Here is a 113,736-nt window from a genome sequence, read left to right as displayed (position 1 = left end):
ACCATGTCACATTATTGATTTACCAGTATAGCTGTGATATATTGCAAGACATACTACAATCCCAGTATACAGCGATATAATCACACTATGGTATTTTGTCCATATCGTGCAGCCCTGCTATGGTGTAATGTCTGCAGATACAAGCTCATGTCTGGAGACAACAAGTTACACTTTTGGTGCTGCGCAAGCTATAGTGCCAATAAGGGAACGCTCCCCTCTAAAACTCCAGCCCAACTTTCTCTAGCTTGTGCACTTTTAATATCTGGTTCTCCTGTTCTCGAATCCTCACGGGCACGCAATGAACCTCGGGATATGTTGGCTGGTTGCAGCCCCTGAATTGGAACACAGCTTATGTTTCCCCAACATTTAGCAGAAAACAGGTGTCTGACGTTGTGCATCAGTCTGTAGTTGCTGTAGTGCCTACTTTAGGAATTCTAAAATTTCCTCTCTCGCGCCTTGTGGTGAACATAAACCTGAATTTGTCCTGTGTACATTTTTCCTCTGAATGTCACTGGATCCTGAATTATGAGGTAATTTAGCAGTAAATATATGAATAATGCCATATCCGTGCTAACAGCGAGCTCCTGCGCACTGAAATGCCCTTGCATAAAATTAAATCTACTATTAAACTTAAAAACTATGATATACCAACACAAGCTACTCCTAATGTGCTCTATTACTGCCAAAGCCTCTAAACTGCCTCACTGGACAGAGATTGCTGGTTGGTTTGGGGTATTTTGGAGAGGTCACTCTTCTGATATCACTTCAGTGCGCAGATGTGTTAGCTTGCATGTAGCAATATTCATATTTCAGCTCGTTAATTCAGAAAATCTGGGAACATTCAGAGAGAAAATGTATGTAGGACAAAATGTATCAGGTTTTCGTTCACCACAGGCCGCACTAGCAGTGCTTCTCGAAGATCTCCTTTATTTTTTGCATAGAGAAAAACAGCTTAGACCCAGAGTTCCTAATATGGGCTTGAAGTTAAATATAGCATGGCGCACAACTCCAAGGGTCTATTCCTAATGTTTTTTTTTTCCAGATGTTCTCATTACGAGGTCACATCTGGCCTCATGAGAAAACTAGTTACCCAATTAATTCTGAACTGAGTCAGTGTTTGAAGTTCAGAGGTTTCCAGGGCTGGATTTGGGAAATGTTCTGATAAGAGATGGCACTATGGGACTTGGTGTATATGAAATAATCTGTAAACAGTGTTTTTGCTGTGTACATATGTTGCCAAATCATAAAAGAATAAAAATGATGGTTCTCCAAGGGTTCTTTAGTAAAGAAAATAGAGCTATATAGAGCCATGAACACTTAAAGAACCCTAGTATACCAAGAGTCACTGGGTGAGGCTTTTAACATTACATTAACCTGCCATCGTGAACTTCTCTGGAGACAAACATTCGTTAAATACGGAAGATGAACGTCTGTTACAAATGTTGTTTTTGAACTTTACAAATAAAAGCTGCTAATTGCAGTACTGTGTGAAAGTCTCACACCTACACACATTGTTTTAAACCATTTATCCTGACAGTATGTGTGTTTTTGCTTGTAACAGAAATAATACATTAGAAACAATGCAAACAAACATTAAACACAGTAATGTTTGTTCCTGCTTTCTCTCCGATGCTCACAGCCATCACATGGATTTGTTAGATTCCATTACCAGCAAACTTTTAATTTAATTTGATTAAGTATTTGATGCCAGGTTACCAGATATTAGCTACAAATAATACTGGGCTTCATCAAGGAGAAGTTTGGATATGCCTAAGTGAATACATTGACACACATTGACTCACTAACTATTGTATGGATTTGTATGTTATTATAAATTAGGGCTGGGAAGTATGACTATATATATATATATATATATATATATATATATATATATATATATATTATATATATATATATATATGTGTGTGTGTGTGTATGTATGTATGTATAATAATTATCGAGGTTAATTATGTCACAGTACTATACAATATGCTTTTCTGAACAAATCGTGTATATCGTCAGACACTGAGCAAATGCATGTTATATTACAAAGAGAGCAGAATTTTAACTGGATTTAGTGGCAAATATTGATTAAAATCATTGTGTTCACAGTTTTTGATAGTATTTTTTAAAATGTAGCACTGCTGGTTCTTTTTTCACTGTTCTAACTGATCAGATGTCTCAAAAAATAAACATTGTGACATCCTGTATCATGTTTTGATCTATCTCAATATTATATTTTTGCCATATCGTCCACCTCTATAGTGTAAACTTTATCAAACAAAAAACAGACAGCATATCACAAATCTTTAAATATTTCATCAGAATCATATTGTGGCTCAGGTATCTTGACGATATCATAGCGTAGGGCCTGGTGTGATTCGCACTCCTAACCCAAACCCAGTATGGCCAGAGTGCCATTACACACCATGCCACAGATTCTTTTTATAGATTTATTTATTTCCTCAAAAGAAACCTCAACATTTTATTGCTGTCTTAATGTTCCACCGCACTCCAAAAATATTATTCACTCTTAAATGACTTAAAGGGGAAGTCAAAATTGTTCACAGTGATGCTGATAGGAACGAGGTGTCCACCTCTAAAAGTTCCCTTGCAGGAAGTTCTTACATGAATATTTTATGAATGCACTGCCTGATGTCTGAGACATTGTTTTACTATAGATTAAAGATGAAATTTTGGCCTAAAATAGTTTTCAAATCCATTCATGGTGGAAGGATACATGCAGGGTGTTGTAAGGCAAAATAGATTTTGTTTGCAGATTTTTACTATTTTCTATCATCATCAACATTCCATATAAAACACTCCTGTAGGTTCACTGGTGGTTTTGGATGGTAAATAAAATGGCTGTATTTGTGTTGTAGTCATGGCGACCCCTGGTTCCTATCACCACCACTGTAAAGAAATCTGAACAATTTCACACAAACCTCTCTGAATCACTCTGTTTACATCTCAAACACTGAATTATGCAAAAAAATTTGAAAAAAATGGTGCAAGTCCCCTTTAACTTCCACATCACACCACAGCTGAGGAGCTTGATACCACACTGAAGTAAAAGTGCTGTTAATGCAATGAAGTAATGACTCGAGTCACAGCAGCCGCTGCCTTTTCTGTTCCTGTTTATTTCTACACTCTTAAAAAGTGGTTCTTCAAGGGTTCTTTAGTAAAGGCAGTGGTTCTATACTCTGCCTGGTAAAATCGTTCTTCAGATTCTTCAAGCTTGTATACAATAGCAGAACCTTTTCCGGTGCTGTGTAGAAGTAAGCAAATGGTTCTATATAGATGGTTGTAAATAGAGCCATTGTGTTTACTAAAGAACCCTTGAAGAACCATCTTTTTTATTCTTATTTGTTTGGTTATGTTTATTTACCTCTACCTTATCTCATATATCATTATTCTTTTCATTTCTTATGTATTTATTAATTGTTATTTCTTATAAATTCTCCTTTATTAATTGTTTTATATGTACTCTGATATTCCGCGCGAGCTCTGAGTTCTGCCCCGCGCGCGGGTTATCGGTTGGCGCGGATTCTCAGGCGCCCTGTCGCTACGCGCGCGCCTGCCTGACGACCACAGAACACCAACGGTCAACTCCTGCTGGGCTGGGGATTCTGTTTTCTACCTGTTTTGGGAGAAACCCCGCCCCCTGCGCTATGATTGGCTAGTAGGATTTCGCTTCCTAAGCTACCATTGGATAGGGTTTTCCGCCTGCTGCGCTGTGATTGGCTTGTAACGGCGGACGGTCTGTAAATATGAACTACTAGCCAATTGCAGCGCAGGAGGGGCGGGACTGTCGGAATAAAGGTGGAAAATAAATGATTAACGTTCCTGAGGCGGTCAGTGTTCCTCCAGCATCGGAATGCAAACGCGACTCCCACAGACTGAGGTAAAAACAAGTGTTTATCACTAAATAGTTAAAAAATAATAAATTCAGACTAAAGTAAAGAAAAAGTAAAGTAAAGAGTTCTGTTTGCTCATTTGCAGGATAATGGACCTTGGTCAGCTGAATCTACTACTGAGATCATGTTTGATTTCACTTCAGGTGATTTTTTTTTTTAGTTGTTCCAATAATACATTATTACTGTTATTTTTATTGTAGAACCATTAGCCAAATACTAGCATGTATGTTGGATTTGTTTCTGTGTGGTTCTGTCATTCTGTGTTAAAAGGTTCTTCTATTGTTACAAGCTTGACATCGTGATCATTGTAGAACCCTTTTGGGTACTATATAGAACTCATTTCAAAAAGATGCTATAGAGCACCATCTGCAGTACATTCTTCATCAATCTGAAGAAAGCTTTCATGATGCAAAGAACCCTTTAATCATGCAAAGGGTTTTTTGAGTGTTCTTGATTCTATATAGAGCCATTTTCTTTACTAAAGAACCCTTGAACCCTTGAGTGTAGAAAAAACAGCATAGGTATGCTGGTATGCTGGCCAACACTGAGATTCATCACATTGATTTATCAGTCTACTCAGGCTTTAGCAGAGCTCAGTAACACTGAGATTAATAACTGATCATCTCATTGATTTATCAGTCTACTCAGGCTTTAGCAGAGCTCAGTAACACTGAGATTAATAACTGATCATCACATTGATTTATCAGTCTACTCAGGCTTTAGCAGAGCTCAGTAACACTGAGATTAATAACTGATCATCACATTGATTTATCAGTATACTCGAGCTTCAGTTCACATTGCATTGATAGTGTTTCTTTTAAAGATCGTATGTATTTTTAAATTTAATTTATTCTAAAAGTATTTTCCTAAAAATGTAAAAAGTAACTGTTTTGTAAAATACAAAATGGAACTTGGACTGAATACGGGTGCTTAATTTCTGTATTCTGAATACATATTTCGGGTACTTGTAGTCTGTTACATCCCAACCCTGTATAAATATTATTGTTTTTCATTAATGGTTTCTTGTTGATGCTCTGTGGACTTGATGATGATGTTATTTGTGGTTAAACAGAGAAATCTCTCTGCACAGACTCATCAGAGATTCTCACACTGGAAGTTGTTGAGCCCTCTAAAGACCACCTGGATGACACCGTGGAGCTGAACAGACAGGTGAGAAAGAAACAGCAGGGTAAAATATCACCCAAACAAACATTTACATCAGTCATGGTCAAAGTCTTGCAGGCTCCACTGTGTTCCTCCATTCAAAGGGGAATGTTCTGCATAATTAAATGGTTTATTAAATGGTTAAATGGTTTCTGCATAATTATCATGAACAAGGAAAAACAGGAGGGGCCATGATTTCTGCTATGAGAAGGGTTCTGTTTTAACACCAACAGAAAAGGCACAGAAACACAGCCGGAGTGACACAGCAGGAAAAGTCACCACCAGGCACAGCCCCTCATTCCACGGCAAACATCCCACAGCCCAGCACAAAATAACACAAGTAACAGCAATAACACAAAACACAGATCATAGACTAACAGAGCAACATCAACAACATTAAACACCAACTAATGTCTTTTTTTGGGGGTGGAGATGGGGGAGCATACTGCACCCCTAACTAAGAGTCAGACGTTAAAACAGGCAGATTATACCGTCAGTACACCGCTGACATGCTGGTAAGAAGAGGAAAGCCAGCTCTATTGATGAATTCCCTCATTTCATCATAAAATGCATTTCCACCGGCAGTGAACTAAACAGTGCTCGGTTGGAAGCGGACTGAGACCGGACCGGTTCAGGTGTTTGATGCAGACCCTAGTACGGATGGCATGTTCACTCATGTCAGAGCGGAGCGAACTAAAGAAAAAGTTTAGCCTGCGACTGAGATGTTTTCATTTATACGTCTTTGACGACCCACTACGAACTGAGTTCAGGCCTCACCCTGAGTTCAGGCCCGTGGACCAGTAGAGGGTGCTTCATGGCTCAATGGTGGTCCCACAGGTTGGGAAACCCTGGTCTAACAAATATGTAGTATTAGGTGCTTGTGAGTGGAGTGGCACACCTTGACAGCATCATTTTCTTTGAGACTAAAAACAAATAAACATGCAAATTACACTGTCATTTTTTGTTAATAGTAATTTTGGTATAGAAGAGCACATTCTTTTTTATTTATATATATATATATATATATATATATATATATATATATATATATATATATATTTCATGCTAGGGACCGTCCTGGTTACACCACTGCATGAAATGGTCATGAGTAATGCGCTGTCTGATGTTTGAGACACTTGAGACAGTTTTGAGACCGTGGAGAAAAGCATGAATGAAAATTTAGACTTCAGGATGGCTGCTAGTGTTTTTTTCTATGTTAACATACTTTAATCCATGTTTATAGATAACAGTGAGTCATACAGTGTCAGAAACCACATAATCAAGTTCTCTACGTAGTTTAGGCAGCAGTTAGCACAATGCTAATTGATGGCTACAACCTTTCATTAGCTACATTATCCTCGTAGCTCCAGTGCTGAAACTCAAGAAGCAAAACCTCAGACACCAGACATGACGTCTTGTCTGTTTGACTGTATTTAAGGTAAGGAGATAAACACTGTGTAAATCAGATTTTTGAGAGAACCGTTACATTAAAATGAGGCTGTTCATCAAAATAAGCACAATCAGCTGCTTTCATCTGAAGATCAGCGGTTTGTTTACATTCAAACCCAAACCGCTATCATGGTGAGATCACTAACTTTTCTCTTTTGCGATGGTCAGTATCTTCCTCTTCCACAAGAAACATTTTTGCGGAACTCGCAGAGACGATCAGCAGTGAAGTGCCAAAAATGGAGAAGCACGACAACTCGTGCTAATGCGTGTAAAATGCAAATGTCTGTATCTCACTCCTCTATCTGTCACTTCTGTTTTTGTTAAGAGAAGTACTTCAAGGGCTTCTACTGGTCAGTGCTGCATGATTGAATTGATTAAATGGGAATCACAACTTTTACGCTTAGAACTGATTTTATATGTATATTTATTCATTTTTACATTGCTAAACTTGCAACAAGCACAACAACAGGTCTGTATGAGTATGATTCACCTACTTAATTCTAAACAATCGTATAAATAAATAGTTTTTTATGAATAAAATATAGTTCAATTAAAATAAACAAAATGCAAACAAAATCATTGCATAAATCCTGTTTGTATAACAGACAGTGGCCAGTGAGCACATGGCAGGTGTTTCTAACAAAGTGTCTACTTAGTGGAAGCACAAGGTAGGTGTTTCTAATAAAGTGGCCAGAGAGTGGAAGTACAATGTAGGTGTTTCTAATAAAGTGGTCAGTGAGTGGAAGCACAAAGTAGGTGTTTCTAATAAAGTGGCCAGTGAGTGGAAGTACAAGGTAGGTGTTTCTAATAAGGTGGTCAGTGAGTGAAGGCACAAGATAGGTGTTTCTAATAAAGTGGCCAGTGAGTGGAAGTACAAGGTAGGTGTTTCTAATAAGGTGGTCAGTGAGTATATATGTAATGGAATGCACCATGCAGTTTTTTCTCTTGAGCCTTGTTAGTTTGTTAACCGGTGTAATACCTAAAGTGCATATTTAAGAGTGTTTATAGTTTGGGTCATTTTTGGTGACATATTTGGCATTTGTTTAATACTTTAATGGCTCTGCTGGTGCAGAATGGATGAATCACCGCCTCTGGTGTTTCCGGAGCTCATATTACTCTCTAGAGTGCACAATAAGTGAATAATGGAATATTTCCTCTCTCTCTCCCTCCACAGCTCCATGCCTCTCTGCAGAGGAAACAGGAGGAAATCTCAGCTTTAAAGGAGAAGAACGCTCAGCTGAAGGAGTTAGCCAAGCAGGCTGAGCAGTACGCCACTATACTGGACGTAAGTTACAGCCAAGCTTTCAAGGCTGATCATTTACACATTCTACACTCCTCGTCCACTTTATTAGAAACACCTCCCTTATTCACTATCTAAATGTAGACACCTGCTCCTGTAGCGTTTCTTCTGAAATGAAGGGTATTAGCAGTGAATGTGTCCTTATTTGCTGCAGTAACAGTTACACTAGATGTTGGAACATTGCTGTGAGGATTTGATTGGGCATTAGTGAGGTCAAGTGATGAACATTACTGATGCTGAATGATCAGTTCTGGATAAAGGCTGGATGGAGCTCCATCACTCCAGGGAACTACATACAGTCACAGGCAAAAGTTTGGTCACCCCTGGTCAAATTTTGTGTTGTTGATTTTCTAAGTGTGAATAAGTTGACACATCTTCTACAGAGACACACTTACGCTCATTTTAATACACAATTACTGTTTACTGAATTTGACATACTGGAAATAAAAATAAACCCAAAAGTTTGGCTCACTTTTCATTTTTTGTCTTATTCTTTTCCAATATGTTAAACTCAGTAATGAAATTGTGTACCGTAGTTTGCAGAAAAATACCATATTCAAATTTGTTCCCTTTAGAGAACAGTATATTATTAGCTAAGTATGCAAATTAACTTGGCTAAACCAACATTTCGTTTGCAGTGGGGTCCTATACAGAAATCTGATGCTTAATGCATTGTTAAATGATATTAAGATTCATAACTCTTTTATTATTAATTATCTGATCTAATAATCCTCTGTCCTTTAATGGGACTTTACTAAGAAGCATGTGGAATACTAGAAGCCCAAAATGGGGTCCTTGTTTGATTTGTACACCAGAAAGTTGCCTTCATTCTCACCCAATGAGCTTATGACATTGAAATGGTATTTAAGTAGCAAAACACAGTGTACTGTTGTAAAATACACTTTCAATCACTTGACTTGAAACCTAAGAATTTCAAATCAAGACAAAACGTTTGAGCACCCCTTCCTTAAGTCAATGAATGTCTGTCTGTAATATGTAGTAGTGAGGTTTTCCGCAGACAGGGGGCGCCAGAACAATCACATTCACTTTATTAACCTCAACAGCACATGACCAGTTTCTGCTGTTCTGTTTCCTTTTTTTCAAGATCCTCATACCGCAGCCTGTGAAAGGCTGTGTGTCACGCCGGGCTTCTAGCACTGAGCCATCAGAATGGCATTTTACAGCGTCAGAGGGTTCTTGGCTCCCTTCTGTCCCGATAAACACAGAGCAACAGGCCTGCTCACAGACACACGGAGTAAAGAGACAGTTATGGCCCACTGACCACGATGGCTACTCAAACAGTTCTGACCATGAGGTCTATTCAAGAAGTTCTGACCATGAGGTCTATTCAAGAAGTTCTGACCATGAGGTCTATTCAAGAAGTTCTGCCCATGACTCGTACTCAAGAAGTTCTGCCCATGACCCCTACTCAAGAAGTTCTGCCCATGACTCCTACTCAAGAAGTTCTGCCCATGACTCCTACTCAAGAAGTTCTGGTCAGGAACTTTACTCCAAAAGTTGTGACCATGAGGTCTATTCAAGAAGTTCTAACTATAACCCCTACTTCAGAAGTTCTGACCATGAACCCTACTCCAAAAGTTGTAGCCGTGAACCCTTCTTAAAAAGTTCTGACCATGAACCCTACTCAAAAAGTTCTGATGATGAGGTTTACTTAAGAAATTCTGACTGTAAACTCTACTCCCAAGGTTCTGGACATGACTCATATTCAAGTTCTGACCATGAACCCTACTCCAAGACTACTGACCATGAGATCTATTCAAGTTATGACCATGAGGTCTACTCAAACAGTGTGAATAATTCTGCTGGAGAAAATAGTGCAAATAGTTTTGTTGGAGGAAACCCTGATCCAAAAAGGCTCAAACTGGACCATGACCATCTTCAGCTGGACTACAAAGACCTCACTTCACAAACTGAACAAATCAATTTAAAGTCAACAGAAGATTCACCTTCAAATAAGACTAATCATTGCACTCAGTCTCTGAACACAGAGATGATCCAGGTGTATGGAGCTTTCCATGGGCTAAAGGTGGTGATGGCCAGGCGCTCCATGACCTCTGACCTTTCAGAGTGTGGAGAGGAAGAGCTTGTGTGTTTTAAAACCTCCATCAGAGAGCACAGCACGGTCAGGACCAACGTGTTCCCACACGGCAAAACCTTCACCTCTCACACACCAGACGGCAGCTGCAGGTTCCTCTGGGTTCCAAACCAGAACTAAACCATTTCCTCTTTTCATAGATCAAATATTTATATTCAGTGATTCAACAGATGCTCTTATCTGGAGCACTCATATCATTATATAACTTACTGTAAATAACACTAATCACTAAGATTCTTTTATCTTATTTTATTTTCCTTATTTAATGTCATATTTTCTCTTGATCATTTGCTACACTCTTGAAATAAGAGCGTCCTGAACTAGACACACATATGTGTTACATCTAACACATATTTTGTCACATTATTTTTAACACATAATTCATGAAAACAGATAAGACTCACAAAGACACTTTCCTTGTATGTGTATCATACTTGGCGAAATAAAACTGACTCCCATTCTGATTCAAAGAAAGTGTCTATTTAATACAGAGAATCGATGATGTAAAATGTAAGAGTCCTATTGTGGCTTGATCTAGATCAGTGGTTCCAGCCCCTTTTGAGTGCCACATGTTCAGGAGAACCTAACTACATGAATAAAGGTTTGGTACATTTTTCATTCATCAAGGTACAAACAATGTAAATGTTCCTTCAAAGGTACAACAGTGGTTTTAAGGTCCAACTGTGAACCTTAAATAAGTTTTTCCAGGTGAAAAGTACATATTTGTACCTTTTCCTAATGTAATGTTTTAAAACAGAACAATAAAATAAAAAGCCTGGAGACGAGACGGGGTGTGTGGAGTCAGTACAACTTAAAAAATATAATTTCAATAGATTATGGTTCAGTTATGTTCTCAGACTAAAGGTACTGACATGTACCCTTGAGGGGAACCACCCCAATGACTAGAGAGGTACTCCCCCAGTGACAGGTTAATACCTTTATTTCTGAGAGAGCAGTAGTGTTAATTCAGTTTATCATGCACTGTTCCATATGGAAAAATATATATGAACATGTTTTTTTGTATATTTGAAATACATTTCAAATACATCGCAGTCCATGCTGAAATACATTCCAAACACTAAAATGTATTTCAGAATATTTTGCTATATTAACCAAATATGGCAAAATATTCTGATGTATTCCATCCAAAAAATATTCCATTTTCATACATATGCAAACATATATATGATGAATACCTTTAGAATATATTTTTTCCACATTGGGCTGTGTGTGTGAATGTAGTGAGTGTCCTGTAGTAACTGATTTGGTTTACGTGTTCAAGTCAAGAGTCAAGAGGCTTTTATTGTCATTCCATCTATGTACAAGTACACAGTGGAGTGAAATTACGTTCCTCCAGGAACAAGGTGCAACAAGGAACAAAAGGTACACAGTGCAAACGTGCACACATAAGTGTGCAAACAAAAAATCAAGCTAGAAACAATACAATAAATACGATAAATTAAACAGACATTAGACACAGTAAACAGACAGGACAGTGCAGCACCGACACAGCACTCATTTCTGAGCATGAGGTAGTGGAATAAGGTGCAGAGATATTTTACATGCTGTGATCTGTGAGTTTACGCAGTCAGATAACATACGTGAGCACAGCAGTTACTGAGGTAGTAAAACAGTGTAAACACAGTATTAGCAGCAATGTTCCAGACAGTGCAAGTAGTGCATCAAAAGAGGTGTGTGTGTGTGTGGAGTATGTGTGTAAACATTTACAAAAATGTCTGTTGTGCACTGTAGAAAAATGTACTTTATAAGAACACTTTTGTACTAACAAGGTAAATATAAATGTAAATGCACAGTAAACGTCTTAAGGCTCAATTGTGTACCGTATGATGGACCTTTGAGGGAACAACCCCAGTGACAGTTTAGTATCTTTTTTCTGAGAGATTTTTACAAATCAAAATGTCTCACATATGCATCATGGCAATATACGTGTGTATGTGTGTATAAGGAAGTTTAATGTCTGAAGGGGTATGAGACTGTAAAAAGTTGGGGAACCACTGGTCTAGATGAATAAACACAAACATGGACACTGAGGACAAATAATAAACGCAGCTTTTATGGTATTTGTATTCGGTTGTGAAGTGCCACAGCAGAGAGTTCAGTATTTCTCCAGATTGAAAGCAATAGTTCGATAAAAATGTGCACATTTTCCCATTTTACTCCAAATATAGTTGGCCGGATACCATTTTTTGGTGTCTGAAGTTTGCTTCCTTCGTTTTACACTGGAGCTACAAGGCTAATGCAGCTAATAAGCAATGGAAGCATATGGCTACCAATTAGCATGGTGCTAACTGCAGGCCTATATCATCACACTTGCCACAAATATCCCAGCTAAGAGCAGTGCTAATGTGAAGATACTTTAGGTACGTAGAACAGCTCTGTGCACCTAAAGTCTGCCAACTCTCAGACAATTAGGTCTAATCTCACTCTCTCACGCCACACGTGACATTTCTCACGCACGTTTACACTTTCAGGAGAGACTCAAAAGCACCTATGGATGAACCAGAACCTGAACACTCATAAAGTTTACTACTTCTGCTCAGCCCCAGCTTTATTGATTAAAAACACTCTAGACTATTTATTGTTAAACTGTGTTAGAACGATCAGCAGAGCTTCATTTTACTGCAAAGGAGGATTATTTTATTTTTACCTAAAAATCTAATTTTGCTGTGGAGCCGCAACAGGACAGTACAAGAGCAGCATGTTGCCGACCCCTGGCTTATCAGTAGCAACCAGGTGAGGAATTAGACCACTGGTGACCGATAACACACATTTTTTATATCTAAATTCCTGAGATGAAATCAAATTTTTGGGAGCCCAACAGCCCTCATGAAATGACGCAGAAAGTCAGTTAAAAAGTTTTTGTGTTAAACATTTTTATGTAATGGCATTCATAACAAAACGTGCCTCTAGAACCTACAATAGTGAGCATAAATAGTAGCACTGTTGTGCAGATATGATCAATGTGCAACTAGGACACACCAATTATTACCTAACTAAATACAATAAAATAAAATAAAAGAAACAACTAAATAAATAAAATACTGCAATGCTGCTCAGAGAAAGCCATGTTCCGCTCTTCTATTTTGTACAAGCAGGAAAAGCTACCGAAAAAGCAACTGAAAACAGGCTGGTCACTCCCACTTTTTCTCTTGAGGGTTGCAAAAACAGAAACCCACTCTAACTGGCCCAGCACGGCACTAAATAACACACATAAGCACATCTCAACCCAGCAACCAACAACAACGCTAACAGCAACAATAACAGGCCTTTTCTTAAGCGGGCACACATTTCTCATGAGCCTCATTTTGCATACTGCTAAAGCGCTCTAATGATAGCGCAGTCAGTGGTAGCCCGCCACAATACTAAGAAAAACAGCCATACAGCTAACCCCACCCCCACTTTTCAGCTTGCTTATATAATCATGAACATGAACACTAGCTGTACATATCATTACATTTTTTACCACTACACCCCCCTAACGTGCACCTACATTTGTTTCTGATGGCTGTCTATAAAAACTGCTGTTTTAGTTTCTAAACATTTGACCCCATGCAAATTTTTTGGGGCTCCCTCTGCTTGTGCCAATCATTATTTTGTATGCAAGAATTAAAATGAATTAATCCTTCGGTTTAATAGGTTTAAGAAATGCCAAGGGAAATGTGATAAAACAATGATTAACAATAAATCAATTAATTAAAGCAATAAATAAATAAAAACTTATGTGGCCCCTCAGGCCTTGGGGGCCCTACATGACTGCTTAAACCATTTTACAATGACCTGGACAAGCGTTAGTCCATGTTCATAGATAACAGTACACCATACAGTGTCAGAAACTCCACACAGTTTGAGGCGAGTGTGCGATGATTGCGAAGCTAATTTACAAGCTTGTTAGCAACATTAACACCATGACTCCAGCGCAAAACTAGTCATGCATTTTGTGCAGTGCTTTTTTGCAGTGTAATTTGTTATTTTACACGGCCAAATTATCACTTTAACCACACCTAATTCAACTGATCAGCTACATCTCACAGCTGAATAAAGGGTTAAACAAAGAAAGATACTAAACTGGACAGAGCCATGGCCATTTGACACCCCTGATATATAAAGAGCTCAAAGAAGTTCACGCCAACACAAGCAGAGAACACAGCAGTTTATTGAAGCAAGTGGTACAAGACAATGCAACAGCAATGTTTCTGATTTAAAAGGGGAATCTACCAATGATTCTACCGAATCTTAAATTTTCCCCATAATTAAATAGTTAAGATGTAAACAGAGTCGTTCAGAGTGGTTTGGTGTGAAATGCTCTGTTCTAGAGAAACTTACTGAGTCACAACTGTTTACAATGGTGGTGATAGGAACCAGACGTCCACCTCTAAAAGCTCCCTCACAGAAAGTTATTACATTAAATGGTTATGAATACACTGCCTGATGTCTGAGACATTGTTTTATGATAGTTTTGAGAAGAATTTTGACCTTGAACATATTTTAAATCCATTCATGGTGGAGGGATACATGTAGGGTGTTTTAAGGCAAAATAGTCCCCAAAGAAAACTTTTTTTTTTTAGATTTTCCACTATTTTATCATCATCAACATTCAAAATTAAGCTCAGAAGACACGTGTAGGTTCACTGGTGGTTTTGGATAGAAAATAAAATGTCTATATTTGTGTTGTAGTCATGGTGACCCCCTGGTTCCTATCACCACCACTGTCAATCTGAACCATTTCACAAAAAGTGTTCTGAATCACTCTGTTTACATTTCAACTACCAAGTCGTGCAGAAATTATCAGTGGAATTCCCTTTTGAAGCTCCAACCAGGGATTTTTCTTCATAAGCCTTATTGGGGCTTTAATGCTATAAATAAATTACATTTTCATTTGCAAAGCAAACTTTAGGGTTAATTACAGTTAACGATCTGATCCTCGTATACAAAAAAGCAATTAATAAAAGAGGATGTAAATTGTACAGTGGCTACAACAGCAGTGTAGTGAACGTCTTTATTCATTCATTTTCTCTTTGTACGCTTTTTGGATTGGATTGTGGATTTCACGAAGGCCAGAATACTCCAGTGTTGGCTACTTTGTGTGTTCTGAGGCTACAGTGTTAAAGATGAAAAAAGTCTCTTGCTGATGAGCGAAGTACTAAAAGCTCCATCAGCACCGGCTAAAACCGCAGAGTGTCCAGAGTGAAGCACTGAAGAGCTCACACAGCACTGTTAGCCATACAAACGGTCAAAAATGCCTGCAACAGAAGAAGAAAAACAACGGCATCATCATTAAGTCACAGCACGGCTTATTTAAACTGCGCATTTTCATGCACAAGGTAAATCAAAGTGCTTTACAGAGACTTAAAATTAAAATGAAAACTTAAAACAAAACATCAATAAATTGAAATGAATGCAATGAAGATAAGGTAATAAACATGGAATAAAAGGAGCAGAGAATGAAAAAGTGCGAAAGAATCAAAGGGCAGGTATTTTTCTTCTTCTCATTATTATTATTATCATTATTATTATTATTATTGTAATATTATTATTATCTGTACAGTTTTTTGCATATGAAGTTATAAATAGCATTAGTAGTATTATTATAGTATATATAGTATTATATTTTTTACTATTATTATTTTACTACTTACTTTTTACTGTTTTCCATTCCTAACAATTAACCCAAACTTGCTTAGACTACAGCTCGTATTCAGTCAGTGACGTATCTAGAACTTCCAGATGGACTAGAGTGATGTTCTTTCTCATCACTCATTGTAAATCAAAGCCTGCTTGGTTAATTTCTCTGTCACTTCCTAATTATGTTGTTAGTTGATCTAGTAGACCAGCCCCCTGAGGTCCTAACCAATGGGAGAGCTCGCTCAGCTGTACCTACCTAGATACCACAGAGAAAGAATCCTGATTGGATAATTTTCTGTGAAGTCTGTCTTGGATTTAACCCTTTGATTTCCAACCAAAACTTGACAATAAAATACTACTACAATACTTACAGAGTTTAAATACAACAAGAATGTTGATTCTGTCAAATAATATTGAACTGAAAATTACAGACATAATTTTAGTTACTAGAAATCATTAAGTCTTCTCTGAAGGCCTGGAAGGCCCTGAGGCCTTGGTAAATTCAGTGTCTAAGGGGGATTTGTCCGTGAAACGTTTGCTGTTGTTTTAAGGCTTGATCTGAATGCACCACCTTAAAGAACATTAAAAGTTTTAAACTGAATGTACCTCAGTCACCTCTGAGTTAGTATCGAATTAGACTGTATCCTGGTTCATCTATAGCTGAATACGTCACATCACCTTAGAAAAAAAGAAAAATGAATGTGATAATGCAAATAGTACACCATGCAACAGTAGCCATATTACTAAAAATATCATCCACCAAGTGGAGAACAATAATGAAAATGTTTAAATCTATACCTCCTGTGTTGACAGGCGGAGGCACCGGTCTCCTAAATCAGAAATCAGTGAAAGGTCAGACTTCTCTGGTTTCTGCGAACAGCTTTAGCCATTTAAAGACACTTGCTGGTCACTCACCTGGAGATGGACGGCGGCTGTCTCGTCGGTGCTGTTCTCTGATTGGTGTAGAAGTTCTCATATGGTATAGGAGCTGAGAATGAATCAGAAAGGGAAATCATTATTTCACACTACAAGTTTTGGAGACCTCTCTGGTGGAAATGTGTAATTGCACACAAGATGAGGAAGAACATTTTGTAGCACGGGTTGCGCTTCAGACCGCTTACCCGAGCAGATGTATCTGATGACTGAAAGAGAATTCAAACAGAGCTCAGTCAAAACTTGGTGAAGGACGTGTCTTCTGAGGATGCGAGTGAATTATCTACTATTGTCATCATATCTTTATTAGTATAATGTTGATTTAGAGACCTAAACATTGAGCTGGACCTTCTTCTTGAGTCTGTGCGTGTGACGTTAATACGTAAAGACGTACGACGTGGTGTGAAAAACTCCCGACCCAACACCTCTGACTTTTAAATGATTATTTCAGACTTTACAGGGCGACATTGCATGCTCACCATATTTTAGCCTGTTTTTATTCTCCTCACTCAGTAATGATACAATTTTCACTAAAATGTACATAGTGTAGCTTTAATGAGGGCTAGAAGGGGCTTAAAGAAATAGTGAGGTCAGATGAAGTCGACCAGCTGGTGAGAGATGTCTGGTGTCTGAACTTTTTTCTTTAGTTTAGTTACAGCACTGTACATATGAAGCTAATGTAGCTAAGATGTAATGGAAGCTTATACCAAACCAGTTAGCAATGTGCTAACTGCATGCCTAGGGCCCAATCCCATTTCACTCCTCGCCCCTACCACTTAGCTTTACCCCTCCATTTTGCACGTTCACGTCTAGAGGTAGCGCGTCCCATTTTTTGTTGAGATAGAGGCGTATGGCCAAGTGTTAAGGCTACATGGCCCTCAAAACAGAGAGGGTCACACTCCAAACTCCATGGCTCTTTTCTTCATAACAAGCATAAAAAATCACTAGTAGTATGCAGATGTCTCAGTAGCTAGCTAGCTAACTTTCCTGTTGCACCTTAAATGGTGCTGCAGTTACCTTCTGGCACTTCAGGCATCAGAACTGCTGCACCATTTAAGGTGGAACTGGAAAGTTCGAACAAGAAGCTGGTGAACAGCTGATTTTAGCTTCATACCACTGAAGAATTAAGGGTGGGTGATCATAAATAATTGTCCCTCTTTGAAGGCATATGATTCTCTAAATGTACCTAAAGCCCAGCAGCGAGGTTGCTGAACTTTACCCTCCTCTGCTATCACTGCAGACTGGCAGGGTCGTCTACAGAGCACTGCTAGTAGTCTGTTAATGAAGTAATGTTCTTTTTTATTAGAGGGTTGTCCCATTTCGTAGGAAAATATTTCAACCACTACACCTAGTAACTCAGTTCCAAGGGGCAAGCCAACACTCGAAAACAAGGGGCAGGGGTAAAAACAAGAAATGACATTGGGTCTAAATCTTGACACACTTCCTCTGAGTTTTATGAACATTAGCAAAATACTGAACAATCTTCAGGCTTATGTAGACGGTTGCCGCTACTGTTTTGAGCTGTGTGACACACTTCAGTCCATATCATTAAATAACAGTGAGTCATACAGTGTCACAAACCACATAATCAAGTCTATTAGATATTACTGAACAACTCCACATGGTTTGAAGCTAGTGTGATGGTTTAGACAGCAGTTAGCACTATGCTAATTGGCTGTTAGCCTCATAGCTCCAGTGCTAAAACTGCTAAAAAGAAGCTGCTCGTAGCTAGGAGTCAGGATGACTAAATACATTTTTCCTAAAGCTTAAAGGGGAATTCCACCAAATTTTTTAAATGTCTGCATAATTTACTGTAAACAGAGTGATTCAGAGTGGTTTGGTGTGAAATGGTTCCGATTTCTGTGGTGGTGATAGGAAACGGGGTCACCATGACTACAACACAAATAGACATTTTATTTACTATCCAAAATCCCCAGTGAACCTACATGTGTCTTCTAAGTTTCATATGTAATGCTGATATCTGTAGTATATGTAATTTGATATATGTAATGAGGTTAATCTGAAAGTTTTCTCTGGGGACTATTTTGCCTATCCACCATGAACAGATTAAAATAAATCGATTAACATATGTTTTAGACCAAAACTTTATTACAAAACTTTGCAAAACAATGTCTCAGCCATCAGGCTGGCACCATTTCATTAATGACTTTCTGTGAGGGAGCTTTTAGAGGTGGACGTCTGGTTCCTATCACCACCACTGTGAACAATTCTGACTCAGTAAGCTTCTCTATAAAGAAGCATTTCACACCAGACCACTCTGAATCACTTTGTTTACATCTTAACCATTTATTTATGCAGAAATTTTGAAAAATCAGTGGAATTCCCCTTTAACTGAAGGCGAAATATATAGAAGCAGGCTCGAGTGTCAGAAACCACATAAACAAGTCTGTAGTTAGAACAATGCTAACTTGCTTTCACTACTTCTGTCATTACGTCTTGGCTGATTGGCTGATTTTAGCCCAAATATTACACCTAACATACCACGTAAAACTAAAGAGCGTTTTATAAATGTAGGTATAGTTTCACATGTAGTGAAACCACCAGTGTTACATTATCTCCCACAGTATCAGTCTGACACTGCTAGAGGTACAACTTCAGGTATATTTAGCTGTAACACTCACCAGAGTGTCTTCTTTGGTATGAAGGAAGCAGGTTTTGCCTGAATAATGTCAACAAACTGTTGTTAAAAGCACATACTGAAACTCTTTTGGTCCAAAAGTGATTTAAACACCTGAAAGGTCTGAGTGCTGATGAGTGCTGACATCACAACAAGGGGAGAAGATCTGTGGACTTTGGAAACAGGAGCTATTCCTTCAGTTTTTACAGTGAAAAATACTAGGATGTTTAACAGCTTTCTATTTAATATTCTATTACAAACCAACAAGGAAAACAAGCTCATTTATATTATTATTAATAATAATAATAATAATAGTAACAACTAGAATAGTCCATTTCCTGAGGAAAGTGCAGAGTGATTGCGCAGCTTAAGCTTCTTGCTGGGTGGTTGCTATGGTATTGCTAGGCAGTTGCTATAATGTAAGGACTGGTTATTAAGTTGTTCCTAGGTGGCTGCCATGGTCTAAGTGGTGTTTACTGAATGGTTGTTAGGAGGTTGACAAATGGTTGGTAGGTGTTGTTTAAAATGAAAGGGACTGGAGGAAAGAGGGATGAAAAAACAACACATAGAGGAGTGTGGATCAGCGGATTAGAGCTTGGGGACCTGTACTGAATGTGCATGCTGTTTCGTGGCTGTTGGGCAAAGAAATAATAGCCCTTTTCTGAGAGTGAAAATGAAAGGGACTCTATGGGAGGAAAGAGGGATGAAAAACAACACACAGAGGAATGCAGTATAACTGTGTTTTAGAACTTGGGTTCCTGCTGTGAGTGAGTACATACAGTTTGGTGGATGTCAGACAAATGCAGTCATAGGGTTTGGGTTTGTGCGAAAATGAATGGACCTCTATTGGAGGAACAAGGGATGAAAAAACAACACATTGAGGAGTGCGGGTCAGAATGGCTGTGCAGTAGAGTCTAAGGAGCCTGCCCTAAGAGAGTACATGCAGTTTGGTGGCTGTGAGGTAAAGAATAATAGTCCTAATAGGAGTCTATGATAGAAACGAGGGATGAGAAAAAAAACAACAAACAGGTGAGTGTGGGTAAGACCAACACTGAAATCATGCTTGAGGGCCTGCACTGACACAGTATATGCGAAACTGTGTCTCTCTGTTAAGCAGAAGTACAGTAGATGGGCAAGCAATTTTTCACCCCATTTATTCCAATAATTCAGAATTTAACCAAGATTGTATGAAAAACTGCAGGACGAGTTAGCAGACAAAAATCTTGCAAAAAAAAGAAAAAAGAATGATCATAATTGAAATGGAAAAGCCAAGTGCCCCCAAACTTTTGACGGGCAGCTTGCATACTCGGCTGCATTTGTTTAGTGCATGTGTCACCTGGCGGTTTGTCTCCGGTTCTCCTCAGGTTGATGAAGTGCTCGATGTCCTCCTGAATGTCGCACTGCTCCAGAGACTTCCTTACTTCCTCGTAGAGCTACAGCCAAAACAAGCACACAGAGAACCAACACATACCAACTCTACATATTTAGAGCTTTAGAGGAATGCTCTCTGGCAGGAGGACTGTATTTATCAGACATATTAAAAGACTGTAAAAGGAAATCTACTGCTAGCAACACAAACTAAAAATACATGCTCTGCAGACACTTTGAGTATCAGGCTGCGTTAAAGGCCTTTTTTATTCCCTGTAGTAAAGAGGAATGGCAGAAAATGTAGTCAGTGAATGTAGCAACAGGGCTCAGTACGAGTCAGAGCAATGTGACTTATAATCTTTGTTGGTCAAAGGACAAAAAGTGTTATTTGCAAAAGTAGGGTACCCAAATGACATGTTTTGTTGATTTTCTAGGTGAAAATAAGACACTTCTGCACATTTTAATGTACAACTACTGTTTATTTGCTGAATTTAACATACTGGGAAAAAATAAAGTGAAGCCTGTGCAAAAGTTATGGCAAGTATTATATTTTATTATTTTCTAATATGCTAAAATCAGCTAATAAATACAACCCAAATTACAAAAAAGTTGGGATGCTGTGCTAGTTTTGAAATTGAAATGTTTTCTTATTCTTATTTGATACGGGAGTTTAGCTGCTCAACAGTTTGAGGTCTTCTTTGTCATTTTTTTCATTTCATAATGTGCTAAATATTTTCAGTGGTGACAGGTCTGGACTGCAGGCAGGTCAGTTTAGCACTAGGACTCTTTTAATACAGAGCAAGGCTGTTGTGATACGTGCAGAATGTGGTTAAGCATTGTCTTGCTGAAATAAGCAAGGCCTTCCCATATGTCACCAAAACCTGTATTTATCATTCAGCATTAATGGTGCCTTCACAGATGTGCATGTCACCCATGCTATGTGCACTAATGCACCCCTATACTATCATGAATACTGGCTTTTGTGCACTGTGCACTGATAACAAGCTGAGTGGTCTTTAGCCCAGAGGACACAGTGTCCATCATTTCCAAAAAGAATTTTAAATGTTGATTTGTCGGACCACAGGACACTTTTCCACTTCCCCTCAGTCCATTTTAAATGAGCTTGGGCCCAAGGTGGCAGCATTTCTGGATCCTGTTTATATATGGTTTCTTCTTTGCATTTTAGAGTTTTAACTTGCATTTGTGGATACATCAATGAACGGTGTTCATAGATTGTGGTTTTTATACTCAATCATGTTACTGACCTGTCGCCAATCAATCACCAGGTGTTTTTTTAGCATTACACAACTTTACCAGTCTTTTGTTGCCCCTGTCCCAACTTTTTTAGAACATGTTGTTGGCATAAAATTCAAAATGGGTATATATTTTTCAAAAAACAAAAGAATTTCTCAGTTTGATATGTCGTCTTTGTACTATTTTCAATAAAATGTAGGGTTTAAATGATTTGCACATCATTGCATTTTGTTTTTATTTACATGTTGCACAGCATCCCAACTTTTTTTGAAATGGGGTTGTAGATAAAGTTCACATCGGTAGAGGATGTGTTAACTTACTGTCACCTAAAAAATCATCTAGAAAATCAACAAACCTTGTCATTAAGAAGACTATATACGGGTTGCTTTATGTGACATCACAAAACACTATTTAAAACAGGCTGTTTTTAAAGTCCACATATGACCTGGAGAATAAGTGTCACGTTTTACATAAAGAAAAGTGAAGAAAATGTGTTTTTTTATGTTATGGGCTCTTTAAATCTCTTAAAATAGTTTTAATTTTGATGCTGATGTGAGTTTGTGTAGTTACCTCGTCACTGGTCACACACTGCTGCGAGAGATGGTTCAGGTGAGTCCACACAACGTTCCTTAAAGTATTGATCCGCTCCGCTTCCTGTTTTTCGAACATCTGGGCAAACAGCACAGCACCAAACACAACCACATACTTTTAAAATAATTTAATAAGCTTTATCTAACATTATAATACCCTCTACATTTAGTTTACATATGGAGGACATATGTAAATTGTATCATTACAAGGCACACTGGTTCTGGAACGCAGCAACATTCCGGTATTATATATATACAATCATTTAAAAGTTACTGCAGGGAAACACAAGCTGAATTTGTTTTGCATTTCAAGAATGCAGTTCACTACAACGAATAAAGTGATGCTTTAAAAGAGCTTTTATGGAGCTTTTGATACAAATATTGTCATAGATACTGTATGCATGTAAATATATATAGATGATTCTACTGAACTGGATCAAAGTCAGAGCTAAAACACATTCTGAACTTTTAACTGATCTTAGACTTCAGACTAAATTCATTTTGCTTTGAGTGACTCTACACCTTAATCATGTTAATTTTATTAAAACTAATGATTAAACATTTCCTTTTGCCACATGAAAACGTGGGGCAGCATTTTTTTAAATAAAATGTTTTATTTGAAAAATTAAACTTAATCTAAATCTTTCAACTTCACTTTAAAGGAAATTAAAAAGATCTTTAAAAAAAGCAACAATTAAATAAAAATATTATAAACAGACGATTGATGATGATTTTGTGTATAGTTAGCTTATTACTACCTCTATTAATGCCTGGAATTTAAACAGATCCTAATCCATGTAAATATTTAAGGTCTTAATTCTTCATTCTTTTTTTGGCTGCATGTATTCTGTGTGTAGCTGTCTGATATTTCTCTTTTTTCAGGAATCCACAATATAGTAGTTCTAAAATTGAGAAAAATGTAATGTAAATAAAGCAGTTTAATATTTTGGATTGTCAGTTTTCTCTCTGGGGTGGCTGACGATATTTTTTGTGTCGGTTCTGAAAAAAGTCAGTCTGGGGTTTTGTTACAGTGATGCACTGGTTTAATGTGTATAGGCTGTATTGTCTATTTATGTAAGCAAAAATTTCACTGAGGCATTTTCTTGTTCATGCATAAAGTGATTCTGATTGTGAGGATGAAGAGTTTTGGATCTGTGTTAAACTGCTCTGACACAAAACCTGACTTATTTCATCACCTTATTACTAATTATTATAAGTGCTGTGGCCTTTTCAGACTCACAAGCTCCAACAGGATATAATATTATTTCCCAATCCACCACTAAACACAGTCGGATTCCATACTGTAACATCAGACTCAGCCTGCAGTTACAGAAGCACTTCATTTAACATAGAACGGTCACGTAAATAAACTTCCACAAAAAGGATTTGGGGTTATCATTTATTTGTATTTGGAACTAACCGCTGTGGTTGTGTGTGTGTGTGTGCGTATGTGTGTGTGTGTGTGTGTGTGTGTCTCACCTCACAGGCTTTAACATGCTCGTTCAGCCACTCCTCTCTGATCTTCCCCAACGCACACACATTCTGATTATACAGTCTGTCTGTTGGTCAAATAACAGATCAAATATGATATTTTACGGTGTATTAGATTTAGTTGATATTATTTCTTTATGTTTTCTTACAAGCTTTTCTCACCTGCTTCATCCGCTGACTGCTTAGCCTGCTGAGCTTTAGCATAGAGCTAAAAAAAGAGAGAGAGATCAATAGATAAACAGACAGACAGACAGATAGATTGATGGATGGACAGATGAAGAGTGAGTTAGAGAGAGAGTGAGAGAGAAAGGAAGAGACAGTGAGATGATTAATCCTGTATGACATTACTGTGTATATTTGTAACAGGCCTCTGCGTGTGTGATTAGGTTGCTACACTGCGTTTCTTTAGCTGTCAGTTTAGCAGGTCGAATCATTTCCTGCTGTCTGATTAAATGAGACAAAAGGCTTCAGTAGCAGAACAAGATGTATTTGGTGGTCGAAGTAGGGGACCTTCAGCCACTCCTTCAAACACACAGAGAGAGAGAGAGAGAGAGAGAGAGAGGGAGAGAGAGAGAGAGAGAGAGAGAGAAGAAGAAAAAGAGAGGACACAGTGCACGAGAGAAAGAGTGTGCACCCATGCAATTAGCGGGCATAGGAATGTGGGAGTGCTCTAATTTTCTGTAAAAAAGTAAATATAGTGCACTGTTAAAAATCATTTTGAACCTAAAAATGTAGGTAAAAAATTCATCGAGCATCAAAACGTTTACAGCTGTCGTGCATGTAACATTCTGTTAACTCAAAATTTAGAGTACAATATTACTGAAGTTGACATGCAATTCAGTTTTTACAGTGTATGTAAAAATCACTGATTTGAGACAGAGCCCGATGTTGTATGTGAAAAAATATACCTGAATATACAAACTATTGTAGGCAGACTGGTCGAGACAGATTTCTAACAATGTTTACCAGGACACAGAACGACCAACATGAAATGCTTTTTTTGGTGTGATCTTTTATATTTATATTGTATATATAAATATCGTTTTCATGTTTGGTTTTGGGCAAGAATGACTGGAATAGCTTTTATACAACCCCATTTGCAAAAAAGTTGGGACACAGTGCAGAATGTACATAAAAATAGAACGCAATGATGTGCAAATCATGTAAACCATATATTTAAATGGAAATATTACAAAGACAACATACCAAATGTTAAAACTGAGAACTTTTATTGTTTTTTGAAACATATTTGCCCATTTTGAATTTGATGCCAATGACATGTTTCAAAAAAGTTGGGATGGGGGCATGTTTACCACTGTGTTTCATCACCTCTTCTTTTCACAACACTCTGTACGTGTGCTGTAGACTGCTGTAGTTCTGAAAGTGAAATATTTTCCTGTTCTTGCTTGATACAGGATTCAGCTGCTTAACAGTTCAGGGTCTCCTTTGTCGTATTTTTCATTTTATAATGTGCCAAATGTTTTCAGTGGTGACAGGTCTGGACTGCAGGCAGGCCAGTTTAGCACCAAGATCTTTTAATACGGAGTCATGCTGCTATAATACATACAGAATGTGGTTTGGCATCATCTTGCTGAAATAATCAAGGTCTTCCCTGAAAAGGACGTTGTCTGGATGGCAGCACATGTTGCCATGCATATCATTCAACATTAATGGTGCCTTCAAAGATGTGCACGTCACCCATGCCATGTGCACTAATGCATCCCTATACCATCATGAATACTGGCTTTAGAACTGAGCACTGATAACGAGCTGAGTGGTCTTTAGCCTGGAGGACACAGTGTCCATGATTTCCAAAAAAGAATTTCAAATGTTGATTTGTTGGACCACAGAACACTTTTCTACTTCCCCTCAGTCCATTTTAAATGAGCTCGGGCCCAGAAGGCGGCGGCGTTTCTGGATCCTGTTTATATGTGATTTCTTTTTTAGAGTTTGTGTTTTTAATGCAGTGTCGCTTGAGAGCCCAAAGATCACGGCCAGCAAATACTGCTTTTTGGCCTTGTCTCTTGCATACAGAGATTTCTCCAGATTCTCTGAATCTATTAATGATATTATATACTGTAGTTGATGAAAAATGTGAACCCCTCCTCATCTTTACTTCTGAAAGACTTTATAGCCAATCATGTTACTGACCTGTTGCCAATTAACCACCCAGTGTTTTTAGCTTTACCCAACTTTACCAGTCTTTTGTTGCCTCGTTCCACCTTTTTTAAATGTGTTATTGGCATCAAATTCAAAATGGGTATATGTTATTCAAAAAACAATAAACTTTCTCAGTTTCAACATTTGATATATTGTCTTTATACTATTTTCAACTAAATATAGGGTTTAAATGTTTTGCACATCATTGCATTTTGTTTTTATTTACATTTTGCACAGCACTCCAACTTTTTTGGAAATGGGGTTGTATATAAAAATAAAATAAAAAGAATAAAAGTAAAACTACATTTAAAATGTTTGGTTAGTAGGAGATTTGAGAGGTGACGTGTAGAAGAGACTGATGGTGTGAGACAGAGGAAATGTGCGGATAACTCTAATTATGGCATTAATGGGGAGACACCTGTTTTTCACAATTTCTTGCAGTTTCTGTCACAAATAATGTTTACACACAGTAAGTAAGTCTGCATTTTCATTTATATAATATATTTTTTAGCCTATACGAGTGCATACTGAGACTATTTACAGCCAAGATGGTAAAATGGATATAAAATGCTGTGGCTCCCAAAGTGGTTTGATTTTTGTTGAAGAGACAAAGTGGCTCTTCTTAATATTTGGGTTGTGACCCCTGACCTGGCCTGTTGAGTCCTGTGTACAGTGCAAGATAACTGCAGATACTATAAGGATCACTTTTTAAGGTATGGATTGAGTCAAAGAACTGTAGAAATATCAGGTTCAGCTCAACCTTTTCAATTGTTGCCAAATTAACCTGAATGTAATTTTGTAACAGCCAGTCTGTAAAGCACTTTGTAATCTCGATGGCTGAAATCGTCTGGGGGACAATTTCCCAGAACAATTCTGCCAAAAGCCCAGCCAGCGGCCCCTGGTCTGAAGTATGCTTCTTTTGGTGCAGCACTGGAGCTACAAGGCTAATGTGTCTAACAAGTAATGGACACTTCTATCTCACTAGTTAGCATGGTGCTAACTGCATTCCTAAATCATCACACACTCGCCTCAGTCCATGTGGAGGTGTTCAGTATCTCTAATAGACTTGATTATGTGGTTTCTGACACTGTATGACTCACTGTTACCTATAAAAACAAAAGAACAAAGCTAAAAACGGTAGCAGCAGTTTCCAGGATGTAAAACCAGGGTGGGGGCCCACAGTGAAAAGTACAACTAGATTTCTCAGTCAGTTCACCCAGTCAAGGGTTACAACGCAGACCGAATCACAGCACAAGTTTCTCCATAATCAAACAGTTAAGATGTAAACAGAGTCATTCAGAGTGGTCTGGTGTGAAATGCTCCATTCTGGAGAAACTTACTGAGTCAAAATTGTTCACAGTGGTGGTGATAGGAACCAGACGTCCACCTCTAAAAGCTCCCTCACAGAAGGTTATTACATGAAATGGTTATAAATACACAACATTCCATATAAAACTCAGAAGACACGTGTAGGTTCATTAGTGGTTTTAGATAGTAAATAAAATGTCTATAGTTGTGTTGTAGTCATGGTGACCCCGGTTCCTCTCACCACCACTGTAAAGAAATCCAAACCATTTCACATTAAACCACTCTGAATTACTCTCAAAAACTAAATTACACAGATATTTTATAAAATGGTTGGAATTCCCCTTTAAAAGCAATGCTAAAAATATCTAAAGATTAGTAGTTGCACGTTTTTCAGTATTGGTATCAGAAAAAATGAAGAATGGGCACATTTAAATAAATTAAATATGTGTAAATTAATAATGTTAATGTATAATTAATGTGAGGCCTAGGCCTGAGACAGTATGGTCATAGCATGGTGTGTCTGTGAGTGATAAGTGCCATGTGTCTAGTCTGTTCTGGAGTCTCGTTTGGTGGCTGCCAAAGCTGAAAACCCAGCAGCACAAAAATACTATTTCACATTGGCATCGAGTGTGGTGACTTTTGGCCCATGTCCAGCTGCTCCAGAGCGTCCCATTCTATTGATGAATGCTTCTCTACGGAGATTATGCAAGCTGTGTCAGCAATGAGTGACCTTAAAGTAGCTAAACTTACTCATTTGGACCATCTGGACACTTTTGGACACATAGTGTATTAAAAAAAAGCAACAACTTCTTCACTCCCATTACATACAGGCATGAGGTCACACAAAGAGGTGACATAAGTCCTGTTTGGAGGGGTTCTGAGGTAATTTCCTCTTTAATTTTATAGGAAAAAAAGTTTGCTAGCTGCTAATTGCTGTACTTGGTTTCCTAGCATGCGTATTAGAGACTCTCCCATAGAAATTAAACACTTTCTGAATCACAACATGAAAAATGGACGCTTTTGAAGCAGCAGTTACAGACTGGCACCTTAGGCACTATTTAAAGTGGAACGGAAAAATTTGAACAAGAAGCTGGTGAATGAGAAGCTGACTTCAGCCTCATACATTTTACAAAAACTATTCCACTTTTGAGGAAGTTTCCTGCTGGAGATGCGAGAAAAGCAGCTGTAGAATAGTTAAAGCTTAAAGCAGAACAAAGTAAGTCTGCATTTTCATTTATATAGTATATTTTTTAGCCTATACGAGTGCATACTGAGACATATTTACAGCCAAGATGGTAAAATGGATATAAAATGCTGTGGCTCCCAAAGTGGTTTGATTTTTGTTGAAGAGACAAAGTGGCTCTTCTTAATATTTGGGTTGTGACCCCTGACCTGGCCTGTTGAGTCCTGTGTACAGTGCAAGATAACTGCAGATACTATAAGGATCACTTTTTAAGGTATGGATTGAGTCAAAGAACTGTAGAAATATCAGGTTCAGCTCAACCTTTTCAATTGTTGCCAAATTAACCTGAATGTAATTTTGTAACAGCCAGTCTGTAAAGCACTTTGTAATCTCGATGGCTGAACTGTACTCTGTTTGTTTCTAGCTGATTTTAGCGTTTTCAGCTGTTTTGCCATCACTGCAGTCGACCTGAGTTATCATGGTAACAGGAGATTCAGAATCTGATGTGACAAATTTTTGTGCAGCTATAGCGATAATTTTTGCTACACTTTCGCTACAGGCTTCAGGCAATCCGCACAAAATTTTAACCATAGGACGCGGCTGTTGATGGGGCTAGTGGCATTTGTCTCCAAATTATTGATGTGGTTGTGTAAGGTTGATTGTTGGTTACACTTAAACTTACTTTTTGTTGATCTTTTTTGTCTATTTGCGGCTTTCTGGCACATGATTAAATGCAGTGTCAAAAAGTAACTAAAAAGTAGCCACTAATTTTTCTGGTACAGTAGACAAAGTAGCTAGCAGCTAATTTTTCAGTAGCTATCCCAACCCTGACTGTATATATATATATATATATATATATATATATATATATATATATATAGATGACTAATAAAACAAGCTGGTATTGATGATTTGCAGTTTTTTTAGTAGATATACCAGCAAAACCATGGCTGATAAAATGCCGATAACCAGCAATAGTTTAGGTCAAAGCATCAGCAGGATGTGAAGCCACAACCTCCTGATAATAGGGCAAAACTTTTGTGCTTTAACAAATCCAATATGAGGTCCCCCTTGACCTCACCCCTCGCCATTATTTAACATGGCCAAAGTTTTATTACACACTTCTATAACCTAAGAATAGCTCAACCTGTTACTGAATAACAAGCCTTAGTATGTAATAAGCCTGAGATTTTAAGAGGTTAACAAGGTATAATACAACTGCAGTTTTCAAGGTTTCAGCAATCCGGTCAAATGTTTTGTTATTGTTTTGACACGTTTTGTTAAATCTCTAATAAATGAAAAAAATGAACACATCTTCTGGCAAAAGTTATCGCACATTTTTATTTTCCCAGTATGATAAACTCAGTAAATAAACATAATGAATACATAAATATAATATAAACAGCATTATAATTTGCATAAAACACCATATTTAAGTGTGTTCTCTGAAGAGGATGTGTTCACCTCTCTTCACTAGGGTGACCATATTCGGTTTTCAAAAAAAAAAAAGAGGTCAGTGGGAGCAGGAGGGCTTACGGTCACTTCCTGCACTGTTAAAAGCTGCGTGTGGTGTCAGAATGAGAGAGTCAGATATGAGTCTGGTTTACCTTCTCCTGCTGTTTGGTGTTGCTGGTGGTGGCACTTCTGTTCATCGCCTGTTCCGCTTCTTCTTTATCACGACACTTCTGTTCATACGTCTTCTTAGACTGAGAACACAGCAGAGTGAAGGAGAGCAGCGTGAGGTCCAGCCAGAACAAAATCATACTGTCATTTTATCGACTTATACTTCACTGAAACGAAGGGAGAAACTGTGTAGAAAGTACAGATTCTAAACTTTCAGTCCAAAATCACACTTGTGCTTTAAGTAGAAGAGGAGATATTTTATTATGAATTGATTTTGATGTAAAGTTTTTGCTTTGAGGGAAAAGACGTGATCATTGCTTTCTCACTTCACATCTTGTTTTCTTGCTGGTTCTGAGGCCATAAGCAAGAGTTAGCAAAATGAATTTAGGCTGCAGTGGGTGTCAGCACTGGCTCACTGTATAATGGCTTATTCTAAACGCAACTTGCCAATGAAAAAACCATCCACATGAAATATAAACCAGCAAATTGCTGGGCAAGAGACGACCACCGATCAGGATATGATAGTAGTTCTGTGTTCACGAAAAGGGAACATGAAACGTGACGTCACACAAGTTCACATTTTTCTGACAGACACAGAACACCTTATACTCAGAGGAAGTGTGGCACAAACTCAAATATAAATTAAATATCTGACACATAAATTCAGCCAGTACATCAACACCGCTACATGATGACTTACCAATTATTAAAATACCCCTAAAGTCATAAATTAAAACACATAAACCTCCATGTTGAAAAATAAATTGTTAAATATATTTATGTATTATTGTTTTGCTCAAAAAACTTGTTAAAATGTTGCCTCAACACTCATTAGGAAGGCAAAGATCTATGAATATGCACACTATGCAAATCATAAATGCCCCCTTGCTAGCCCCATTACTAAACCCTGACCCCTGTCACTATGCTACAAAGTTCAGTAAAGAAAAGTCTGTCTACTCAATAGCCATCTTGGCAATGCTGCTGGGGATTGATTTCCACTCATGCAAGACCTGACTTCTACATTTTTGAATAGGGACAGACCTGAAAACTTGAAACTGAAGGTGAAATACTGTTTCTAACATACTAACATATTTGAAATTGCTGATAAAATGTGACAAAAACATCATAAACAGTTTGTAGAGTTTGGCTCAATACGCACAAAAATCTTGTTTTTTTGGGTTCTTCTGGCTACTGTGTTTGCGCTGAATGGCTCTTTTTGTTGAAGGGTGGGATTTTCTCTGTAAACAGACGCCATGTTGAGCGTTACGATCTTCCCCATTCATTTAACAACCAGTGAGCGTCTCCTTCTCCGTCTCTGATGTCTTTATAATTTCTCTGTTTACAATGAACAGATGACAAAGAGCAGAAACAGAAATAATCTCCCTCTGTAACTTTAATAATCAGAAAGATTCTGTCCTTGTCGCTCTGACAGCAGCCACTCGACTTCACTCGCTCAGATTTGAGTCTTTATTCTCGGGCTGTCACGAACATGAAGTTTTAGATGACGTTTAACAGTCATATAAATAATTGCGATTAACGATTTAATTGTCTTTTCTTGTTCACTCTTCGCATTTATAGAAACGTACTGCCAAAAGTGGCCAAATTGGCTTATTAGCCACCTTAATTTCTTGCTATGTTTGCTATGTAACTAACGCCGGTACTGTCGAATTGGCACAGTTATTTAGAATCATATGTAGTCAGGCAAAGCTTAGATTTTCCTAGTATGCCTCCTAAAAACAATAGAATTAGCTACATATCAACAAGTTAACAAACATTGCTTAGCACTGCCCTCTAAAAATGTCAGAGCACCAAGTTAGAACTTTTTTGTTCCCAAAGTCCCATTATTCATCTCAGTGAATGAACAGCTTTCTTTTATTTGCATTTTTTTGCACATTTTGTTTGTTGCACCTCAATATTGTTGTGAAATCTAATGCGGAAAACAGCAAATGCAATCATCTTCAATAATTGTGATTAGGCTATTGTTTGGTAATTGTGACAGGCCTACTTTATCCTCTAAATGCAGGTTTACACTGTGCGACAATCGTCAAAATAATGTTGTTGCAGATAAAAATCCCAATTTGTGAAAGAACTTTTTGATTAAAATTGGTGGTTTTTGAGTGTTTAATGTGATGCTGCTCCATAGCCGACCAATTTCCTGCCTCTGTGACCAAAGACAGCCTGCGAGAAAGTTCAGTGGCAGGAATTTTGGTCAAAAACTTCACAGTGTGACCACGTCTACGACGCATGACTAAAAACAAGAACTGATGTGCAGCATAACTGAATTGGCACAGTCTGCAGTCTGGAGTTTGGCCAAGTAGTTATTTGCAGCATCATGTGCAGGGTGTCATTCAGTGAAAGTGCAACACTGCTATAATCACACAGTGTAGAACGGGCTTAAACTTGCCTCAGTGCAGGTGGTTTAACCATCTCGCTGAGATAACATTAGCCTCTGCTGCTAACAAGGTTATGAATTTAAAGTAGCTGAAACCAACAGCTCCACTCACAAAAACTCAGGTTTAGATCTGAGTTTTTATCCTCTGAAAAAACTGTTTCATGCTAAGCTACTGCAGTAGCATGCTACCTGCTACTTAACCAGTGCCAGGTGTCAGTGAGAGGCGGCATGAGGCCAGTGGCTGAGTCCCGATCGACTACCAGGCCTTGTCTCACGTCTAGAGGCGCAGCTGCTGGACCTCACCTACCGTTAGGCCCCAGTGGGACGTATGGGCTTAGGCAATAGGGGTTGGAGCAACATCTCTCCAGTGCTTGTGCCGTCTCTAAAGACACCCGTCAGCACCTGGCACACCCTCTCAGTAGCATATTTTAGTATACTGGGCCACGATAGGTCCAAATTCGTTTGTGATGAATGAAGCTTTCCTGCTACACAGCACCCCACGACTCACTTTCTTCTGGATGTGCTGAGAAAAGTTTTTAATGAAAAATGTGAGCTTTAATCTCAAGAAGCCATGCAAGAGGTGTTAACCTTTTAAAAAAAACTGCAGGGGGTCTTTAACCATGCTGCCACATGAAGTCTCAATTAACCCTTTTTCATGCTGGCAATAAAACGCAAATTCTGTCCATTTTGTCTAGTTTTTACAGTCTGACAGTAAAAACTGTAGAACTATGTATTTTTTTCTTCAATTATGCTGATACACTTTATGCTGATGGAAAAGTGTGTGATGTACTAAACCAGATGCTAACATTTCAGCATTTACAAATGTTTTGTTATGGTGTTTAAAAGCTGTGTTGACTGCATTAGTTATACAGGATTGTCTGATATGAGGAAAGCTGCAGTTGTCTGTTTTATCTCGGAGGTTTGAATAGTTTTTCACAGCAGGCTGCTCATTACTCATTAGCAGCTCAATACAGAGTCACAACATTTCACACGCAGAGAGACAACAGAGAGATTCCTAGTTCATCTGATAACAGAGTTAGAGTGAACAACTGTTTTATTTTATTATATTAATTAAACATATTATAATATTATTATTACCTGCGGAATGGCCGCTAGTCATATGTTTTTGTTGATTTTCTAAGTGAAAATCACTTATAACTTAACAAATCCTCTACAGAGAACATATTTCTGTACATTATAATACACAATTACTGTTTAATTTCAGATTTTAACATACTGGACAAAAAATAAAACAAATAAACACTAATTGTGCATTAAAAGGTTCTCTGAGGAAGTGTGTTCTCTGTAGAGGATGTGTTAACTTTTGCAAAGGTTATGGCACATTTTATATATTATACATCATACACTACATTTTGCACAAAAAAAGAAACATATTTAAGTACGTTCCCTGCAGAGATGTGCAGACCATTTAAACCCTATATTTAATTGAAAATAGTATAAAATAACATATCAAATGTTAAAACCAAGAAATTTGATTGTTTTATGATTGTTTTATTTGATGCCAACAATATGTTCCAAAAGGCTGGTAAAGTTGTGTAATGCTTAAAACAACACCTGGTGGTTAATTGGCAACAGATCAGTAACCTGACTGTGTAAAAAAGAGCATCTCAGACAGGCTGAGTCTTTCAGAAGTAAAGATGAGGAGGGTTCACCACTCTATGAAAGACTACACAATCAAATAGTGCAACAACTCAAGAATAACATTTCTCAACATAAAACAGCACCGAACTTTTGCTTTTCATCATCTACGGTACATAATAACATCAAAAGATTCAGAGAATCTGGAGAAATCTCTGTATGCAAGGGACACGGCCAAAAGCCAGTGTTTGCTGGCAGCATTTGGGCCTTCAGGCAGCACTGCATTAAAAACAGACATGATTCTCTAGTGGAAATCACTGCATGGGCTCAGAAACAGTTCTGAAAACCACCGTCTGTGAAAATAGTTTGTCGCTGTATCCACAAATGCAAGTTAAAACTCTAAAACACAAAGAAGAAACCATGTATAAACAGGATCCAGAAATGTTGCCGCCTTCTCTGCGCCAAAGCTCATTTAAAATGGACTGAGGGGAAGTGGAAAAGTGTCTTGTCAGCCAACAAATCAAAATTTGAAATTCTTTTTGGAAATCATGGAATCATGTGTCCTCCAGGATAAAGACCACTCAGCTTGTTATCAGTGCACAGTTCAAAAGCCAGTATTCATGATGGTATAGAGGTGCATTAGTGCACATGGCATGGGTGATGTGCACATCTGTGAAGGCACCATTAATGCTGAACAATAGATACATGTTCTGGCATCATATGCTGCCATTCAGACGACATCTTTTTCAGAGAAGGCCTTGCTTATTTCACCAAGACAATGTCAAACCACATTCTGCATGTATTTCAACAGCACTGCTCCATATTAAAAAAGTCCGGGTGCTAAACTGACCTGCCTGCAGTCCAGACCCGTCACCCACTGAAAACACTTGGTGCATATGAGATGAAAAATACGACAAAAGCGACCCTGAACAGCTTGAGCAATTTGAACAGCTGAAATTCTGTATCAAACAAGAACAGGCAAAGATTTCACTTTCAGAACTACAGCTGTGTCTCCTCAGTTACCAAATGCTTACAGAGTGTGGCTAAAAGAAGAGGTGATGCAGCACAGTAGTAAACGTGCCCCCATCCCAACTTTTTTGGAACGTGTTGTTGCCATGAAATTCAAAATGGGCATATATTTTTCAAAAACAATAAAATTTCTCAGTTTCAACATCTGATATGTTGTCTTTGTAGTATTTTCCTTTAAAAATATGGTTTACATGATTTGCATATCATTGCATTCTATTTATATTTACATTCTGCACAGCGTCCCAACTTTTTTGGAAATGGGGTTGTATTTATACGCATAACGCATAATTTGACCTGTTCAAACCTTTGCATATGACTTTTTGTTTGTATACTGAGTATTCTACCATGGCTTTGAACATGGCTCAGCCAATCAGATTTTAGAATCAGATGTTTGTTTATAATCACTACACTGAGTCCCATGGTAAAACTAATCCAGCCTCAGCAGGGCTTTAATTCTCCATAAACGTCTCTCATGGCCTTGGCTGCTTCCTCTGGATGTTTTATTAAACCTGAACATGTGATTGCAGGAACAGAGCAGCTCAGACAGCATCAGATCAGCGCTGTCACTTCCCTTTACCTCTGTGTAAATCAGTTACAGATATTCACTTCCCCTATAGTTCTCTTTTACTCCACACAGCAGCCTGTGTGAGTTACAGAACATGACAGTTCCTGTTGTTTTGTCTTCAGCACAATTGATTTAAAGTTTAATTTTTGCATTTTATATACACTGCATGGCTGAAAGTATGTGGACACCTGACCATCACACCTATATGAGCTTGTTGGATGTCCCACTCCAAAACCATGGGCATTAATATAAAGCTGGTCCACTCTTCTGGGAAGCTTTCTACAAGTCTGTGGGAATTTGTGCCCATTCAGTCAGAAAAACAGTTGTGAGGTCAGATACTGATGCTGGACAAGAGAGCCTGGCTCACAATCAGTGTTCCAGTTCATCCCAAGGGTGTTTGATGAGGTTGAGGTCAGGGCTCTGTGCCGGCCACTGGAGTTCCTCCACACCAAACTCATCAAACCATGTTTTTATGGAGCTCGCATTGTGCACAGGGGCTCAGTCATGCTGGAACGGGAAAGGGTTCTACCCCAAACTGCTGACACAAAGCTGGAAGCATAAAATTGTGTAAAATGTCTTTGTGTGCGGTAGCTAACATCACTCTTCACTGGAACTAAGGGGCCGAGCTTAAACCTTTGGCCATGTAGTGTAAAAAGCTATTTATCTGGCCATAATTGCTTGTTTGCAGTAAATGCTTACATTGTAATACGTACATAATATTTACTAATTTTATATATTTTACAGGTTTTGTTTCAATCATTTTCCAAACCTCTTCTCAAGGAAGCCCAGTTTTATTTGTAGTTATCATCCTATACCTGGTTTCAAGAAATTCTTGTAACTTTTTACTGTATTTATTATTTGTACTGGGATAGCATCAGCCAAGCAACGTCTTAGCAATAACCTGGGATAGCATAGTAATGGCCAAGCAACACCTTAGCAACCACCTGGGATAGCACAGCAATGGCCTAGCAACACCTTAGCAACCACGTAACAACCACCACTAAAGTCTTAACAACAAGCCGGAATATCACAGCAACACCTCAGCAATTTAAACTGTTGTACAAACCCAATTAAGTTATCAAAAACCATCAACGGTGTTCTGCAAATGCTTTAACTTTTGAAGTGTTGCTAACTGACTTTGTTAAGCCAACTTAAAGTTTATTCACAAACTTTCACTTTTTAGTTATTATTTACAGCTTCCTTATGTTCTGTTTATCTGAAATTGTGAAGCTTTTTTTAGCATGAGCAGATTAGAATCATCTTCTACATTTATCTGCAATTAGATTGGTTTTATATTAAAGAAAACAGTGATTCGAGACCTAAATAGTCATTCTAAACGTCAGAACAGTAGTGTAATAATATTATAATAAGACATCTATGTTTAATAAAAATTGTTTTATTAAAATGCAAACTTAAAAATTTTTTGTACTTTGACCTCAGATAGGAGAATGTTGTAGAAATAAAATGAAATTTAAATAAATAAAAGAATACATTTCCATATGAACTTTTCCAGCTGAGTGTCGTTTGCAACATCAGCGCAACGGACAAATGCTAAAAAAAGAGAGTTGATTCCATCATAAAGAACAGAAAACCAGCATGACCTTAGACAGTTTACCACATCATACAAACCGCTGATGAACCTCAAGGATGGAAAGGCTGGGCTGAAACTGCTGAACACATGAAAAAGCCTTTAGAGGTCTGAGACAAACTCTTACGGACAGATGAATGAATATTATTAAACTGGTCATGTGACGGCTGACAGCAACAGCACAACAAATTCTGAAGTGAACAGAAGCATCATAACAGATTTAACTAACAGCCTCAAAAACAGCCTGAATGATGCTTCACTTTGGAGCAGGACAATGACCTCAATGACCCCAAAAACCCCACTGACCCCCATGCTGCTACAGTAACTGGTAAATGGCCCTCCAAACTGAGGTTTTTCAGAGGCACACTCCAATAAGAGTGTTATGAGATAAAAGGAAAAACGGCAAGATAGCTGCGCGAGCGACCAAAGAAACCCACAAATGTGAGTATTTTCTCCGTTAAAAAATTATGATAACCATTGTATTGTCTTAGTTTAATGTCGTTTAATGTATTATGGTCGTTTTCTTCGAAACAAGCAGAAAAAATCGCTGATAGTATGCTAATGTTTCGGTAGCTAGCTAGCTAACTTTCCCGTTCCACCTTAAATAGTCCAGCAGTTCTGATGCCTGAAGCGCAAAATGTAACTGCTGCACCATTCAAGGTGAAACAGGAAAATTCAAACAAGAAGCTGGCGAATGAGAATCTGACTTCAGCTTCATGTCACTGAAGAATTAGCGGTGGGTGATAATAAAACCTGTCGCATCCCCCCTCTTTGAAAACATATGATGCCCTTAATGTAACCTAAGCCCAGCAGTGAGGTTGCTGAACTTTTCCCTTCTCTGCTATCACTGAAGACGGGCTGGGTCGCCTACTGAGCACCGCTAATAGCCTGTTAATGAAAAAGAGTTGTCCCATTTCGTAGGGGAGGATTTTAACCACTACCCCTTGTAACTCAGTTCCAAGAGGTTAGGGTGACAATTGAAAACAAGGGGTAGAGGTAAAAGGAAGAAAAGGGATTGGGCCAAAGCATCCAACAGGACTTAATAAAATAAAATGAATAACATCTTTTTGCATTAACTTGTGTTAAACCGTAAAAATGTTTTTCTGTAAAGTTATTTTTTTGGAAACATGCAGTTTTGTTTCAACAGTGACAATGTACACATGTATACCACCACTGTTGAAACAACAGTAGCCATTAACAATAGTTTTGAAGTAGGACAAATGGAGCACCTCATGTTGGAAAAGACGTCATCTGAAGGCCCTTTAACTGACATCTGTGGCGTCTTTCTCCAGTAACCCATTTCAACACGACAGGTGGTGAGGCTTAGTAGTTCTTGATATGTTTTGGAATGGTCTGCTAGTTCTTGGTATAATTTGGTAAGTTTTAGTATGGTTTGGTAGTTCTTAGTATAATGTGGTAGTTTTTGGTAAGGTTTGGTAGTTTCTGGTATGGTTTGGTAGTTCTTCATATGGTTTGTTAGATCTTGTTATTGTTTAGTAGTTCTTGGTATGGTCTGGTAGTTCTTGGTGTGGTTTGGGAGATCTTGTTTTCGTTTGGTAGTTTTTGGCACGGTTTGGTAGATGTGGGTATGGTTTGGTAGATCTTGTTATTGTTTGGTAGTTTTTGGTATGGTTTGATAGTTCTTGGTATGGTTTAGTAGTTCCTAATATAGTTTGGTAGTTCTTGGTGTGGTTTGGGAGATCTTGTTATCATTTGGTAGTTTATGGCATGGTTTGGTAGTTCCTGGATGGTTTAATAGTTCTTAATATACTTTAGTAGTTATTGGTATGGTTTGGGAGATCTTGTTATCATTTAGTAGTTTTTGGTATGGTTTGGTAGTTCTTAATATACTTTAGTAGTTCTTGGTATAGTTTGGTATTTTTTGGTATGGTTTGGTAATCCTTATCATTATAGATGGAATACAATTGTCAATCTGCTCAAGCCTAGACAGCGCTCACACCATCATCAGAACACCAGCTAAGGGAACATCTTTTGGAAGAATGGTGTACCAACCATCCAGTACAGTTGCAGAGATGATCAATGCCAAGCTGCATTGAAGCCATGTCAGTGTCACTGCTGTGCTAAGAATGATTCATTACCTAAATAATATCTAGTCAGCGGTGGTCCTGTTGTGGTCACTTGTGATTCATGAATGCAGTAGAGGGGGGTGATAAAGTGTACATTAACACTCTGGTGCTACATACCACGTGTTTTTGATTAAATGGGAATATCGCTTCCTTCAGTTGACTGTTCATACTCAGCGCACTCTTTAGTAAGCAAAGAGAATAATTACAGATTTTTCTCACCCAGCGTACCATCTTTTCCAACCACTTCCTTCTGGAAGATGCAATAGATCTAAGACAACAGTTTCAATAAGAGCTTTTTTCCTATCACAGTGAGGTTTCTGAGTAGTGTACATCATTATAGTGTGTCTGTAATATTTCCAGCCTTTGTAAGAATGCACAGATTAAATTACTGTGTACTTTGCCATGATTCTCCTTTACTAAACGTTGTATAATGTATTGTATATTGTTCCTGTATATGTATTACATTGTATGTTTATGTATATTGTGCTACAACACAGTTAAATTACATCTTGATGCACCGGATACAATTACCACTGATTTATCATATGGCAATACAAAGCAAGAGAAAAAAAGAGACAATCGTATATGTAGTGTTTCCAATATTCTGTCAAAAATAATTTCAAATTAAAGCTGATATTCTGCACTTTACCCTCACAGTCACTGTAATTTCAAGTCCAGTGTTCTGAAGTACAGAGATCCCAAAGACCACGTCACTGTCCGAACACTTGCGCACTGCATTGTCTCTCATAGGAAGTGATATGTGGTGAAAGCTGAAAGTGGAAGTGCTGAATATAGAGTCTGACTGACAGTCAGAACATCACAAACCAAAAAGGGAAAAAATCTTTGCATTCTTCTTCTTCTTTTCTGCATTATTTCTGCATATTCTCCTTTTATCACCTTTCATCTGCTGGCCGATAACAAAGCGCCGCTGCTGTTTCACGTAAAAAAGTTAAACTGAATGAATGTTTACCTCCATGGTTTTCTTATAGTTTGTCGCCTTCTGTTTGTGCAGCACGTCCATCTGCTGCTCCACCTGCAGAACCACACACAGCTGTTCTTACGTTCCAGACAATGACGTCTAACTCACAGCTCATTGGAACAAGAGGAGAAACTGTACCTAAAGTGCAGAGCTTAAAATACATCTTTTACCTTCATACATGTTTTTATCAAACAAACAAAAAAAACAGAAAAGCAGCACCTACTGATACAGAACGCACATGAAATTTAAATACACAACTATGCTATGAATTATTTGTACTGTAAGAAAGAGACAGAAAAAGGGAGAAAGAATGAAAGAAAAAGAAATAGAAAAGGAAAGGGAGAAGGAAAGAGAGTGAATGAGAAAGAGAGAAAAAAGAGAAAGTGAGAGAGAGGAATAGAAAAAGAAAGAAAAAGAGAAAGGAAAGAGAATGGAAGAGAGAGAAAGAAAGAAAGAAAGAAAGAAAGAAAGAAAGAAAGAAAGAAGGGGAATGTAAAAAGAGATAAAGAAAGAAAAAAGGGACACAGAAATGGAGAAAGCGAGAGAGAGACAGAGAGAGAGAGAGAGGGAGAAAAAGAAAAAAGGAGAGACAGAGAAAAAGGGAGCAAAAGTAAAGAGAAATAGAGAAAGAAAGAAAGAAAGAATGAGAAATAGAGAGAACGAGAAAAGAAAAAAGAAAAAGGAGCAACAAAGGGAGAAAAACAAAGAGAGTGAGAAAGAGATAGAAGGGGGACAGAGAGAGAGAGAGATAGAGAAAGCGAGAGAGAGACAGAGAGAGAGAGAGAGAGAGAAGAGCAAATAAACACTGTCCAGGTAATCAGCTTGTCAGATCCCTTCAACATTTGTTTATTTGTTTGTTGATTTGTTTACCTTCTTTCTTGTTTCTTTCTGTTTCTCTCTGAACTCCTCTAACTTCTTTGCCTCGTCCCTCATGGTCTGAGCCAGGTGCAGGTGAGACAGACTCACCTGTTCAGTCTCTATAAAACACAAACACACATGCGCACATTTTCTCTGAGCACTCGTTTTATTTCAGATTCCATCATTCACTCTTCACACTGTGCATTCAGCGCTACATGGCTCAGTAAAACCAATGACAGGTGACACACACAGACTCTTTCACCATAAGGGAAGACGACAAAACACTCCGGTACTCAATACAGTTTCACAATTTCCACCAAAGCTTCTACTTACGCAGCTTGAAGACATCAAGCGACCTCTTCAGCGTGCTGCAAACAGACAAAAAACAACACTCACTCATCAGACACTCACTTCACTGCACATGACATCCACTCATGAATGTGTGTTTCCCAAAGCACACGGGAAAAAGACTGTTAAAGTGACACTATTGTCTGTTCTGGATTATGGTGATGTGATATTTAGATAAGCAGATAAGCTGCTCTATAGGACAGGAGTCACAACCCAACTGTTAAAAAGAGCCATTTTGTCCTTTCAGCAAAAATAAAACCACCTTGGGAGCCACAACATTTTATTTCCATTTATCTTGGCTGTAAATATGTCTCAATATGTGCTAGTGTACTAGCACAGGCTAAAATATATATGATATAAACGCTTTAGCCACTTTTCTCGCATCTCCAGCAGGAAACTTTTTCTCAAAAGTACAACAGTTTCTTGTAAAAGGCCTCTCAATGTTCAACTTTTTATGAGGCTGAATTCAGCTTCTCATTCGCAAGCTTCTTGTTTGAATTTTCTCGTTCCACCTTAAATGGTGCCTGAGGCGTTAGAATGTAACTGCTGCACCATTTAAGGTGGAATGGGAAAATTTGAACAAGAAGCTGGCGAATGAGAATCTGACTTCAGCTTCACAACTTAGTGTTTGACAGTTTCTCATTGCAGATTAAACGTATCAGGAAACCAGCTGGAGTGATTATAAATGTTAGTAAGTCTATTCGTCTCCAAATGATTGATGTTTGTCTTAAATCTTTCTCTTTGCCTTTTTTTTTAGCTACTAGCTAGTTGTCTGAGTTGCTATGGTGACCAGCAGTCTGTTTACCAACCTTCAGGGTTAAAGATTGAATTAGCAGTTCTACATGAAGTCCAGCGTTTAAGACCATTTATTGTTAAAACTGTGTTAAAATGATCAGCAGAGCTTTATTTTACTGCAAAGGAGGATTATTTTATTTTCACATAAAAATCTAATTCTGCTGTGGAGCCACATGTTGCTGACCCCTGGTCTAGACTCTGTATTCCACTCTGCTTTAAGATTCACTACTGTTGACCCTACAGTACCGTCACTGTAGACTGTATAAAAAGGTTGGCTGGTCATCTCTGTCTGTGAGTCTGGAGACACGTTGGCCTCCTTTATATCTACAAAGCTCTTACTGGCCGTTTGCCATCATACATCACAGAAATGCTCACTGTAAATAATGCAGTTTAGCAGACTCATTCCAGTGACTGGATCAGCCTTCAGGTGTCGAGAGCTTTTACTGAACTGGGAAAATCTTTTTTTTTGCAATTTTAACAATTTATTTTCTTATTTGATTGATTTTTACTATTAAATTTACAATTATTTAAGATGATTATTATTATTATTTTTAGTATTTGATACATCTCTGCAATCTATTTTTTTCTATCCGTAAGTTCTGTATTGGCTCAGGTCACCCTCCAATGAAGTTTATTGATTGACTCTGAGTCACTCTCTATCAGCCGCTGACACGATACATTGTTTTTTAATCTATACTGTGATGTTGGTCTTTGCAGTGCAGATATTAAGCTGCAATATGCAAATACAGTCAAATCTGATCATTAAAGAGACAATATCCTACATTTTTCATATACATTTGTGTGGTTTTATGTATCAAAACAGCTGTTACATGACCATTTACCAACCTCTCTTTATCCCTTAGAATTACACAGGCTGTTTATGTTACTGTGAGACTGATATATGTAAATGAGCTCTGTTCTGATTGGCTGCCCTGTCTTGTGCCTTAATAAAAAAGCAGTCCGAGCTGAAACACTCCTCATAACTTCAGTGAGAGTGGGCGGGGCCAAATTGCTGCAGGCTGGACAGGCGGATATATGCAAATGCACAGCATTTTAATGACATCATAAAAGCTGCAAATTCAAAACAGGCTGTTTTAGCAGCTTAGTTTTCTTCTGTGGACTGTATGGACTATGTGAATAGCGTGTTTTGAAATTTTAACAATGTTTACATACAACAACAAAATCTTTTATTCCAAGCCATTTTTTCAATCAGTTTAACTGTCATTCAATTTACTGTTTTATATGTACTGAAAGCCACAAGCCTGAAAAACAATCACAATACTGTTACTTCATCCACATCATGCAGCTCTATTGTCCAAACAGGCTTTGCCAGGCCGAGAAATAGGAGGAAACAGAACTGACCACAAAGTGATGTTGGACATGTGACCACACTAAAAGCATAACAGAAGCTTTCTGTAACAAAAGCCAGTCAATAAACACTTTTATCTCTAAGCCACAGAGCCATTAAAGTGCCATTACAGACCAGCTTAAACGAATAAAGATCATTCATGATTCCATAAAGTATGTACAGTGAAATGACACATATGAAAACAAAGGTTAAAACACACTGTAAATTTAAACATGAGTGTTACAGTTAACCTTCTATTATTAAAGCTATTGCTGTCATTATAACTGTTTTTCTCATTGTTGTGGACCAATTATTTTTACTTTATATTACATATTTCATCTTGTACAACATATTTACTACATTATATGATACTTTTAATGCAACAGTTGCACACTTAGTTAGTAAGGGTGCAATGATTTGAACACAGAGTGCGTGAAATAGGCTATGTTCACATTACAAGCCTCATTGCTCAAATATGATTTTTGCTCAGATCCGATCTCTCTGACATGATGGTTCTCACTCGTTTAGGTAAGTGACTCAAATCTGTCATTAATGTGAAATGTGATTTAAGGTCGCATGGCCACGAATCGGATACATATCCAATCTAGGGCCACATTGAAAAAAGTAGCTCAGGTCAGATTTGAAAAGATTAGATTTGTGTGTCCACACAGCTCTAAAAACATCAGCGTCACATTAAGGCATAAAATTGGATTTGTGCCCCTTCAGCCTGGTAATGTGAACGTAACCAGACCTGAAGCAGCTTGATTTTCTCCTCTCTCTTTAAAAGATGAAAGTTTTAAGTGCTGTTTATCTGATGGGGACAGTTTTGATGTCTACCAGGTCTTCCAGGTGGTTGTTAGGAGCCCCATTTTCTCTGTTCCCTTATCATTTGTTGCCTAATCATTTTTAAACTTCTGTTTTAATCCTAAGTTAAGATCTGACAGGTAAAGATAAGATTTTTTTTCTTTTTCTGTATTACAGAAGCCAATCTTATCTTAATTTAGGAATTTTATCTTATCTCCTGTTAGGATATGTTTAATCGAAGTTGACAGTTAACTGTCAGCTAGCAACCAACGCGCACATCTGAAACCTAAACACGTAATCAAATAATGTTAAAAAATCTAAGTTACAGCTGCTGTTACTGATAAAAAAGGTCAAACAAATATAAAGTATAATAAACTGTAAGTTGTGAATACTGTGAGAGTGCCCCTGCTGTTTATCAGAGCGTCACCACTCCCCAGTTTCAGTCTCCATTTCCCAAACGCTTTAGCCAAATGCGCTGACGTTATTCCTACTAATAAACAGACATGCGTTCAGCTCTGTCTCCTCGTTATTCACCACATCACTGTAATATTTCATTATCAACATTAACACCTGAAGGTAATGAGAGGGACGGTGGAGTTCATGTCTGCAGAGTCTGAGATTTTTAAAATGCAGAGTTACAAATATCTCACAGTGAAAGCAGCGCTTTACAGTATAAATAAATGTAGCGTCATTATGCTAGTAGTGAACTATGCTGCTTAAACAGAAGTTAGTTTATCCTAAAGTTAGGACAGTATTTAGGAGATTTAGTCTAGTTAGGATGTTTGTGTAATACTGTTTTCTTATCTGGAGTTAATGATGAGATTATGAAGTTAGGAACTGTTATTCTGTAATAGTTACTGTCCTAAATAGTTAGGATGTTTTTGGTAATACGGCCCCTGTTTTGAAAACATCACTTTCCTTTGACTTTCTCCTTCTTTATGCAAGTGTTCTTATCTTATAGCTAATCTCCTCACAAACATCTCCTGAAAAATCTATTATTTGTTATTTGTATTTAATGGCTATTTTGACAGGAAATCAAATAAATAAATGAGAGGTGGTCTCTGACTTATGAGCAGTACAGAAGAATCATGACATTTTTAAAAAATAAAATACCAAAGCTCGACTAGTGTCTTGATGAAATTGAAAATTTGAGTCAGAAATTATTAAACAAAATATAAGAAGAATTGATTCACAGTGTAAAGACCATATAGGTCACAGAAAGGTACTGTATAACTGCCTGATAATAAAACTGCAAAGAGAACTACAGCAGCTCTTAGACAGGCTGATCTCAACACTGACAAACCATGTTGTTGTTTTGCTATTATTAGTATTACTGCTGAATATGCTAATATTATGTCGCACACTTATGTTCATGCTGTGTCTGGCGTAGCCAGTGTTAGCATGGCTGTTAGACTGGATTAGATCTTCTGTGTAGACAGCAGTGTCATCAACTCTTACTTCATCTCATTATGGCCGCAAACCTTCTTGGAGAGCCCCAGCAGCTCTTTGGCGTATTTCTCCTCTATTGCAGCTCTAAAAGAGAAAAGAAATCCAAAGGTTAAAGGAAAAACTAAATTCTTTGATCATTTCCTGCTATAAACACGCCTGAGATGGGTAAAGAAAGGAATGTCGTTGACCTGACTCAGGTGTATTTACATTATAAAACTGCAACACCGATTGGCCCATTTCCAAATCATAAACTGCCCGTTTGCTGATAACAGCAATTTTTTTTAAAAGCAAAAATCTGCTGAAACAATCGTGCATCCTTAATATTGACTGTAATAGAAGCAAATCAAATCAAATCACATTTATTGTCACATCACATTTACACAGGTGCTTAGATGAGTGAAAATCTTAGGTGTGTAGCCCACTTGCAGTACTTAAATATACAAGAAATTATATATATATATATATATATATATATATACATATATATATATATATACACACACACACACACACACAGATTAGACTACATATATACACATACTCACAAAATACACTTTAGTATGCACACAGTATTGCATCATTCCAATGTACAGTTTTTGTACAGTGATATAAGTTATGAAATAAAAGCTATGATATGTACAGTTATACCCATTGTCATATATGCAATAACTTAGAACTACATAAACAACTTCAAGTGATAGTTTAGCAAAAAGTTTCCCACTCTTATTGCGACTGTAGTAGATCAGCCAAGACGTGGTTGGCGGTTTAAGTTTGCTTCCTTAGTCTTAGCACTGGAGCTACGAGGCTAATGCTATCTATGAGACTTACTGTTATCTATGCTAATGTACTTTGGTCCACGTTTATAGATAACAGTCAGTCATACAGTGTCAGAAACCACATATCAAGTCTATTAGAGATACTGAACATCTCCACACAGTCTGAGACAAGTGTGTGATGATTTAGACCGGCAGTTAGCACCATGCTACCTAATGTACATTAGCTTCCATTACTTGTTAGTTACATTAGTCTCATAGCTCCAGTGCTAAAACTAAAGAAGCAAACTTTAGACACCAAACCTTTTGGGGTAAAAGGGGGTTTTTGGTTGTATTTTTCAGCAAACTATCACTTTAAAGTCTGAGATGAGAAAAATGTTTTGTTTTTCATCACATCACTGCAGGGTTTTTTTCATGTTGCTTCATAACAGGACTTAGCAAACGCGTGCATGGGGAAATCTCACTGCTGACACTGACCACATAGTACAAAACAAAGCTAAAACTCAGCTGCTTTTACTTTCTCTATAGCCAACAGTGGCCAGCCAGAATAGCAATATCATATGAGCGAGTTCAAAGAGCTTCCAGAATTATGTAATATATAATAAGGATAAAATATCACACATATATATGATTGTTACAGTATTAGTCATAGTAAAGCCATGGAAGTTACACAGTGGTGGTGATAGGAACCAGGGGTCACAAAGACTATATAATGTTGATGATGGTAAAATAGTCATAAATTCAAAAAAATAAATTCTTTGGGGACTATTCTGCCTCACAACACCATGCATGTATCCCTCCACCATGAATGTGCTTTAAAAATATGTTTCGGGTCAAAATCTTCTACAAATTATCGTTAAACAATGTCTCAGGCATCAGGCAGTGTATTTATAACCATTTCATGTAATAACTTTCTGTGAGGGAGCTTTTAGAGGTGGACGTCTGGTTCCTATCACCACACTGTGAACAATGTGAACTCGATAAGTTTCTCTAGAACAGAGCATTTCACACCAAACCACTCTGAATGACTCTGTTTACATCTTAACTATTTAATTTTGCAGAAATATGTGTAAAGATAAGTGAAATTCCCCTTTAACAACAGTTTAGAAAAGAATAGTGACATTTTCCTCCTTATGCTAAAGTGAGTTGTTGAATATGAACGGGTTCACTGAAAGTGAAGGATAACACATGAAATGCAAATAAAAACAGAAAGCAATGATCAGTAAATCCAATTACATTTAAACAAAAGCAATACAAATACAGGATATTTAATGTTTTATCTGACTGACTTAACTGTTTTTTTGTAAATTTAATTTTATTCTGAAACTGATTTAAGAAAAGGAACATTGTAAAATGTTCCAAAAACACTGTAATTTAGTGATGCATTTCAGATGGGGTAAAAAAAAGGAGCATCCAGAAAAGGCAGAGTCCTTCATGAGCGAGGATGGGTTGAGGTCAATTTACTAAAAATTCATCAGCAACAAACCCAGCAGTTTAGGAACAGCATTCCTCGAGAAGCGATTTTAAGGATTCAAGGTATGTCACCTTCAACTGGTATAATATCATCAAAAGATTCAGAGAATTCTGAGTAATCTCTGTGTGTAAAAGGGAAAGATTAAATACCACAAGTGAATGCCCATGACCTCTGACCCCTCAGACACACTGCATTAAAAACATGTTTCTGTGATGTAGATCACCACATAGGCTTGGGAATTCTTTGACAAACTGTTGTCAAAAACTCTGATTTTTGCTGCATCCGCAAATGCAAGTTAAGACTGCACTATGCACAGTGGAAGTCACACATTAACAATGTCCAGAAACGCTGCCGAATTCTCTGGGCTCAAGCTCATCTGAAATAGGCTAATGCTCAGCGGAAACGTGTATTGTGGTGGTCTGACGAGTCAACCTTTCAGACTGTATATTGAAATAATGGATATTGTGTTGTCTGTACCAAAGAGGAGAAGGACCATTCAGATTGTTACCAGTGTGAAGTTCAAATTCCAGAGTCTGTCATGGTGTGTGTGTGTGTGTGAGGTAGTAGGTAACCTGTAAAAGCACCATTAACGCAGAACATATTTTGGAGCAACATATGCTGCCTTCTAGACACCGTCTTTTTCAGAGATGCTTATTTCAGCATGACAACACCAAGAAACATTCTGCATGTGTAAGACTGCTAGACTGACCTGCCTGCAGCCCAGAACTGTCTCCCATTGAAAACGTGTGGCACATTATGAAGTGCAAAATATGTCAACAAAGGCCCTTACAATTGCACAGCTGAAGACTTGCATAACAGAAAAATGGCTAAAAAACTGCTTTCAAAACCGGATCAGTTTGTGTCTTCAGCTCCCAAAAAATTATTAAGTGCAATTTAAAGGAAAGGTGATGTAACACAGTGGTTAACATGCACCTGTAACAACTTTTTTGTTGCAGGCACCATATTTGGAATGAGCGCACATTTACAAAAAACAATGAAGTTCATAAGGTAAAACACATAATGCAGTGTTTTTGTGCTGCTTTCAATGTAAAACAGGTCAATCAGAATTTACTGATCACTGCTTTCCGTTTTTATTAGCATTTGAGATTTGTATTAAACATTTCTGTGGTGGAAACAATGGCCTGTTTCTGTAACTGCAGAAATGTTTAATCTGTTTAGAGGTCATACTTGTGCAAAGCTGATTAAGCAGCAGTTTGTGTAGATCAGAAATCACAACTAGAGCCATAGAGATGCACACTGAGTCAGCAAAAAACAAAGTGTCCTGTTTGGTGTTGACTAATGTACTTAATTGTAATATATCTACATATTTTTAATTACTCCTTGCTTTTGGCTGTTAGTTTGGCTGTTAGTTTGTCTGCACTATATTATCTGTTTCACATAAAAAAATATGTGTATTTATATGTTTAGAAGTTATACCACAGTTCTTAAATTTTTGACATGCACACACACACACACACACACACACACACACACACACACACACTGTACAAAATATATATATATATATACATACACACACACACACACACACCCACCCACCCATACACACAGGTATATTTTGTCATTTATATGTTGCTTTCGGTAAATTTGCTGTTTTCAGTAACACCAAGTGACCTTTATGTCAGCAGTGTGTCAGCACTGAAATGAGGAAACAATATTCAAAAGAAACACCATCTCTGTGAATTAAGTAAGAAACAGGACATCCTGTGGCAGCTTTGGTCTTCTTAAATATTTTAACCTACATTATTTTTGCATTTTTCTTTTTTTCACTGAGGTCCACTTATAACGTTGGTGTGGTTTTATGTACCAAAAACAGTCATAAAAAATTTTTACTTGATCATTTTCCAACCTCTCTTTATCCTTTAGAATTAAATTAAATTTTTGTTACTGTGCCTGTAATATATGTAAATGAGCTCTGTTATGATTGGCTGTACGTCATGCAAAAAGCAGTCCAAATTAAAACAGTCTTTATAACATGTGATTAGGAGGAGCTAAACTGCTGTAGGCTGGATTGGTGGATATGTATAAATATGATGATTTTAAGTGACATCACAAACACAGTGAAGCTTTCTTTTCATATATGGAGTGTATGGACAGAAGAGTGAACAGTACATTCTTAACTTTTAGCAATGTTTACAACATTATTTAATTTTCACATTCATAATGACATGGAGCCTTTAATACAATTTAGAGATGACTACATTTCCCCAAAAGCCTTAAGAGAAAAACAGAAAGTCAAGCTATAATCCACGGCTATGCTTAACACAAGCCTGTACAGTCCACAGGAAGTGAAAAATGAACGATTTAAAAAGAGACAGTTCCAAAGTGACCCAGTGCACCAGCTGAAACTGGCCTTTGTGGAGCGTTTCCTAAAACTGTCGAGGTGCAAAGATCGTCAGAGACAAGCAGAGAGAGATCTAAAGGCCATCGCAATTGAGCTTTAACTGAATACTCCACTGTCCTTCAACCTAATCTCTACCTCCTGCACAACGTATCATGGTCAATTGCTATGGACAGTAACAGCTATGGAAAGTAGCATGTTTCACTGAGTATTTTTCATTTCATAATGCGGCAAATGTTTTCAATGGGTGACCCGTCTGGCCTGCAGGCAGGCCAGTTTACTACTCAGACTCTTTTACTACAGGGCCATGCTGTTGTAATATGTGCAGAATGTGGTTTGGCATTGTCCCCACAATACCCCACAATACCTTTACAGATGCTAACTTTTAGGAGGTCTTTAGCCTGGTGGACACAGTGTCCATGATTTCCAAAAAGAATTTAAAATTTTTGTCGCAGTCCATCTTAAATGAGCTCAGGCATTTATTTAAGGTTCCTTCTTTGCATTTTTAACCTACATTTGTCGATGCAGCAACAAACTGTGTTCACAGACAGTGTTTTTCAGAAGTGTTTCTGAGCCAATGCAGTGATTTCCACTACAGAATCGTGTCTGATTTTAATGCAGTGCCACCTGAGGGGCCGAAGATCACGGGCAGCCAATATTGGTTTTCAGCCTTGTCCCTTGCATACAGAGATTTCTCTGGATTCTCTAAATCTCTGACATTGTGTACTGTAGATGATGAAATCCACAATTTCACCATATAACTTTTGCCAGCCAAAATTTAACAAAGTTATTTTTACTTTAAATAAGCTTTTCTGGTATCCAATGGCGATCAGACAGAACCTGTGAAAACTCCACCCTCAGCATCCATTTCCTCTCTTATCTCTGAATGAGTGAATTATACACATTTGAAGTAAACGTTTACTGAATTCAGAATCCACCCACTGCCTTCTGTTAAAGGGGGGTTCAAGGCTGCTCTTTTCAGAAAAGAAATGCAATAACATCAGAATTATTCTCTGTAGTTGCGTAGCAAATAAAAACCTGCTGAAGTTTTCCTTTAAGATCTAATAAGGTGTGACTGATAAGGTCAAAACCTTTAGTTTACTCTCTGTAACTTAGGAATAACCAGTTAGTTTGCATTGTTTTACATGTAATCATTGAATAATAAGCCTCAGGATGTAATAAAGCTGGGATTTCAGAAAGTGCCAGAACTCTCACGCAATGACACTGTCTAAAACGTACAAAAGTGACCATTTCCATTTGCTCTCTCTTCATAAACTTCTAGCAATTTCTGGGGCAGATGTGGTGCCATTTCAGCTTCCCATCCTACCCCTTGTGAGACTTAACCGGTAATGAGCTGTAAAGATGTTTCAACAATTTCTAATTGGTATTTGAATGTTTTTGGGAACCCACCCTTGGCTAACTGAGTTTTTGCTACCTGTTGGTTTGTTGCTTGGTTGATTAATTGATAAATTATCTGATTGCTGGTTGATTATTAATCACTTTGGTCATTACCTGGCTTTTATGAAGTCCTCAATCTCTTTGCATGTCCTTTTACCATCGTTCAGGTGTTGGATGATGGCGTCGTAACCTGCTGTGCTGGTAATGTCACCGTTCTGTAACCGTCAGGTGAAAAATACAGATGTTATTAGTACATATGCAAATCAAATGTCCTTCTACGAATACAGCTGGTGCAAAATATATCCATATAACAGCACGTAGGGCCAGCTTGAGGCATCATTAAAGAGCCTATATCTTAAATTTTTCTTGTTTTACATGTTATTCTTCCATTGAGGTCCATGTATGAAGTTTATGCGTGCAAAAAACACAGCTGTGTGTCACATGGCCATTTTCCAAACTGAAACAGAAATTTTAGTTTCTAATTACTTATTAGTTTAACATATCTGAAAAAAATACATAAAATATAAAATAAGCCATAACGTTTTGCACATTTTCTGCTCTATTTTTCCCCCAATTTGTTAAATTCAGCAAATAAACAGCAATTGTGTATTAAAATGTGCAGAAGTGTGTCTCTGTAGAGGATGTGTTCATTTTCTTTCACTTAGAAAACATGTTCACTCGTTGCATCTTAGTTTCCATGTTTAGAAATGTATGAACTGGAGAGCGAGTGGGTGGCGGGAGGAAACTTTAACAGTGTTTTCATACTGTGTCATTACTCAAAAAGAAAGACAAGACATATATACATATGTGTATATATATATATATATATATATATATATATATATATACACACCCATTCACATATAGGTGTGTGTATATATATTATATATACCCTACATATAGGTGTGTGTATATATATATATATATATATATATATATACACATATATATATGTACATATACACCTATGTACACACACACACACACACACACATATATATATACATATATATATATATATATATATATATATACACCTATATGTGTACATGTAAATAGACCGATACATAGATAGTCGTCTATTACAGCAACACAAAGTACAGTAAAGAGCAAAACAGGAGCAACAGTTGTTGTACGTTATTATACAGATGCATAAACAAAAGAAGTAAAGATATGTAATATACTAAAACAACCATAAAATATAATGTGCAGTACAACAATAAGAAGTAGAAGTGCATAAATATTATGCAGTTGACATTGGTGCATGTCACGTCCAGTGAATGAACCGAGTGACTAAACACTGTAAACGATATGTTAACAGTTGTGCAATATGCCTGGTGTATAAACAAAGTGGCAGTGCAATATGCAATATTTGTTTTTTCCTACAGAGAAGCCCTTTAAGTGGACGGTCAAGACTATTTTGATCAGGCAGAGTGACAACACTAGGCGTAAAATTACTATAGCCGCTCAGAAATAGCCCTGTAGAGCAGTCTAGATATTAAAGCTTCAGCACAGTCTCCCTCAGGATCATACTCATTTCTAACTTCAGCATGTAGGTTTGGCTATCATTATCCACACCAGCATCTTCCAGTAACTGTAATTCATACCTTAAAGCCAGACACATAATCATAGCCCTCCAGCCACAGCCAGCATCAGGCATGTGTCAGAATAAACAGTCAGATGGAATAATGGCACTTTCTAAGCTATTAGTGAACTAATAAAGCCTGGAAAGTATGCAAAGTCTACGTCGGACTTAATCCGTTTATTTCATTCACAAATCGGTTATGTTTTTGATGCTTGCATTTTTCACCCTGTATGTCTAAATCACTTCAGAAGAGTCCTAGAACATGTTACTTTACAATAACCCTACTTACCAACAACTTACCCGTCAGATTAATTGATTTTTTTTGTATTTTACTCTTAATAACTACCGTATTTACTTTAAATATTAGAGCTGGGCGATATGGCAAAAATATAATAAACAAATAGCCATGATCAATGAATTCATGGATTTCACACACTGTGAAGCTCCTTTTAGCCATTATGGTGTCAGCAGACTGAAATGTGACCTCTGTCCTGCACAAGACCCTTATATCAGTGTGCGTAGGGGTGGGCAATACGGCAAAAATACAATATTAAATCATATTTAATATTATTTATTATTATATTTTTGATAAATCTACTATACATGTTATATTGTAAATATTATTATAATGTAAAAGGTAATATATTAATTCATATTTGATATTTATTTTAATATCATTCAATAATCTATATATCTATAAATATATGTGTATATTGTAAATATATTACAAATGACATGGCAATATATTTTTTATATATAATATTTGATATATTTATTAAAATGTATAATATTAAATAATATTTAATGCCATTCAATATTACAAATGTTAATACATACATTATAAATGTTACATTGTAAATATTAATATTATAAGTAATACATTATAATATTGCCATTTATTAAATGAAAAATGTCTGGAAGTTTTGTGACATAAAAATATTATATCACGATACTTCAAAACATTTTTTAAAAACGTTTAAACTTGTAGTACCACATATTAAATAATAATAATAATAATAATAATAAATTTAATTGTCATTTCATGTTTTATAACTAACTAAACAGGCCTAATTATCTCTCTTTGTAGTGAAACATGCAGTTGGTCATTGTTTTAAGTATTGATGATATCCACGATACACTCGAAAAAGCATATTGCGACTTAATTCATCACGATAACAATGAAATATCATTATATTGCCCACCCCTAAGTGTGCACACAATCTTACAGTGTATTTTCATAACATAGATCTGCACTCTAGGTCAGTGTTGTACACTCAAATGACTTCACACGCACATCAGACTGTCATCTTCATTTTCACACGCTGATACCATCACTGTTGAGGACGCCATCAAGTTTCATATAAAAAAAAACGGGACTTTAAAAACACTGAAACCTCAAAAGGGTCAAAAGGGACATGACAGCAGGGTTCATTCCTAACGAGGCTGAAGTCAGCTTCTTATTTGCCAGCTTCTTGTTCGAATTTACTGGTTCCATCTTAAACGGAGCAGCAGTTACACGCTTGCACCTCAGGTTCTTGATCGAACTTTCCCGTTCCACCTTAAACTGTGCAGCGCTTGCATGTTGGCGCCTGGGACTGTTGCATTCTGAGGCCCGAAGCGCCAGAATGCAACTGCTGCACCATTTAAGGTGGAACGGACAAAGTCGACAGGCAAGCTGAACAGCCAGAATGTAACTGCTGCACCATTTAAGGTGGAACGGGAAAATTCGACTAGAAAGCTTCAATGCCATAGTGTAACTGCTGCACCATTTAAGGTGGAACGGGAAATTCGAGTAGGAAGCTTAACTGCCAGAATTTAACTGCTGCCCCATTTAAGGTGGAACAGTAAAATTCGATTAAGAAGCTGACTTCAGCCTCGTTAATACTCACAAAGTGAATATCAACTAAATACTAATATTGTCATATTAGAGATTAATGAGCATTAATATCTGACTGCTCTGCTCTCAGATGATGATGCACTTTCACTAAGTCTTAGCAAACTGCAAACACGCTGCAAACTATACCTAGAAGTCCATGTCTCGGGCAATAAAAAGCTCTGTAAATGACACGTTTCCCGTTGTGGAAAGTACGTCCGTTTCGACAATTCAGCAGAACAGTTAACTTAAAAAGGCGACCACAAAATGTTTTTGCTTCCAAGTGAGGAAGTTCCCATAAAAACGACGAAGTTTCAAAAAAGTAGAGAAAACTGCACAAAACCGAAAAAAGCGCTAAGCGAATATATTTCAGATTCATTTCTGAGTCCATAAACTCGCACGCTTGTGTTTTGTGACTAAACGGAAACTAGACAGTATCGTGAAGAAAGACTCCAGCTCTCACCCAGAAGCTGTCCTTAAAGTGAAGGTCCCTCATGGTGACTGACGGACAGTCCGAGCTCTGCGCGCGGCTGTGGAGACTGACGGACTGAGGCGTGTTTCGCTGGTATTGACGCGGCCACAGAGGCGGCACGCTTTCCCAAAGCGCACTGACGCGCACACTTTCCGCCACCTGCTGGTTGAACTCTGCTATAGCAGCTCATTCAAGACATGGGCGCGTCTTCAGCTGACGCCTAGGGCCCTAGGTAGGGGACAACATGAAGGAAACGAAGGTGAGTGAACTGTAAACGGTGTGACGAAAACAGTGTATCGGTTTGCTGTTTCAGGGAACAATATATATTTATTTACGTTCTATATGCATGCTTTTAGAATTCAGTCATGTAGCTAATAAACTAATTTGAACCTCATTAGGACGTATGTGGAAGAAAGAAAGAAGATGCATTAAGATTCATTGTTAAATATATTTATTATACATATTTTTCATATGTTTTTATATGGGATTATAGGTGTCCTACAGGAAACTAGTGGTCTCTGTTGGAAACCATTAAGCCAATTACCATTAGGTTTTAATCCTAACGGTATCTAATGCTCCTTTTTCAGCAAACTAGCAAACTAGTAAAATTAGCCTACTTTGAGCTTAGTAGCTAGTAGTTATAGTTGCAATAATAAGCAGTTATAATATAGTTATTATAATAAGAAGGTAGATGATGTGGCTAATGCAATGGTAACCGTACAGCTAGACAGTTAACACTGACAACACAAACATAAAAAAATGCTATGGAAAATGTCTATTCAGCCCCATTTAATTCACATCTATACATCAAACTTAACCCCATATAGCAACAATTACTTTATCTTAATTTTACTAAAAACAATAATAATAAAATCTGTTTTCCCATTTAATTGTGGAAAAAGGGTCTTTTACTTTGAAAGGACAAATACTTTATGACATCACATGACCAGAAATTCTTATTATGATGTTGTCATTACCATACATTCCACATACCAATTGAAATTGTATTAATTTCCAGTATTTGTAAATATATGGGGAGTACATTTCACTAAGTATAAGTTGAATTTGTTTAGTCTTGTTTTCAATGAAAGGATGTTTTTAGAGAAAAAAAAGATTTTATTGTGTTTTTTTTTTTAGATTTTATGATGCTATGGTACGATTGCGCATTGTTGCCATATGGCAACAATTGACCAAACACACCATTAAAAAAATCTAATACTTCCATTATTTAAGCAAATTTAAACAACAAAACACATCAAAACATTATCATGTGCAAGTAATAATTCATGTAATATAGGGTTAAGTTTAAACCTAGGCAAGGTTTGAAATAAATGTTTACTTCAAGTTCAAGTCTTTACACATTACTTAGTCTAAATCGCTTGCATATGTTCAGTGTGTGAAATTCACCCTGGTACCTGGGGGTCTCATGTTGTTTGGCTACTTCAGTGCTGCCCAACTGCTTACTTACGCACCATAGCAGCACTAGTGATGCCTCCAAATGTTTGTTTTATCAGTTCTTCTTCTGGAAATGCTCTGTTCTAGTTTGGTAATGCGCTCTTCCTCACATTGACTGAGATCTTGCTCATCTCCTCCTCTGTCTTCAGTCTGAGAAATGAGGAACAGTCACTCTTCACACTAAACTCTTGGGAAACTGGGTGAGTTTTCAGATTTACAGATCTGCTGCAGCACACTGTAGTTTTTCAAAAGAATCCAGGCTTACAGTTTCCAGACTATGAAGGCCCAACTGGGTGAACCAGTCTGCTACAGCGCCACCCTGAGGCAGAGCAGTGCTGCAGCTCTAGTTAGTTAAGATACCAAAGACAGAAGCTGATTGTGGGTGAAGCAGATAAACAGTGAGCTTCACTGAGTGCTTATTTTCAGGGACCCTCAGAATCTTGATTTTGAGACCAAAAGATTAATTGGGAAGTCCCAGACCCCCCAGGACCCCCTGTATTTCACAAATTGCATTCCTTTTTTGCTTAATACCTACTAAATATATGCATGGCACAGTCTGCCAGGTTAGTCTAGCTCAATAAACCCTGTCTGTGTGCTCTAACTTTCTATATACATAAGGATCAAGGGTCGATTTAAGACACGCACAAAAATCTGATTAGCCTCACTCATTAATCTGAGTCACTGTAACAGAAGCACTGGGTGTGTCTCACAAATTATCTATCCATTCATTCATTTATGTAAATAAAGAAGTTAGACATAATATTTCCATCATCTTTATTGTAAAAAATAAACACAAGTTCTTCCCCAGTTTCCCCCCCTGACGCTCCCCACTCATCCACAGAAGCAATACGCAACATCTCAACTGATTTGTCAGTAGAAAAAAAGGAAAAGAAAAATACAGCGACAGACTCAACTGCAATAAAACCTAGTCTAAAACGGACAAACGGTCCTGGACCTTTATGTCACATTAGTCTTGTTTTTAAAATGTAAGTAAGGTGTGTGACGAGGATTAAAAAAAAAACAAGAACAAAAAATCAGTTTGTCGGCTTCATAGATAGATGTTTATATTCTCCTCACGGCTTCGTCGATGTCATCAATCTGCTCCTTCAGCTGGTTCCACTGTTCCGGGTTCAGAGCAATACCTGAGAGCAGACAGACAGACAGACAGACAGACAGACAGACAGATTCTCAATTCAAATGCATTAAACTCTCAATTCATGTCACTTTAAAGGAAGCTGAATGAAAGTAACATCACAAATCTTTCAGTTTAACCAAGGAAACACACTGGGCCTCATTCACCAACTTATTAACCCTTCTGTTCAACCTTTTGGAAGAGCACATTTTGAGTCACTATATATGCCACCAAGTGCCATCTCGACCGTTTGGTAGACATGAATATTTAAAAAAAATGTGGGATCAAAAAAACAAACAAAAAAAATACCAATTGTTTTTATTATTGCCCCAAACAAATAAAAAATACGAAAACAAAAATTCCATTGCTTTTTTCTTTGTGAGGACATTAAAGGGTTAAGAGGAAATTTCTTCTTAAACCCACTTACACAGTTTTGATGAAGATTCTGACATTCAATGTTCTTATTTGGGATTTGTTCTTAGGTAAGAACAGAATCTACACACACTCAAGAGCACAAAGGCGAGAACAGTTCTGCGCTTTATAAACACGTCATGAATCTGACAGACTTTTTCTTAGGATTTTCTCAAGAACACATTTAAGAACAAACTTAGGAAGATACTGGAGAATGAGGCCCATTAACTCCTTTTCCTGGATGTCTTATCGCACAGGACTGACAATAAAAGTGTGCAGGAGAGAGCGAGTAATACGGAAGAGAGCTTTCAGTTTCGTTTGTTTCTTGTTGAACTGAACTGTGGCTGTGTTTGTAAAGGCCCTTCGCTGGAAAATCATGAGCTCTTAATACATACACTTCAATCTAAAATCAAAACTGATTAGAGAACTGTGGTCTGATGCTGATAGTAGACATTTTTCATTTGCATATCTGCAATGCTGATACACAGATGCTTATAAAATGTAGATCTAAAATCATGAGAGTCTTGCTGGAGTTACATCGCACTCGCATCATCTCGATCGTTTAGTGTGAGGTGGTCAGGATGGCTGTCGTTAGTCCGTCTTTTTCTCGTGTGGATGCTGGCTGTTTTAATATTTCAAGTTCACTGAGTGTGTAAGAGATTTAAGGAAATGTACACTGTTAGAAATAAAGGTTCTGTCCAGGTACATTTTTCATTCATCAAGGTACAAACAATGTAAATGTACCTTAAAGGTAAAACAGTGGTTTTAAGGTCTAACTTTGCACCTTAAATAAGTTTTTCCAGGTGAAAAGTATGTACCTTTTCATAACCTAAAGTTTTTAAAATAGAACAATAACATAAAAAGCCTGTAGGTGAGACGGGGTGTGTGGAGTCACTACAACTTAGAGAATATAATAATAATGATTTATGGTACAATTATGTTCCCTGACTAAAGGTACTGAGATGTACCCTTGAGGGGACCACCCCAGTGACAGTTTAGTACCTTTATTTCTGACAGTGTACAGGACTTTATGAGTGGCATTATGGTTTTCATGCTGAATCGCTGCATGTTTTGTTGGTGTGTAAATCTTTATGTCAAATTAAAAAACATAACTGCACATTTTACAGGTTAATTAAAAATTCTGGGTGATGTCAGAGTATACAGTTCTACAGTAAACTGTTCTGAGCTTAAGACCTTTACATTCCCAGCCAGCGTGTCTTCTCATTTGTCCCATTACAGAGCAGAGAAGGAAGAAAAAGAGTTTCTCCATCAGGTGCATGATGGGAAATAATCTCAAAAATCTAGTTGCAGTCTTGCAAATAGTGACCCTGCAACATTTTAGTCGGTGACTAAAAACTCTGGGACATTGTCTTTAGATATGAGAAGGTGTCAGATTACAGTCTTTCAATTTATTTCAAAGTCTTCTAGTGTATGGTGAGCTTTAGGCCAAAAGTGGACCTCAAGGAAAGAAATAAAATACCAGAAAAATGTAGGATATTCATCTCTGACTTAACATCAACACATGAACACAAGGCACATTTTCTTGCTGTATTAAAAGATGTACTGTATTGAATCATTTTAAATTTTGTGTATCATTGCATCGCTAATATTAATGTAACCTCTACTGGGCATTTCTGTTAGTTATTCATCAAATGTTCACACAGTGTAAAAAGCAGCTGGCGTTTTTAAATGGTGTAAAAATATATTAAAATGATAATTAAAGGTTATTTCATGATGAAACATGATGCTACATCATTCTACATACATGATGCTACATTCATGATATAACATGATGCTACGGCTTTTGGTCTGAGAAAGACAGAGAGATTAATAATATATGTGGATAAAGAGAGTCGTACCTTTCCGTCCCGGCTTCATTTCACCCTCTTGATCCATCCAGTACTCGCGGATATCGACGAGGACTTTCCCTTTAAAGTCTCGCACGCTCACATACCTCATCTTCCCTATCTTAGAGAAAACAGCACACACAAACAAACTCAGCTTCTCGTTCACGTGGCCACATAAAAGTTACCCTTAGAAGCAGCTGCTGAAATTAATTACCGTTTGCATTGTTGTCAGCATACTTAAGGTTATATCCAAAGGTCTGGGCACACCAAGCACATTACAGCGAATTAATAACTACGCCTTGACCTTGTTGTCTGTAGAGGCCTTACTTTCACTTAGAAAATCAACAAACGTGATTTAACCAGAAGAGCCCACGTTTAGTGTAAGATTGTATTGAATAATAAGCCTTAATAATTATATAAGCAAAGAGACTCTAGAGACCTCTAAGGTCACTATAGTTGTGCCTGAAGTTTGTTGTGAGGCCAGTTTTTCAAATATATTTGTTATAAGGGATACACGATTAAATGGAATTACATCAGTATCAGCAGAAAGTTGCTTAAAATTCATCAGAAAAGAAATGTTTAATCATAATTATGATTAGATTTGACTGATATTTCAAACTAATATTTGATGATGTATTAATTAGAGCACAACTTTCAGATGACGCTGTGTTACTACACTAAAACATCTGCACATTATTTGTTTTACTGCATTATTGCATTTTATTTTTTAGTGCAAATGCAGGTAGATTAAGGCCCAATCCCATTTCTTTTTACCCCTACCCCTTGTTTTCGAGTGTCTCCTTGCCCCTTGGAACTGAGTTACAAGGGGTAGTGGTTGAAATCTTCCCTACTTTCCCTATTTACCATTGCCCAGCCCTAATTCTTCAGTGATATGAAGCTGAAGTCAGCTATTCACAAGCCTCTCGTTCAAATTTTGCTTTTCCATCTTCCACATCTGCAATTCCCACATTGAAGCATCCCTCTTAGCAATCTTTCTGGGTGACATTACTTGTTAGCTACATTAGCCTCTTAGCTTGTGAAATTAAAGAAGCAAACTTTAGACATCAAACGGGCTTGGACTGACTGCAGTTGGGGGAAACTGGGCAAATCTGTTTTTTTTTTTGGCGAAACATTCCTATAACAGCCCCTGACCTGGAACATGTTGTCATTTTTGTTGCTGCTGCTGCTTTTAGAGGAGCTGGATGTTTTGGAGGACTCTCCGCTCTTCTGTTTCTTTGATGGCTTTTCCGGCGTTGCCTGCCTCTTCCTCTTAGCCTGGGATGAAGGAGAACAAGCAAACAATCATTATTGATCCACAAATGCTCTACAAAGCACTGCCAAGCCTTTTCTCCTATGTTGACTGAGGTTGTTTATTGTAAGTTTCATACCTTTGTGTCGGCGTCACTATCAGAGTCACTGTTGGACGTAGAAGACAGCACTTCCTTTGATTTAGGCATTCTGGAGATACACAGTGTAATCATTCACACTTTAGCACGCACTGTAAGACACTGTACAGAAATGACCTCAGAAAAGTGACCTCAAATAATACAGTGTAATACACCGATTATTACTCTGTTAAAGCCACACTATGTACGTTTTGGGGATTTGGAGACCTCTCTGGTGGAAAGGTGTAATTGCAAGTCGGTTGAAAGAGAACTGAAAGAGAATTCCGTCAAAACATGAATTATCTACTACTGTCATCATAACTATATCAGTATAATGTTGATTTTAAGATCATTTGAGACCTAAACATCGAGCCTGACCTTATTTTTGAGCCTGTGTGTGTGATGTTAATATGTAAAGACGTATGACATGGTCTGAAAAACTTCACCTGATGCCTCTGACTTTTAAATTATTATTTCAGACTGTACAGGGCGACTCGCTGCAGCGCACGCTCACCATATTTTAGCCAAAATTCTTGTTAATATTCCACTAGGATGTGTTGAATTTTGCATGTGGGCAGGGCAAAATAATATTAACCAGTTTATAACATATAACATTAACATGTTCCACCTCCTCCCACTACTCCACGTGTCAGGCTCCAGTCCTTGGAGGCCAAAACACTGCAGACTTCAGCACACTGCCTCATTAAACACACCTGATTCAGCTCATCAGCTAATTAGACCTTCATGAACTGAATTCAGAGCGTCAGATGAGGGTAAACGCTAATCTCCGCAGCACAGGTGCCCCTGTTTGACATGCCTGCACTACCCTCACCTACGGTGGAGAGAAAACACTCAGCTAGCAGTTCAAAATTTTAAGGCAACCAGGTTACTTATTTTTTAGGTTTAAGTCTTTTTTACAATGTGGGACTGGTGTTATTTTCATGTACTTAAAGCAATAGTTTGGCAAATACATGTACATCAGTAATCTCTCACTACAATACCCAGCATGCATTTTGCAAATACAGCATAAAGCCACTGGGAATCCCCAACCCCACCATAAAGAAAGCCAATGACATGGAGGCTAAAATACAGACATGTAAATAATGCTAGATGTCTGGCTTTCTTCAGTACAGAGCCCTGCTGGTGACATCCTGTATAAATGAAAATAATGCGTGGCCACGTATTAACGTGTGGTAATGAGATCATGCCTTATTAAGCTGTTTGTGTGATGTTTACTGTTTGTTTGACGTTTGTGTAGATATGGCCATGCGGTTGGTAAAGCACAGAGAACCTGTTGGTGTGATTAAGGGAGAACTGATTTAGTTTTGCTCCATTTTGTTGCTGCTACTTTGCACATCCTTGATTTTAAACGTTGATAGGAAAAAGATTTTGCTGTTCTACTTATCTTCTGTATTATCAGGAAGTTCATTAAAACAGTGAATTTTTGAATAAGGTATTCAACTTCATTGTCTTCATTTTTAGTTAGCAAATGCATAAAACAGCCTCAGGCTAAATTTAAAAGCTGACTGCTAAATAAGAGTTATTTGGTAACTGAGCGACTGAATCGATCTGAATAATCGATTATTCGTTTCAATAATCGATAGATTATTTGACTATCAAAATAGTCGTTTGTTGCAGCCCTAATTTACACATCAGTCTCCTGCACATTAATAATTTGTATTATATGAACCCAATGATGAGGCGGCAAATCTGGTAATACAGCAACTGTGCAAATGAACACATGTGAACCGATGTTTGAGTGTGCATGTGAAAATTTTATTTTATTTATTTATAAACTCGTAATTTATAACTATGTAATTAATTATTGTGGTGGGATATTTAGCAGCGCTCCAGCTCAATTGTTAGTGCCCACACTGACGTCTGCAGCCATTCTGTGCGCGCTTATGGATTATTTACATGAGTGAAATCTTTAATAAAATCATTTTGTCGCCGCTGGTTAGGCTGCATCTACTGAGCCCCTGAGGTGACACGGTGACAATTCTTTAAAAGGCGTGGCCACAAATTACTACATTAAAGCCACAACTTACCACTTTGAGGCCACAAATTACTAAATTCAGGCCACAAATTACTAAATTCAGGCCACAATTTACTATATTGAGATCGCAAATTAATATATTGAGACCACAAATTAATATATTGAGACCACAAATTTCTATATTGAGGTCACAAATTACTTTACTGAAATCACAAATTAATATATTGAGGTCACAAATACTATATTAAGGTCACAAATTAGTAAATTGAGACCAAAAATTACTATATTGAGGCAACAAATTAATATACTGAAGACACAAATTACTATATTGAGGTCACGAATTAATATATTGAGGTCATAAATTATTATATTCAGGTCACAAATTACTACATTGAGGTCACAAATTAATATACTGAGACCACAATTTACTACATTTAAGCCACAAATTACTATATTAAGGCCACAGATTAATGCACTGAGGCCACGAGTTATGAGAAACTAAATTCGTCGCCTCAGTATATGAATTCGTTAATTCGTGACCACGCCTTATTAAAAATAATCTCTTAGTATGCATCTCTTTTCAGCCGAGGAGAAGAAACGGGTCCAAAAGGATCAAGGTAACGGTACCGTTGGGCCCTAAACCGCGCGCGCGCCGGCAACCTGTCGGTACCGCGAGCGCAGAAATCCACACTGCGTCACCCACCTTCGTGGAGGATATGAAGCTGCCCAGTTCGGTTCGTTTGCTCAGCGGGTCAGTCGGTCAGTGTGTGTATGTTTGTGCGGGTCAGTGTAGACGATCCCCCAGAGCTACTGCGCGCCACAAAACAACCACAGCGAGGAAACGGCGCCGCAAAGACTCATGGGGCGCTGCTCTCGCCCCGCAATGCACAATGGGAAATGTAGTCCGGGAATGGTCATCACCAATAAAGTATTATCTTTGTTTAGTCCGTGTCCAAAGTGCACAGTGAGATATAGCAATATTCATTAACGTCTACAGTCTACAAATATGTTAAAATACATAATTATACAGTTGTAAACAAAGGTTTGGGCACACCTGGTCAAATGAGATGATTATTGATTTTCTATGTGAAAATAAGTGCACATCCCTTATCAGAGAACACGCTGTTCACTGTTTATTTACTAAATTTAACAAATTGGAAAAAGTGAAATATAAAATGAGGCCTGTGCAAAAGCTACGGGACATCTTACATTTTATTTTTGTTTTTTCCAATGTGTTAAAATCAGCAAATAAATCACTAAAGTTTCCAGAACAAATGTCATATTTAAAATAACAGAAATGAAGAATTATAGCAAGAAGTTTTAACAGAAAATTAAGGATGAAATAGATCTCATAAACTGAAGCTAAACAAAATATAAATGATATCTAACTGTGTCTATGAACATTAACTAATTAGATCATTTCTAATTGGTAAATCATTAATTCAGGACTATTTGAACTTTACGCTGCAAAAACAGCTGCAAAGAAAAATGTCGAATTACAGGAGATTGTTATCAACACTCATGTGACAGTAAAGTGATAATAAACAGGTCTGTTTGCAAACAGGCGCATGTTCTCTTCAGTTTGTACACAGACATATGATAACATGCCAACAGATATGAGGGGATATCTTGTTTAGGGCAGGCTGTAAAAACTTATTGCTGTAATAACAGCCTGAGATAACTAACTCAGCCCTGCCACTGCAGACTCTATCCACCAGGGGGCGCAGAGTGGAGAACTGGTGGGACAATACTTAACATGTTCGGCAGGGTGAGTTTAAGTAACGTGGGGCACTTTATGTTCAGACAGTCCTTCTAATAAGTGAAGCCAGCTGCTTTAAAGACACCCTGTACTGACACAGACTGCATAGAAAAGCATAGGTCAATAGAATGGGACACTATGAAGTTACAATGACCAATGCCGAGCATTGGCTAGAGGGGTATAAAGCCACCCAGCATTGGGCTGTGGAGCAGAGGAATTTTGTTCTCTGGAGTGATGGAGCTCCATCCAATACCTTTACGATGAGTTGAAGATACAGAACTGATCAACCAACATCAGTACCTGACCTCACTAATGCTCAGTCAAATCCTCACAGCAATGTTCCAACATCTAGTGTAAAGCCTTCCCAGAAGAGTAAAGGCTGTTACTACAGCAAACATCCCTATAAAAGTGAAATTTCACTGATTTTGGGTAAGATGTAAACAGAGTCATTCAGAGTGGTTTGGTGAGAAATGCTCCATTCTAGAGAAACTTACAGAGTCAGAATTATCCATAGTGGTGGTGATAGGAACCAGACGTCCACCTCTAAAAGCTCCCTCACTGAAAGTTATCACATGAAATGCTGATGAATACACTGCCTGATGTCTGAGACATTGTTTTACAATAGTTAAATGCATATGTAAGATTGATTCATGGCGGTGGGTGGGTGGAGGGGTACATACAGGGTGTTCTATGGCAAAATAGCCCAGAAAGGAAACTTGTTGATGTTTCTAATCTGTTTGTCCACATTTGTTACAGAGATATTCCTCACAACAAGATGTTCTCCAGATTCCACACTCATCTCGCTCTTATCTTTCTCAGAATGTACGAGGAGAAAACCGGTCGATTTTTTACAACTGGTTTATGTAAGGGTCGAAGATAAAGACAGTGAAGACCATGAGTCACTTCAGGATCTCTGTCGACAAAGACTGCTCTTGTTTATGTCACAGATGTTTCAACCAAACAAGCAGTAACAAGATTTTCCATCTGTATTCAGACAAACCCCTCCTCCTGCACCACTAATGTAGAAACCTGTCATTTTTTTAGAAGCTGTAAACTCAAAAAAAAAAAAAAAGTATGTTTCATGCTGCATTAAGTGTTTTGCTGTTGTCGGACGAAAACCTTGTATGTCCAAAATGAGAACTTTACAGGACGAGGAAAAAAGTACTTTACTTTTAATGTAAGTCAATGCCAGACATTTTGTCAAGTCACTTTGAGCTGTTTCTTTTAGTCTATTCATTATAAAATTTACATACAACGTAAAGGGCAACAAGTATTTTCAGTTTTATGTCAAAAACAGAAAAACGTCAAAAATGGAGATACAAGGTTTTCTTCTGAAAACAGCGGTTTATTTTGTATAATCACCTCCATTAGATGGGCAGTGCTTTTTTATAGGCTATGGCCTATATTATGATGTTCCCCCTGTATTTGTCATTAATGAGTGTTGTTAGCATAGATGAATTTGAATGTGCATTTCACTTTGCATACTCATGAAGTCTACAGGCCTAAAATAATCTACATAACCTAAAACCAAGCTATTTATTCAATTATGTATTTATTATACAGTATTGCTTGTAGTGTTTTGTATTTGTCACTTGCAATGTTAGGTACAGAAGATATATTTAATTAAATAAACAGGCTGGTGTTGAGAATCCTCCCATAGTGCATGTGGAAACCTGTCATTTTTTAGAAGCTGTAAACCCCCCCCCCAAAAAAAGTTTGTTTGTATGTTTTATGCTGCATTAAGTGTTTTGCTGTTGTTGGACGAAAACCTTGTATCTCCAAAATGAGAACTTTACAGGAGAACATTTTTTCAAGTCACTTTGGGCTGTTTCTTTTTATTGGAGAAATAATAATACTAAGTGTTTTCCATTATACGTCAGCTGTTATTCTTCCCAAGAACCTGTTTTACCCAAAACAGCACTTTAGAATGAAAGTCTTCAAATTCAGCAGTGTATGAAACAGAAGCGACTTCCTTATAAGAGGCCCTTTATCTGAATAACACCGCTACATTGTTGCTAACTTTCATCGGTGCTTTAACGAGGTTATCAATGTTATGTTGTGTCTAGGTAAAAATCAGATTATTTTGTTTGGTGAATCGATTCAGAATCGTTTAAGAGAAAATCGAGGTGCATCTAAAGTTAGATTAGCCTTCATACATTGTGTCATATGAATAGTGTGTTTAATACCCTGTATCAGGTGTTTAATCTTCTGTATCGGGTTTAGAGTGAGTTTAATACACTGTATTAACTGTGTGTACTAAACTCTGTATCAGCTGAATAGTATATTTAATGCTCTGTAACAGGTGTTTAATATTCTGTAACAGGTGTTTACTACGCTGTAATAGATGTATAATGTGTTTATTGATCTGTTCTAGGACCACAGCCCTTTCGTAGAGTTTGTTTTCCTCAAAGCCATTTGTCTTAGTAGTGAACTTCCTGCTCTACCATTTGTATGGGTTTCGGTTGTGCAGCCTGGGAGTTGTAGTTTATTGCGTCGCAACAAATAGGTCAGGGTGGGAAAACATGCAACGAAAAAAAAAAAGTTGTGACGTTTACAGACTTTCATTCTAACTCGCTATATTAACTCGTGACCGGCTAAATTTATCCAGCAGAGAGAAATTCCCTTTGCTGAGTGTAGCGGCTTCATTTTCCTTCAGCGCGCCGACGACGAAAGAACACAAGGGACGAAAATGGCAAGTAAAGGTAAATAAAACTCACTTTACATCTTTATTATAGCGCTGGCATGGCTAGCTCGGTCTCATAACACAATTCTGATGTTAATAACAACAGTAATAATAATACGAAATGGATCATTTTCGCCTAGACTAACGTTAACTGTATATGGGAATCTTCAGTGTTATTAATTATAATCTTTTTTCGAAGCCATTTGAATCGAAATGACGGTTGCTATTCGCCGGCTTCTTGTTCGAAGTTTGCCGTTCCACCTTAAATGGTGCCGCATTTAAGGCGGAACGGGAAAAATCGAACAGAAGTTGGCGGATAGGAAGCGTCATTTCGATTTAAACGGCTTAGAATTTTGTCGGAATTTGCCCTTTCCACCTTAAATGCCGCACCATTTAAGGTGTAACGTCAAAATTCGAACAAGACGCTGAATAGGAGGCTGACTTCAGTCTCATTAGCCGTCCAAATCAGCCGCATTCATTCGGTTGTTCTGTATTTATCCTCCTTCTAGAGCAGACAGTGGTGGCTGAATGTGCCCAGCAGCTGCGTGTGATGGGAGATCTGATCCACTGGAAGTACGTGCTGCTCAGCCTGCTGGCGAGAAATTACAAACAAATGCAGAAGATTAAATGAATCAGGTGAAGAGGAGAAACCTGGCTGTAATGTGACACTACCGGAAAATGGCGTGACCTGACGTACGCTTTAAAAAAAAAACACCTCCTCTCTCTCTGCTGGAGTTTCTTGCTTCTTGCGAATCAGCCCCGATTCCAGCTACGTAATGTCGTTTGGATCCGAGGAGCCACTGTTGTGGAATCAGGCTTGCTTCTGGTGGGACGATGTGCCTTTCGTCTTTCAAATCAGCCACATATGGACTAAAACACAAGGTGGGAATTCAGAAAAGGGGTGACTCAAGGTGCTACATGGCAACCCTGCTGAAAAGAAAACAAAAAGATGGAACGTATTAAGTGTTTCTGCTGGTTCCTGGTGGTCTTGGCTTTTCTTGATGGGTTAATATCACAGACTCTGAATGGTCTAACAGGTGTCCTGTGACTGATTATATGGTTTCCCACTGGAATCTGTAACCAGTAAGCCAATTCCCATTAGGGAGCAAAAGCCATTAGATTTGAATCCTGATGGGTCTTTTTTGGCGGGGAGTTTGGGTCAGATTGTACTGGTAAACAGCAAGTGCACCTCTTTTGCCCTCAGTCCACCGAATGAATCTGACATTACCTCAAAAACGACAAGTTCAGCGTTGTCCTTCACCATCACCAGAACTCATTTAGTTTTAGCAGAACTTTTTGTGTGGGACTTTCTGATGACGTATAAGCATAGTGAGTCATCGCACGCAAACAAATGCCACTACGTTCACTTCCAGAGGACTTCCTTTTCTCAGCCAGAGGGCCCATATCCTACATATCAATACTTTTTTATTCTCTTTATTGTTTATTTTTATTTTTTCTCTGCTCCTTGTATGACACATGTGCTCTGTTATATACCAAAAGCAGAGGATTTATTTTTTTTTATTAGGACCATTCTTCCACCTCTCTACATCTCTTAGCATTCATAGTGCTCTGTTGACGTCACGCAATCATGCTGCCATTTTGGTAGGCAAATTCAAGTGCATTCAGCAGCGTGTTGGCACTTTGTTATGAGATAACAAAGCCATAATCAATCCAGCAAAGACAGAAAAGCACTTTTTTGGGGGGGATACCCAGTTTAAAACTCATTTTTTAAAGCTTATTAACTGATTTATATGAATCGATTGCCTTGATTTTTATTTAATTTGTTGCTGTGGTAAAGATTTCCTGCTGTATCCTGTCTCAAACCACATACTAGCATACTAAATAGTATGTAAAAGTGTAGTAGGTGAAGTGTAGAAGTGTGTGGTATGGGACGCAGCGTGTCTAGCAGTTCCAGTGGATTACAGCTCTACTGTGCTGCTTATTAAACATCTCCAAAGTTTAAAGTGTTTCTTGATTAAGGATGCATTTATTGAGATTGAGATAAACTAGATGTCCACAAATATTTCTGTGACATGACGTTGGGCTGGATTTCTTCCTTACCAGCGTCTTTTTCCAAATTTGTTCGAATGAGGCGCCTAAACGTAAATGCTGCGGCGTTTAAGGTGGAACAGAAAATTCAAATAAGAAGCTAACTCCAGCTCAGCTGTCTTTGTTATTTAAGAATAATATATTTAAGTTTTAGTAGCCATCTTTGTTAGTTTTTGTCTTAACTTTCTGAACTTTAGAGACGTGCAGGTTATATGCATTCAAAAGTGAACCTGATCTATTTAGAGCGTTTTTTTTGTAGACGGCATCCAGAAATCCACCTATGTTTTCGTCTTTTTTGTGGTCATTCTAGTCTATTTTGTTTGGTCTTCATCCTCCTGCATGGATGTAGCTGCAGCAATGGTTACACCTTGCCTACCAAAATGGAAATGGGGCATTTTTTTTACTGACGTTATTGAATACTATGAATTAAAGAGGCTATGCTTTTAAGACTTGTATATATATATCGCTGCTGTGGGAACAAAACCTTTTATCTCTATTTTTGCCGTTTTTCAGTTTTTTACATAATTTGAAAATGCCTGTCATCCTTGACATTGTATGTAAATTTAATGATGAATGGACAAAATGAAACGGCCCGAAATTACTTGGAAAAAAATCTGGTTCCATTAGCTTACATTAAAAGTAAAGTATGTTTTTTCCTTCTCCTGTAAAGTTATCATTTTGGAGATACAAGGTTTCGTTTCAACAGCAGCGATATATAAATGAGCTCTGTTCTGATACACTCATGCAAAAAGTTCAAAAACATTCCTTCTTCCTCAATGCTTTGCTTTTTGTGACATCACAACAACTGCGTTTACAGCAGGCAGATTTCCATATATGGACCATATGGACTGAGCTGTATGTTTTCAAGCTTTACAACTACATTAACCTATGTTATTTAAAGAAAAAGTGAGACATCTTCAGTTTTCCATGATATGGGCCCTTTAAGTGATTGAGACCAGTGGCCGGAAGGCCTCGGACAGCAGCAAACTGTGACAGACGTGGATAAGGACGTAGAAAAGCATGGAGACGTTCATGTATGCAAGACACTGGACATTTATCTCATTTACTTGAAAAGTGCAATAAATACTCAGGTTTTTCTTTCAGTTATTACAACTTCGGCATCTGGCGCTGTAGCCATACACAGGTCCTAATATTTATTTAGTAAAAGGTGAAGGGCTGTTGTTTTCTGCATGTAGCTTCCTTTATAATTTTTGTAGATTAAGCTTCAAATTGAGAATTGTGATGAAACTGCAGACACTGGGAAATGTATTTGGTCAATAATGAGTTAAAAATCATATTAATTGTTTAAATATTTTCATTGTACAACCAACATTTAACTGTCATAATAAACTTGAAATAAAAAAAAAACATTGTTTGATGACTTTTTTTGTCAAGCCACAATAAAGAGTCACAGTAAAAATCCAAGGACACAAGACAGGGAGTTTCTAATAATCTGGCAACCCACTTTCAGAGCAGTTCTAGCAGCTGTTTTTAGTCAGGCACCATTTCCCCTCCAGCATGAAAGGAGGAAGCATACAGGTCTCTACTTGTCACTTACGATCAGAATGGCAGGGCTCGTTCCAGTGAAGAGGGTTTTTTTGGGGGGAATTCCACCAAATTTCCAGAATCTGCATAATTGAAGTTAATCATTCAGAGAGTGGTTTGGTGTGAAATGCCAGTTCTCGAGAAACTAGAATTTTTCACAGTGGTGGTGATAGGAACCAGACGTCCACCTCTAAAAGCTCCCTCACAGCAAGTTACTACATGAAATGGTTATGAATACACTGCCTGATGACTGAGACACTGTTTTACGATAGTTTTAAAAGGTTTTGGCCTTAAATGTGTATTTAGAATACGAGCCCATTTCCAAAAAAAGTTGGGACGCTGTGCAAAATATAAATAAAAACATAATTCAATCATGTGCAAATCATATAAACCCTATATTTAATTGAACAGAACAAAGACAACAAATCAAATGTTGAAACTGAGTTTTTGAAAAATATTTGCCCATTTTGAATTTGATGCCGACAACAAGTTCCAAAAAAGTTGGGACAGGGTCATGTTTACCACTGTGTTTCATCACCTCTTCTTTTAACAACACTCTGTAAGTGTTTGGGAACTGAGACAGTAGAAAACTACTGCTGTAGTTTTGAATGTGATGTTTTCTCATTCTTGCTTAACATAGGATTTCAGCTGCTCAACAGTTCGGGGTCTCCTTTGTTGTATTTTTCATTTAATGCACCAAAATGTTTTCAGTGGTGACAGGTCTGGACTGCAGGCAGGCCAGTTTAGCACCCAGACTTTTTTAATACGGAGCAATATGTTGTAATGTTGTAATATATGCAGAATATGGTTTGGCATCGTCTTGCTGAAATAATCAAGGCCTTCCCTGAAAAATACGTCATCTGGATGGCAGCATATTATTCCAAAACATGTATATATCTTTCAGCATTAATGGCGCCTTCACAGATGTGCACGTCACCCATGCCGTGTGCACTAATGCACCTCTATACCATCAGGAATACTGGCTTTTGAACTGAGCACTGATAACAAGCTGAGTGGTTAGCCTGGAGGACAGAGTGTCCATGATTTCCAAAAAGAATTTCAAATTTTGATTCATTGGACCACAGGACACTTTTCCACTTCCCATCAGTCCATTTTAAATGAGCTCGGGCCCAGAGAAGGTGGCAACATTTCTGGATCCTGTTTATATATGGTGTTTTCTTTGCATTTTAGAGTTTTAACTTGCATTTGTGGATGCAGCAACAAACTGTTTTCATAGACAGCGTTTTTCAGAAGTGTTCCTGAGCCCATGCAATGATTTACACTACAGAATCATGTTTGTTTTAAATGCAGTGCTGCCTGAGAGCCCAAAGATCACATGCAGCAAATACTGGTTTTTGGCGTTGTCCCTTGCATACAGAGGTTTCTCCAGATTCTCTGAATCCTTTAATGTTATTATGTACTGTAAATGATGAAAAGCAAAAGCTATTTTGTGTTGAGAAACATTATTCTTGAGTTGTTACACTATTTGATCGTGCAGCCTTTCACAGAGTGGTGAACCTCCTCATCTTTACTTCCGAAAGACTCAGCCTCTCTGAGATGCTTTTTTATACCCAATCATGTTGCCAATTAACCACCAGGTGTTTTTTTTAAGCATTAGACAACTTTACCAGCCCTTTGTTGACCCCATCCCAACAATGTGTTGTTGGCATCAAATTCAAAATGGGCGAATTCTCAGTTTCAACATTTGATATGTTGTCTTTGTACTATTTTATAATGAAAATATGGCTTAAATAAGTTGTACATCATTGCATTTTGTTTTTATTTACATTTTGCACAGTGTCCAGAGTTTTTTTGGAAATAGGGTTGTACATTCGTAGCGGGTGGGAAGAAAAGATGCCCCAAAGAAAACTTTGTTTAATGTGTATATTGGAGTGTGTGGGTGGGTGTGTGTCTGCGGGGGAACTCTGCTCAAGCATGACTGATTCACACCTCATTCAACTCAATTCAAAACTCAGTTTTAGTTGGTGGCAAAAAAAAAAAATCCCCAAACTGCTAGACTCCGGCCCTCAGTTCCTCTCCCCTGCTTTAAACGACCTGGCTGAGAAATCATCCCTTCCCACTGCTCCCCCTAGAGGCCATGTGAAGTCTGCACAGCTAGGCTGAAAAACAAAGCAGGAGGAGAAGCTTCACTTGTGTCCAATTCAGGCACTTAAAGGATCGTCCTTTATTACGTGGTAAAAAGCATGTGTACAAATCTGGGCTTTCCTCTCACATCGTCTCTACATTTACACATAATTAAGTATGGTTAACTAAGAGCACATCAACAAGTCAAACCCCAAATTCATTCACGCCAGAGAGAATACGTCCCTCCTTCTTCTCAGTCCACATCTGTCCCTCGTTTATCACAGAGGCAGCGGTAAGGGGAATGACAAACGAAAATAAACGGCAGACACACTGAAATAAAACGTCTCCAACTTTGAAACAGTCTGATAGTGTAAAAAACTGAAATGGCATATTGTGAGGGTGTAAAATCAACAACAACAAAAAAAGCACGGTTAAAGAGACACTTTCACAATATAAAGCGTGCAGGTTTGAAAAAGCCCTCAGGAAACAAAAGCCTTCGCTGATGCACTTTGGGGAACTGCAAGCCTGGCAACCGGCATTCAGATATTAAATAAAACTGACCACAAATAAATCTGTATTAAAGGAATATTCCAGCATTTATTAACCTAACCTTTGTCTACAGTATCTGCAGCACACAGTCATATAACACAGACAATAATTTCGGCATGTTTTGCTGTACTTATTAATAATAGAAGCCAATGGGCACCTGCTTATTGGCTTCTATTATAAGTGAGGTTTTCTGCCGTTTTGGTAGTAAATCATATGCTACAGATCCAAGTTAAAAAGATGCTGGAGAATTCCTTCAAAGCTGACCAACAGAGACTCTGCCCACTAGGGGGAGCCCTACTGACATCAAAAAGGGGGACTATGCACTTAGATGTAAAATATCACCAACAATTAATAGTTTACTGGCCATTAATGCAGAGGAAAAACTCAGTTTGGGCTACTTGAAGAAAAGTGCAAAAGCCAAATGGCCAAATGTAATGTAGTTTACTTTTAAAAAAGATGGTTCTTCAGGGGTTCTTTAGTAAAGAAAATGGTTCTTTACAGAATAAACACAAACACTGAAAGAACCCTCTGCATGATTAAAGTGTTTTTTGCATCATGAAGGGGATCTTCAGATCGATGGAAAATGTGCATGAATGTGCCTAACGGTTCTTTATAAAACCTTTTTACGAAGGGCACTGTCTTTTGACCACTGTCAAAAAGGTTCTGTATAGAACCATCTACAGCACATTCTCCATCAGTCTAAAGAACTCTGATGACGCAGAGGGTTCTTTGAGTGTTCATGGTTCTACAAGGAACCATTTTCTTTACTAAAGAGCCCTTGAAAAACGATCTTTATAAGAGTGCAGGATGGTATTAAACTTTTGGGTAATGGTGTCCGTCGCTTATGAACATCAAAGAAGGGCTTTTGGTCGCTTTCCTGAAGGAAAGTCCTGATCTTCCGACCCTGAATCAGCTAGCGAGAAAGTTATGGAGTTCATCCCGGAGGTTTATGTGAAAAACCATCTAGGACGAGTAAACGTGTTCAAGTGCACTGCAGCAGCAGTAAAGCCATTTTACAGTGAGTTTAAAAGAAAACGTGGATAAGAACTGAGACTGTGAGCAATCTGCTATGATTTGAAAATGTTAATATTATTTATTTTTACATCTTCGGGAGCACCCTGATTGCCTCAAATCGATTAACGGATCGCCTCGCTTAACACTTCTCACTGAATGTGCAGACGTCTGCCTTCATTAACCACGTGGAGGAGAAGCCAATAAAAGTAGAACCATCACTATCTCTCATTATGAGATATAGCTAGTCGATATTTCGAATGATAAGTCCACTGTAAGAAGATTTTAAGATTACTCAACAAATTTCTAGACATTTTTACTAGTAGTTTTATAGCTTTATATGATTTTATTCAGTGAAATTGCATTTTCCTCGGCCTGTTTCAAGCCGGCAGTTAACTGGCTGTCACTGGATAAAACCACTTCTTATGCCTAGAATTAAGTTAAATAATCATATATTCCTATAATTTAATGAGAAATCATATATACTGACTAGATTTAAGACAATTTCACCTACCAAGATATCATTTTCGTAGCATAAAAAAAAAAAGAACGGGCTCGTATAAATGTAGGCCTGCATGAATGAGACTGGGATTAAATGTAGCACACCAGGTTCCAGATGAAATTCATGATTAAGCTGGAAAAAAAGCAAGAAAGGACCATAAGAACTTCTCTGTGGGATACATTTCCGAGCTTTTCCTGGACCCTGTTAGTTAGGAAAGTGCTTTTACTCTATACGAATCCTCAAAGCAGGCTGTAATCATGTGTCCACTACCAGCCAGGAGAAGAAGAAGCAGAAGAAGAAGAAGAACAGGTCCTTGGAAGTTAGCGGCAGGCTGTCCCTTCAAGATCACCACCATCATCATGAGAATCATTGTTATTATCATTATAATCACCATCGCTACTATCCTCTCCTTCATTATTGGTTTTTCCCACCACTAACAATTAGAGTAACCACCACCACTATTAGATTCAGTAAACAAAGTTCCAAGGCCATTGTTCTGGGTCTGGCTCAAAGAGCACAAAGGCCAGTCTTTCGTTCTCTCTCTCTCTCTCTCTCTCTCTCTCACTCTCTCTCTCTCTCTCTTCCCCCCCCTCTCTCTCTCTGTGTCCACCAGGTTCATTTGGTGAAAGCGGCCACCACGGCCCATAGCAGCTCATTAGCGCCCGTTCTGGACGCTTCAACCTCCGGGTCCAGGTCCAGCAGGAGGCGGACCCGCTTCATGGCCAGGTCGTACTGGTCATCCAGCAGAGGAGCGAAAGCGTTCTCCAGAACGTCGGAGGAATGGGCCAGGAACAGCAGAGACAGTACACGCTTGTCCATCCGCTGCGGCTCGTTCACCCACTTGTCCAGCACAGACTCCTGGACCTTCTTGACCAGCCGCTGCTTGACCGTGCTGTTGGTGAGCGGGTGCGTGGTCATGTCGAAGAGCAGGAAGTTCTGCTTCTCCGTGGTCAGGACGCCCTTCTCTACCAGGTTCTTCGCCAAACGCTCACGTACGTTCCTCAGCTGATAGTGCAGCTTCAGAGGATTCCACGTCTCCCCTTATAAAGACAAAGAAGGTGTGAAGTCGTAATTGGCAGTAAAGCATAATAATGCGTGATGCATTCTGTTATTATGAGTCACAGCGGGCCATTTGTGTAGAAACCTGACTGTAAGTCACATTTTAGTCCCAGCTTTCACATTATTGTGGTAATATAGTAAAATCCAAACAATACAAATAGACTGGAGGCTCTCAGACATGGCATGGTGCTATAGATAGACTATATGTGTTGCACTGTGTCTCAACAGCAAGTGATGCGAGCAAGCAAGCAATGATGAAATCAAGCGCTCCCATTACACATCAGTGGAGCTTTCTAAACCAGCTGTGAGTGCGTTATAGTGTGTCACTCTGCAACTGCACCTCAAAATGGAGGAGGTGAGAGGAAGGATCTCTATGACCCTTCCAGTAAACAATTTAGAGTGCTGAAAGTTAGAGGTGAATACCATTCGTTTTATGTCACTGATTGATAAGGATACTTAGCTAGTTAGCAGCTACAAGTTATCAGATACAACCGAGCCGCAGTTTTAACTTTATTTAGGCTACTGATGTTCAATGTGGGGATAAAACATAACCACTCTATAAAATCAGTGTCCCAAAACACATCTGGACAGTGTAGGAGCTATTTTCAAATAGGTCTGTGGTTTGTGCTTTTCATTCTGACTTGATGTGCACACTTGACATTTCCAGTGTAAACAGCATCACCAGCAGGCATTTAAAAAGCCGTTAGCATTAGCTGGTTAGTTACAGCAGCTGGTTGCATAATGTTAGCTTTGAGAAACTTACTTTGTCATTGTGGCTCAGGAAACTGACAAAACTGTGATGTTCTATGTGATTACAGGATGCATTATTGGTATTTTTGACTGACTGTTTCACAAAGTTGAGGTGCTTGTAATTGTTACTGCTTCATGTAAAGTTGCAAGGAAGTTTTAACAGCCTAACGCTAATATATCTGGTTCAACTTGTTGGCCAACCCACAATGAGCAAAATCAGGCTGTGAATGGAACAAAGTAACGAGGCCAGGTAGTGAATGACATTGTCTGATTTACAGAGTGAATGAAAAGTGCATTTCTGCCGCTCACCGCTCAGCAGCTCGATCCAGCTCTGTACTGTCTCAGGAGGCTGAGTTTCTTTAATGTGTTTCAGCGCCTCGTCTAGCAACATGTCTCCCGTGGGGGCGTCCGATTTACACATCACCTGGAGACACAAAGGACAACAGCCATAAAATTAATCACCGCAGGCTGTTAAACATGTTTACGTGAACTGACACTGTGAAATTTTGACTGATACAATTATTTTGTCACGATTCAAAAGCAATTTAAAAAAATACACTGAATACTACTTACACAGGTATGGAATACAGACAATAAAATCAATACATTTTTTATATTTAATGCTTTAAGGCAGACACAAAAAAGAGCCTATTTCTGCTGTTTTGTCTGCTCTTCTCTGTTAATATGATGATTTCTCAGTGGTGTTGCGAATTAAAGCCAAACTGGAATGCAGTAAAGTTAGTGGATAAACATGGAATTCAGTGCACATGATTTACAGAACGCATGTCAAAATGAAAAGCCAAGCCTGTTATACTGTTTCCTCGTCTCTTCACTTCTTCACTAAAATACAATGCATGATGAATTGCATTTAAAAATTAAATGCTGAATGTGTCAGAACTGAATAGGACTGAACAAAACTCACTGAAAGTCAATGGTAACAGTGAAAAATGACCACGAGGCAGTGTTTAAACAGTGACATGCAGAAAGTAAACTAAAAAGATTCTTTACATTGACTTAAAGGGGAACCCCACCAATTTTACTAAATTTCTGAATAATTAAATCCCTGAGATGTAGACAGAGTGAATCAGAGTGGTTTGGTATGAAATGGTTGATTGTAGAGACTCAGATTTCTTTACAGTGGTTGTGATGGGAACCAGGGGTCACCAATACAGCCATTTTATTTACTATCCAAAACTACCAGTGAACCTACACTTTTTATATGGAATGTTGATGATGGTCAAATAGTGACACATCAGATAAATAAGTTTTCCTTGGGGACTATTTTGCCTTGCAACACCCTGCATGTATCCCTCCACCATGAATGGATCGAAACATATTTTAAGCCAAGACTTGATCACAAAACTATCATAAAACAGTGTCTCAGACATCAGACAGCATATAACCACTTCATGTAATAACTCTCTGTGAGCTTTTCACTGTGAACAATTCTGACTTGGTAAGTTTCTCTAGCATGGAGTATTTCACACCCAACCACTCTGAATGAGACTGTTTACATCTCGGCCATTTAATTACATTTTTAAAAATCAGCGATGTTCCCCTTTAACTTCGTCTCAAGCACTGTGCATTTGTTTTTTACATATTGTTTTTCAGTAAAGTCGTTAAGCGATTTGAACGAAAGGTTTCGTGTATGTCACTTTGGAAAAGTTTACGCGCACGTGCACTGCATTTCACACTTTTCAACTGTAGTGAACTCATTTCATTTTGGCATAATGTCCTCTCCATACCGTTGCTGCATTTAGTTGACAGAACTATATAAGAATACGACTAAGCCTTTATTGGCTATTATTATAATAGATTATAACTGATCATAAGTTTGCATTTCTTTCTGACTGATGCATCACCATGCTTTTTTTATACCCACCTTTCGGGTGAGCAGGCTTTTCCTCCTCATGCCGCATGGTTCGAGATGTAATCGTCCTCGGAGGCCGAGCTCAATCAGCATGCAGCCCCTCAGACCAGACGATATGCAGTCGTTCCAGAACGACGTGTAGCCCTGTGGAATACAACACACACACACTTTTATTTAGGGGCGATATGGCAAAAACAAAACACTGTGATACTATAAGGCATCTTTGGCAAGTAGTGCTAAATTCAATATACTGAGGGAGTGGAGCAAATATTAAAAAAAGAAAAAAAAAGAAAAAATAAATAATTAAACGATAACATCTTTTACCTTGTTTCTATGGAGATTTAATTTGACAGTGCACTGGTTATTGTTTACAGGCTTTCTACAACTAGTAAATCTCTATTTTTTTATTAAAATGTGAAATTGGTCAGCGTTTTACTGACACTCGAGCAGAAAAAACAATTAGGGACAGCCTGGACAGCGGCAGACCCTCTGGGCCTTTTCAAGCCACTTTTTGTGAAATCTGTGGTTTTGATAATCACCCACAAAGACTGTTTTTTTAGAGGAGGTAATAAATCATACTACATATATATCAATAATAATTTAATTATAATAATTTTTATTTATATAGCACTTTTCATGCGGGTGGCAGCTCAAAGTGCTTTACAGACAGGTGATAAAACGTAGTTATACAAAAAATCAAATCAATTATTACTCCACTAATCACTAATAAAGTAGAAGTGGAGGCAGAGCCGCTTTTGCTCTAATAAATGCTTTACTTTCTGTGTATTTACACAGTTTAATTTCTTTCTCCCTTCTGTGAAAAATAAGTCGCTTGACTCCTAACAAACGTCTATAGATACTCAAACAGCAGAATTACCCTTACATCTTAAATCGGAATTTCATTTTTTCTCTTTTCCCTTATAAGTCAGTCCTTGAGATGTAAACAGAGAGATTCAGAGTGGTTTGGTGTGAAATGGTACAGATTTCTTTACAGTGGTGGTGATAGGAATCAGGGGTCGCCATGACTACAACACAAATATAGACATTTTATTTACTATCCAGAACCACCAGTGAACCTACACGTGTCTTCTGAGTTTTATATGGAACGTTGATGATGGGAAAATAGTCATACATCTGATAAAATAACTTTTTTGGGGACTATATTGCTTAGCAATGCTCTGCATATATCTCTCCACCACGGATGGATTCAAATACATTTTAAGCCAAAACTTAATCACAAAACTATCATATAACAATGTCTCAGACAATGAGATCTATCACCACTATGGAATGCTGATAATGAAGGAATAGTGGAGAAAAAAAACTTTTGTTTGGGGATTATTTTGCCTCACAGCACCTCTCTAACATGAGCGGATTTTAAAAATATGTTTTAGTCCAAACCTCTCTCGAAAACAATCATAAACCAGTGTCTCAGGCATCAGGCAGTGTATTCATAACCATTTCCTGTAATAACTTTCTGTGAGGGAGCTTTTAGAGGTGGACGCCTGGCTCCCATCACCATCACTGTGAACAATTCTGACTCAGTAAGTTTGAATAAGTCTGAATAAATTTGTTTACATCTGAACCCTTTAATTATGCAGAAATATTTAGAAAATTTGGTGGAACTCCCCTGACCTCATTTTTGTTTTTTTGCAGATGTAAATACCCTTAACATTTACAACAAACAACAAACGCCTATGAAAGAATAAATTAACTTGAAGAAACAGAACAAAGTTATAATTTTCATCTATTTATAATATTTCACTGACACTTTGGATGTGGTGTGTGATGTGGAGCTTCATCAACTGGTAAAGTGATGCAATTCACACCATTCAGTCTGGATACAGTCAAAAAAGTGAGAAGTGAGATTCTTCAGCACATCAGAGCAAATGCAAATCACGAGTTTTATTACGAAAGAAGAGCCTTAGACCCATTTTATACCTGCTGACGTTGGGGCTTCTGTTAGGGTCACGTTTATTTCTATAAGCGCTACTACAATCCTGGAGAATGGACAAAAGTACAGAGCCAAAAACAGTAGCAGTTGTCTCAAAGCCTGAATTTAGTCCATGTTTATAGATAACTGTCAGAAACCACACAAGTGTATCAGAGATACTGAACAACTCAACATGATAGTAGATAAATGTGTGATGATTTAGGGCTGCAGTTAGCACTTTGGATGCACTGATCATGATTTTTTAGGTCTGATTCAAGTTTCTTCACAGCCAAATTTGGCCAATGGTAGATTTTTATTAGCTAACTTAAAAACCACAATGTGTGGACTAAACAAAAACAAGTAGCAATATAGACAACCTTGTCTGCTCTAAAGAGCCAAACACAGAAGACACGTGTAGGTTCACTGGTGGTTCTGGATAGTAAATAAAATGTCTATATTTGTGTTGTAGTCATGGTGACTCCTAGTTCCTATCACCACCACTGTAAAGAAATCTGAACCATTTCATACCAAACCACTCTGAATCACTCTTTACATCTCACACACTGAATTATGCAGAAATTTTGAGAAATTGGAGGAATTCACCCCTAAATGTTATGAATCAAAGTGCTTTAGAGAAAGATGAAGGTGTCTGGCTATGTAGCACGAGTCATGCATTATTATACTGCGACATTTTAGTGCAGCAGCATTTAAATTCAGGTTGAGTGTCCTTACCTGCCTCACATCATTTACCTCATAAAACTGCAACACATCAGTCAAAATAATAATCGCATGTCTGGACTGCCATTTCCGCATTGCACTGCCAATTATTGGGCTATAAGCTCTCACCACTCATTACCTATATTAGCTTCATAGCTCCAAAGCAAAACTAAAGAAGCAAACTTCAGACACCAAACATGTCTTGGCTGATCGACTGGGATGAGGGGGAAATTTAATTATATAAATGTAATTTTATACCACACGGTTACTTTAAAGAGCAATTCCACAGATTTAAGTGGGAAATGCATAGATGAATCAGAGTTTTAGCCAAACTATCACTTCCAAGAGGTGGCACTTTGACATGACTGACAGATTCGCACCAGCTTCCAGCATCCTGACCAAAACCAGTGACCACACGCAGGAACTGGTTAAACCTGCGTGGAAAGTGAGTTTTCCCCTCTCTCCTGTCACTAATGAATGACTGGAATCCACGAATTACAAAAATCTGTACAGCTAAAGCCTTGAGTATACTACATGACTTTTAAAATTCATAACAGATTATAAAAAGACTGGGTATCTCACACTATCCCACTGGTTTCTGCAGATTTTTTGGGTGACTGAAATATTAGAGATCACATTTTGCACTGACACAATAAAGAAGCAACATGTAAACATATTTAGGTCACGATCATGGATGCAGTATTGGGGCTGAACGATTTTGGAAAAATATTTAGGGCAGGTAAAAGTGGCCCAAATCTGATTTTCTCACAAAATAATTTTTTTTGTCTGACCTGCATGCGCAAAAGAACAATGCTTCATGTTTCTTTACGTGGCTCATCCAGAGGTAAACAGTCATGACTGACAACAAACGCCAGTCACTCCGGAGGTTTCAGCTTCATCTTCGCCAGCATAACAGGAGTGATCACGAAACTTCGCTGACTGACAGCTGGGCTCACCACCCAGAAAGTGTTCGAGCTCACTGTAAAAAGGGCGCAATCACCTCTTTGGTTTGTGTCCTCGGATTCTTTAAACTTTGCTTTCAGACTTTTAACTGTTCTTTGACGCTGCAGCCTCCCTCTTCTATTTCTTTCTAAGTCTCTTCAAACACGAAGGGGTTTGGATGAGTCTCTACACAGAAGAGAAGCACAGAAACATCAACTCAAATGTTTATGAGGACTCAGCAGCTCGAAAACATGACAAATGCCGAGTTGGATTGATGTAAACATTGCATGAATTCCAGCTGTTTAGACAGAGTCGCACTGCCGCAGATCAGATACGTATCGAATTTCAGTACCACATATGAAGCGTCTCAAATCGGAATTGAAAATGTCAAATTAAATGGCATTTTTTGCTGTTCACACTGACACACAGAGAACACATCTGTGTCACATATGAAGAGAAAGATCAGATTTGGGCCACTTTTACCTGCTGTGTGAACAAAGCCTAATTAAGTTTTTTCTGACCGATTTTAATTTTAATTTAAATTTTTTTCTGGCTTGAGGCTTAAAGGCATAATACAATATCTAAGTTAAATAACACAACAGCCTGCTAGTTAATTGGGGTTGTGATGTCACAGCACATGGATGCTTGGTTGCTTCTCATTAGTTGAATTAATCTAAAAGCAGTTAGTGAGCCCCATGTTATTAGGTTAAATTTCCTTTATTTAAAACATGCAACTCATCAACGTTGTGTATAACAGACTACAAGATTTTCATAAAATCTGCAGTGATTTGAAAATTGCACCCTTTCAAATTGTGATTTCAATATAAAAACAACTAATGTCTCAGCCCTATTAAGTACCTGTATTCAGTCCAAGTTACATTTTGTAAAGGCAGCAGTTACTTTTACATTTTTTGGAGAATACTTTTAGAATATGTACCCGCTAAATTTTAAAACATACCATCTTTCAAAGGAACGCCACTGCTTGCCAGCAAGGTGTGTAAAGAAGTACTGCAAAGAAGAACTCAATAAATGGCTTCTTTACAAACACTGAAGACCGTGCTAAAGCCTGAGTACACTGATAAATCAATGTGATCAGTTATTAATCTCAGCGTTAGTGTAAGCTCAGCTCTGGTGTTGTAATAGATTTGTGCATGCATTTCGTGGCAGGTTACATATGTGTTATTAATTGAAAAATCACACAGCTACTCACTTTACAGGCAAATTAGCAGGCTTTTTTGGGATATGCAAAAATATTGGCTTAGGTCACGTGTCAAGCTTCAGTCCTCGCGGACCAAAAACACTGCAGCACGCTGCCTCACTAAAAACAGACAACACAGCTCATCTCCTAATTAGCAAGGCCTTCATGAACTGAATTCAGAGCGTTAGATGATGTTAAACGCTGATCTCCACAGCACTTTGGCCCCCAAAGTCCCCAGTTTGACAAGCCTGGCTTAAGTCATGAAAGGGCAGTGGGATTATTGGAGCAGCAGTGGACTAAAGGAGGTCATGAGAGCCAAAATAATGTTGAGAATTTTGTTTTAATTTTTGTGTTCATTTGAATAATTTTTCGTGAAACATTAACAGAAGAATTACATGAACAAAAATGCCAACCAGTAACAGTGAGAAAGCGGGCATTAAATAAAAATTACAGCAGTTCTTCCCACGTACTCTAACATATATATATTCAAAATGTACTTCCAACAGCTGTGTTTACACGCAAAGAGTTTTTACAAATCTGATTAAATTGATTCCGATTATACATAAAGACTGAGGTGTTTATGCTCACTCTCCTCAACAATCTGATGGAAAATCTTTGTTTACATGCACACTTACAAGTAATCAGATCCAAAATAATGCACGTGCACGTATCAGATACAGATGTTTACACGGCTATTATTCTTCTATTTAACAGATTATTTACAGGACTCCCCATCTCGTTCAATTGGATAGAAATTGTATTCCGAATGGCCTTAATCCGTCTATTCCAACTGAGGTGTACACAAGGACGTATTCTATTTCGATTAAACTATTAATCGGATTCTTAATGGGTTATTAGGCTGCTTGTAAACATAGCTAATGTATTGTAAATATGTTACTGATTTTAGATTGAGTTGCTGACCATTTTTTACTCTACTAGATTATGCTCAGAGTTGGGTCTAAAAAAAAAATCAAACGTATGATATATACGCCGAGTGGCTGAAACAAGAGGAGACAAAATTTGCACCCCTCATACACGACTCAACTTCACCCTCCCAATTGTTGACTCTGACTGACCCAAAATCTGCAGACGACCAGCACAGACTCAGCCAGACAGAACTGGGGCTAAAATCGGGGTTAAAGTCGTGTAGCGTAACCCTATCTTAACAAAAAGAAAATAAGACAATATATGGCAGTAAATAAGGCAGTAAATTTAAAGACCACATACCATGAAAAACTTTTCCTTACTTTGAGAAAAAAAAAAGGTGTATACAAATACTATTACAGTACTGTCAGCGTCACAGTCTATACCGGCAAACTAAGCTGAAAAACCAGCCCGTTGTGAATTCGAATGTCACATTCACAAAAACCTGCCTTTTCAGCCTACAACAGTTCAGCCGAGCCCATTCACACTGAAGTTATAAGGGATGGAATACTCTAAATGAGGCACAATGCAGGATGAGCCGATCAGAACAGAGCACAGCCTTAAAAGCACAGTAATAAAAAACAGCTTGTTTAATTATAAGGGAGAGGTTGGAAAATGGTCACGTAAAAATGAATCATAATACATTACCCCACACAAATGTTATAAGAGAATGTCAATGGACAAAAAAATTGAAGGATATGGGCCTTTACTACTTATGAAAACAGATATATATGTAAATACACAGGCATATTTGCTTACCATACTGATTGTTAAATGGTGCTGAGCTCAATTCATTTCAATGAGCTTTAGGGACCCAACCATACGTAGTTAGTCTGAGAAGTGTGGCTGTCTTAACCATTACATAATCCACCATCAAGTAGAGATAAGATTTAACCCCTTCGACAGCTGCCGTAAGGAAAAAGACCCTCCATTATATGTGACCACTAGGCAAGAAGAGCTTTATGTCTACATACGACCTTAGCCTCAGTCACATCTCTGCTACGCTGCTGTTGCTGGTTGTTGTTTCCTAGCGATCAGTCAGTCATGGGCCGCACTGACTCTGCTTTTTTTCAGAATATTAAACGGTTAAGTTGTAAACAAAGCCATTCAGAGTGGTTTGGTGTGAAATACCTTCTGGAGTTTTAGAGAAACTTACCAAGGCAGAAGTGTTCACAGTGGAGGTGATAGGAACCAGACGTCCACCTCTAAAAGCTCCCTCACAAAAACTTATTACATGAAATGAAACGGTTATGAGCGCATTTGCCTGATGCTTGAGTTTTTGTTTTGCGGTACCGGTTAGTAAATAAATTGGCTTTATCAGTGTTATAATAATGGCAACCCCTTGTTCCTGTCAGCAGCACTGTAATCAGAGTCATTAAGTTTCTCCACAATTAACCACTTTACACCAAACTGCTCTAGATGACAGTGTTTACATTGCAATGCTTTATTTATGATGACATTTTTGAAAAGTGGTGCAGTTCCCCTTTAAGTACAACAGTTGAATTCAAAGAAGCTCATTATGTAAGTAAGCCAATACATTAAGACTTCTCGATTTTATGTCTGTGGTCTGGCCACTACTCTGACTACGTTCACCACCTGTTTACTGGACCGGTGAAGAACTCAACAGCTTCTAATCCTAACATTTACTCTGTGTGCAGCTTGTTTTATTAAGTAGATAAACTTAGTGTACACTTTAAATGGCCTACAGCAGACAAGCCTTTCGTTAGCTTCCTATTCGCTTGTTAGAATTAGAACGGGTGCACATTTTAAGGTGGAACGGGAAAAGCAGCAGTTGCTGCACCATTTAAGGTGGGACGGGAAACGCAGTAACTGCTGCACCATTTAAGTTAGGACGAGATCATTCGAACCAGAAGCTGACTTCAGCTGAATGTGAGGCTTTCTAAATATTCAGAAAGATTATATTCAGACCTCTCGGTCCTTCAGCCCAAGCAGCAGCACCTCCTCCATCAGGGTTAAGCGGGTTTCTTTGGAGTCTCCCTCCGCGTCCTCTTCCTCAGCGCGGCGGCTCTCTGCTTCCTCCCCGTCCTCTGCTCGCTCTCTGCCGGCCGCGGCACTGCGGGAGGCCTCGGTGCGCCGCTGCACCAGGCCGGAGCTCCTCTGGCTCACCGAGCTCATCGCAAACAAACTGCGGGGTTCCGAGGTCAAAATCGCACCGGCCGGGCTGCCCGGATTCTCCCGGTTATCTCGGTCTAACTCTATCTGTCCCGGTTCGTCCCGGTTCGTGTTTGTTGACGTGGATTGTTTTACTCACATCCGGGAACTTCTCCCCGCTGTTCTCCCGAGTTCCTCGTTCAACATGGCGGAGTGCGATGACGACAGAGACCGCCCGGCATGACGCCAGAGGTGTACGCGTGACGTCGGACGCGACGACATTTAAGTTTATTATTTTTAGATATTCTGTTTCATTAAATATTAAAGGGCCAAATAATTAATTATCTTTTATATATATAATTATATAATTATATAACTTCAATTCCAAAAAAGTTGGGATGCTAAATGTAAATGAATGTAAATAAAAACATAATATATATATATATATATATATATATATATATATATATATATATATATATATATATATATATACACAAAGCCAGCAAAACTACATCTTTTTATACGTTTTCTACAAATTGAAAAAAAAACCATTTTTTGTTTTTCCTTCATTTTTTAATTTCAAATTTGTAAAGATCTTTGTTGACATGCTTCTTGCATACACATACATAGACTTAAATTAGCAAGAGCTGAGGAAGCAGCTAACTGCAACTCACAAGCATCTAACTAATCAGGCCTATAAGACCACACTGTTGTTCTACAACAAAATAATGTAATTAAAAAAATTGTTCACCTAAAATGCTAACAATGGTTGAAAACGTTTTGAAATGTGAAAATTGCACAGTAAAATATATTCAGCACATATTTTAAAACATCACATATATTCCTAATACAAGCAAAGAAATCTACATATATTTTTCTTCCATACGGGAATCTTTCACCTGTGGTCTTTAAGATGGAACTCAGTTGTGTTTTCAGTTTTTTAACCCAGAACAAACATCATTATCTGCACTTGTGCTGAAGAAGGTCCTGTGTGACTGAAATGTTTGCCAATTTTTTGTATTATTTCTCTTTATTACTTTAGCTCACTTAACCTATTTTTACATTTTGTTGACTTGTGTGTGGGTTCTTTAGTACAAATAACAATTCTATATAGAACGATGAACACTCCAAGAACTATTTGCCTGCTTAAACGGTTCTTTGCATGGTGAAATGGCTCTTCAGACTGATGGAGAATGTGTTGTATGTGGTTCTCCACAGTATCAAAAATGGTTCTGCTACTGTTACAAGCTTGACACTGTAATAATAGCAGAACCCTTTTTGGTAGTATTAAGAACACTTTTCAAAAAGGTGCTCTAAAGAACCATGTACAGCACATTCTCCATCAAGCTGGAGAACTATTTCACCATGCAAAGAACCATTTAAGCATTCAAATGGTTCTTTGAGTGTTCATGGTTCCATATAGAACTGTTGTGTTTACTAAACAACCCTTAAAGAACCGTCTTTTTTGAGTGTGTACTATTCTGCCCTACGCACCTACTAAACAATGGTGAGGAGAGTTTTTTCTCAGGTGCGGTGAGTTTGCTCTGGATTACTGTTTACCTTCATTTAAACTCGACTGATAAGGCGACCGGGTCAGCGATAGGTGGCATATCTCAGAGTTGCTTTACACCTGCAGTTTATGCCCCAGTGCGTTCAAGTGAGTAATTTGATGGGAGGCCTAATCTGAAATTCCTCCTTATTCCCTGCACTGTGCACTGAACTACACACGTCACAAGATAAGAGTATCTGGTCTTAGTGTAGTGCACTAAATGTCATTCACAGCAATTTGAGATTGTACTTATATGTAGCAGAACCGTAGACTGTCTATCAGCAGAACACATCCATCTAAACTGGTTCCTGGAAGTAAAAGGGCTCATATCATGGAAAACTGTATTTCTCTCACTGTTTTAAAGGGTCTGATAGAGAATGTAAACACTGTTAACATGTTCATTCCGTGGCTTATACATTTCATTTAATTAAGCTAGACTGCAAAAACAGCCCATTTTGACTTTTGTGATGTTATATTTACATATGTCAGCCTATTTGGCCTGCAGCAGTTTAGCCCCACCCATTCATGCTGAAGTTATAGGGAGTGTCTCAGCCTGGACTGCTTTTTGAATGAGACACAATACAGGACAGTCAGTCAGAACAGAGCTCATTTACATATTTCAATCATGAAGAGGAATTCCAACTTGCCAAAATTTCTCCATAATTTAGAGTGTGAGATGTAAACGGAGTCATTCAGAGTTGTTTGATGTGAAATGGTTCAGCTTTCTTTACAGTGGTGGTGATAGGAACCAGGGGTCGCCATGACTACAACACAAATATAGCCATTTTAAACACTTTAAAAATGTGTTTTACCGAAAGCTTGTTGGAAGAAATTGTTGTAATAACTTTCTGTAAGGGAGCTTTTAGAGGTGGACGTCTGGTTCCTATCACCACCACTGTGAACAATTCTGACTCGTTAAATTTCTCTAGAATGAAGCATTTCACACCAAACCACTCTGAATGACTCTGTTTACATCTTAACCACTCAATTATGAATAAATGTTTGAGAAATCAGTGGAATTCCTCTTTGAAGGCACAGTAACAAGAACAGCACATTTAAATATCTTTAAAACATGTCATCATGTGCTGCTTTTTGTGACCTTCTTACCTGCTTCACATTGCCAGACAGGTTCTATTTAAGTGATGTTTAGATTCAACAGGTCTGGCAGAAATCGTGCCTGGGTGTGGCTAGTGAAACTGAGCCCAGTGAGTTTGGTTTAATGGTTGATTTAGTAGCTAAGGGGGCAATTACTTTTTCACATTCTGTGTCATTTTCTGTCAAATATGCCTCCTGTACATTTTCCTGACGCTGAAAAATAAATAACACACGTGATGGCTGAAGTTAAGTAAATGATGGGTGGCCTCTCTGTGCAGTACAGTATTCTGTAGAAGGCAGAGATGTCACAAGCTCTGTCCCACCTGAAGAGCCAGAGGCGCCACCAAACTGAAAGGTGGGAGGAGCTTATACCGCTGCACCTGCCAGGTCTCTAAAGTAGCTGATGAAGTGCAGCCAATCAGAGTCCTCTGAGGGAGGACAATACTGGACCTCTGCACCACATCAATAGAAAAGGCCGCGGCGCTGAGAGAGCTTCACGAGTGGCCAAGTGGTGGAGATTAAAGCGTGCTGTTCTGAACTGAGTTCATTCACAACCAACGCTGAAGGTGCAGCCATGGAAGATCCACAGAAACGTAAGTGTTTTTCAATGAAAACAAATCCTGTATATTTAAATGAAAAGGTGTTTTTGAGGTGTTAAAGAATTGATGTGTAGTCTGGTATTCACTTCCCGTTAAGAACACATAAACACATTTTGTGAATTCAACCAATTTTTCATTCATTGAAATGCAAACAAAGTCAGAGTGGTCTATGTGGAATGCTCTGTTCTACAGACTCGGATTTCTTTACAGTGGTAGTGATAGGAACCAGGAGTCTCCATGACTACCACACAAACATTTTATTTATTATAAAAACCACCCGTGAACCTACACGTCTTCTGAGTTTTATATGGAATGTTGATGATGGTAAAATAGTGGAAAATCTGAAAAAATAAGTTTTCTTTGGGGACTGTTTTGCCTAATAACACCCTGCATGTATCCCTCCACCATGACTAGATTTTAAATAATACATTTTAGGAAAAAATCTTCTCAAAACTGTCATAAAACAGTGTCTCAGACATCAGGCAGTGTATTCATAACCTTCTGTGAGGGAGCTTTTAGAGGTGGACGTCTGGTTCCTATCACCATCACTGTGAACAATTCTGTCTCTGTAAGTTTCTCTAGAGCAGAGCATTTCACACCAAACCACTCTGAATGAATGTTTACATCTTAACTATTTAATTATGCAGAAATTTTTAAAAATTGGTGGAATTCCACTTTAAAACACATTTTATCATGTTAGTATCTGCCCATGTCTTTTTTTACATCTATAAATAGTAGTTATATTGTTATTTCACTAATTTTACTATTAGATTTGATCTGTAGTGTTTTAGCTTCCCTGTGTAAAGCACTTTCAGACTTCTTAGCTAAAACGGAAAGTGATATGTAATAAAGATGCTATTATCACTCAAGTAGTGATAACACAAAAGGCGTGTTTTAAATTGTAAATAAAGTGTGAATTAATGCTTTATTTTTGAGAATGTAATTTTTTATCATAAACATATTGTAATGTTTGAAATCTGTTAAAAACCTCTGTCAGCAGGCGCAGTAGCTGTAGAAAGTATGTGGACACTTTAACCATTGGTAAAATTTAATGACGTTCTTTAGGTTACCTCATAAAAAATGTTGAACAAAATGATAATGAGAGAAAAAATACTTCCAGCACAGCATCAAACTGATATTTTGTGATCTTTACTGTACTTTGTGCTGCTGTATTAGACAACTTTCCCTCCAGGATTAATGTCTGTCTGTCTGTCTCTTTATCTATCTATCTATCCATCCATCCATCCATCCATCCATCCATCTATATATCTATCTATGCTCTCCAGGCCTGGTTTCGCTCTGTGTTGGCTGTGGTCATCAGATTCTTGATCGTTTTATCTTGCGTGTGTTCCCGGATCTGGAGTGGCACGCTGCATGTCTGAAGTGTTCAGAATGTGAGCAGCACCTGGACGAGTCGCGCACATGCTTCATCAAAGATGGGAAAACACTGTGCAAGAAAGATTACAGCAGGTACTTCAGCTTATTAAACAGTAAACCTGCCACGTGTATCAGTACAACCTTAAAAAAGATTCCTAAACACCTTCCTTCTTGGCTTCAACGTAACCCATTTTCTCCTGTTTCTGAAATTCAGCTCTTGAGAAATAAATAACCCTCAGATTTTCTCACTTTGATCGAAATATCATCACACATACGGATTAACTCTTTAGTGTCTGACTCATCTCAGCCCAGTCTGAGCTGAGTAATATTTCCATAAGAAACGTGTAAAATCTCATTGTTTGCTTACAGAGCTCGGTTCTAGATCAAAGAACTCTCTCAGCAGTCTGTCAGTGTGGAATGAGAACTCACGCTTTTCTCATTCATCACCAGAACTTCTTGTAGTGAAACGCTGATGTTAATCTTCTCTTCTCTCCTGAGGGTGTTAGGAGAGAGTTCAGAAATCAGTGATCCTTCATCAACTCAAAACTGAGACCTGCTTTATTTCTTTGAAACAACCTTAAGAAAGACATTTGTTCCTCTGGGGCGGTTCTAAGGAAAACCCTCCCTGCTGAAAAAAGAAGAACTATTAGCTAGAAACCTAAATGTTTTTGCTTTTCTAATGAGAAATGGCTTAATGGTTACCATGAGAGACCACTAGCTTCCTGTAGAACACCTTTAAATCGCATTAGGAAACCATCAAATATATCTGGAATCAGAGCACCTGTTAAACCAAAAGAGTCCTTTACACTGTGACATAACGCTGATGCTTCTGTGTTTACATCGTTTTATGTCACCCTCAAAACTGAAAAGTTTTAGTACACTCTTAAAAAAGATGGTTCTTCAAGGGTTCTTTAGCAAAGAAATGGTTCTATATAGAACTATGAACACTCAAAGAACCTTTTGAATGGTCAAAGGGTTCTTTGCATTATGAAATGGTTCTTCAGGTTGATGGTTCAGTAAAGAACCTTTTTGAAAAGGGTTCTAAATAGCACCCAAAAGGATTCTATTGTTAAGCCTGACATCGTAACAATAGAACAATGCTTATACAGAACCATTTTCCAAAAGGGTTCAATATAGATCCATCTACAGCACATTTTTCATCAATCTGAAGAGCGATTTCATGATGCAAAGAGCCCTTTAACCATTCAAAAGTTTCTTTGAGTGTTCATGGTTCTATATAGATCTATTTTCTTTGCTAAAGAACCCCTGAAGAACCTTTTTTGTTATTTATTTAAATAACTTGAGTTCTCTTGGACCAAATAAATGAAAGCAGTTCACAATTTTCAGTTCATCGTTTAATAAATGTGAAAACGTCAAGCTAACAACAGTTTTTAAATGTTAAAGAAGAGAGCAGCTGGTTAGCTTGTCATATTGACAGCTTTGCTCATCACACAACAGCTTTGATTCTGGCTAACAAAAGCTACGCTGACACAAGTTTAGATGATAATGACTCAAATCGGGAGTAAAGTCGAGTAGCTGGTGTTGGAGGGACTGTAAGACAAAACTGAACCTGTTCTGTGGAGTTTGGATCTGCAGCCTGCTTGCCAGGCTAATGCTAGCTTCTCTCTTTCAGTCTGAATATATTATGCACTGCTTAGATGTAGGATCCTATATTTGAATTCATATCTAGTGCACTAGTAAGCCATTTCATTTAAGCCCTAGTTAGCAGTACTCATTGTAAGCTTAGCTAGTGGACTAGAGATCCAAACAGTGCCACACACCACGGTGCAGATTCAATGCTGACTAACTGGTGCTCTGCTGTTACAGGTGTGGATGATAAAAAATCCATGTCTGAGTGAATGATCTAGTGACCCACATAGCAAGAGAATAGAGACCCAATGGCTTTTTTTTTGCTTAGCGTTTTCTGGGAGGCCCACTGGAGGTTAAGCAGAGTATTAGACAAAATTCCACCTTTCATCGCTCATTTTCCTCTTACAGTCCAATCTACCTATTTTTCCTTCCTTTCTTTTTTGTTATCCTTTTTAAATTAGCTTAGCAAAAAATTTTAGCAGCATAAATATAGTAGATTGTACAGGTGTAACCAATTTAGCACAGTGTCAGCAAGAAAATTTAATATTAGGCTTTTTTTGTCTCTCAATTGTTTGCAATACTTGTATTAGTTAACTTTCCAAAATAGTTTTATGTGCATTAAAATCTGTTTGAGAAGATTGAAAACTAGTTAGACCTTGTATGTAGGCCAGTAATCTGAGTGGTTTGTGGGCAGACCAGCAGTGGCATGCAGTCAGTGGGGGCTGACCTTATCAAGCCATCGGTTAAGTACTGTTAATGTAGTTAGCATGCTAAAAGTGCCTATAAAGATAAAGACTCATCTCCGGGAGCACAAAGTGGACTGGTGTTGGAGTAACAGTGCTGAAATCAATCCTGTTCTGTAGTGTAGCTATTAGCCTGTTGGCCGTTGCTGAGCCACTGTTGCGTGCAGTTTTTTTTCAGTATTTCCTTATATAGCTGCACAGAAAATGGAAAAACCAACTGTAACCGTCCGTGGGAACCGTTTGACTCTACGGTGGAAAAGAGGCCTTTGGTGACTTGCCACCAGATTTCACTCATCAATTAATTACCACCTTTAGTTGGAAGGATAGAGTGGGGAAATCACCAAACCGTGCCAGACTCTGGCCCTTCAGCACCAGATGTTTGATGGTATTACTCCAAAGAACGCTTTTTGGCTTTGTCTTAATTATTAAAGAGCTCATACTTTATCAGCCCTAATTAATTTCTACATGACCATCTTCCAAACTTTCTTCATGCCATAGCATTAAACAGGCTGTTTTGATGACTGGTGTATGTAAATGAGCTCTGTTCTGATTGGCTGCCCTGTATTGCATCTCATTCAAAAAGCAGTCCAGGATCTATTTAACCTCAGTCTGAGTAGGCGAGGCTAAACTGCTGTAGGCTGAATAGGTGGATATGTGTAAATATGACATCACAACAATCAACAAATTCAAAAGAGGTGCATATATGAACTGTATTACTGCATCACTTCTGTATTAGTGGTATTAGTATTAGTAGATCTGTAGTGTACGATCGGTTACTATATATGATTATTTTGACTTGAAGTCAGGTTTAAACAATGATAGCTGAAAAAATAAGTGAATAATTTCTATTTTTCAGGTTATACGCCTCCAAGTGCCCAAAATGTCTCCGGTCCTTCAGCAGTCATGATTATGTGATGCGTACACATGGTGGAATTTATCATGTGCAGTGTTTTCGGTGTATGGGCTGTGATCGTCAGCTGGTACCTGGAGACAGATTCACCCTGCGGGACGGAAACCCACAGTGCGCTGCCCACCCACAGCACTGCGGCGGAGTAAGGCCAGGTATACACAACCTGTAAATGTACAGCATCAACGACACGTAGGGTCTATTAGGTGGTGCTGTTCTTCGTCTCACACCATCTAGTTTAATAATTACAATTCCTACACCGACCAGCCAGTTTATTAAGACACCTTCTTGTTTTGACACTCATTGTCCATTTTATCAGCTCCACTGACCATATAGGAGCACTTTGTAGTTCTACAATTTCAGACTGTAGTCTCTGTAGACTTTGTCACCCTGTTTTTTAATGGTCAGGAACCCCACAGAGCAGGTGTTATTTGGGTGGTGGGTCATTCTCAGCACTGCAGTGACATTGGTGCGGTGGTGGTGTGTTAGTGTGTGTTGCCCTGGTGAGAGTGGATCAGACACAGCAGCGCTGCTGGAGTTTTAAACACTGTGTCCACTCACTGTCCACTCTATTAGACACTCCTACCTTGTTGGTCCACCTTGTAGATGTAAAGTCAGAGACGATAGCTCATCTGCTGCTGCACAGTTTGTGCTGTGCATTCTCTAGTCTTTCATCACTGCCCACAGGACGCTGCCTGCAGGACGCTGTTGGCTGGATGTTTTTGGTTCTCAGTCCAGCAGTGACACTGAAGTGTTTAAAAACTCCAGCAGCACTGCTGTGTTTGATCCATTCGCACCAGTGCAACAAACAGTAACACACCACCAACACGTCAGTGTCACTGCAGTGCTGAGAATGACCCACCGCCCAAATAATACCTGCTCTGTGGGGTATGTAGTATGCAGAAAAACAGATGGACTACAGTCTGTAACTGTAGAACTACGATTTACTCCTAGACCCATAGCGCTGAGTTGTCTTCTCACAGTGGAAGGATGGACAGAAAGACCTGCGGATGTTTTCAGATCTGAAGCAGCTTGATTTTCTCCTCTCTCTGAAAGACGAAAGCTTTAAATGCTGTTTATCTGATGGGGCAGATTTGTTGACCTACCAGGTATTCCAGGTGCATGTTAGGAGTACTGTTAATGTCTAATCTCCTCAGAAACATCTCCAGGAAAATAAATGTGTATTTATTGCTGTATTTATTGTGTTTATGGCTGTAAATTGCTCTGTTCGGACTCTGCTGGTCACACCTGTTTTTCTCCCTGTGTGTAGGCAATGTCCAGTCTGACCCTCACTGGTCAGGGGCTCAGAGGTCAGACAGAGTGACCCGTGTAAGGACCGTGCTGAGTGAAGCTCAACTGCATACACTGCGGAGCTGCTACAGTGCAAACCCGCGGCCAGACGCTTTGCTGAAGGAGCAGCTAGTGGAGATGACTGGTCTGAGTCCACGGGTCATCAGAGTCTGGTTTCAGAACAAACGCTGTAAAGATAAAAAGAAAAGTGCAGGGGCCAGACAGATACAGCACCGGCCACATCAGCAGGTGAGCAAGAGACTTTAGAGGTTGAGAGTCAATGATGCATTAATCAGCATTAGATTTCATTATATAATAGTCATAGTAGTACTACCTATAACGCTGCTGTCAGAAGAAAACCTTGTATCTCCATTTTGATTTTTCAGTTTTTAACATTAAATGAAAATGTCTGTTGTCCTTTACATTGTGTGTAAATTTCATGAAAAATGGACCAAAAGAAGCAGCCAAAAACTAGTAGGTAAATTAAGTTATCATTTTGGAGATACAAGGTTTTCTTCCCACAACAGCGATAAGCAGGAGGAAGTAGTGATGATGAAACTAAACCAAACCAAATTTTCAAAATGTAAAACAATTTGATTACTGCACTGAATAAAAAGTCATCCTATTATCACTTAATTGAATATAATGCACCATCTTCAGACCAGTGGTGAACTATTAAAGCTTGGCCTTCAATTCGGGCCATAAAAATCAAAACTCAGTAAAAACATGAGGAAAAAAACACATCTGCAACTTTTTGCTCAAATCCGATCTCTCTGACACGATGGTTCACACTCATTTAGGTAAGTGACTCAGATCTGTCATTAATTTAAACAAACTGGCGTCCTGAAATGATCAGCATGCTCACATCCTACTGGGTAACATCACATGACTGAATCACGTATGTCACGTGCATCATCAGCAAACAAATGATTGAGCAGAACGAGCCTTGACTGCAAAGATAAATAACTCTGAACATCTCTCAGCTGTTCATTATTAGAGCGAGATGAAGGCGAAAAAGGTGAGAAAGGTGCTTTTCCACTGTTTACAGGCTTTAACGTCTGTTCAGCACTGCTGCCACGGTAACGTGGAATGATAGCACATGCGCAGTGAAAAAAAGCACATAAATTCCGATCTGAGCTTCTCATTAAGGTTGCATTGCCACAAATCGGATACGTATCCGAAAGTGGCTTAGGTCTGATTTGAAAAGATCAGATTTGCATGTCCACACAGCCCTGAAAACTGAGTCACATTAGGGCAAAAAATTGGATTTGTGCCACTTCAACCTGGTAATGTGAATGTAGCCATAGAGTATAGTTTACCTTATAGCAGTTTCACAATGACTCTTTCAGTAGTGAGCTCTGGTGTAGAGCTGCCACCACTGTTTTTCATTTCTAACAGCCCATTGATTACGCTGCCTTTCATATTCACAGTCAGTGATGTATTTAGAACTTTCAGAAGGCCTAGTGTGACGTTTTATCTCACGTAACTGTTCCTATCCATTGTAAATCAAAGCATGATCCTCTGATCATCTAATTATGATTATTACAACAGGTAAGGCCTACTGAAGTCCTAACCAATGAGAGAGCTCGCTTAGCTTTGTCCACCTCGTAAAAATAATCTGATTGGCCAGTTTTCCGCTGGGTGTTTCAAGATTGTTTTTTGTTTACCTCAAAAACTTAACAATGAAACAAGAGTAGCACTGTAATACTTGCAGAGTTCAAATATAAGCATGACTTTACTGAAGAAAAACAACTAAAATTTAAAGAATTGCTTTTTAGTTCTCTGAAATCACAAGGTTTTCTTCACTGCTTTAGACCAAGGCATCCCAACGCACCAACCCTAAAATCAACACAATGTACATGTGGCAAAAAGAAGAAAGATCTCTCTGAGTGGGTAGAGTGGCCCTCCCTCTCCCCCATCATTTAGTGCAATGCTAGTCAGTGGGGGCATCTGTTGGCTGATGTCATAGAATTTGCAGTGAGCATTCTCCTTCTCCAAGCATGTTGACCTCTAATGACGTTGAGTTAGCAGCAGTTTGTAAAGATGGGGTTGAGCTTCACATGTCTGGGAGGAAGCCCATGCTAGCCTTCATCCTCCCAGCGTGGTTGCATCATGGGATAAGGGGAGACTTAGCTAACAGGTGAAACTAGACAGGACTAAATTGGAGAAGGAAATTGGGGAAAAATGCCCCCGAAAATGAAAAAGATTCAAATAAATGGGCATAGCAATGAACATACAAATATACATAAAAATATTAATGGATATATTGTCATGTAACAGGCTGTGGAGGAGCCATATTTTGCTGCCAGTCCGGATAGTCTGGACAGGGACATCCTGATGACTCCACTGGATTTCCAGAGTTTCCAGCCATCTTGGAAACTGCTAACCAACTTCCCCTTACATTCCGACAGTGATCATGACCATGTACCAGATCAACAGCCAGTGAGTGACACATTAATCTTTAAACTCTGAGGTGTTCAGGTCCTCATTCTGATAACTACAGAACTCACACATCCATTTCACTGAAGATTTGTTGCAGTTATTGAATAATTCATAGTAGTTATTGAATAATTCATAGAAGATACTGAATAAATCATTGTAGATACTGAATAATTCATAGTGGATACTGAATAATTTATTGAAGATACTGAATAATTCATAGTAGTTATTGAATAATTCATAGTAGTTGCTGAATAATTCATAGTAGATCCTGAATAATTCATAGTGGTTACTGAGTGATTCATAGTAGTAATCAAATCTACATGAATAATGGTGAAGTTGTGAGTTTATGTTATGTTGATGGTTTCATGTTCTTCAGGATTATGTATCAGAGAGGATGACGCGCTGCTCTTCTGCTGGAAGTGAAATCATGCCGATATCCATCGATCTACAAAACACACCCAGCAGCTTCACCAGCAGCCCAGCAGAGGCTAACAAATAAGCTAATCATGTAATAATAATGAGGCATAATGTTTTTGGAGTCAATACAAATCTGCCAAGACCACTGATTGAGTTAATGTGTTGTCACAGTGTTATGTTCACGTTTCTATTTGTGCAAACATTATACATTTTTAGATTATAAAATTGTCTTTTTTTATTTGTAAGTTTTTGTATTTATATGTGTGTTAGTGTCATTTTATTTATTATTTTCCCAAAAGCTTTAGTTCCTCAGTTAAACCAGGCTTTTCATGTCTGTCTGTTATTTGTCATTTGTATATATTGAGCTAGTTTGAAATAGCTATTTATTGTGTGAGAATGTATTTATTTCATATTTCTGTCATACCAGGTACTAAACTATTTAATAAATTATTGCTACAAAGAAATAGCTGTTTACTGTTTAGGGCTCTGATTAAAGCTAATGATCGTGATGTGTGGAGAGGCTCCTGTCATTTTCTTAATAAGAAGTGATTGGTCTTTAAAACTTGCTTAGGACGGCTTTTTAAAAACCGTCAATCAAAAAAAAAACTCCCTCTCTCAGATGATGTTCACATACAGATGATCTTCACATACATACCTCACATATTCCTCACACATTCCTGTGTTCTCTTTGCTATCTAGATGCCTGCTCTGTTTGGTCTGCTGACTCTAAACACAGGTTAAGCTTGCAGGATATACAGACACTCTGTACATCACTGACCTGCACTTATCACATACTGTTTTCCTACAAATGACTGATAGCCAAGACCTGTTTGGTGTTTGGTGTCAAGTTTTCCACTGGACTAATGAGGCTAATTTAGCTAACAAGAAACAGCAGCTTATAACCTGCTTGTTAAAACTGTATGACACCATGTGCAACAATGGACAGATGTGTGTTGCATAACTGAAAACAATAGCAGCTGCCATCTTGAAGCCTGAATTTAGTCCATGTTTATAGATAACAGTGTGTTACACAGTGCCAGAAACCACATATAGTCTATTAGAAATACTGAACAACTCCACATGGTTTTAGGTGAGTGTGTGATGGTTTAGGCATGCAGTTAGCACTATGCTAATTGGTGGGGTATAAGCTTCCATTATTTGCTACATTAGCCTGTGGTCAGAAACTGATCAACGATGAATGAGGCGGAGGGGCTAATAAATTTTTGCAGAAACAGATGGACTACAATCTGTAATAAAGTGGCCAGCGAGTGGAAACACAAAGTAGGTGCTTCTAATAAAGTGGCCAGTTAGCGAAAGCACAAGGTATGTGTTTCTAATAAAGTGGCCAGTTAGCAGAAGCACAAGGTAGCTGTTTCTAATAAAGTGGCCAGTTAGCGGAAGCATAAGATAGGTGTTTCTAATAAAGTGGCCAGTGAGTGGAAGCACAAGGTATGTGTTTCTATTACAGTGGCCAGTTAGCAGAAGCACAAGATTGGTGTTTCTAATAAAGTGGCCAGCTAGCAGAAGCACAAGGTAGGTAATTCTAATAAAGTGGCCAGTTAGTGGAAGTACAAGGCAGAGGTTTATATTTACTGTATAATCTGTATGTCAAGTAAAACAACTGTATACCCAGAGAAATATCATGGGCACTGTTGGGTTAATAAAGACAAAAACACTGAATGTTATGTTTGTATTGTGTTCCTTTCCTTTTGCATATCTTCTCATCTGCTCAAGATCAAGATACATATTGTAGTGTCTCTTGCCCTGCATTCGAAAGCACTACAGTCTGAGAGTAAAGATGGTGCTTTATAGTCCGGCTCTGAGACCTCCGCTCTTTAACCAAGCTTTTGTGCTCTAAATCAAATAATGAAAGAGGCTCTGCACTTCAACTGCACAATTCATCTCCACCAAAAGAGATTAATTAATATATCAAATCTCTGCTTTTTGCTCTCGCAGCTTTCATCTTTGAACCCTGTGCGGGGGGGTGTGTGAAGTTGCTGAAAAGAGTGAGAAATACCCAGTGGCGGCTTAATTATCTCCGCCTTTGACCGAGTGAGGGGTTTCGATTAAAATGGTGATTCAAGAGCCAACATGAGTTAACAAAGAAGCTGCATCTGGGCATTATTAGCATGAAACAAACTCACAGATCCAGTGCTTTCAATGGCCAATGGCCTTCAGGGCAGTGCATGCAGAGGCTTCGCTTTAGTGCGAGTTCCTTAAAGGGCTCATATCCTACATTTTTATTGTGTTTTCTTTAATATAAGGGTATATATATCGTAGTGCCACCACTGGACTTAAGGTTTTTGTGCCAACTGGGAGAGCTGAGAGGAGCACTTGGAGGACTTCTAGGATGCCTCTTTGCAGTCCTTGTTTAGATTAAATAAAGCGTGTCAAAGATGTCGTTTGTTAATTGTAATGTGTGTTACCTGCTTCATTGTGTCCTTTTGTGTTTAATTAGAGTGGCTGCAGTGTTCACCCTCTTGGTGTGCTGCTTTCCTGTTAATGACTTTCCCCCATTTCCATGGTGTGTGAGTAGTTCTCTGTTATTTTAGTAAAGAGCATTTTCCTGAACAGAAAATGGCAGACTTTGGGTCTTCTTCTGTGCCAAATTTCTACACTAGTGTCAGAAGTGGGATACAGATGCTATGCTGGAAGAAGTCGACCAACATATCAACAAAATCAAAGGTGGGTGGTGCGGAAGACATAGCCTGAAAGAAGAAGGTATTGAACACTACACCTGCCCCCTCCTTGACGGGTCTAGCCCGCCAAAGGTGAGGTGGCTGGCTGGGGAAGATGGTGAAGGAAACAGCATGGTAAAGCTTGGCAGTGGAGCCCAGCTGGAGCCTGGTGTTATGGCTGGATGGCACTGCCACCACAATGCAGCTGTGTCTGGTAATGGATGGGAAAGCTCTACAGATGTTTATGGATCTGCCACCGGAACAACATGAATACCTAGAGGCACTGACCACAGCCCTCCAGTGACAATTTGGGCAGATGCTAACCACACTCTAGACTTAATACTGACCTTTGGTGTAGACATAGATAACTTAGCCATTCTCCCCCAGAGCACAGCAGTCTCTGACCATTACTTAATCTCATACGAAATTCACTTTAGTGGTAATATGCGTTCATCACCATGTTATTGTGTCAAGCGGACAATAACTCCCTCCACAGCTGGTAGCTTTATTAGAAATCTTCCAAAATTATCAGCTTCTGTCAGCTGTCCATCTGATCCTACCGAGTTAGATATTATGACCAAGCTCTTAGAGGATAATTTTTGATCTACTCTAGATAGTGTGGCTCCATTAAAAAGTAAAATATTAAGGCAGAAAAAACTCGCCCCTTGCGATAATGATCACACTCGGGCTTTAAAACAGACTGCCAGACAACTTGAGCGAAAATGGTGCCTGACTAAGCTAGAAGTGTTCCAATCCGCCTGGAAGGAGAGCCTTATAGACTATAGAAGAGCACTTGCTACAGCACGCTCAGCCTACCTCTCCTCTCTCATAGAAAACAATAAGAATAATCCTAGATTACTTTTCAGCACAATCTCTAAAATAACAGAACAAAACAGTTAGTGAACCCAGATGCCATCAGCCTATAGCAGCAATGATTTTATGAACTTCTTTAGTGATAAAATTGAAAAAATTAGGCAGAAAATTCAGGATATACAATGAAACTCTACAAACCTGCTTCTTTATAATGCCAGCCTCAATCTTGAAAATATTATAATCCCTGCAGAGAGGCTGGAATTTTTACCTTACTCCAAGAAAATGAACTAGTTAAAATAGTTTCTTCCGCAAAATCATCTACTTGTATGTTAGATCCGATTCCTACAGGTTTACTCAAGGAAATTTTGCCAGAAATAACCAAGCCTATTCTGTCAATAATAAACTCTTCTCTTAGCCTTGGGTACATCCCAAAATCTCTTAAACTAGCAGTAATTAGGCCGCTGATTAAGAAAGCGAACCTCAATCCATGCAAACTATCAAATTATAGACCCATCTCGAATCTTGGAAAAAGTTGTAGCAAAACTATTATGCTCCTATTTGCATAGGAATCAAATGCATGAAAAATTTCAATCTGGCTTTGGGCCACATCATAGTACAGAGACAGCACTAGTAAAAATTGTAAATGATCTGTTATTATTTTCTGACCAAGATAATGTGTGCTTGTTAGTCCTCCTTGATCTTAGTGCGGCATTTCACACAATAGACCACACTATCTTACTAGACAGACTAGAAAACCTTGTAGGGGTAACAGGAATAGCTCTTTCCTGGTTCAGGTCCTACCTCAATGATCGCTATCAGTTTGTTAATATAAACGGTGAATCATCTGCCCTCGCAAAAGTAAAGTATGGTGTTCCACAAGGCTCTGTTTTAGGACCTGTATTATTCACATTATATATGCTACCACTGGGCACCATTATCAATAAACATGGCATAAATTTCCACTGCTATGCCGATGACACTCAGTTATATTTAGCAAGCGACCCAGATGATAAAATTAAACTTAGCAAGATTGAAGACTGTATAAAAGACATAAAGGACTGGATGTCGAGTAACTTTCTCCTACTTCACTCAGATAAAACGGAGGTTCTGCTTCTTGGTCCAAAAGCAGCTAGAAACAAACTGTCTAATTTTACACTTAAACTTAACAATTTCTCAGTTGCATCAAGCTCATCTGTAAAAAGCCTTGGTGTCATTATAGACCCTGATCTGTCCTTCGACACACATATAACTAATATTACTAGAACAGCCTTCCTGCATCTCCGCAATATTGCTAAATTGAGAAATGCATTATCTCTACAGGATGCAGAAAAGTTAGTTCATGCATTTATTACTTCAAGCCTAGATTACTGTAATGCCCTGCTGTCTGGATGTCCCAGCAAAAGCCTTAACAAACTTCAGCTAGTCCAGAACGCTGCAGCCAGAGTTCTTACTAGAACCAGAAAGTTCGACCATATCAGCCCAGTTTTATCAACCTTACACTGGTTACCAGTTAAATTTCGAATTGATTATAAAATTCTCTTACTGACTTATAAAGCTCTAAACGGACTCGCCCCTCAGTACCTGAGTGAACTTCTCTCTCACTATGAACCATCACGCCTACTTAGATCACAAGGTGCTGGCTTACTATTAGTACCTAGAATTAATAAAGTTACGTTAGGGGGGAGAGCTTTCTCATACAAAGCCCCCCAGCTTTGGAATAATCTTCCTGTTAATGTTCGGGACTCAGACACAGCCTCAGTGTTTAAGTCTAGGCTAAAAACTTACTTGTATAGTCAAGCCTTTGGTAACTAGTTTTTCCTGTTGGTTCTATACCTGCCAGAGTCTCCGCTGCTCTGCTAACACTGTAATTTGTGATCAGTCACCCATTACAGAACTGACACCCATTACAGAACTGACTCTCAGTTCTGTCAGTCACCCATTGCAGAACTGACTCTCTGTGTGTTTTTCCTTTCTTTTCTTTGCCGAGTTGAACAGCTGCCCATCCTGTGCGTTCTGATGCTGCTGCCTCTTCTGCCTTGATCGGGTGCCACTGCTCGCCAGCCCTCTGGACCGGCTTACCACCATTGAGCCTCCTGCTGTACAATGCCATGCAAACCTCACCCTCACAACCTGACCCCACTGATGCTACTGCTGTTGCTACATGAACTAATCAAAATTAATGATTTGAACTAATCAATCATTTAAACTAATCAAATTAATCAATCACCCATTACAGAACTCACTCTGTGTGTTTTTCCTTTCTTTCTTTTCTTTGCCGAGTTGAACAGCTGCCCATCCTGTGCGTTCTGATGCTGCTGCCTCTTCTGCCTTGATCAGGTGCCACTGCTCGCCGTGCAAACCTCACCCTCACAACCTGACCCCACTGATGCTGCTGCTGCTGCCACTGCTGCTGCCTAAACTAAACTAAACTAATCAAATTAATCATTTGCTCCACCTGTTTTCCCTGTTTTTTGTACTATAATACTTTATACTAACTATGTTTTACTATCTGGTATCGACCAGAGGAGGATGGGTTCCCCGTCTGAGTCTTGGTTCCTCTCAAGGTTTCTTCCTGTTTCTCTTAGGGAGTTTTTCCTTGCCACTGTCACCTCTGGCTTGCTCATGGGGGCTTGGACCCGGATTTCTTTCTGTAATGCTGATTTCCTTGTAAAGCTGCTTTGTGACAACACCTGTTGTAAAAAGTGCTATATAAATAAACTTTGCTTGCTTGCTAATGGTGTGTATGGTCAGGTGGCTGCTACTGAAATGACAGGGCCTAAAGAGGTGGACCCTGAAGGGAGAGTGGATAGGTGTGCTGTGGTGGAGCTGAGCATGATGGTTTGACTGGAATACCTGGCATTCAAAAAGACTGCGTAGGAATAATTGATGCTGGAGCACTTCCTGAATGTGCTGCAGTCGAAGACGGCATGTTCAACTTGCTGCACTGGCCAGCCATCAAGCAGCTGCAAGGCAGTGACCCTAGAACTCATCCTCGGTGTAAAAATGCTGCAGCAAGCAACATGGTGCTATGTAGTGAAGGACTTTGAAAAGGAGATAATGTGCCAAGAGGCCCATGAGCAACTGGTGGTACAAGAAGAGGGGACACAGTGACAGGTAATCCACGAACCTGAGCTGGCAGGGAAACGGAAGCCAGCCAGGAAGATTGGCTGCCACTGCAGACTTTGGGTCGAGTGCAGCTGCTCCCTGTCATGTTAGGGGGCCTGAGCCAGGTGTGCAAGTTCTGGCTTGCGCTTATACAGTCTGGATTTCCTCATGGTGACCAGGGCCATGCTTGACCTTGGGAAAGAATCTTGAAGACGGGAAAAGTGAAGCTGGTCATGGTGGCTAGTGGCGGAGCTACTAGATGCTAAGGCATAAGCGGCCGAAGTTCTAGTGGCCAAGCTGCCCTACTGATGAAAACATAGCTGTGACCAGCCCACGGCAAAGGACAGACCGGACTGGGCCTGGAAGCACCGTAACACTGTGTCACAGCCCCAAGAGAGCCCTGTGCCATGGCCCTGTGCCAATGCTACAATATATAAGAGTCTGCTTATAAGGTTTGAGTGGTTTCATGTAACAAAAATGATCGTAGTTCACTTTTACATGACCGTTTTTCAACCGGTAGACCAATGTCAACAGGTTGGTATTTGTGACATCACAGAAAGATGAATTAAAAACGGGCTGTTTTTGCAGCTTAGTTACCCTATATGGTCTGTTTGGACTGGGGAGTAATTTGTATGTTTTGAAAATTTAACAGTAATTACAAACCACATCAAACTGTTTTATTTTAAAAAAAGTGAAGGAAATTTAGATTTTTCCAAGATACGGGTTTTTTAGGTGCCCATCTATGTCTTTGTGTGGGACCCTGAGGTGTAAACACAGATGTTGATGCATGATGATGTATGACAACAAATGAACGCTAGCATGTGTTGTGTTATAATATATTCATCCATATAAAGTGCAGGTGGACTGAATTTTCTGATTAATATGTTAAACAGGCCTGCATATAGGAGAGAGCTCAAACCCACAACGGATCAGACGTTTCTAAGCTCGATGCTTTCAAACAAGCTTATTAGCATGCTAGTTTGCTGTGGCTAATAGCGGGTCTTTATCTCATGTTCTTACATCCTTTTAAATGTAAGATGGTCTGTAGGACATGAAGTGAGCTGCCCCCCTTCACTGGAAAGAAAGGTTTTCTGTGGGGAAATCGTCTCCTCATTGTGTCAAGAGCTAATAGTAAACAGGTGAAGAGAGGCAGGGTGAGCAGTCGAGATCCTGAGGCGGGACGGTTCGTCTTTATTTTGTCTCTGTGAATGGACGCTGGTGCTCCAGCTGAGAAGATGAATAGGGCAGACTATGTGAATGTGAAAAGCACACTTGAGTCTAAATGATCGCAGGATGCTTGGAGAGCATGCTAATATTGGACAGCATGCTAATGTCGCAGACTATGCTAATACTGGAGAGCTTGCTAGCATTGGAGTGTATGCTAATATCAGGCGGTATGCTAATGCTGGGTCTCCATTAGGGGCAGAAGGTGCTGAAAATAAGTCCAATAATGAGACATTAGCATCTCAGATAGTCTTTTATAGGATGAAAATGGACTTTTCTTCATGAACTATAAGGCTGGTAGCTATTGGCTGCATAACAAACAGGGATATTTTTCTCTAGCTTTTAGTTTTCACAAGTTGTGCTGTTGTGTTTTACAACATATTAATGGGTCATTTGCTTTACTTTAGATTTACTATGTTTTAGCTGGTTTCATAGAAGTGTTTTTGAATGCTGTTTTTGAGTATGAACAACAATCTACTTTGTAAGCTATGGTGCAAAACAAACATTTGCTTAGCCATTATATTAGACTATCTTTTCTAAGTCTTTGGATATAAGGCCAATAATGATGCATACGCATCTTAGATGGTCTTTTGTAAGTCTTTAATAAGACAGAAATGTCATTTTCATACATGAATTACAAGGCGGGAATAGTCTGTATAGCAAATGCAAAATATAGGGCTAATTTTCCCTGCACTGAGCAGTTTTTTATTAGCTGGCTTGATGTTGCACTTTAGATTGATGTGGTAAGGGATAAAATATTTCATATAGATGCTTTTTAATTGTTTTTGTGTATTGCATACAACAAAATGTGGAAGTTAATGAAGCAAAAAAACAGGTTTGGACAGCCAAATGCACTCAGAGGAAAGCGCAAGCTGCGTTACATTAGCCAACAGACACCTGTGCTAACTACCATCACACAGGGTGATGTGGGGAGAGACAGGGTCATCCTGCTCCCCCCCAGAGAGCAAGGCCAATTGGACTCTTTTGGATGCCCAGGCACAGATGGCTGTAGCATCACCAGGGATCGAACTTGCAATTTCCTGATGCGAGTGCCAATGCTTAAACAGTTGTGCCACTCAGGAGCCCTCAGTTTGACCTGTATTAGAGAACACCACATCCATTATTTCCTTAAGCAATCTGAAAGGTTGGCTCATCAGACCACAATATACGTTCCCACTGAGCATCAGTCCATTTCAGATGAGCTCAAGCCGCTGTGGTTGTGGTTACAGCCTTACAATTGTGGTTTTCAGCCTTGTATAAACCCTTGAATGTAACCAACACTTCATGAGCTTGTGAATTATACGATCCATGCGGAACACGTATATTTACACAATAAATGTATTTGTACAAATGCATTTTGATTAATGCAACTGGCCAAACACTGTTCTGTTCAACATATTTTCTATACAAAAATATGTGGCCTTTTGTATGGGATGGAAATGCAATTTAGTTCAGATTTAATTTTCTGCTGTATTAGATTTGGAGCTTCTGTATCGGTTACATCCTCAGAAGCACTGCAGTGTCTTGAAGAAACCTGCATAAAAGTCCCAAGAAAGGACATTTTATCCTTTTAATAGAGATTGTTTTAGTGATGTTGGCATGCAGGACACGGCTGCTTTCCCGCTGAAAAATACCAGATGCCCTTTGTGATGGAAAAGGCACAGCAGGCTTTAGATAACTTCCTAACAACTTCCTGCTGCATCCAATATGAAACTCGATGTGAAATTTATTTAAGGAATAAGGAAATCAGACACTTTTGTTTGACATTAGTTCTGTGTGCTTTGTTTACTCATGGCATTATCGTTTTATCCACTCCGATATTAGCTGTAAATGACTAAACGCACATAATATATCATCATTAGTGAGAGATTCTATAAATATCTTAGACCCTGTTTACATCTGGTCACTTCATGTGTCTGTTATCTGGATTGTGTGCTGATAAGATTTTAGCCATGTTTGTTTACACTTGGTAGTCAAATCTATCTGGTTAGTTGGAATGAAATCTGATTGCTGTGTGAAACGGAATATGCAAATCTGCTCAGTACAAAGCAACCAATTACCAACTGCTTATCCGTTCAGTCTCTTCATCTGCAGTTTGTTTTGCACAGTAGTGTCTGTCGCTATTAAGCATTTTGTTGGGGTTTTGGTTGTACTGGGAGGAGTTTTGGTTGTACTGGGGGGCGTTTTGGTTATACTAAGAGGGATTTTGGTTGTACTGGGAGGATTTTTGGTTGTACCGGGAGGGGTTTTGGTTGTACTGGGGGGAGTTTTGGTTGCACTACATGGGTTTGTAGCTGTACTGGGAGGGGTTTCGGTTGTACTTGGAGGGGTTTGGTTTTACTACGTGGGGTTGTAGTTGTACTTGGAGGGGTTTTGATTGTTGAATGCATCTTGGAGAAACAGATGTGTTTACGCTGTTATAACATGTCGCTCAAATGCGTCTCAATCCACCTCCTGAAGTGGTTTGAGTGATCAGATTTGTATCTGTTTTAAATGCGTCTTGGTGGCGTTTACACATTTACACACATTTTTTGATGCCAGGCAAAAACATAACAGGGCTGAACTGGGTGTAATGAGCAGTGTTGGCCACTAGATGGCAGAGCAGAAGTTTGTAAATTCAATTTCTTTTCTGCTCTAAAGGCCGCTGATGTATATAAGGAGCCGAGTGTTCTTGAGTTCACAGATTTTTGATCTTTTTTTTCATGCCAGGTCCATCTTGTCTACCCAGCTCAGCGTAAATTGCTGCCATGTGTCTTTGTTTTGCTTTTTAGTGTGTTGATTGTTGTAATGTTGATTTTGTCTACATGTAAATTGTCTGTTATTTTGTTTTTGGGTTATAACATAAGGCCTCTTGTTAAACATCTACTTTATTAAGCTGCTTAAAGTGGCTGCAATGAATAATACAACTAAATAAAATGAAGGAAAGATGTGAGTTAATTCATAGGACCTGTTGAAGTTATTAGGTCTCAGTATTGGGGGAGAGAGATAGCAGAGTGAGAAAGAAAGAGAGAGATGAAATAACACAGAGGGAGGAGAGAGAGAGAGAGAGAGAGAGAGAGAGAGAGAGAGAAGAAAGATAGAGGGAGGGAGAAAGACAGAAAGAGAGACAGAGAGAAAGAGAGAGTGGGAGTGAGAGAGAGAGAGAGAGAGAAGTAGCCATTCTTTATCCTGCAGTGACATATTTACTTGAGCAGAATAAACAATTAGCAGCGTATATCACACACACGTCTGTCCATTCCCACAGTGGGCAGCAGAGCCTGACCTCTGACCCCCGTAAGAGGAGAGCTGCAGCGGTTGTGTGAGAAAACAGCACAGATTTCCTCCAGTGTAAAAATACACCACATTCCCAGCTTTCCCAGCCAGCGGAATTCCTGGGAAGCTGTTTGGTAGGCTGTGAGGATGAAGATGATGATGATAAAGATGATGATGATGATGATGACGTGTCAGTTTATTATCATATACCTTTATTAATATATGTCTATTAGTATTTATCTATTGAATTTTGCACAGATTCTTTTCTAATGACAAGCACAGCAAAAATAAAAGATCTTAAATCTAGTCAAGATATCTAATATTTCTCTTTATGTGATTATTGTAATAAAATTATTAGATTATTCACCCCATTTCTGTACATTTATGCTTGATTTAAGTGATTTAAATCTACTGAAAGTGTCTTATTGCACTGACAGATCATTTTACTTGTTTTAAGAAATGCTCAAAACAAGTCAAATTGTCTTCCATTGGAATAAGACATTTTACTTAGATAATATTTTATTGTTTTTAGAAAAATATATGCCCATTTTGAATTTGATGCCAACAACACGTTCCAAAAAAAAGCTTGGACGGGGGCCTGTTTACCACTGTGTTTCATCACCTCTTCTTTTATCAACACTCTGTAAGCGTTTGGGAATGAAAGGAAACCAACTGCTGTAGTTTTGAAAGTGAAATGTTTTCCCATTTTTACTTAACATAGGACTTCAGCTTCTCAACAGTTCAGGGTCTCCTTTGTCATTTTTTCATTTCATTATGTGCCAAATGTTTTCAGTAGTGACAGGTCTGGACTGCAGGCAGGCCAGTTTAGTGCCCATACTCTTTTAATACAGAGCAGTGCTGTTGTAATACATGCAGAATGTGGTTTGGCATCATCTTGCTGAAATAATCAAGGCCTTCCCTGAAAAAGACGTCGTCTGGATGGCAGCATATGTTGCCAAAGCATGTATATCGCTGTTGTCGGAAGTAAAACCTCGTATCTCCATTTTTGACGTTTTTCAGTTTTTGACATAATTTGAAAATACTTGTTGTCCTTTACATTGTATATGAATTTCATGACTTGTAAAAAAGTCTGGTTGACTTGCATTCAAAGTAAAGTAGGGTTTTTCCTTCTCCTGTAAAGTTACCATTTTGGAGATACAAGGTTTTCTTCCGACAACAGCGATATATCGTTCAGCACTAATGGTGCCTTCAAAGATGTGCCAGTCACCCATGCCGTGTGCACTAATGCACCCCTATACCATCATGAATACTGGCGTTTGAACTGTGCACTGATAACAAGCTGAGTGGATTTTAGCCTGGAGGACACAGTGTCCATGATTTCCAAAAAGAAATTCTAATGTTAATTTGTCAGACCACAGAACATTTTCCTACTTCCCCTCGGTCTATTTTAAATGAGCTCAGGCCCAGAGAAGGTGGAGGCGTTTCTGGATCCTATTTATATATGGTTTCTTCTTTTCATTCTTTGCATCTCAGTTTCAACATTTGATATGTTGTCTTTGAAGCATTTTCAATGAAATATAGGGTTTAAATGATTTGCACATCATTGCATTTTGTTCTTATATACATTTTGTTCACAGCGTCCAAACTTTTTTGGAAATGGGGTTTTAAAATAATCTCATATTATTATTACAATAATAATTGTGTGTGTGAGAGAAAGAAAGCAAGCAAAAAAGAAAGAGCAGAGAGAGGTAGAAATTTAGGAGAGATAGAAAACTGAGAGGGTGGGAAAGCATAGACAGAGAGAGAAGAGGAAATAGAAAGATAAGGAAAGAGAAAAAGAGAAAGAGAGGGAGGGAGGAGAGAGAGAGATCAAGAACGTAAGAAGGAGAGAGAGAATAAGATAGAGTGGAGCATAGTAAAGAGAGAGAGGGGAAATAGAGATAAGGAGAAGACAGAAAGAGAGAGAGTAAGAGAGGAAAAGAGGGAGAGAGGGAGGGAGGAGAGAGAGATCAATATAGTGATAGAGTGGAAGAGAGATAAAGGAAGAAAGAGGGAGAGAGTGAGAAGGAAAAGGAGAGTGAAAATGAGAGGTGATGAAGTGAGTGGAAGGCAAAAGAAAGAGAGAGAGAGATAGAGAAGTAGAGAGAGAGAGAGACAGAGAGAGAGAATGAGAGGAGGCCCGTGTTGATGACCCCGCTGAGGAGCGCTCTCCTAAAGGTACTGAAATATGTCCAGTGTAAACAGGCGAATCCAGCGCTCTGCTCTCTGACCATTTCGGTAACATAGTTGTACACAATCCAAAAAGAGCAGATTCGCCACTGAATCTCCAAACTGGCTGGAGGTGGAAGCTGCAGAAAACCCATCATTCATTCACCATTTCCTCACTGACTATAACTTCTGGGTTCAGTCTTAATAGGAATATCTCTACAGGAAATTTTCAAATTAGCCATCATATCATAACAGGAAGTATGTCTGGTGATATTTGATCCACAGGGTAGTTGGAAGAGCTGATCGGTGCTAATTAATAACTTTCCATTAAATCATTTCAAAATAATTCATCAGATAAACTTCCTGATGGCCTTAAAACAATATACACAGAGATCGGTTCAGATTTCGTCTCATGTCATTATAGACTGTGCTGGTCAGCCTTCTGCCCCGCTGTGACGATGGAAATATACAAACCAAGAGAGTTTCTGCCATCATTTCCCAGCCTTACAGGGCAATAAAGACAGGTTTGGACTTGGATGATATGTTAAGATTATCACGACAAGTCATGATACGCTTTCCTAAGTGCATCACAGGTATCATCACAATTACAACCAGTGATGTCACATGGTCAAACTGAAACTGCACAGTAAAAAC

General features: G+C 38.4%; 5 protein-coding genes across 5 annotated transcripts; 2 read left to right on the top strand and 3 right to left on the bottom strand.

Moving 5' to 3' along the window:
• Nucleotides 1-14,618: 14,618 nt before the first annotated feature.
• On the bottom strand, nt 14,619-56,006 carry pstpip2 (proline-serine-threonine phosphatase interacting protein 2). The gene is made up of 15 exons (XM_036595306.1): nt 55,907-56,006; nt 52,100-52,200; nt 45,988-46,062; nt 41,568-41,602; nt 41,247-41,353; nt 40,368-40,430; nt 30,122-30,220; nt 24,026-24,071; nt 23,852-23,931; nt 22,353-22,451; nt 20,497-20,593; nt 16,505-16,577; nt 16,388-16,419; nt 16,196-16,267; nt 14,619-15,207 (listed from the first exon to the last, which is right to left on the bottom strand). Exons 1-14 carry the CDS (start codon nt 55,937-55,939, stop codon nt 16,212-16,214), a joined length of 996 nt encoding a protein of 331 aa, XP_036451199.1. The 5' UTR covers nt 55,940-56,006; the 3' UTR covers nt 14,619-15,207; nt 16,196-16,211.
• Nucleotides 56,007-58,127: 2,121 nt separating this feature from the next.
• Nucleotides 58,128-65,008, bottom strand: sub1a (SUB1 regulator of transcription a). Its single transcript, XM_036595685.1, has 5 exons — nt 64,845-65,008; nt 62,149-62,218; nt 61,913-62,035; nt 60,773-60,881; nt 58,128-58,512 (listed from the first exon to the last, which is right to left on the bottom strand). Exons 2-5 carry the CDS (start codon nt 62,215-62,217, stop codon nt 58,433-58,435), a joined length of 381 nt encoding a protein of 126 aa, XP_036451578.1. The 5' UTR covers nt 62,218; nt 64,845-65,008; the 3' UTR covers nt 58,128-58,432.
• pmaip1 (phorbol-12-myristate-13-acetate-induced protein 1) lies at nt 64,710-69,342 on the top strand. The gene is made up of 2 exons (XM_036595643.1): nt 64,710-64,758; nt 69,093-69,342. The coding sequence occupies exons 1-2, from the start codon at nt 64,710-64,712 to the stop codon at nt 69,212-69,214; spliced, it is 171 nt and encodes a 56-aa protein (XP_036451536.1). The 3' UTR covers nt 69,215-69,342.
• Nucleotides 69,343-74,323: 4,981 nt separating this feature from the next.
• Nucleotides 74,324-87,853, bottom strand: si:dkey-27b3.2 (Golgi phosphoprotein 3). Its single transcript, XM_036594880.1, has 4 exons — nt 87,647-87,853; nt 80,016-80,147; nt 78,443-78,557; nt 74,324-77,364 (listed from the first exon to the last, which is right to left on the bottom strand). The coding sequence occupies exons 1-4, from the start codon at nt 87,851-87,853 to the stop codon at nt 76,940-76,942; spliced, it is 879 nt and encodes a 292-aa protein (XP_036450773.1). The 3' UTR covers nt 74,324-76,939.
• A 1,377-nt stretch (nt 87,854-89,230) lies between these two features.
• isl1l (islet1, like) lies at nt 89,231-100,336 on the top strand. Its single transcript, XM_036594962.1, has 7 exons — nt 89,231-89,489; nt 90,755-91,069; nt 92,362-92,545; nt 95,642-95,847; nt 96,963-97,231; nt 99,263-99,424; nt 99,801-100,336. Exons 2-7 carry the CDS (start codon nt 91,051-91,053, stop codon nt 99,921-99,923), a joined length of 963 nt encoding a protein of 320 aa, XP_036450855.1. The 5' UTR covers nt 89,231-89,489; nt 90,755-91,050; the 3' UTR covers nt 99,924-100,336.
• Nucleotides 100,337-113,736: the final 13,400 nt, after the last annotated feature.

This window comes from Colossoma macropomum, unplaced genomic scaffold (genome assembly GCF_904425465.1).
Source record: "Colossoma macropomum unplaced genomic scaffold, Colossoma_macropomum, whole genome shotgun sequence".
Taxonomy (NCBI): Eukaryota; Metazoa; Chordata; class Actinopteri; order Characiformes; family Serrasalmidae; genus Colossoma; species Colossoma macropomum.
This window is presented reverse-complemented; position numbering and strand designations above follow the sequence as displayed.

Bases quoted from the DNA above. Each gene is read 5' to 3' on its own strand.
- isl1l (XM_036594962.1), top strand. The intron at 92,546-95,641 runs GTACTTCAGCTT...TCTATTTTTCAG, and splicing joins TGCAAGAAAGATTACAGCAG to GTTATACGCCTCCAAGTGCC. The intron at 95,848-96,962 runs GTATACACAACC...CCCTGTGTGTAG, and splicing joins CTGCGGCGGAGTAAGGCCAG to GCAATGTCCAGTCTGACCCT.
- si:dkey-27b3.2 (XM_036594880.1), bottom strand. From the start codon at position 87,853: ATGAGCTCGGTGAGCCAGAGGAGCTCCGGCCTGGTGCAGCGGCGCACC. The intron at 80,148-87,646 runs GTCTGAATATAA...TGTATTCCACAG, and splicing joins TTGGGCTGAAGGACCGAGAG to GGCTACACGTCGTTCTGGAA. The intron at 77,365-78,442 runs GTGAGCGGCAGA...TGTCTTTATAAG, and splicing joins CTGGATCGAGCTGCTGAGCG to GGGAGACGTGGAATCCTCTG.
- pstpip2 (XM_036595306.1), bottom strand. From the start codon at position 55,939: ATGAGGGACCTTCACTTTAAGGACAGCTTCTGG. The intron at 40,431-41,246 runs GTAAACAAATCA...GTGGTTCTGCAG, and splicing joins AGAAAGAAACAAGAAAGAAG to GTGGAGCAGCAGATGGACGT. The intron at 16,420-16,504 runs GTGAGTGACCAG...TTTCTGATTTAG, and splicing joins CAGCCGCCGTCCATCTCCAG to GAGACCGGTGCCTCCGCCTG.
- sub1a (XM_036595685.1), bottom strand. From the start codon at position 62,217: ATGCCTAAATCAAAGGAAGTGCTGTCTTCTACGTCCAACAGTGACTCT. The intron at 60,882-61,912 runs GTCAGGGGCTGT...GTTTTCTCTAAG, and splicing joins AAAATGACAACATGTTCCAG to ATAGGGAAGATGAGGTATGT. The intron at 58,513-60,772 runs GTACGACTCTCT...GTCTGCTCTCAG, and splicing joins AATGAAGCCGGGACGGAAAG to GTATTGCTCTGAACCCGGAA.
- pmaip1 (XM_036595643.1), top strand. From the start codon at position 64,710: ATGCATCTCTTTTCAGCCGAGGAGAAGAAACGGGTCCAAAAGGATCAA. The intron at 64,759-69,092 runs GTAACGGTACCG...TCCTCCTTCTAG, and splicing joins ACGGGTCCAAAAGGATCAAG to AGCAGACAGTGGTGGCTGAA.